At 35.1% G+C, this 136,122-nt stretch overlaps 2 protein-coding genes across 3 annotated transcripts; both read right to left on the bottom strand.

Moving 5' to 3' along the window:
- Positions 1–11,633: 11,633 nt before the first annotated feature.
- UBA6 (ubiquitin like modifier activating enzyme 6) lies at positions 11,634–87,784 on the bottom strand. 2 transcript variants are annotated; one of them, XM_058547177.1, is made up of 33 exons: positions 87,679–87,784; positions 84,234–84,296; positions 68,707–68,801; positions 68,161–68,189; positions 64,600–64,694; positions 63,975–64,086; positions 58,391–58,471; positions 55,172–55,294; positions 52,976–53,099; positions 49,358–49,461; positions 47,930–47,992; positions 46,805–46,881; positions 46,165–46,231; positions 40,397–40,540; positions 38,969–39,036; positions 38,135–38,213; positions 36,948–37,028; positions 33,362–33,439; positions 31,646–31,827; positions 30,240–30,345; positions 28,427–28,516; positions 28,260–28,340; positions 27,401–27,529; positions 25,923–25,974; positions 25,771–25,834; positions 24,649–24,718; positions 23,243–23,314; positions 20,351–20,468; positions 18,999–19,192; positions 18,057–18,184; positions 17,051–17,138; positions 16,502–16,596; positions 11,634–13,406 (listed from the first exon to the last, which is right to left on the bottom strand). In XM_058547177.1, exons 1-33 carry the CDS (start codon positions 87,747–87,749, stop codon positions 13,271–13,273), a joined length of 3,159 nt encoding a protein of 1,052 aa, XP_058403160.1. In that variant the 5' UTR covers positions 87,750–87,784; the 3' UTR covers positions 11,634–13,270. The 2 variants fall into 2 exon arrangements, with proteins under 2 accessions (XP_058403160.1, XP_058403161.1); XM_058547178.1 differs by lacking the exon at positions 40,397–40,540.
- Positions 87,785–112,681: 24,897 nt separating this feature from the next.
- GNRHR (gonadotropin releasing hormone receptor) lies at positions 112,682–125,382 on the bottom strand. Its single transcript, XM_058547180.1, has 3 exons — positions 124,861–125,382; positions 115,523–115,742; positions 112,682–112,926 (listed from the first exon to the last, which is right to left on the bottom strand). Exons 1-3 carry the CDS (start codon positions 125,380–125,382, stop codon positions 112,682–112,684), a joined length of 987 nt encoding a protein of 328 aa, XP_058403163.1.
- Positions 125,383–136,122: the final 10,740 nt, after the last annotated feature.

Below are 136,122 nucleotides of genomic sequence, written 5' to 3' on the forward strand. Positions count from 1 at the left end.
TTGAAAACATATGATCTTTTCCAAATGAAGTTTTTATTTCTCTAGGCTTCAGATAAATACATGTCTGTCTATACAGTTTCCAGAGCAGATTCTCTAGTTCTCGTAAATTCTAGGAATTCCAAAAAAGCCTCACTAGGTTTTGTTGAAATCTGATCTGACCAATTTATCAAATATAAGTCATTCTAATTAGCTAGCTAGAAACCAGAGACATGAAATGTACTAGGAAAAGCCCTTTCCCAATGGAAATACTCTATGCTACATTTTTTGTTACTGGAAATAAATGAAATTTATCAATTTCCATGTTTTTCCCTGATGTTGTCTTTCTGCTAGCTCTAAAGCAACCCATACCTCCTTCTGTAAAAACATTAATGGTAAGGATGGTAAAAGGCTATATAATTATCCATTTCACAAGTATAACACAGTCAGATTGACTATAATCACTCAGAATTCTTTAAAAATACTAATTCCTCTGCCCCACACTAGATCTACTGAATCAAAATCTCAGGGATATTTTTTAATAATTTTTTTTCCTGAAAAACAAGCTGCTAAATTGATTTTGAGGGTCATTCAATTTGGGAATCACTTGTGCAATCAACTAAGAAACAAAAGATATGGCTTATACTCCACTCCTGGTTCTAATTATTTGGAAGTTTGGCTTCTTTGGTTTCCTCATCTGAAAAAATGAAATGGTTAGAATGGATTTCTAAGGTCCTCTTAGCTCCAACATCTTATAAAGCTGTGTCCTTATGAGAAAAGGAGATTAGGACACAAACACAAACAGAGGAAAGCCCATGTGAGACAGAGGGAGAAGATGACCATCTATAAGCCAAATGAAGTTTTTATTTCTCTAGGCTTCAGATAAATACATTTCTGTCTATACAGTTTCCAGAGCAGATTCTCTAGTTCTCGTAAATTCTAGGAATTCCAAAAAAGCCAAGATGTCAACTCTGTTGACACCTTGCTTTTAGGCTCCAGAACTGTGAGAAAATAAATTTCTGTTGTTTAAGCCACTGAGTCTGTGGTATTTGTTATGGCAACCCTGGCAAACTAATTCAATAAGTTATCTGGGATGCCTGAAAATAGGCAGAATACTAAGCCTCCTTCAGATAATTTCTGTGGTTGGTCCAGAAATCTCCTTTTTATCATACACCACAATAAAATTTGCTATACACAACAAAGTTGGCAAACTACTTCTTTAAAATCTGTGATACCAAGTACGTTAACTGATGCAAAGATTTCAAAGATCTATCTATCTAATCTCTCTTATTCTCAAGGCCTTACAATTGAGTTAGTCCAAATACAGTTAAGAAAGAGACTAAAGAGCTCCAATTTGTTACCATCTCGAAATGTTAAGAGTGAATTCTTGTACTCTATAAGAAAATACAGTACTTAATATAGAAAGCTTCAACAAAGTAGACTCCTAAAGATGGCGAGACAACGTGGTTGACTGCAATAAAGTGAAACGGAATGGACAACGGAGAGAGAAATCAAAACCCAGGGCCTGACCAAGGTGGAGAGTCTAATAGGAGACAACCAACACATTTAGTCTGGAGAAATAGGAGGAGACTCACAAAAACTGCAGTTATTGAAATTGGCAGACGAAGACCATAAAATGGCCCTCATAGTTTAAATAATATTAGAAAATATCTGCAGGGGATAGGAAACTATAAAAAGTGACCCAGCAGCTTTAAAAAAGAGAACCAAACGGAACTTCTAGGACTGAAAAATACGACCAAAATTAAAAACAAAATGGACGGCTATAATAGTAAGTACATACTAAACAAATGAAGAGAAGTACACTAGAATATGAGTCAGAAGAAATTATACAGAATAAAGCATGACTAGACAAAAACAACTGGATTATATAGAAGAGAGGGTGATAAACATGGAAGGCAGAGTAAGTCTGCCATGTTTAATGAGAGTCGCCACAGAAGAAAAGAGAATGGGGGGAGGGGCAATATGTGAAGGAGTAATATCTGATACTCTCTCAGAACTAACCAAAGGCACAAATCTAGATTCAAAGAGCTGACCAAATCCCAAAAAGGATTAGTAAAAAGAAATTCACACCCAGGATTATTTAACACATATTTAACACAGGCTAATTATTTAACACATAATAATTAAACTGCATAAAATGAATGCAGATAGATTTTTTTTTAAAGGTGCAGTATTTAGCCTGACAGCTGATTCAACAGCAATAGGGGAAGTCATAAGAGAGTAGAAAAATATCTCCAACATGCTGAAAGATAATAAAGACCAAATTCGAATTTTACATTCAGCAAAAATATCTTTGCAGAATGAGGGCAAAATAAAGACATTTTCAGACAGAGAAATCATGAGCAAGTATGCCCCCAGTGGACTCTCACAAAATGATGTTCTAAAGGAAATATTTCAAGTAGAAAGAAATTTATTCCAGATGGTAAGCCTGAGAAACAAAAAAAAGAATAAAAAGTAAAGAAAGTGATATATGTGTGTGAATAAATACAAACATAGAGTATATAAACAAAATAATAAAGTCTTGTAAAATTAAAAGACATTAAAGTACATGACATCAGAATTAAATACATAACAGAAATAAAATCTATGACCATAGTATGCAAGTTGGGAATTAGAGTTATACTAGCTATTATGTCTGCATAATAAATAATTCCCAAACTTATTTGCATAAACAATCCACATTCATGGATTCTGTGGGTCAGGAATTTGGCAGAGCACAGCAGGGATGGTTTGTCTCTGCTCCATTAAGTCTAGGGCCTGGAATCATCTGGAAGCTTGCTTACTCTCATGTCTGACACCTGATGCTGGCTGTAGGCTGGGGGCCTCAGTTTCTCTCCATGTGGGCTATTTTAGGCTTCCTCAAAACATGATGTCTGGATTCCAAGGGTGAGCTTTTTAAGAAGCAGAGAGCAAGTAAGAGTGAGAGAGAGCCAAGTGGAAGCCATACAGCCTTTTATGACCTAACCTTAGAAGTCATTCAGAGTTACATATGCTACATTCTGTTACATTAGTTGAGGCAGTCATAAATTCTTGTTTGGGTTCAAGAGGAGCGGAAACAGATTCTGTCCCTGGATGGTGTTGGGTGATGGGTGGGAAGCTTCTAGAATAGCATGTGTGATTGGAAATATTGCTGTGGCCGTTTGTGGAAACTATAATCTGCCAAAAGGTAAAGATAATGATTAACTTTAGTTTAACTTTATCTGAATATGCATGTTGTAATAAAGGGTAATCATCAAATGACAAAAGCAATTAAACTAGTAAAAAAAAAATCAAATGTGTACAGCTCAGGAAAAGAGAAATCATATCATTTATATTAAGAAAGAATTTAACATCAAGAATTGGTTAAACAGGTTTTGGGAGAACTGATAATGTCAGCAAGGGACATGACATTTAAGGGAAGAGGGTGGGATTACCAGAACCTGGAGGCCTACAAGAGATACCCTGTAGAGTGTCAGAGAAAAGCTAAAGCCTGGGAACGAACAACAGCTATTGGGAGAAAAGCCATTGTTGAGGTGATGCAGACAATATCAGGAAGCAAATGGGAAGAGTAAAAGTCTCTTCTCCCTATCTCCAGCATTCCAGTCTCCTTCTAGTGCCCCCTATTTGTATAACCTAAAGGAAGCCAGATGGCAAAGGAGAAATGTAGTTTGCAAAGTTCCAGAATACAGAAGGGTGTTTAGAGTTGAGAGACCATCAGTTAATACTCAGCATAAATGGATTTAAAAAACTAAATACAAATTTTAAAAAAGTAATAGAGAAAAAGGAATCATAAAATAAGCTAGATTAAAAAAACAAAACAAAACTCCCACTACCCCAAATAAGATGGCAGAAATAAATCTAAATATATCAATTACATTAAATGTGCAAACAGGCTAAGCGTTCCAGTTAAAAGACAAAGATTATCAAACTGGATTTAAAAAAAAACCCAAATCCAAACTCTGTGCTGCAAATTAAGAATCATTCTCTTAAAAGACCCAAGAGTCAAAGAGGAACTCCTTGGAAACAGTAATCAAAAACCTCCCCAAAAATAAAAGTCCAGGACCAGACGGCTTCTACCAAAAGAATTCTTGAATTCTACCAAACATTCAAAGAAGACTTAATAGGTATCCTTCTCAAACTCTTCCAAAAAATTGAGGAGGGGGGGAAGCTCCCTAACTCATTCTACGAAGCCGACATTACCCTGACACCAAACCCAGACAAGGACAACACAAAAAAAGAAAATTACAGGCCAATATCACTGATGAACACTGATACAAAAGTCCTCAACAAAATACTAGCAAATCGCATACAACAATACATTAAAAAGATTATACACCATGATCAAGTGTATGCAGGGATGGTTCAAAACATTCGCAAATCAATCAACGTAATACACCACATTAATAAAATGAAGAATAAAAACCACGTGATCATCTCAATAGATGCAGAGACAGCATTTGACAAGATACAGCATCCATTTATGATAAAAACTTGGGGGAAACAATATGGGTATAGAAGAAAAGTACCTCAACATAATAAAGGCCATATATGACAAACCCACAGCTAATATCATCCTCAATGGTGAAAAATTGAAAGCTATCCCTCTAAGAACAGGAACCAGACAAGGATGCCCACTGTCACCACTCCTATTTAACATAGTACTGGAAGTCCTAGCCAGAGCAATCAGGCAAGAAAAAGAAATAAAAGGAATCCAAATTGGAAAGAAAGAAGTGAAACTGTCACTATTTGCAGATGACATGATTTTATATATAGAAAACCCTAAAGAATCCAACAAAAAACTTTTAGAAGTAATAAACAAATACGGTTAAGTTGCAGGATACAAAATCAACATACAAAAATCAGTTGCATTTCTATACACTAACAACAAAGCAGCAGAAAGAGAAACTAAGAATACAATCTCATTTACAATTGCAACTAAAAGAATAAAATACCTAGGAATAAACTTAACCAAAGAGGTGAAAGATCTGTACACCGAAAACTATAAAACATTGCTGAAAGAAATTGAAGAAGACACAAAGAAATGGAAAGATATTCCATGCTCTTGGATTGGAAGAATTAACATAGTTAAGATGTCCATACTTCCTAAAAGCAATCTATAGATTCAATGCAATCCCCATCAAAGTTCCAACAACATTTTTCACAGACCTAGAACAAAGAATCCTAAAATTTATATGGAACAACAAAAGACCCTGAATAGCCAAAGGAATCCTGAGAAAAAAGAACAAAGATGGAGGTATCACACTCCCTGATTTCAAAATATACTACAAAGCTATAGTAACCAAAACAGCATGGTACTGGCACAAAAACAAACAGATCAATGGAATAGAATTGAAAGCCCAGAAATAAACCCACACATCTATGGACAGCTAATCTTTGACAAAGGAGCCAAGAACATACAATGGAGAAAAGAAAGTCTCTTCAACAAATGGTGTTGGGAAAACTGGATAGCCACATGCAAAAAAGCGAAAGTAGACCCTTACCTTATACCACACACAAAAATTAACTCCAAATGGATTAAAGACTTGAATGCAAGACCTGAAACTATAAAACTTCTAGAAGAAAACATAGGAAGTCCGTTCTTTGACATCGGTCTTAGCAACATATTTTCAAGCACCATGTCTGACTGGGCAAGAGAAACAATAGAAAAAACAAACAAATGGGCCTATATCAAACTAAAAAGCTTCTGCACAGCAAAGGAAACCATCCACAAAACGAAAAGACAACCTAACAATTGGGAGAAGATATTTGCAAACCATACATCTGATAAGGGGTTAACCTCCAAAATATATAAAGAACTCATGCATCTCAACAACAAAAAAACTAACAACCCAATTAAAAAATGGGCAAAAGACCTGAACATTTCTCCAAAGAAGATATACAGATGGCCAACAGACACATGAAAAGATGTTCAAAATCATTAACTATCAAGGAAATGCAAATCAAAACTACAATGAGATATCACCCCACACCCGTCAGAATGGCTATAATTAACAAGACAGGAAACAACATGTGTTGGAGAGGATATGGAGAGAAGGGAACTCTCATACACTGCTGGTGGGAGTGCAAACTGGTGCAGCCACTATGGAAAACAGTATGGAGATTCCTCAGAAAATTAAGGATAGAACTACCATATGATCCAGCTATTCCACTGCTGGGTATTTATCCAAAGAACTTGAAAACACCAATGCGTAAAGAGACATGCACCCTTGTGTTCATTTCAGCGTTATTCACCATAGCCAAGACTTGGAAGCAAATTAAATGCCCATCAAGGGACGAATGGATAAAGAAGATGTGGTATATATACACAATGGAATACTACTCAGCCATAAGAAACGATGAAATCCAGCCATTTGTGACAACATGGATGGACATTGAGGGTATTATGCAAAGTGAAATGAGTCAGAGGGAGAAGGTCAAATACCGTTATGATCTCGCTCATTTAGTAGTAGATAATAACAACAAATAAATGTATAGAGACAGAGATTGTATTGGTGGTTACCAGAGGGGAAGGGGGGAGGGAGGAGGGCAAAAGGGATAATTCGGCACATGTGTGTGGTGATGGGTTATAATTAGTATTTGGGTGGTGAACATGATGTAAGCTATGCAGAAATAGAAGTATAATGATGTACACCTGAAATTTATACAATGTTATAAACCAATGTTACTGCAATAAACAAAAAATTAAAAAAAAATAAATAAAAAAGCCAAAATTAAAAAAAAAAACAACAAAAAACAAAGAGGAACTCCTAATGAAAAAGAGAAAATATTTTAACTAAATAGTAATAATATCATATATCAAAAGTGGTAGAATATAGCTACAACAGTAATTAGAATGTAATGTAATTACTTTACAGTAATATACAGATATTTATAACTTTTAAATGCATGTGTTAGAAGACAGGCTAAAAATGAAGTTAAGAACAGTAAAAAACATGAAAGAAATAGAAAAAAGTAATATTGATAAGAGCAGAAATTAATGGAACAGAGAACAAATATACAATAGAGAGGACTAACAAAACCAAAATTTGGATCTTAGAAAAGACTAAACATGGTCCCTATTTGAAGCTTATGTAGAATATGGAAAAAAATTTGCAAAAAATGTACAGGAATCATTACAGTTTAGTAAGTTTCCAGATATAGAAGCAATACAAAGAAATCAACTATATTTTACACATAATCAACAGTTAGGAAATAAACTGGGCTAGGTAATTTAGATTAACATTCTTACTTGAGAATATTTAGAAAAGTAGACAAAATATATTTAAAAAAATGTTGGATGGCATCAGAGAGCTAAGTTAGTGAATAATTATCAGGCTAATATCTGGGAAATAGAATAGAAATAGAAAATTCATAAAGGTGAATCTTTCATTTGGGACCCTACTTGTGCCCTGGGAGCTTTTACAGATTTGTAAGAGGCCACTGAGAAGCTGAGCAGAGCTAAGGGACTAGGGATTCAAAATTAGTCTAGTGCCAGCCAAGAGGTAGGGGCCCTGGAAACCCCAACCCAACCCCCCCACTTTGAAACTTGAAGGGCTGTAGGAGTAAGGGTTAATAGTAAGTAAGAGCACTAGTACAGTCTACAGCTCAGCTCTGAGTCAGATGGATGACTAAGAAAATCTCAGTCTCTGAAACTGGGTCAAAATGATCCTGAATTACTAGTGCCCAAGTGCCTGGCAGAGCATATGAAAAAACTCTGTGGAAGATGAAAATATCATGCTGGCCATCAAATTATTTCTACAAGCAATTTTTCAAATATAATATTAGTATACAATTAAAGATAACCAGACACACAATGACACAATAGGATAATAAGAATAAGGATTAGCAGAAACAAACAAAAAAAATAAAAGCAGACTTACAGGAGAGTTTCAGATTTGGGAGTTATTAAACACAGACTGTAAAATAATAATGCTTTTCATGTTCATGTAGATAAAAGATTGAAAATTTCAGCAAGACAACTGGAAACTGCAAGAGTGACAGATCTGCATAATTGCAATTAGAAACTTGAGAACTGAAAATACAAAGGGCTAAGAATAACCAAGACACTCTTACAGAACAATAAGTAGGGAGGACTTTTTCTTCCAAATATCAAAAACAATATATCAGCTACAGTGATGAAGACAGTATACTAGCACAGGGATAGAAAAGCAACAAAAAAATTCAGAAAGACGTATACATATATGGATAGGATATATGACTTTGGTGGCACTGCAGAAAAGAACAGACTTCAACAAACAGTCGTGAGGCACTTCTAGCATATAAAAATTAATTTCTCGTGGATTAAAAACTTAAATGGGAAAGGCAAAACTAACACTTTTAAAAGACAATACAGTCATGTGCCACATAATGACATTTTGGTCAATGATGAACCACATATACAACTGTGACCCCGAGATTATATAAAGCCTAGGTGTGTAGAGTATGCTATGCCATCTAGGTTTGTGTAAGTATTGCAGGGGAGAGAAAAATTTCCTCCACCCTTCTAGGTTCTTCTAGCTGGTCTAAGAATTAAATAGACATGAAACAGATTAACAGGAGAAAAACAAACAAAAGTTTAGTAATATGTACACATGGGAGAAACTGAGGAAAACTGTTAACTCGCCAAAATGGCCAAAGCCCTCACATTAAATATCATCCTCAGCTAAAGACAAAACAAGGTGTTAGGGTTGGGGAGAAAGTCAGGGAACGGAATGGAGGCAATTCAAAGGTAGGTGAAAAGGAGCAAATGTTTGGAAAACAAGTATTTGTTTGTCCACACAGAAACAGAAGAACACAGAGGGGAGCCCAACAAACAGGCTTTTCTAGGTTCTTCCCTGTCTACCACCTAGTTCATGTTACGATTATGTGATAGCTCACTTCCTGAGACAGTTGTTTTCAACCTGAATTCTTTTAGGCAGTTAAGAGACGTAACAAGAAAAACTCTCAATCATTTGTTTCTTAAAAATAACCAGCCTAAAATAATCCTCATGTTAAAGAGACACATTTTGGCGTGGCAAATTTTGTTCCTCTTCAGAACACTCTAAGATATTCACACAACTACACAATTGCCTAATGACGCATTTCTCAGAATGCATTCCCGCCGTTAAGCGACACGTGACTTATAGATGAGTATCTGCATGACATTTGGGTAGAGAACAATTTTTTAAACAACTCGCAAAAAAACTCCAAACTTAAAACAAAAGATTGATACTTCTCAGTACCTAACCATTAACAAATTCTTTTTATCAAAGAACATCATAAAGACAGGGAAAGGAAAGCCAGAGTGGGAGAAGATAATTGCAACTCTACAGCTAACAAAGAACAGGATTTATAAAGATCTTTTATGAATAATGAGAAAAAACACTGCCAACCCAACAGAAAAATGGGCAGAAGACTTGATTAGCAAAATTTAAAAAAATCTGTTAAGCGTTGAGCAAGATGTGGAGAAACAGAACACCTCTCTTGCTCAGGAAATCTTTGTCGTTATCTAATAAGATTTAAGGTGTGACCTTATATGACCAACCAATTCCACTCCTAGGTATATAACCTTATTTGCATTAGGAGATACAGACAATAATGTTCATTGTGGAACTGTGATTGCCCCAAACTAAAAATATCATGATTGTCCACAGTCAATAAAATGAATAAGTAATTTGCAGTATATTAATGCAAAGGTAAATCGTACAAGAATGATGATGGAAGTACAGCTACAGGCAACAACATGGATGAATCCTACACTGAATGAAAGCAGCAGCCACAAAAGAATACAGTATGATTCGACTTACATAAAGTTCAAAAACTGTCAAAAGTAAACTGTATTGTTTAGGTACATACATAAATGGCAACACTATAAATAAAAACAAAGACATAGTTATCACAAAAGATAGGCTAGTGGTGACTGCTAGAGGGTATGTGTAGGGAAGCTGCTTGTGATCAGTCAGGGACTACACAGGGAGTTTCTGGGCTGCTGTCAATGTTCTATTGATTTGAGAGCTGGTTTATACAGTTACCTTAAAATGATTCCTTAAATTGTGTATTTATATTTTATGTACTCTTTTGAATACATATTTTTTGCCTATTTATTTCTCAGTTAAAAAAACAAAGCTAGGACATGGCAAGAGAAAAATGAACACAGACAAATTAACTACTGATTACTTACTGTTATCCCCAAGATCTCAACTTTCTGTTTTTGAATTTGTTAAAAGAGTCGAACCCATACCTAGTGATTGTAATCTAAATAATTATATATTTACAATTATAATAATAATCTAAATAATTATATACTTACAATTATAATAAGTTTTTGGTAATATTCATTATGGTTGAAAGAATTATTAGGTCAAGAGATTTTTCCTCAAGATCTCAAGAGAATAATTTTCTTTCTGTCTTCATTTTTTTTGTGTGTGAGGAAGATCAGCCCTGAGCTAACATCCATGACAATCCTCCTATTTTTACTGAGGAAGACGGGCCTTGGGCTAACATCTGTGCCCAACTTCCTCCACTTTATATGGGACGCCACCACAGCACGGCCTGACAAGCAGTGCATTGGTGCACGCCCAGGATCCGTGCCGCCAGCAGTGGAGCGCACGCACGCATGAACACAGGGCCGGCCCCTGTCTTCATTTTATTAATTATAAAATAGTGGACTCTAAACACTGTCAATTTTTTTTATGCCTTGTCATGGCACCATCAGGGAGTACCATAATAGAAAAAATATAAAAATAAAGATACACATCTATTTCAAAGTTCTACCTTTGGACAATTTAGAGGAACTTAAAGACGAACTTAACGTAACTGCTTTGAACTCTAAAAAGGAATGGACTTTAGAAATCCCCAACCAACAGTCTGGAATTTACCAGATCTTCTAGGTTTTACATGGTTACCATCACTTCCCCCTAATTGTTTTAATGGAATTTCCAGGAGCCAAAAGCACTTTGAAGTAATGTCCCTCCACATGCAGTGACTTTTATCTCCATGACTGCAAAACTTGAAAATGAGGAAAACACCAAAGCAACATTACTCACAAAATGAACATCAAAATTGGAATATCTGAAGTCAACTATGGAACAGGATTTACAAATATACTGTCAAATTTCTTAATTTATTTTTAATCAGTAAAAAATTAATCAGCGGTACCGTACAAAATCAAATCATTAATTTTTGCACCTGGTATTTCAATTACCAACAGTGATCTTATGGTACAGAAATAAACAAAACAGACAATGAAAAAAATTGTTGTTAACTTCACCCTGGCTTCCCAGCTTAGTACAACCAAACAGAAGAAATTAACGGCAATAGCCATTACCTACAGAAAAAAAAAGCAATGACAAGTTGGGTTCAGGTTTAATCACAAATGAACTTAATCCTCATTGATTTTGTTTGTATCTGCTAAAGCACTGATCTGTATAAACAAAAACTGACAGCATGGTTCTAAATTTACCTTCAAAGAGATATGGAGATTTAGATCAAATATAAGCAAGCTATTAGACCACAGCTGAGTATTACTGAAGGGCTACCTGGAAAATACCAGTTACCGTCATAGAATACAAAACAAAGTGAAGGTGAAAGTGGGGAAAAGGCTTCTTAAAGAAAAGTCCTTTTACTATTCCCAGCCTCCAAAGTTTCAAGCCATAGAGCTTTGATACTCCTGGATTCAATTTTAAGTAAAATTAATTTTAAGCATTACATTTGCAATATGCACAATGGGAGAGGGTAGGGTATGGTGAACAAAAACTGCTTATTTCGAAGGTAGCCATTTCCTTCAAACTCATCCTGTCCACTTCTCCCCACCTCCCAATGCAGATTATCCTTTAATCACACGAATTCACCCTCCACCTCCAAATATATTTTCCCAACTGGATGATACTTTTACAAAAGAATAGAACAATACAGCTGCTTGACAAAGTAATTTAAACTATTTGTAAATGAAATAAAAGGAAAGTTGAGTACAAAAAGATACCAAATTGGAGTAATACTGATGTGAATCTAATTTTTAATTTATCAAAGTACCTATTAATGGTCTGAGCAGCAGAGCAGAAGAAAAATAGCTAGAGGGAAATGACTTCCTGTGGTTATAAAATGCCAATTGCTTTAGAATGCATGATAGGCTTAGAAATAAAAGAAACACTTGCTCTTTTCACTGAGTTTACAGTGTTGAGTACACTTCATGTCATTTTAATGTAAGCACTTACATGAACATCTGCAATAGCTCATATTAGAAAACAGAAAGTTTCTATTAATAAAGACCTAAAAAAATAAATTTTTATCTTCATCAACTCCCTTTCTAGGAATACAGAATAAAATAATAAGTTTCTCTTTAAAATAAAATATTAAATTATTTTTTTCTGCCCATTAGGTTGCTGGAAGAAAAAAAAAATCAAGACTCAACTAGTGATGATTTTCTAATTTCTAGTTTTCATCTACTTCTAAGGACACTACCTTTACAAAATCTTTTAGTTTTATATGCTATGAGAATCAGGTTTAGAGTTCCAAATAAATAAAATAGCCACATTAGGTGTATTGAAGAATCAAATGATTAGCCACATTTATCTGTTCACATTCACAGAATCTCTAAGAGGGTTGCCAGAGTCCATATAATACTGTTAACACTAAGTCCAAGTTAACATGTGTCATCTGACCTACTGCTCATGGCTTACCGATGCTATCAACAAAGATCTTGATTTTGGGGAGACAGTAATATAACAAACTCTGGTTAAACTAGCAGAGGTAATAGGACAGCAAATTGTAACTGTACAATTTACAATGTCTACTCTTCATCTGCTGCTACCATCCCTCTTCTTCCCACTGGTGGTAAATTCAAAGCCTCATCATGAGAGGTGCAAGATGCTAAACACTCTTTGTATAAAAAAATGGGCCTCAAATACTAAACAAAGAAATTCATAAAATAGGATTAAACTTTTTGGATAGTTGCATTTGTTGTTTTCAATTTCTTGATCTTTTATGTCTTCTGGTCATGGACACATTTTTTCCTTCTTTTCATCCAGGGAGGTTAATACACAAATTTGATGTAAGCATTATAAAACGGCATTCCAGTTGCAAGTTCCTTGTGATCGTATCCACATATAAAGCACTAGACAAGTGTATACTATGCTCCAAAATGTTTTGCAATCCTTCAGTGTAGTTTCCTATTTAATATTTAAGGGATATTTCCCTTAAATTAAGGCTTCCTCAAAGAGAAATCCATAGTATTATGAGGTGATTTTTTTTAACTTCTGAATTAAGTGTACTCTTTCCAAAATCAAGTAGTCCTGGAGTAACTTTAAGACAACCTCTGTTAATCAGTGTCATGACTAAAGTAGTATCTTACTGGAGGTCCAGGCAAATCTTCATCTCCATCAGTGTCTGGGGCAAATGACACAGTAAGATCCACATATTTCTTTTCAGTAGAGGGTTTCACAAGTTTATGCATTCTAAGAAAAATAAGCAAGGATAAATAACGTGGTAAATTCTGTAAAATGAGAGACTTATTTGCTGACTAATGTTGTCCAGAGAATCTGGACTTGTATTTAGACTTTAAATTCCTTTTTAAATCTAATAATCCATCTGCTTTCATATATTCATTTTTCCTTCCTGAGAGCTCTAAAGTCAAGACACTCAATTAACTAACAGTGAATCAATTTGGACCACTACTAGTGGTGATAAATAATACAGACCACTTATTAAAAGACATAAAAAACCACAAAAACCCCCAAAATGTAAGTAATGCTTTTAAAAACTGAATTCTCCTCCTATACTCCCTATAAAGTTTGGAAGCATCATAAATTCTTCTCAAGCATTTCTCTGTAAAGAGTAGAAAGTAAGCTAGGTTTAAATCTTCAAATGTAAGCTAGAAACATCACAGTAAAAGACATTCTTAAGTTTTACCTTTCCCTTATATCCTATTTAATAAAAAACCACCTAGTTTTTGCTGTTGTCACTGCAACTGTCTTAAATCAAGTCATCATCTATATGTCCCTCAGATTATTGCATTAGCTTCAAGCCAGCTGTCTCTAGTTTTTCTCCTCCCTCCAATCTACTCTGCTGCCAGAATTCTCTTAAAACGTAAATTTGATGTTATTCTCCTGCCTAATAACGTTATCTATCATTATCGTGTACCTTTCTTATGCCACGCTCTGAACTACGCAGTCATGCGTTACTTAATGACGGCAATGTGTTCTGAGAAACGTGTCATCAGGCCATTTCCTTGTTGTACGAACATCACAGCGTGTGCTTATACAAACCTAGACAGTATGGCCTACAGTATGGCCAAACCTAGGCTATATGGTACTAAACTTATGGGACGACTGTCATATATGCAGTCCATTGTTGACTGAAATGTCATTATGCAGTGCATGACTGTAATCTACTTAATCCTCAATAACAGCTCTTTCCATTTTACAAAGATATTTTCTCCCATATACTACTTTTCATTCTTTCCACCATTCCTTCTCACCACCTCATCCTTGAGTCATTCTAAAATACTTCATATCCCAAATAGATCATGCATGCTCTTTATTATTAGCTGCATGCTTTCGCACAAACTATTGCTTTTGCCTGATATACTCCTTTTTCAAAGGTAGCTACCCTAATTTCAAATGAAATCTACCCTAAGCTGAAGGTTTGAGTTAGTAGTCCCCATAATACCTGTAAAAACATCCATTATAATTATTTAATTACATTTTAATTATTGATTAATATGTCACTTTCTCTCAGTAGACTATGAACTCCTTGAGCGTAAGGTCTATTTGATAAAGATGATGACAAAATATTAACAGGAGTACCATTTGTGGAATACTTCTTATGGGCACACACAATCATCCCTATTTGTGGATTGAAAACCAAGTTTCAAAAAAGTTTAGCAAGTTACTTAGTGTGACAAAACAAGTAAGTAGCTGAGCAAGGATGTGAACCCAAGTCTTTCTGAAGCCAAGCTTGTCCAGGCAATTCATAGCTACTCAATAAATATCTGCTAAATAAACAATGTAATAAAATGAGAAATATCATTTACAAAACATATCATGCTGGAGGTTTCAAATACTGGCCAACTCTATAAAGTATTTTTGTGAATTATTTGTAGCAAATTTTAAATTCCACTAATCAATACACTTCAGGGCCATACGTTCTACTCTCATCTAGGTAGCATACAATCAAGGAATTCTAAATACTACTCTTAATTTATCCAAAAGATACTTAGGGATCCTAATGAAAAAACAAATATAAAGCAATATAACAGTATCAGCTAATATAATAGTAATTTTGTTTTTTAACCTCATTAATTGATAATGACATTTAAAGCTGACGTATCTGTTAAAGCACCACATGAAGTGATTTATTTATTTAGCTGACAAATATTTACTGATGCCTATTATGTGCCAGGCATTGGTCTAGGTGCTTGAAGTATATCAATGACCAGATCAAATAAGATTAATGCCCTTTTGAAGCTTACGGACTAGTAGGGGGAGACCGGTAATACATAATAAACATAAAATATATAGTAGTTATAAGACAGTAGTAAGTTCTACGAAAAAGAGAAAAAGTAGAGCAGAGTAACGGGGATTGGGTGTGCTAGGCTAGGACAGCTGACAGGCTGCAGTATTAAATAGGGCTCAGGGAGCCCTCTTCAGGAAGTGCAAAGATAAGAGGAGAGAGTCAACCAGGTCACCATCTCAGAATGAGTTACAAGCAGAGGGAACAACTAGAGCAAAGGTCCCATGCTGCAGAATGACTGGAGTGTTCAACGCAAACTAAGGAGGCCAGTATAGCTGGAGTTTTGTGAGCAAGGTGCGAGAAGTATGAAAGGAACTTAGAAGGGTAACTGGGAAGCAGATCATTTAAACCTTGTAGCTCACCGTAAAGACTGGCTCTTTTTGCTCCCCCTCTTCCTTCAGGTCTCTGCTCAAATGCCACCTTATCAGGTATTCCCTATGACAGGCAGAGGGAATACCGAGACTACTCGATATAACATAGCAACTTAACACTCCCTTATTCTGCTTTATTTTCTCCATAGCACTTACCACCATCTGACATACTTGTCTAGTTGTTATGGAAACTCCTCAAGTAGGGCAGGGACTTCACTTTGCTCATTGCTGTATCCCTAAAGCTTACAAAAGTACCTGGCACATAGCAGGCAGTCTTTAAAAAGAATCTGTTGATTAAATGAATGAAAATAACAATTTGGCATCTTTGTTTTAGACTTCAGTCTCACAAGCCTGGTCATTATGTATGTGTTTTCACATAAAAGGTGGATATATTTTTACTCGGTATATTGACAAATTCAGGTTTCTAAGCCTATTAGCTGAAAAGCTGACTCTGAACTACGATAAATTCAGAAGGGTATTGTAATATGAATCTCCCTTGAGAGGTAATCTGTTGAGCTTGGTAGATTCACTGTCTTTATTACTGCCATTAGACAGGAGTAAATCACATATTTTTATCTGAACTTCGATAATCTGTTTAATTTTCCAGTGTGCATCCAGCTTATGTTTTAATTCTTGTGACTCTTTTGCATATAATGTTTGATACTTACGTTAACTTCAGTCTTTTTGCATGACCCGGCATTACAGGAACATAAAGCATTTTGACACCCTGCACCACCATTGTTGGCTCAATTCCGTACTTCTCCTAACAGTGAATACCCAAAAGAGAAACAATCAAAGCTCCGTCCAAACATAAAATGCCGGGTGACAATGTTTTAGGACCAGTAAAAAGAGAGCAAACAAACCCCTACCAAATAACATTTATAAAAACCTCCAATGAAATTATGTGTTAAAATCTAACAGACTCGGGGCCGGCCCTGTGGCATAGTGGTTAAGTGCGCGCGCTCTGCTGCTGGCAGCCTGGGGTTCGGATCCCAGGCGTGCACCGAAGCACCGCTCGTCAGGCCATGCTGTGGCAGTGTCCTATATAAAGTGGAGGAAGATCGGCACGGATGTTAGCCCAGGGCCAATCTTCCTCAGCAAAAAGAGGAGGATTGGCATGGATGTTAGCTCAGGGCTGACCTTCCTCACAAAAAAAAAAAGAAAAAAAATCTAACAGACTCAAAGTGACTAATGAACTGAGTAAATAAGTATCTCACTTTAACCGCATTTATGAAATCCAAGAGGGTGAAATCTTCTTTTCCATGTATAGTCCATCTGTCCCAAATTGTAAATGATATTCCATTTCTGTTATAGAAAAATATTCAGAACAAAAAAATTTTATTTTTCTTCCCTTTAGTAATAATAAAAAAACCCACCAGTCCATTATATGTGATTTAGCTAGATATTAATGTGGGGGAAAAAAGGAAAATACAACTTCTGAAATATTCCATAATTTTATTTCCCCATCATACCACACAGGTAAACATTTTTATCAGTACCTTGTTAATCCTTCCAGTGTCTCACTATAAATCAGTATGTCTTAGTGAGAAAGTTTTCTTTCTCTCTTTTTAAACAGCTGCATGGGTTTCACTGGGAGGACATTCCAGTCCCCTATTACTGGGCACTTGGGTTGTTTCAATCTTTGGCTCTGATAAACAATGCCAGAATGAATATCTTGTCCATCTATCATTTGAGATGAGTGTAAATGTATCTACAAATTTGAAATATAGTGCCGTTTTTCCCTTATTATGGGTTATACTATTTTATACTCTCATCAGTAATATATGAGAGTACTTTCCCACACTCTTGCCAAGATAGGTGTTTTAAAATTTTTGATTGTTGCCAATCTGAAAAGTGAAAAATGCGCGTCCAGGGGAATTGTTCTGCTTTGTCACATAGCTTTTGGAATTAAGACTCTAAATCTCACGATCCATTAGTCAGACACTAGAGTGCTTTCTAATTCATCTAAGTTACATAAACATAGATGAAACCATAAGAAAGTACACTGCTAAATAGTATGGCAGATTAAGTGTTGTGAGAGTTTTACGGCTAGTCCAGCCAGAACTGCTTCATGAAGATGGGGTTTTGACCTGGTCTTGAAGTGATGGCAAGGATTTATATATATCGAAGAAAAGGAGAGGGGGAGCTAGTATTTTTCCCCTTTAAAAGGTAAAAATTTTATTTCATTCTCATTATGCAAGAGAAACAGATTTTTGTGCATACCTGATTTCAGTTTTTCTTACTTCAGATGTCTCTGTAAACACTATAACTGGAATGGCTAAGTTAAGGAAACAATTTTTGTAAGCTTCAAATGGATAGCCACCAGCTACTTTGATCATCTCCAATGCAACCTAGAGAAAAGATGATCTGATTATATAAATAGCTTTATTATTCATAACTTTAATTGAATCTATTTAATTTTCCTAAATTCTTCTCAAGCATTTCTCTGTAAAGACTAAAAGCAGCTATTGGATTGGAGTAACATAAATTTCTTGTAAGTTTCTCCACTCTTAGCACATTTAATACTTTTAAACTTTCAACCTGTTTTACATGTGGTGAACAAACGTATTCAAGAAAATATATTAATTTGACCATGTAATCTTCCTACTCTGAAACCAGAACTTAAGAAATTCAACAGTTTAAAATCATTTAATATAGGGGTAGATAATTACACAGTTACTAAGAATAACAGTAGAGGACAGTATAATAACTAGGGCCATCCTAAAGACTCTGAATCATTAAGGAACGATTAAATTTTAAGGAATCTGAATTACTAACAGGAATTACAATTTTTTTTAGGCAAAGAACTAAAATCCAATATAATCAGAGAGCAAAGATTAGGGCTGTTCACATTATTCAAGAAACACAGAGTACCAGCTTTGTATGGAGGATACAAAGATGATTAAGAGGATTATTATGTGTAAGAAAAATTAGACTCTATCTTGACAAAGCTTATTTTTTATGTTAAAATATCTGTATACCTGTAAAACCTCAAAATGTAGATTATTGTATTTTCAGAAATATCTTGAAATTTTAAATTGTAAGCTCAATATATCTCTCTCCTTCTCTAAGATCGCTGAGTGACTGGTTGCGGGTAGTATATTGGGGAAGACAGGAAAGAGGTGATAAAAAGAAGGATTTTCATTCAAAGAATAATAAACTCACCAAGCCAGAAACTGCAGCAGTGGATGTTGCTATAGCAGGTATAATTTTACCAGCTATGCGCTTTGTTTTGAAACGGTCAGCTGGTTCAATGCTATACATTTTGGCACGAAGATTTGACGCAGCTGTGATGAAATCTATGTGTCCATTACTATCATCATCTTTTTCAAATGAAAGCACTGCCATCTGAAGGTCACCTGATCATAACAACCAGAAAAACAAAGTTTCCTAGTAAGTGGTAAAGGTTTTACTAGGTAAAAAGCAATGTGGGTTCACTACTCCTGAAGATTCTTTTTTGTTGTATGTGTTTAAACAACTGAAAAATATACGAAAAATCCAGGGAACTGAAGTTATTGAAGGATGTGAAAATGATGGCTTTAATACCTCTAAATTAGAGAAGTTTCTATATTAAAAAAAACTTTCTAAAAAATAGAAAAATAAGAAAGCCATGTACCACATCTGCTCTTAAGTGGTTTACAATAAAAAAGTCAACATTGGGTATTGTTCACAAATTGATTCCATAAATATTACTCTGAAACATTTTGCCTCTAATAACTAAGAATAGGGTCAACTGGTCAAATAAAAATATGTATCTTTTTGAAAGATTTCTAGATCAGTGGTTTCCAAAATCATTCTATAGACTGGTGTAGTTTGACCTGTGACGAAATAAGAAAGTAAAAAACAGCAGTAAGTTTTTTCTAGAACTATAATTATTAAAATAAGATAACAACTTTCTGTTTGCAAAATAAATGGTTGGCTAATGTAGCTTGTTTTTTGTGAATTTTACTGGTCTGTGCATAAAATCCCAAAAGTTTGGAAATCACTGATTTATGTTATAAAAAGTGGTGAGCAGGTCTAAAAACATGAGCTAATAGCTCTGTTTTTAAGGAATTAAAAGTTCAGTTTCCCTATATTTAAAACCATTTAGCAAGGATGTATGTATGTCAGTTCATATTCCATGTGCCATTACGGAGACTAAAAAGCCAGGAAGAAATCTATGGTTTTTTTATCCTAAAGTGACTTAACTGGGTCTAAGGGTTAGTCTCCACAAGGACTCCACTTTTTTGTTCATTATCCTAGCCATAAGTTAAAAATGAATCACACAATAGAATCTCAAGGACTAAAACAATCAGAACAAAAACAACAGACTTACATTTCACTGAGGGTAGGGCAATGATGGAGAAAATTATGAATTTAGTCACAGTTAAACATGAACAGTGACTTTCATATAATCATGAAATCAACTAATATTATTATTGTTGTTATCATTTAATCCCACAACCTTTTGGGTATAGATCTTAGTGAAAATAAAAATCTCTCCAGTTCAAAACATCTTTATAAAGATTTCCCCTTACTTGTGGTAGCTTGATTAGATGAAATAGCCTTTTCTAGTTGGAAAACAGCATTCCTCTCATCTTCACTGCTAATAGGAACATGGTCTGGTTTCCTTGCAGTTTCATCTGTTTGAACAACCTTTAAATATATGTAAATATATTCAATAATGTTATCACATCCTACACCTAAGTTTGGTTACTGTATCTGTTTTATCAAATAAGTCACAAAGAGAAAATATTCCCTCCATCTAGTGCAGTAAGATTATTAACCATTATGGTCCAATGTATTTTACATCTTCCATTAGTAAGTAATATTATGTTATTTATTTATTTGTTTTCTTTATTATCTATCTCTTCACACTGACATGTAAACTCTATGACATCAGCAATCTTTATCTCGCTCACTGAGAGAACCTCAGTAAAAACAAGCTTGCTCATAGTGAGTGCTAAAAATATTTACTGAACAGTTTATAAGACTTGAGTTCATATAGATCTTTTTAAAATTCTGCACTAAAATAAAGTTAATATTAACCAATAGTTTGTGATTCTCACAAATCTACTTCAAACCAAATTGCATAGCTCTAACTAGTGCAGAGCTGTTTTCTGCCTACAAAGAAACTGAAGAAATTCATAAAATATATAATATGGGCATCCTTTAAATATTTATTGATTGCTGACCAGAAGTTCTTTTCTAAAGAATATGTCTTCCTTCATACAGACGCATGCTTAGGGCAGCACATACAAGTAATTTATGCTTAAGAAATTACTTATTAGACATTCCACGAGGGCAGTGAAGTTAATATTCTCAAACTCAGAAACTAGCTATATCATCAGTAATTAAAATACTATTTCTTATTAAAAAACACATCCAACTCATGTTTTTACAGATTAAATATTATTATAAGTATTTAAGAAATATTAAGGAGCAAGGAAGCAGAAACTTTTGTTTGCCAGAATGTCTAGCTGATATTTTTGGTTGTGGCATCTGTTAACTTGAAGTGCCAGATCCTGAAGCTTTGGTATGAGTTGCTTCAGGGAATTGTGAAAAAGCTTATAATTCGTGTTAAAATTAGGATCATGTATTATCCCCACACTTTGATACAGATAGAAGCAATTCAGGCCAGAAAACATATTGAAGAGCAAAAAAGACTAGTGAATAGTTACTGATGCATGTTTCCTTGGCTTCTGTCTACCAGTATTGCCCATTAGAAACATGGGCTAGGAACTTTCTTTATACAGGAATTCTGTTCATCCTTTCTGAACTTTTATTCTTAATAAGCTACAAGTCATGAAACATTTCATTCAGCAAACCCACCTACACGTACAAAATCTACTGCCTACAAGTTTTTCTTTTCCCTAAAATAAAAATGCAGAGTGGAAGACTGCACACACTACTTCTTTCTTGAATTTTGCAGGGAGGCAGTCATTACTTCACATTTTCCAGTACAGCTATAGGGTAAGGGTAACAGAAGGTTGCTTTACGGATGATTTTTAGAAGGCATACAAAAAGGCATATAATGAACATGTGAAAAAGAAAAATACTTACAATTTTCAAACTTTCCTATTTAACTTTTCTAAATTTCATGTTCCATCTTTATTAATACTCCCTATCTCTTTCTCTTTCCAACATATTTGCCTGAAAAAATCCCAACCCTTGTATCCAATTTTCCATCTGTTCTACAGTAGCACCCAAGCATCTAATTGTCTTTTCTACAGCCACATTAAGTGGATTAATATTAAGTGGATCCTCAGTGCTGTCTGGAAATTCTACTACATCTTCTACTTAAGTGACTTTCCCACTCCCCTGAGCCATTATTTCACACCTTCTTTTCTCTGCTCAAACTTCTTTTATCTTCTTCCTCCCCTCACTCAGAGCTATTAAGCTTGCTTGTTATTTCAAATAAGAAAACAACAATCTTTTTTCTCTCTCACACTCCAATTCTAATCCCTTACAAATCCTGTCAGGGCTACGGCAAAATAAACACAGAATCCAACCCCTTATCACAACTTCCCTGTTACCTATTCCTTCTTTTAAACCATCATCATCTCTTGGCTATAGCCTCCTAATAGCTTTTCTTGCTTCCCCTCTTGTGTCCCACATAATCATTCCTAACACAACCAGCCAGAGTCATCCTTGTGAATATATCACATTGTATCCTCTGCTTAAAATCCTCCACTGGTTTCTTATCTCATAATAAAACACAAAGTTCTTATCATAATCCCAACTACCTCTCCAATCTCACCATCTACCACTCTCTTCTTGCATATTCTCCTCCAGAAAAATCGTGACCTTCAAATTCTTTCAAGGCTTTTCTCTGCACTTGTTCCCGCTGCCTGCATTGTTCTTTCACCAGATAATAGCATGGCTCACTCCCTCACTTCTTTCAGGCTTCTGCTCAAATGTTACCTTATCAGAGAGGCTTTCCCCTTTTATCCATATGAAATGACACCAGCTCCATCACCCTTTATTTCTTTTCTTTGTTTTATTTTTTCTTCTTAGCACTTATGCCTACACTGAAACATTATATAATTACAGTCATGTGCTACATAACATGTTTCGGTCAACAACACACTGCATATACGACTGCGGTCCCATAAAATTAGTACCATACAGCCTAGGTGTGTAGTAGGCTATAACATCTAGGTTTGTGTAGGTTTACTCTATGATGTTCGCATAAGGACAAAACCACCTAATGATGCATTTCTCAGAAAGCATCCTCGTCGTTAAGGGACACATGCTTTTATATATAAAAGCATGTGTTTTTATGGTCCTCCTCTGGCTCATTAGAATATAACTTCCACAAGAGCAAAAATTTTGTTTTGTTCATTGCAGGACTCTCCAGATTTAGAATGGGACTTGACACAAGTAGAAGTTCAATAACTATTTTTGAATGAATGAATTTCTAAACATACCTTGTCGGAAGGTTTGAATTCTTGAATCTTTACTTCAGAAAGAATATTCAAGAGGGCATCTGCTGATAAGTCCTGTTTTTTAAAAAAGTAATTTTATTAACAAACATTTTTAAAATTCTGAATTCTAAAGCTAAAAACATCCTATAAAAGGTCCTTTATCATACTAAAATATTTGAATAATTTATCATCTGACTATTTAGTCCACATCCATTTGTGACATTTACCTTTATTTCTATAGGAATGTCAATCATAAATGCTGGGGGAAAGGGGTGGTATTTGTGAAAAAGTACTTATTAGTCAACAAACCTGAAATCTCAGTTCTTTCCACAAATCTTTCAAAAAGTAGTTTTAGGACTGGTTGTGAGTATTAGACTGAGTGCCTTGAGATCAGGGACTGTCTCTTCATTGTTCTACAAAGTTCCCTGCACAGTTATACTCGATAAATATTGACTCAATAAATAAAACAAATAAGTAAGCAGAATTAATACCTTCAGAAGCAGGAAAATATTTAAATGGTTCAAGATGAACTTAGATGAATTAAGATCCATATTCATTATTAAGAAGCTGCTTAGGAAAAACTGAGACATACTGCTTTTGAGATCATCTATAATACTTACCACAAAATTACCACTCTTTTCACAAAGAGTACCAAACTGAATGCCACTATTTTTACCAGACATTTATGGTATATTTCACCGTGCATTAACTCCAAAAAGGATTAATCTATAACAGGTATTTTTATCTGGATCCAAAATAGCCAGTGTTAATTATGGATCTGGCTCATATTTCCCCATTCAGCTTGCCTAAAAGTATAGCAACTTATTTAGCGCCAATATGTACTTGTGAAGAAAAAGTCACTAACACAAATCTGCCTCTCAAGTAAAACTGTATTAGATCCCTTAGATGTTAGTCAGTGAACGTGACGTCTAAGACAATGCATATGATAAGGGTTAAGAAATGTGAATATGGGGTAGAATTTTCAAATTTCCTGAAAAGCATATAGGTTAATATCACAAAATAAGCCAAATAAACGTTAATAAAGAGAATCTCTAAGGAATACTTTAAAATTGCTATGAAATAGTTTACTTTGGGTTTTCAGAGTAATTATGATAATTAAAGTTAACAGGTTATAAATGTTTTAAAAATAAAGTAAGACTGTTTTTACAAATATTTGTTTCCCTACTTAAATTTAGAAAGAAAAATTTGACTTTCTTCTGCTTAGTAATGCTGCAACAAGATTTTAGTTTCTGCTATGTTACAATGGGCAAAAACAGGACAAAATAAAAGCTTCTATTACAGAATGGTTCTCATAACATATAAACACATTTTGATGATGCAATTATTCGATAAGTGATCTATTCTAGCCTGGTTTTGTATCACTTGCTAGGGCTTGAAGAATATCTTACCTCTTCTGTAAATGGAATGCAATGGACTGTAGCATACAATTTTGCAGCATTCAGAAGGAAATTGAAGTGCCTTTTGAAATTAAAAAATAAAATGAAGTATGAATGCACTGTTTCAAAGATGTTTAATTCTTCAGAAACCATAGCTTTTAAAATGTTGAAGAAAAATAATCACAGACTCTTTGCTACAGAATTATTTTTTTTAAAACTTAAGCAATGAAATTCTGCTCCAGACCCAAGCATTGCAGAAGTATAAAAGAAAAAACACCAGATGCTTATGCTCATAAGCATGAATAGGTAGCGATCATGACTATATTGGGGAGAAAAGTAGCCAGAAGTACAAAAATTAGACTAGTGAAAGAAAATTCATTTTAATTCATAAGAAAATATTACGAATTTTTAGTTTTAAAAAGTGTATATCAGGTTCAAACTAAGCACATTTAGTTTTAAAAAGTGTGTATCAGGTTCAAACTAAGCAAATGAGTTTGTTTAAAAACAAAAAAAGGTAAGTTTCATAGAAGAAGCAGTCAGGATAAGGTGACTGGAAGCCTAAAACAAGCACTAGAGGAGTAACTAAGCATAGAGTTATTTGTTGGAAGGAAAGTTAACAAGCTAAATGTTTAGTTAAAATAATACATATAAGTATGTGTGTGTGTATATATGTGTGTATATAAATAAATGTATTTCTAATATAGATAGGGTATACAGATATTCATTCAAAGATCAACTCCTTTGAAAATTAATTTGAGATTATTTAGGGAGATAGTAGTAGTAATCATTTTCCCCCTATACAACTAAAGTTTCTTATAAACTGGCTTCATTATACAGAAAAACATTTGTTGTCATTTTACTTTTTTATGGAGAAAGTCAAAGAGGCGACACTTTGGTTTCACTCCAAAGAAGATAAAAATAATGTTATTTACCATAGAGAGTTAAATAAATAGATTGTGTGAAGAGAAGGGTTGTGGCTGGCTTTGTTGGCCAGACTATGTTAACTCTTAGATTAACAGGGATGCAACAATTTATCATTAAAGAACCTGAGATTTTCACCCTGCAATGTAAACCTATACACAGTTAAGAAACTTACCATGAAGGATGCATATAAAACTAAATACAAATACTTACAAAGGTTCATTTAAATCAAATTTTATTGGAGAGGGGGGCCTCTTTGGTGACTGCCAAAACAAACCTAACAAAAAATACCAATATTATTTTCAATGTAGGCAGCCAGTAATAAATTACATTAAACTTTCTTCTCAACACTTGGTTATACTTACTGCCATCTTTTAATCGTGTGTCCAGAGGAAAACAGTGAAGAAGCTGAAGAGCCTAAAAAAAAAATAATTAAAAAAATCACTACTTAATATTATCTGAAGTTAAAAAAAAAAAAAAAAAAGATCAAAATGCATAAAAAGATATACAGTGAAGTCTCCCAGCTACTCTTGTACTCCATCTGTTCATTCTCCTGTCACTGCCCCCTGTACCTGGAATATCTTGTATTGTTATTCTTCATCAACTCTTAAAGTTTGTTTTTTTGGCATCGACAGCAAACACGAATACAGATGATTTCATCCCTTTTTACACAAATGGTGGCATATCTTACAAATTATTCTGCTCCTTTCAAAGAGCTAATTCTTAAAACAAAAATGAAACCAGTAAAAATACACAGTACTTTATATTTTGAAATGATATGATGTTTGAGATTTCCTTCAAATCATCTAGGGGAGAGTATATTGGGTGGGTTTATAGATGAAAACAAGATGATCTAGGAGTTGATAATTGTTAAAACCTGAGTGACAGGTACATGAGGATTACAGGGGAGTTCATTATACTATTTTCTTTACATTTCTATGGTTGAGTTTTTCCATAATAAAAACCTACAGAAGATAAGGACGAAAGGAGTTCTTTAGATTTTGAAACACAAGGTCATTGATAATCTTGGTAAGAATAATTTGAACAGCAATGGGGAAAGAAGACACATTTACTGGAAGAGGAAATGGCAGCAGTTGAGTACAGACCACTTTTCCAAGAGGCAGAGTCAAGAAGGAAGTGAAAAGCAAGGATAACTGTAATCAAAAGATGTTTTTAAAAAGATGAACTTACTTTATATTCCAATAGGTACGAGCTTAAAGAGAGGGAGACTAAAGAGAGTGCAGGACACATTCTAGCAACTTTAAGTAATTGAAGCTAAGAGTAATATTTAGTGAGCATTTATGAGCCAGGTTTTGTTCTAATGCTTTACAAGTATTAACTCACTTGACCCTCACCACTGCCCTATGAATTAGGTACCAAATTATTATCTCCATTTTACAAACGAGGAAATAGACACAAAGTGCAATTATCAGATACAGGTGGCGAAGGAAAATTTCCAAAAAAATTTGTGACTGAATTATCTCTATTTTCTCAGTCTCTTGCTTTACTCTGAACAAATTTCTTTCAGACTACTGATGAAATGTATTCCTTATTCTCTACATGGAACCTCTATCTAAAACCCAATTTCGCACACAGAAAGACAAGGATCAGTTAAATACATAACTAACAACTCAGTGGGTGGAGTGCAAGTGCACTCTTTAATCAATAACATCCAAGGAGAAATTAGCTGTGTGCCCAGCACTTGTTCTCACTTGTCTTACTCCTTATTTCTGAAAAGAGTCCCCAAAGATAGAGTAAATATTTCACATTAATGGAATTAATTTGGTAGTAATTAAACGAGCCAAGTCAGATCTTTTCTTAACGTTTTATAATGCCTACTTACCTTATGGTTAAAATATTTTTCAAACTTTAATCTTGCTAATTCTACACACTGGGACCAATTTCTAGGTCTTCTGCTAAGTAACTTAATAACTTGAAAACAGCCTTCTAAACTGTGTCCAGTTTGTATCTTCTAGAATGAGAGAAAACAACAAAACAAAATGAATCCATTTCCAACTAAACACACACACATTCCCAGGAAGTATTAGCCAAAGTATGAACTGCCAGCTCATGTGTCTTATGATTTCATTTTTTTCACCTTGAAATCCTTGTACTTTCCTTTCTCCTCTCCCTCTTTCTTTTCTTTTTTGGAAGGAGAACAGGAAAAGATAGTACACGAAATTTTAACTCTAAAGTTTCTTATCCCACAAGTTATCCTCATGTCTTGCAAGCTGTAAGTTCTTAGTACTATATACGTACTTACATATGAATAATATTTTATACTAAAAAGTTGGCATTTTTAGTAGAGGATTAAAGGAAAGTAGGAAAACATCTTTGAAGTTGCCCTCACCATGAGAGTATTAAGTCTCAGAGATTACTGTCCACATATGAAATTTTCACTAGAACTCAAAGAGATTAAGTCGTTTTATTATCTGTAGCTCTCTTATTAGGCTGAATCATATGAATTGCTGTTTTTTTGCATCAAACATGGTCAAATATTGGCAATTCCATATAGTTCCACCAAACTAAAAAAAAAAAGTCATTTGTGACCTGCTAATTTCAAGATTGCTCATGTAATTACTACGAACAATAAAAATGTTATAATCTCTCCTTAAGGAGGTAAAATAAACCATTTGTAGGCAACTTGAAAATAAGATTACACTGACAGTGTTAAGTTTGTATTAAAACGTATTGATTTGTACCTGTAAGACTTCTTCCGCAGATGGATAGGTTTGCCAAAATTTGTTAAACAATGAAGGCTTGTGGGAAAAGGAACTTTCAAACTGTAAGAGAAAAGAGGAAAAAAGGTTAAAGTTGGAAATATCTTCTTTTTTCAAAGAAAAATTCCTTGATAAAAGATCTTTATTACCTTATCTCTTGCCCATTGTATAGTATGCTCGATAGCAGCTGGAAAGGATTTGAGAGTACAAAACGGTATTTCCTCTTCTGGGGGATCCCGCTAGTTTACAAAATATGACAATAGATAGTTAAGAGAAGCAATGATGATTTTTTTTTTTATGGTGAGGAAGACTGTCCCTAACATCTGTGCCAATCTTTCTCTATTTTGTATATGGGACGCCACCACAGCATGGCTTGACAAGCGGTGTGTAGGTCTGTGCCCAGGATCCAAACCCGCGAACCCCAGACCACTGAAGCGGAGTGCATGAACTTAACCACTACACCACCAGGCCGGCCCCAAATGATGATTTTCTTACTGACTGAATTTATTTGAACATTTTAAGGCCATTAAAAAATAAATTCAAAAACAATAAATCCAACATTTTTATGTCTTCTTTCTCCCAGGGAATAAGAGGAAAAGTTGATTCTTTTGACACTTAACCTATTTGTTACTAGCAATGTAATAACAAACATGAATTCTGTTATCACTTATCTGAGCACTCATTTGGTACCATGTAGTACTTATGGTATGGCAGATCACCATATGTAATTCATTTTTTCACTCGAAGAATTAAGGTAATATTTAAAACTTTATAAAACTCCCTACTTTGAAAAGTAATTCAAGAATCCCCAATATAGTGCTCAGATATCATGAATTTCTCCATGGAGGAAAAAACTGGGGAGAATGGTTATATCCTTGATGCTTGGTTTTTTGCAGAAAATTTGTATTAAATAAATGGCAAATGCCTATGTTGTCTCATGTGAAAAAGAACCACTGAAGAAATTCATGTTCTATTATAGGGTACATTTGGCCTAGGTTTCTTGGTTTACCCAATCTAAAATGACTCACTCTGTCTCTTTTCACTTAGAGATTTATATTTTAGTTTGTTGATCTATGAAATACCATGAAATATTTTATAAGCCAAAGTGGAAAGCCAGAAGAGTATTAAATTCTGGTTTCTGAGTATGAAGTCAGAGAACATAGGAGAAAGTTTGGGAAAGATGTAGTAGAATGACAGAATCAAGGGAACTTTTAGAATTTTATAACATTCCCTACTTTGAAAATCTTCCAATATGACACCCAGTATATCATGATTTTTCTCCATTTAATTTCCTTCAAATTAAAATTATCAATTTTGCCTACTATAATGTTTTTATTATATAAATTTCTGATTTCTTGAGAGTATAAGTGGGAAAACAAATTTAAAAAAATTAAAAAATTTTACTAAATCAAACATATCCATTAAAATAAAGGAATATTTATGCTTATACAAAAATATTCTTCTGTCAACTTTACAACTTGGTTTATCTTTTTGTAAATCCTAAAGCCTACAATTATTTCCTAGGTCAGAGGTTTTCAACCTTGGCAGTACTTCAAAATTACTTGTGGGGGTTTAAAAAAAATTTATATCTATATCATTTATACAAATATATGTATATAGATAGACAGCTTGGTCCCTCCTATGGAGAAACTGATTCTTCAGTAAGATTTTGGGTAGGTCATCAGTTGAAAGGTGGTTAGAAAACTAACCAAGCAGCTCTGAGAAATAAATAGTAAACACAAGAATAAGACTCCAGAAAGACCAGAAACAAAATTTTGATGAGTCAAAAAATAAGTTTAGCTATATTTTTAAAACTGTACACTCACACATGTATGGACATCATTGGCAGATCAAAAATAGAAGGATTAGGAAAGTTGAATCAAATTTGTTGACTGATGAAGACAAAAAAATTATGAGATATAAAGAAGAGAAACATTTACTTCAAAAAACTGGTTCACTTACATGACTATTATAGGATTCAGTCAAATGAGGTACAATAACTTCAGTGTGTCCCTTAGTGCCCATTGTTCCAGAATCTAAGAGGGGCCGTAGATTGGCTAAGCAACGACTATTTGAAAAGATAACACGTAACAAACATAAAAATGAGCAATAACAATGTAAGCAGAGGACGTCCTACCACTTTCTATTGACCATTTCACACACTGATCACTCCTTGAATGTAATATTTTAGGAAAGAGGTACATTACTACTAAACAATCCATTCATCATTTCCATCCTCTTCCCCCCATAAATTTTGTTGCTCAACCTAATAATCTTTGTCTTTACCTTCTACTACTAGTATCAAATTTGGGGCTTCAACTTGTTTTCTGCTAGGTTAACTCTTAACTGTGTTACCCTTTCTTCTCTTGTTTCCTATTTCTTCTTTGGTTATTTTCTGACTATAAGTTCTATCCCACCGTATCTTCTTAACGTTTTCTTTATCCAAACAATATACCTTCTTCATCAATACTTACAACACCTATATTTTCTACATATGTTAATTTCTTAAAGTTTTTTTTATCTTCCTCTGCCCAAGATTACAAACTTTCCACTATACTCTCAAGTGGCAAATTTTCTTCTGTTAATACATCTGCTCTAGCACCCTAATATTAAAGAGTCATATAAAGTTGTAAGAAAGATTTTGTAAGGTATACACATTATAGTCATTCATTCATCTACTTAACAGCTATTTACTGAATGACATCATGGGTTGGGCACTGAGGCTACAGTGATGGGAAAAATAAATGGTCCCTAAATAAATGATTTAGTGAGGAAACAAATATGAAATAAATATGTATATCAATAAAAATAAGTGCTATGAAGGAAAAAGTACAGAGTGCTATGAAAGATTACCATAAAAGATTCTAATTTAGAATTTGGGGGTTAAAGAAAGTCTGTTTGAAGAAAGACATTTAGGCTGAAACTGAAAGGATGAGGAAAAAAACTTAAGTAAGTAAGAGAGTAAGTAGGTAAATTTGGGGCTCAGAGTTTTGGAACAAGATAAATGTAACTTCCTGAGGCTGAAGGAGAGTATGTGCAAGTCCCTGAGGTAAAAAAAAATGCTGGATGCCCTGTAAGAACTGAAAGAAGGAATAAGTGTAGCTGGAATAAAGGGAGCCAGGGGGGAATGGGTAAATTTTAATCTGGGGTGGTGGACAGGAGGCAAATACCCTATTAAAAACATTTAGGCTATGTTAAAGATCTTGAATTTTATTCTAGGTATAATGAGAAATCATCAAAGGGTTTGGGTTTGAGAAGTACTATAATAGCAACATAAAGAATAATCAGAAAATCTGGTAACTTTTCAACAGGCGTGAGAGAAGTGAAAACAAGGCAATTCTTTATGAACCTGAATTTTAAGAACATACCTGTCAACATATCTCCTAGCTTCCACATTATCTAATGCTGTAATAATTATATCTTGTCTAGTATAGAACTCATCACTGTAAATAGCCTCAGTGGCTGGACATACTTTGTTCAAGTGTGCATCTATCTTTAATTGAGGATTTATTTTCAGGGTTGCATCAGCAGCAGTATAGCTTTTAGGTTTCTAAACAAATAAATAAAAAGAGAAGAAATAAATGTTAAAGATAGGCTATGATTGAACCTACACATTCTTACCACTGTAATGTATGTATGAGGTGAGAATAATGAGACCAATTTTCATTTTTAATTTGTGGAAATTATACTCATTGTAGTCACACTACATTTAGTAATGCATATTAGTTGGAATAATTTGCACATTATTAATAAAACCACCCCTATTTTACAGATAAGTGCTTTAAAGTTCTTAAAATATTACTTAAAAGTCCAATTAAAAGTACATTTTTTCCCCAGTAATGAGGTTTGAATTGGATAAGTGCCTACAAAAAAAGGAGAACACATTCAGTGAAAATATTAGAAATCCAAATTTTGCAGAAAATGAGCTCTTAACAGGTATGGGAATCTAATGCTTTGGTACTGAAATCTTTTAAAAATATTACTATTACTGGATGGAAATATTTTAAAAATTATTATATATGTTTCAGTTTATAAAAAAGGATACCCTAAATATAATGCACTTAAAGATTAAGTGATCATTATTAAATCATTAGTGTTATCAAAGTTCATTTGGGAATACTGCCTCTGACACTAAATATCTATAGACCATTCTGTTTGAATTCAAGCATCTAGTTTTAGTGGTATTTCTGTCTCTTCTCACATTGCTAGGCTGACAAATTTTTACTTCTCAGCGCTGTTAGTGTATATGCAAAGCACAAACTTTGTTAGAACTCCGTAAAATAAGAATAAACAGGCCTTTATAGTTTTTGTATAAATAAAATGTGCAAAGTTAAGTGAATGAATTTTGTGACATATATTTTAGTTCATAAGAGACCCTGTTACTTAGTTCTTTATATTTGGATAAGTGAGGCAATTAGGTTAACTATGCCACCTGCGTTAGTTACTTTTCTCTTCATGACATTCTTAAGCTTAGTTTACTAAGATAATGAATAAGCTGTTGAAAAATAAAGTGAAAAAACACTTCTAAAGTAAAAGCAAATTTGTTTGACTGACTAAACTGCTTCTTTTCCTTACTTAAATATTTTGCTCTCTATAAAAAAGATTGAAAACAAGCATTATTTTACAGTAAAAAGGGATGCTAAACAGTCAAAAAAGATCAAAAGAGCACAAAATTCTAAGTGCTAAATGTTACCCATTTTGTACTAAAGGTCAAAAAGAAAAAGTGCCAAATTTGTGATCTATTAAAATTTCAAATTAGGAAACCTATTTCTATATCTATCTTTAGTTTCTAAAATTAAGTATGTAGACACACTTTGGTGACGACAAAATGAAAAAATACTGCCCATGATTCACAACTCAGATTTTAATATCCAAAATCAACGCAAATATCCATTTTTACATTAAAAATAATTTATATTTTTCCCTATTGTCATTCTCATTATTTGATAATTGAGAGATTCTAATAAAATAAAGAACATACCACGCTTGTTTAAGCACCATTTTCTACTTATAAAAAAGAAAACTCTCCTCTTTTTTGTATCACACAATTGATGATTTAAATTTGAAACAGAATAGCAACACACCTGTATGTGATGAGGACGAAATAAGAACTGTCTATTCAAGTTGGATTTTTCTATCAAGTCAGGGTCTGTAACTGTAACCTGATATCACGAAAAGAAAATAGCTGAAATTACATAACATATAAATTAAATCTATTTTGCTTTTCTCAGGATGACTAAAATAACTCCCACAAGTTATTCTAAATTATTTTGGCTGGTAAAGGTTATAAGAATACAAATATTCAAAATGGTTACCAATACTACTCTTTTTATACTTATACTTAATTATAATTAATGTTTAGCATAAGAACATATCTTACAGCTGAAGCAAACCAAAACTTTTTCTAATTATAACAAAATAGGGGTTAAAACATCACTATCACATATCATAAACATGTAATGAATTACCTACAGAGGAGCTGGCTCTTCTTTCTAAATTTATATTTATTCCCAATCTCAACTAATTTGGAAACAAGGCTTGCATGTTTCAATTTGAAAGGAACTCTTGCTAAAGCAGAGGTCTACAAACTACAGTGCAGGCAGGCAGCCTGTTTTTGTAAATAAAGTTTTATGGAACACTGTCACACTGTTTAGTTATGTCTATGGCTGTTTTCACGTTAAAATGGCAGAGCTGAGTAGTTGTGAACGAGACTTATGGTCTGCCAAGCCTAAAATAGTTGCAATCTGGCCTTTAATGTAGATCCTCATTTTAAAGGATGCAAGATGAAAGTAAACAGACCCAAGATAATCTGAAAAGTATTCATAATGTATTTGCCACTTAAGCTAGTATTTATAAACAAGATTTGACCAGGAGTAGTATTTCTTAGTGTGTTCCAGTTGTTAGATGTTGACTGGTGGTCACAGACATATTCATTTTCTTTTAGCTGGTATTTCCCTGATTTCTTTTGTTTTCAACGTTTCTATGTAATTATGTGTTAGAGGGTGTCTCTTTTAAATACAAAAAAAAAAAAAAAAAAAGCCAAACAAAATGTCTTCTAACAAAAAGCTTAATCAATATACAATTACTGTGATTACTAATATAAGACTTTTTCTTCCATACACCCCAACCAAACTTTTTATCATCTCCCTTTTTTTTGGTCTTCTACTGGACTGATCAAGTTTTCTTGATTCCAATCTCTTCCTCCCTCTAACTGAACTGGTTTAGAAGTTAAACATCTATTTTTATGTGGTTGTACTCAAAATTTTAACACGCACATGTAACTTAAGATCCAAAATTAATTAAAATCTCTATCTTCCTCCTCAACAATTAGAGGATATTTGAACTCTTTCTTCTACTTTCCATGATATCAATGAACATGTTACTTATTTTTAACCATCACACTCCCAAATCAGACAATATTTTAATTATGTTTTAAGAATCAATGCTTATTTAAATCTAATAATGTTGACAAAAGCTTCTACTTCTACTTACTTTACGTATTGCCCACATTATCTAATGGTTCTTTCAGTTAGAACCAAGAAGTGCTAATTTTTCATCATTTTACTTGTCAGATGTCTTTACTTCTCTTGAAAGATAATTTAACTGAGTAAGGAAATCTATGTTGACAGTAATTTGCTCTTGCACTATGAAGATATGCTTCCCTATCTTCACATGTGCATTTCTTGCTGATGAGAAGTCTATTAGGTAATCTCTCTTTTTATCTTTGCCTTTGATTTGCTTGGGGACTAGTTTACCTTTTCAATCTGAACACCCTTATCTCTTCAACTCTGGAAACTTTTGTCATTATCCTTGGAATATACTGAAATTCTTACTTCGCTTTTTATAAAAATTTCAGTGCCTTTTCCCCTCATATTTCTATTCCTCTTTCTATATCTTTGGTCATTTTTAATATTATTTTAAAGTTTGTTTGCTCTATTTTCTGTAGCACTCCTTTTATTTATAGTTTTTAGAGGGCTAATTATTCTATTTTCCTTGGATGATTCTTCTTCCAGGTGGTACTTTTTTCTAGTGGACTGTCATTTTTCATTGTGAATTGTCTTGAATGGATGTTGATTTTTCTGCATAGTCCTGCATACTCTGGGTAAGTAAGTATCACCATGATGCAGTTTTGCATTTGTTTTAGTTAGAGCTCTGGAGGTCTCAATTATCCTAAGTCTGTTATATTCATTTCTCTGTGTGAATTCTTTATATGATGTAATTTGGGACCCCATACACCAATGTATGCTCTGAGCTTCAATTTCTCATGAGTAACTTCCCTTCTATTTAATGTTTTGGACATATGTTCAAGATAGAAATACTTGTGATTCATCCCAGCTTTTAGCTCAGGAATTAATTTCTCTCTTGGTTCCCAGAACCTGGGGATTTCTCTTTCCTTCTTTCTAGTTAGTTTGGCTACATACGTAAACACTTAAAAAAAAAATGTATACAAGACGTCTATGTGTTTGTAGTAGGATAGATATCTGTTCACATTATTTTACCTTGCTTTGTTACCTGAAGTCAGTAGGTTTGTTTACTACAGTTCTATTCCCGACCTTTACATGTTGATATGTATTGTGAATGTCTAAGGAGTTAAAGTATAGTCATGAGCTGCATAACGTTTCGGTCAACAATGGATCGCATATACAACGGTCGTCCCATAAGATTAGTACCATATAGCCTAGGTGTGTAGTAGGCTATACCATGTAGGTTTGTGTAAGCAGAAACTATAATGTTCGCACAACGACAAAATCTCCTAACAACACTTAGAATGTATCCCCATAGTTAAGTGAGGTATGACTGTATTCAGGTGATTCCCAAACTTATGTAACCAAGGATTTTTTCTTTTTAGAAATACCTTTTAAAACCACCTCAACTAACAGTGGTTTGTGGAACACAATTCAGGAAATGCTGGTCAGGAATAATATAAATGTACAGCATCTGCCTGTAACTGAGAGTAATGAATACCCTTTTTAAATGGAATAATAAGCCAAGTTTAACAAACCATAAAATGTGAGCTATTATATAAACTTAACACATTTAATTACTCATTGTTAGTCATCATGATAAATCACTACTCTGGGAAGCTAGTTTACATCTTAAAGGCAAAACAGCACCAGTGAAATATATTTTTATTTAAACACATGGCATTGCTTCCCAATTAACTCACATTTATAGTCTTAAGAATATGAACTGTACATCGAAGTTCATAGTATTCCCTCTTCTTTTGATAATCACCAATTCTAACTATATCTGAGTACTCTGCAACTTTTTAATGTTAGCTTCTCCCATCTTTAAGATTTATTTAATAATTAGTAAGTACTATCTAACTGAAATAATAACAATAACATTAATATGCTTTATAGTTTGCACAGCCCTTTCACATTTGATCTGCACAATTACGTTATGAGATACGTAGTACAGTATGAGATAATATAGTATAGTATATTTTCACAGTATTAGAGAAAGAAAATGGGGAGCAGAGAATTAAAGTAAGTTGCCACAATGTCACATAACTTTTGAAAAGTGGTCAGAGTAGAATCAGAATTTTCCAATTTCTAGCTTAATGCTCTATCCTCAAAAATCTGTATTTCAGATCTATGCAGTCAAATACAGTTCAAAAATGGGCAGTAACAGAAATATAAACTTAACTCTCAATGATTTACATCTTACCATTCCCTTCTCTTTGCTTGTGCCAACACCAAGTAGAGCAAAATTTTTTAACATTTCACAGCCTATAGCTCCACATCCTACCTATGAAGAAGAAAAATGAAATGTATCAGATTAAATAAAATTAGAACTTCTACTAAAGAGCAATTTCTTCTTAACTTTCTTTAAATGCTAAGTTATAATAAATACATAGTTTTAAAATAACTTGAACACTGTGACTCATTTTACTTTAAAATATTTAACTGGTTTATGATGCCATTATAAGTCTCAGTTAAAGAAAAAAAAAAAAAAAGTATAAACCAAATAAGGAAAAGCATATTATTTACAATTCCTTTAAACAGAAGACATTTTAAAACTCCAAACAAAAGCCAAACATTAAGCTCATTTTTTATATTAGAAACAAACTGCACAAAACATGAGTGCAACATTTTAATGAAAAAGATTCCTTGTTTACAGACAATTTTCAAAACTCATTTGATGGCTATAACTATTCTAAGAGTTCTAGATTCCCCATGCACATAAAAGCTCAGCAATGGCTGATGATTTTCAAAACATTATTTTAAAAATGATTATTAAAAATCAGCAATATTTTCATGACTGATTATAATAATGAAAAAAAAAAAATAAGTGGCAGGAAAAGGAGTTTTACGTTATTAGGGAGCGCTTCCCTACCAATGCACTAAGATATTTAAGAAAGCCAAATCCACCTACATATTGCTTCATTTGGTAAGAAAAAAATAACCAATTTTTAACATATTTCTAGAAAATCATTTGATGTTCTCAAAACTATTCCATTTGTATTTTAATTTTAAATGTATTAATTCTTTAAACTAGGGGTTGGTAAACTTTTTCTGCAAAAGGCCAGACAATAAATATTGTCAGTTTTGTAGGCCATATAATCTGTGTCACAACTAATCAACACCACTATTATAGCATGAAAGAAGCCATACACAATACAGAAATAAATGGGCTGGGCTGTGTTCCAGTGAAACTTTATTTACAACAACAGGCAACAGGATGGATTTGGCCTGTTGGCCATAGTTTGCAAACTCCTGTTTTAAAATTTACTGAATGTCTACTATGTTAGGAACTATACTTACTTAGACTTAAATTTGTTTTAATAAATTAACTTGATGATACACAATAGCAGTCTGAATGTACTATTTATTCTCATCATTATTCATACTTACTAAGAAGATACTCAAATTTTGTAGCTTCTGACACAAAGTGTCTCCAATACAGGCTCGTAAGGCATCATATCTATCTCCTCTGAAGAAAATAACACATACCAAGAAAACAGAAAGGCATAAAAAAAATTATTAAGATTAGTTTCATTATTGTTAATACCAATTTAATTTTGTACTTAAATAGAATACTCTTTAAGAGTTTCCTCCAACCTAATAGATAAAGAGAAAGAGAAGAGACTCCATAAAGAAATCAGTTTTTCCTTTTTTCCATTTGACTTAATATCCTAAGTCCAAGTGACTTAAGTGAAGGTGACTTTAGTTTATCTAGACAAAACAATTTTCTAAGGCAGGGATTTTTAATAAAGATTCTTAGAGTAGTCTACAGATGGGCTTTGGAGTTGTTAACTCACTTAAATTAAAGGCAGAACTTTGGGTTATGTGTATTTTGAGAAGAATGAATCCATAAGATTTTAAGATTCTCTATCCATAAGCTTTTATCAGATTCTCAAAGAGATTTTTGACCCAAAAAGGTGAAGAGTGACTAATATAGTATTTTATAGCAAAAGTTTTCATCTAACATCAGAATGGTATTTTGAATGCTATCCTCACGATATACAATTCAAAATTTTATATTCATTATTTATAAAGTGGTCAAGAGAAATGGCATTATTATGACACTTAACCTCTAAGTAGAGAAGAAATGATTCCAGAATTAAAAGAGTTAGGAGAAAAGATTATCTAAAACAAATGCATGTTTAGACAAAAACTCATTTTTAATCTAGTTGCCTCTTATAAACATACAACGAAGGAAAAAAGCAACAGAAATTTCAGTATTACCGTGGGAGAAATTCTTTTTGTTCAGGTTTGCCTAGGGATTCAACAATATCTTCTGCTTCAATGTATAACTGAAAAATAGAAAGTAAAAACACAACTTATTATGTATAAAACTTAAATTGCTAGAAAAAGTAGTTCTTTTGTAGTTATTTAATAATCATTAGGGAAAACAATGACAAAAATGCCAATTCAGAGTAAAATCATAGATTTAAAAATATAATTTTTTAATACAATATATAATCTATATTCTTTCATTAAAACAATGGTTAAACCTGAAGGAACTGTTAAAAGATACAATTTGATTTATGTCACTTAGCCATCTTAAAGATGATATATTCTAATTTTAATAAACGAAAGGAAATTTCACCTCCAAATCTATTTTTTATAACTACATTAAAAACTCTGGAAGCCCCATTCAATTTCAGCTACATTTGAATAAGTAATTTGATTACTTTTTGATAAGAAAGTACCTAGTCTGTATTTATTTTCCAGCTTGGGTGTATTATATGTCATTTATAACTACATATACTACTGAGGAAATGATCTAGGAAGCCACAACTTCAGCATTTTTAAAAATACCAAACAGAATTAGTTTCAAGTTAATGAAAAAAAGAACTGTCTCACTCTCGTTTTCATTTAAGTAACTTATGTGGCTAAATTTGAACATGTCCAAATGGTTACTTATTTAATTATAACACCACACAATCTATACTAATAACAAAATGTATATTTCCCATGCTGTTTAGTTGTATCTAAACCAGACTTTTACAACTGAACTTGTACTGTGTTAAAATAAACCAAATAATTCAGCAACAAAACAGCATTATGTGGGTATTTTTTAAAACCTAAAAAAAGATAAATGTTATATTCAAAATGTTTAAAGTGTTTCCAAAGAGAAAGAACCTGAAGAGTGTCCTTAGATACCCACCCTCTGCCAATTATTCCTTCTTGTAACAGAAAATGAAGGTTTTCATTCCATCTTCTGATGTTTATATAGTTCTCAAACTTACACCATCTCTATGCTTTTTACCTTCAGAAGTTTATATCTAGGAAGGGAATCTGAAGATTCATGATGACAAATGATTTCATGGAACAGTTCGAGTCCTGAGAACCCATGAATGCTAAGCTAACAGTACTGGAAACTAAGTATAAAGATAGAAAATTCATTTCCTCACTTTCACAAATGAAAAAACTACACCCTGGAATGCAAATCGGCATTATATCCCAATAGCCTCAACAAATGATCTTGTTTCAGTTTCAATTACAGAACTAAGTTCTGGTGGCATATCGCAACTCTCTCAGGTATCAAAAAACATTTTAAGGTTGCTTTTATGATATATTAATCATACATTATGATTCATAACAGACATTCATTGTATGGGTGGATAATTCAACCTTAAACATAAAAAATTATTAAAATATAGAACTAACCCACTGGCACAAAGGAGAAAACTTTCCTGTCACAGCTTTCAATACTTCTTGGCTGGCAACACCTCCTACTACTGCAGCAAGTGGGGCTAAAAAGCCTTGAGCAGTCCAAGAGAGCCAACGCACAATGTCAACATTTATTTCAGGCTGAAACACAAGCCATGAAAGACAGTAATATTAACAGTATTCACATAGGACACTCAAAATTTCAATGACAATGTGAGAATTATTATAGCTTAACTTCTAAAAAAGCTACTCAATTTTCTTACCAACTAGTTTTTAAGTCCTAAAAAAGTCCCAATTCATAATAAAAGACTCAGTTGCATGACAGTTACTTTAAGCAGTATTTCTCTTTACCAGTACTTGCCTATTTTCGCTTTTTGACTCTGTATGTTACACTAGGACACCATTTAGAATTAACTGGAATATCTACCATTTACATTTTTTGTTAAAGAACAGTTCTGTGATGTCAGTCAATATTTAAAAATACCAGGATTAAAAAAAAAAATGTTTTAATGAAAACTATGGAAAAACCTTGAACCTAGGTAAATGAAAATAAAAATAAAATGATCCATAAAAAATGATAAGGAACTATCCGTTTGTGCTCGAAGTGGTAAATAAAAAGCGCAAGTGTGAAAAACAAGGAGACAAAACATTGTTTAAAAAGGCAGTCAGAGGCTGGCCCAGTGGTGTAGTGGTTAAGTTGACGCGTTCCACTTCAGTGGCCCGGGGTTCACTGGTTCAGATCCTGGGCACAGAGCTACTCACTGCTCATCAAGCCATGCTGAGGTGGCGTCCCATATAGAAGAGCTACAAGTCTACAACTACGATATACAACTATGTACTGGGGCTTTGGGGAGAAAAAAGATAAAAAAAAGAGGCAGATTGACAACAGATGTTAGTGCAGGGCCAATCTTCCTTAAAAAAAAAAGCAGTAAAAAAAAAAAAAGAGTAATGACTGACAAATAATAATGTACACCAGAAATTTCAGTGTTATGACCTCAATAAAATAATTAAAAAAAAAGAGTAATGGCACCTTTGCATACTAATCTAAGAGCCAATTATCACAAAGATCTCATTATTATACTTAAAAACTGAAATGATATTTCTCAAAATAAGATTTATTAGTATTTCTAAGGAAATATTGGAGAACTGGATCTTGGAGCTATTGTTTCAGCACAATGTCTTATTTGTAACAAAGATCTCTTCATGAGCTGTGGCTTCTCTTTCTCTTCCTATTCTTTCAACATCAGTAACCTTAATCTTATACTCCTGAAATCCTTGTAAAATAACAGTACTTGTGCATTTCGGGGGAAAAGGGAAAGATTTTATTACATTCTCAAAGATATCTGTGATACAAAAAAAGGGTACTATCTATTCACTATTCCACCCACTCCATTTCAATTTTCTGTACCTCATTATTTTTCAACTATTTAGCACTAACCTCAATTCAGATAGATTATGATTTTAAGCTGTGTCATTTTTGAACGCAGACTTTGTTGGTAGTGATAATATTAAAAACAATGATGAGATGCTAATAAAAGCAGGCAATTTGATTGAACACCTACTGTGTGAATTGTACATTAAGTCCTCATGTAATCTTCAAAATAATTCTAGGAAATATAATTCCTACCATACAAATTAGAAAACTGAAACTTTGAAAGATTAAGTAACTTACTCAAGGTTTTACAGCTAGTAAGTGGGGAGGCCAGGATCTGATCCTGAAAAGTCCAACTCCAAAGCTCTATTCTTACTATTAGGTTACACTATCTCCTAAGATTCTATTATTTTTTAATAAATAAACAAATATGCAAATCTGGGGTATTTTTGGTTGCCCTAGGATAATGATGATGGCCTAAATCTGAATTTCCCTACATAATCTCCAAAAAAAGATACATATCCAAAAGGAGAAATAAACCAGTGGCAGGACTCTTCAGCACTACCAGGAAACAGAGAATATTACAAACTTTAAATTACCTGTAAATAGAGAAATAAATACAAAACTCCAACAGAACTATTTCTGGACTTCACCTTGCTGCAAACCTGCAGAAAGCAGGAAGCGTGTGACCAAAGAAAAGAGAATGAAAGGCCTAATGATGACAAAGCGCAGTCAAAATCATCCTGAGAAAACAAAGTCCCACACTAAGTGCAAAAAATCTTTTTTTTAAAAAATTTTTTTTATTTGTTTGTTTATTTTTCCCCCAAAGCCCCAGTAGACAGTTGTATGTCATAGCTGCACATCCTTCTACTTGCTGTATGTGGGACGCGGCCTCAGCATGGCCGGAGAAGCAGTACGTTGGTGCACGCCTGGGATCCGAACCCAGGCCGCCCGTAACGGAGTGCCCGCACTTAACCGCTAAGCCACGGGGCCGGCCCCAGTGCAAAAAATCTTAAATACAGGTATGAAATCTGGCAGATGTCAGCAGTGACTATGGCAAAAGAACTTTTCTGGGAGATAATGATGTAAATAGAAAGGGGGAGATATCCTTTGACAGACAAAGCTAAAGACAAAGTAAGAGAGGGAAGTTAAGGATTTGGCAGAAATCAAAGAGATCCACAAGACACACTAACACCTATCCACCAAAAGAAATCATCCACTGAAGAAACTCCTTTTCAGTATCCTGAGAGAAGAGGGGTTCTAGAAGTAGAAATCAAAAACAGCACCCAAAACCTTACTCTGTCCAAAAAATAATCAGAAGAATCAGTTCACCATACAAAGTTAATATAAGAAGGAAACAGAAAATTAGAATCAAAACATTTTAGCTATTGAAAATTTCTCCTCTAAAATAATCACAAGGCAGAGGACATTTGACTGAGTGAATTAAATATCCTTAACAAACATTTGGAAATATGGGAAAACAAAAACAAAAAACCCCACCTTGAATTTGAAATTTAATAACTAAGAAGCAAAATAATCCATTCCACATCCCCCAAAAGGGAAGAAATAAATAAATAAAAGAAAATCTGAATCTACATATCAAAATGGGCTCATGGTGAACCTGGGAAAACTGACTGAATGATCAACCCTGAGATATAACCAGGTAAAACTATTAGATTTCAGGGATGAAAATACACAGAAGAAAAAATATACAGGGACTCAAGGCAAAACGATCAGATTACTTATAAGAGTAAGAAAATTAAGCTGGCATCATATTTTTCAACAATAAGACACAAAGCAAAATATCACCAAAGAAGGTAAGAGCCTAAAATTTTACATCCAGCCAAGCTGCCTTTGAAGTATAAGGGCTACAAAAAAACTTAAAATATTTAAGAACTCAGGGAATATCATAATTCTAAGTTCTTTCTGAGGAATATACTAGAGACCAAACCTGATTTTGAGACTTACTATAAAGCTACAGTAATCAAGATAGGATAGTACTAGCAAAATGGCAGAAACAACTAATAGAAGATAATGGTAAGTTCACAAATAGCTCTACACCTATGCGGTCAATAAATTGTTGACAAAGATGCCAAGAAACCTGAATAAGGAAAGAACTGTCTTTTCAACAAATAGGCTAGAATTACTGGATATTCATTTACAAAAAAATTAACCTTGATTTATACCTGGTATAAAAAAATGAACTCACAAAAGTACAAAACTGTACACAATAAATTCAAAATGTATAGTCATGGACACTTGATCTATACTTCGCATGGTATACAAAAATGAACTCACAAAAATATAAAACTTCTAGAAGAAAACATTGGAGAAAAGCTTTGTGATCTTGAGTTAAAAAAAGACATTAACCACAAAAAGAAAAATTATAAATTGAACTTTATCAAAATCAAAAACTTCTGCTCTTCAAAGACAGTGTAATGAATGTAAATGAAAAGACAATCCATAGACTGGAAAAGAATATTTGTAAAACATGTATCTGATAAAGGACTCATATGCAGAACATGTAAAGAACTCTCTCAATCAAAAAGAAGACAAGCTAATTAAAAAACAAGCAAAAATCTGAAAAGACAGTTTATCAAAGAAGAGATATGAATGGCAAATAAGCACATGAAAAGATACTCAAATTCATAGCCATTAATGAAATGCAAATTAGAACCACAATGAGATACCAATATGCACACTTTAAGATGGCTAAAATCAGATAATACAAAGTGCTGAAGAGAATGCAGAGCAACTGAAACTCTCAAACATTTCAGTTGCAAATGGTACAGCTACTCTGCAAAACAATTTGGCAGTTTCTAATAAAATTAAACATATACAGTCATGCGCTGTATAACGACATTTCAGTCAAAGATGAACTGTACATACGTTGGTGGTCCCATAAGATTAGTACCTTATAGCCTAGGGGTATAGTAGGCTATACCATCTAGGTTTGTGTAAGTACACTCTATGATGTTTGTACAATGATGAAATCGCCTAATGACCATTTCTCAGAACATATCCCTGATGTTAAGGGACACATATCTGTACCTATGACTCTGTAATACACTACTAGATGTCTACCCAAGAGAAATGAAAACATATGTCCACCCTAAAATCTGTATGTATATGTTTGTAGCAGCTTTACTCATAACTGCCCAAACTGGAAACAATCCAAATGCCCATCAACTGGTGCAGGGACAAACAAACTGTGCCACATCTATGCAATGGAATACTACTCAGCAATAAAATGGAATGAATATGCAATGACATGGATGAAACTCAAATTCATTATATTTAGTAAAAGAAGCCAGACTCAAAAGGCTACATACTGCGTGATTCCATTTATATGACATTCCGAAAAAGGCAAAACTGTAGTGGTTGCCATGGTTTGGTTGGTGGAAAGGGAGATGATTATAAAAAAGCATGAGAGAATGTTTTGGCATTATGGAAATGTTTTGTATGTTGATTGTAGTGATACATACATGACTGTATACTTAAGAGTTCATCGTGTGCAGCTGAATTAATTGTGTACAGAATTTTGTGTAACTAACTGTACACCTAAAAAGGGTGAAATTTACTTTAGTTTTATCTCAATAAACCCTAATCACGTCCTTCCTTCTAATTATAGACCTCAACAACCTATTTCTAGCTTTTCATACTTTTCTATAACTACTAAATATGCAATAAAAGGTCTTTCATTTATGGCTAGTGATTCACTGTTTTCAGTATATATTATTTCCTTTGTTTTAATTATATAAAACATGAGATCATATTATTCTTACTACTAATATTAAGACTTTCATTTCTCCCTCATTTTTACAAAATAAGACCAAAAACAATAAAATGTTCAAATAATTGCACAAACACTGCTATCTTGATATTTGCTAAAATGAAACTGTTGGCTAGCTGGTACCATAACATAAAAAAAAACCATCTCTAGGTAAGTATGCCCAAATATGACACGCAGAATTGAGAGGTATGAATATATAATGTATGAAAGAGATAATTTACAAAAAATTTACAAATTTAAATAGTGAGTTTTAGTGGGTTAACAAAACAAGTTTTGTTTTGTAAGTCAGAGAATAATAAAGAAGAATAATACTAATACTAAAAATATAGCAGCAGCAGCAGCAAGTCGTAATTACTATATGCCACATACTGTTCTAAGTACTTTACAAAATTAAATCATATAATGTTCACAACGACCCTATGAAGTAGGTTAACCCCATTTTACACATTTATAAACTAAACCAGAATGAAGTCAAGTAACTTGCCTACTGTCACAGAGTCAATAAGTAGGAAAGCGAAGATTTGAAGGATAAGAGAATATCAATATATAGAACATTTATATGTTACAAATCTTTTGATGGTCATAACTCTGAGTATTCACCTTCTCTTCCAAGGTTTCACTTATTGATGTTGCTAGTTTCAATAGTTCTTCTGAATCTTTTTGCCCTCTAGGATTCAAAACAAAGGACGCCAGTTTTAATTTTCTCAATTGCTATAAACAGTAGGTCATATTCAAAACTAAAATCTAAGAAAATATTTAAAAAATCTAGAGTTTTTTCAACAGGTAGCACAAAGTGCTTCATTGACTTGAAGGTAATAGGCTTATTAAACACATGACTTCAAAATCATGCTCACCTAAGGACAGTATATAAATAAGGTTTAGTTTTAAATACACCAGGCAAAAACCTTTTGCAATAGTACTGACTTAATAGACTAGAAGGTAAAAAATTACATAATGGATTCATAATTCAATAATTCTCAGATTTTTTGTCTTAAGAAGTTGTACCTTTTGAAGACTTCAAAATAGGAAAATTCTTATTTAGTATAATTCCATTTTTCTAAATTGATCTCTCCACTCCCACCAGAAAAAAGACCAGAAGGTCATAATAAATGTTTATCCAGTTTGGTGTCTCTAATAGTGTTGCAATTATAAGGGGCTTAGTTACTTTCAAAAATTTTTAATCTATAATTTCTGAAATACTTCTAACAGGAAAAAAGTTATTCTAAACAAAGAACATTACCCAACATTTGGCTTGCGACTATAGCTCTCCTGAAACTGGTCCAAGGCAAGCATAGCTGTGTGAATCTGTAAAGGTGCCTATTTAGAACATTAAAAATTGGTTAATATTTATTGAGTGCTTAATATGTACCAGGCAGAGTGCTAATGCTTTTAAAACATTATTTAGTTTAATCCTTACAATAAATGTATTAGGTTAATACCATTATCTCTATTTAACAGATGAGGAAGCTGAGGGTTAGAGAAGTTAAATGACTTGACTTCAAGACCATAAAGCTGTATTTAAGCAACAGATCCAAGTTTCAATCCCAGGTAGTATGACTACTTTTCACTAGGTTATCCACAAGAAACTTAAGAGTAATATCGACTGAACAACAGCAACAAAATATTTGTATAAGATCACCCAGTCCGTTTCCTTACCAACATTTACAAATTTGGAAACTGTTAATATAATTCTTTCCTTATCACAAACACGTTCACTGCCACAAAATTATGTCCAGTGATTTAAAAACAGAATATATGCTTCCAAGGTTTTTTTGAAAGAAATATGTATTATATAAAACTCTACAGGGTTCAGAAAATCTTTTAATAAGATCACCTTTGCATAAATAATTGAAATAGTCTTTTAACCATCAACGCTAGCAAATCATTATAAAAGTAAAAGCTCTTCCTATTATTCTAACACTTTTCACGATATAAATTCCTGTTTTTAATCCTTAAGTGTCAACTTTATATATGCGAATACAACCTTTATTAAAAATTTCTGACAGAAAAGTAGGGGCTGGCTCAGACGCATAGTGGTTAAGTTCACGCGCTCTGCTTCGGTGGCCCAGGTTCCTGGGTTCTGATTGCGGGCGCGGACCTATGCACTGCTCATCAAGCCATGCTGTGGTGGCATCCCATATAAAAAATAGAGGAAGATGGGCACAGGTGTTAGCTCAGAGCCAATCTTCCTCAGCAAAAAGAGGAAGATTGGCAATGGATGTTAGCTCAGGGTCGATCTTCCTCACACACACACAAAAAATCTGACAGAAAAGTATATACATGGTTACTCCATTTTAACTTTTCACTTATTAATCCCCATCCCTGATTATGCTGCCTCTCTCAAACCTATGAAGTGTTTATTTACCTCAGGTTTGCTAAAATCCGCAATAAGGCACTTCGGGTGTTTTATCTGTCTCTCCAATGGTTCCTAACAGAAAAAACAAAAACCCCCCCAAAGTATTACTTCAGAGCAAGTGAGTGATTACTTGACAAAATACACTGTTATATGTCAGAGCACTAAAAGCAATGGATCTCTCCCAAAGGTCTGAAATAAGTAAGGTTGGGCTAATATGTTTTAACTGAAATATAAAATAGCTACCATTTCCCCTGTTATTCCTTGTCTTATTACCACACTTTATTTCTTTAATATTAAATGTAATAAACTGCTCCATATAGAAAATTTGGGAAAAATGGTGAAAACATTTGTATACTCGAAAAAAATTTATTGTTTTAATCAAAAAGCTACCATATTTTTCAGATGTCAAGTTATCTAGAATTGTTACGCCTGACAAGACTTGAATAAATACTCAATGTTAAAATTTTCTATGTGGAGAAAAGAATACACAAAGGCCAAAAAATGAACAAACAAACAAAAACTCAACCAACAACAACGCCCCCCTCCAAAAACACCAAAAACCCAAAACACCCACCCAATCTGAAATTTACTTGAGGCGTAAATTATCTAACTAAAGTTGGAACAGTGGCAAGAGAAAGTAATGCAGGGGCAGATTTGACTAGCTGTAGTATTTTAATCTATTGTTTTGTTCTAACTTTGGCTTGGACAAAGCCTTGCAGAGGACTAGAGTTAATAATAGCTCTGGAAAAGAAAAGGCAATCATGTTAAAGTCTTGAGAACTTGCAAGAAAAAACAGAGATGTATTAGACAGCCTACAGTGAGAAGTGGCGTAAGGATTTAAGTAGCAGGAGACTTCTTATTCCCTGATACAAGTAGCCTCCACATTCTCTCTATTCAGATACTTACATTTTCCTTTCAATGCCAGTTTACAGGAATTATTTTACCCTTCCAATATAAACACTGTTTCTTGAAATTTAAAAAATCAAAATTTAAAAACCTGGATTAACAAGTATGATGAATAAAAGAAATATTCTTTTACTTTAAAAATGTAAATAATTGAATAATAAAACAAACATACACTATTTCAGTGTTTGTTAAATCTTTCAAATACATATTAGTTTTATCTTTTGTCTTAGAAAGTAATTGTAAGAAGTATGATTAACTCTTTGATGATTCAAGAAGGTGTAGTTTCTTTGAGGTAACTTACATACTTCAAGTATATGCATATGGTATTCTAGCTGTAAATTTTTTCGTGGATACCAGTTTATTTACTTAGACTGATGCAATTTCCATCAAAGTGGGTGCAAATTAAAAAACAAAATCTGTTTGGACTTTAAATTAATTCTTTGGTTAACTGAGTATTTATTTATTACTTTTTCTCTTCTGCCATTCTTCTTCTCTAAAGAAATATTTTTTAAGCAGAAAAAAAATACTTACAAAGCAAAATGTTTTAGGAGTCTTAACTTGGACAGCTATGCCTCCATGTAAATAAGGTTCCAGTTCTGTAGTATCACCAATGCTAAAAGAAAATGGTGATACCACTAAAAGAAAAAAAATAAGAAAACCATTATATAATGATATAGGTATTTAAATTTGAAGATTTACTGTCATAAGGATGTTAATTTTCCCTACTTTGCAAAATTAAGAAAATCCCATTATAAATCTTTTTGGGGATGGAGGTGGGAAGTGTGGGGAGCTAGACAGATTATTTTGCCAAGGTGAACTTTAGAACTTTAACAAAAATAGCCAAAAAAACTCAGAAGGGGAAAAAAGTAATGAGAAGTGTTTATTATTAGACATCAAAATATTTTATAAAGTCTCAAAAAATAACCTATTCATACTAATTATATACAATTAATAATAATTAATATAGTGTGGTACTGGCTCATGAATAGACAGGCAAACGGAACAGATTAGAGAATTCAGAAATAGACCCACATGGGATACAATTAAGGTGGCACCTCAAACCAGTGAGGAAAAGATAAGATCATTCAATAAATCTTTTGGTAAAGAAACCATCTGAGAAAGTATCTATTTCAAATGGATAAAATCTTAAATGCCAAAAAAGATGCCAAAAAAATTATTAGACAAAAGCACAGGAGGAAAAAAAATCCTTTAAAACTTTGCAGTGAAGAAGGCTTTTCTAATCATAACTCAAAATAAAAGCTACAGAAGAAAAAAAATGAAAAATTTGACTATATATCTATATAAAAAAAATGCACAGTAAAAACCCATCACAAGCAAAGTCAAAGGAAAAATGCCCAACTAGAAAAAATGTTTGCAACTCATATAAAAACCCTGGCAAATATGTCCTACATAGTAGTAGTTCCAAGGAATGGTGAAGAAAAAGATCAACAACTCAACAGGGTTGAAGGGTGAAGGAGGTCAAAAGGTACAAACTTTGAATAAAAAGCAAGTCATAAGGATGTAATGTACAGCATGGTGACTATAGTTAATAATACTGTATTGCATATTCGAAAATTACTAAGAGAGTAGATCTTAAAAGTTCTCATCACAAGAAAAAAAAATTATAACGACGTGTGGTGATAGATGTTAACCAGACTTATTGTGGTGATCATATCACAATACAAACATATAGCGAACCATTATGTTGTAAATCTGAAACTGATATAATGTCATACATCAATTATAACTCAAAAGAAAAAAAAGATCAATAACTCAACAGGAAAATGGTCAAAGGATCGCCGATTCACATTAAAGGAGAAACAGTGCTATAAACGTAAGATACTTAATCTCATGCAATTAAATTGCAAATTTAATTAAATTAAATTGCAAATTAAAATTATATTGTCATACCATTTTCCTTCATAGCATGAACTACTATATGGTTGTAAAAGAATAACAAAAAGGATGTTCTGCAATTACCGCTGTAAAAAAATCTAGATATTTTGTTTAATGAAAAGGCAAAGGGCAACATGACGCATAATATGTTGCCCTGTATGTAAAAAACCAAAAGGAAACCTTGGAAGGACATACAACAAATAAGAACAGTGGATAAGTGAGAACTGAGGGGGAGCCACAGGTGGGCAGTAAACTTTTCACTATAAACATTTACCCTTTATTATTTTTGAACCATTTGCTTATTTAAAAAATTAAATAAACAGCAAGCCTTTCTTCCCACAAGCCTTATATACTAAGTAAAGAGAAAAAGTCAGGGGCTGGCCCAGTGGCGCAAGCGTTTGGTGCGCACACTCCACCGCGGCGGCCTGGGATTCTCCGGTTCGGATCCTGGGTGCGCACCAATGCACCCCTTGTTAAACCATGCTGTGGCGGTGTCCCATATAAAGTAGAGGAGATGGGCACAGATGTTAGCCCAAGGCCAGTCTTCCTCAGCAAAAAAAGAGGAGGATTGGCATTGGATGTTAGCTCAGGGCTGGTCCTCATCACAAAAAGAAAAAAAAAAAACATAAAAAAAAAAAAGAGAAAAAGTCAGTAAACATCAAACTTAGCTGCTGCTACCTCTGGAGAGGGGGGGAAATTGTACTCATTTTTTACTCTATTTGAACATACATATATATATTTAAAATAAGCATGTATTATTTTAGCTATTTAAAAATATTTTTCAAATAACAGAAAATTACCTTCGAGCAGTAAGTGCCAATTAATAAATGTTAACAAATAAAAAGTTTCATAAACAGCCACTCTATTTAAATATTGTCTCCTTGCCCAAAGAATTTTTGGTACAAAATGTGGGTTTTTATTTTCATTCCCTGATATCCAGTGGCTCCTCCTTTTACATGTAGCCTCAAGATTCTGATCCATCACCACAATCCACCATTGCATGGACCCCAAAATAACAAATGATAATTCCAAATGATTAGTTAAGTCAATTTTTGCAAAAACAGATACAAATTCTTTAATATCAATGATCTGAACCTGTATTTTAGATACTTAGATGCAGTCTGGGAAACAAAATCCAATAGCTTTTTTACCAAAGATACAAAGATATAGATCCAAAGTTGTTTTTATATAAAGAGTTCTTAACAGGGACTGATTTTTCCTCTCCTAAGGATCCATTTTGCAGTCATTTAAAAAAAAATAAATTCCTTTTATTAGTCTATACACTAATCACCTAATTACACTTTCAAATGCCCTAAAGATAAAAGTGAATCACTCTCGCCTGAACAGGTGTAAACATGCTGTCTTTGAGTTACAGGATGTCTAGCATTGTCTTTAATTCTTTGAAACATGGCTGGAGGAAAATCACAAATATGCAGACTAATGCTGCTGTAAATTCATTATCTTCAACTTCAGATGGGCCCTAAATGATGCCTGATATCTCTTTTTTAAAATGAGTTTAAAAAGTCTCCTCAAACCTCTAGCCTCGGCACCTTTCCTCACCTAAAAAACCAGACTCCTTCAACTTCTTGCCAACGAACCCACAAACTTGCCTGCAATAACATCCATTCATTCCTTTTATCCAAGCCACTGAAGAACAACATATATCTCCACTTGAATACTTCATAGCTACCTTACTCAACAAGCCTAAACCATATTCATTATCTTAGCTCCAAAACCTGTGCCCTTTCTTGCATTCCCTAAGGAAATAAACAAGTTGCCCAAGTCAGAATCTTTGCTCACCTCCTATATGAGATAGCAAAGTTTCCTCCCAAATGTGTTAAGACTCTTGTTACCTCAACTCCCACTGCCAGCTGCCATATTATATCTTTCAGTTCCTTGAATTCTGTGTTGACTCTTACTGTTTGTCTCTGCACAGAATATTCTTTTAACTACCTTCCTAAGCCAACGTGATCTTCAATTCCAATCAAGACATCCTGTCCCCACTGCTGCTGTCCCAAAACTTGGATAGGTTTCCTTGCTAAGTTTGGAGCTCCCAGAATGCCTGTACTCCCTTCATATCATCACTGTTTAATGATGACATCTCCTCACTTGGATTGAATGTTTCAAGGCCAAGAGTTGGACCATGTCTGTCTGAGCTGATGTTGTGTTCTCAACACTGAGTATAGTGTCTATACTATAAATGTGCTGAATAATGAATAAGCATAAATGAATTAATAAAACACATCAACTTACCAGTTATTTGTTGTGTAGATCCATTTAAGCCTGTCATTCCATTAATTTCTCGAAATGTTAGGAATTGTCCTGTCTCAAGTTTGTGAGGATGATTTTCAAGGCAAGTCACAATGCCAGGATTAGCCTACAAATAAGAGTTATCTGCTAAAAAAGAAGTTTCACGTATTCTTTTTTTATACAAATTCCAAATCTCACACAAAAAGGACCAACCTCAAAACAATCAAAATCCAAGCCACTCTTCTCCTTCCTTAGCAAAAGCAAGCCTCTGTCACAAAGTAGTGATCAACTTACTATTTTTTTATTTTGAATGTTGAAAATATAATTTCTATGCTTGGGGGAGATGTTTAGAGATTCCACATAGGAGTTCAGATACTTCATACATTCAAAGATTCTTGTGACTTATGAAAAACATTCAAAGTTATCCAATATAAGTTTTAAAGTCATGTTATAAAAAACACCATGTGCATAAAAGATGACAGTCTAGCTTGAAGATCAAAAAAATGTAAGAAAGGAGGATGGAGATTTAAAGCCAGGAAACTGGTAGTTTAAAGCTTGCCTAACACTTTAAAGTAAAGAAATACCGTATAGCCCAGCTTATCAGAATAAACTTGGCTTATCTTACCAAAGAGGATGGAGGAGATAGGTCAAAGGCTCTGAAATTTCCTAATTTTTTTTTTTTTTTTTTTATAAATCTTTATTTATTTTCCCCCAAAGCACCAGTAGATAGTTGTATGTCGTAGTTGCACAGCCTTCTAGTTGCTGTATGTGGGACGCGGCCTCAGCATGGCTGGAGAAGCAGTGCGTCGGTGCGCGCCCGGGATCCGAACCCGGGCCGCCAGCAGCGGAGCGCGTGCACTTAACCGCTAAGCCATGGGGCCGGCCCTGAAATTTCCTAATTGCATATAAGCCTACACACTGCTCGAATAAGGTGATGATAATTTAATCTACATAAAACCTAATGGAATTATCATTCTCTTTCTTTCATAATTGTGTAGATTCTAATAATTCTTTTGCTGCTTAATGATTTGGATGAGAATAATAAAATTATGATCAGAAATGTAGATAAAATTAGTGTAATATGAGTTTGCTAATATATCAAGAAGAATAGAATTCATAAGGACTTCATTAAGGAGAAGTAATTTGCAGATAAGTTACATGGGAACATTTATGATATTTTCTAATTCATTATGGAAAACCTCCATATTTCCTGCACTATTTAATAATTAAAAAGAAAATACCAATGCAATACAAGAATCCATATTATCCTTTGGAGTTTATTCTAACTGTATGACATTCTTAGGGACAAACTAAAAACAATTAGAGAAGGTAAGAGGTTGAATAATAAACCATTCTGTAAGTAGAAAGACACACAGAATGATTTTCCAATGAATTCTCCTTAAAAAGGGGTAAGAAAGGCAATATTACATTGGGTTTAAAAATAAAGCATAAAGATAGAAGCACAAATACTATTAGGTTAAAGTATATTATCATTCTCTTCTACTTGGCTTCTTTTGAGGTTTAATGAAAACTGATTGTAAAGAGTACACATAAAGTTAACGATTTAGGCCCAAAAGAAAGAGTAGTAAAAACAGATCATAATGATTTCTCCAATTCTTTTAGGAATAAAAAAAATTAAGCTTACATGATATCAAGAGACTGTGGTTAGACAATTCAGACTTTTTGACTTGAAGGTTAATTCTTAAATTTCTTTTCCTTCTCCAAATAATGTTTTAGAAATATAACAAATTAGAAAAGCTTTTGTCTATGATGACTTAAGTGTGAATCTTCCTGGAGTCAGAGTGACTTATAACATACTTAGTACATCTATGATCTGACATAATAAAAAGTTCAGTAAACAGTGAATCACAATTCATGTCCCAAGGGAACATGATATAGACCAAAATTAAAATTAAAATTTATGACATAAGCAAATGTTGATCTATCAAATTATTAATGTTAGAAGGAATCCAGAATACTTTTAACTACTTAATATTCGAACGTCAATTTAGTTTTAATATAATGCAATCAAGAAATTAACAAAATATCTCATGAATTACCTTAAAATATCATAAAACAATGAAAAATACTGTATATTACAATATTTTGCTAATACCGCCTTTTAAAAATAGTATTCACATCAACTTAAAAAAAATCAATCATATACACATATACAATAGTATAAATATACAATCATACTTGCGTTATATTTGAAATGAAAATTTCTTTTGGTTCTTCTCCTGTTGTATCTAAAACTTCAAATTTATCACCAAAATCACAAAACAACCGTGACCAAATTCCATGTATATCTGCACTGATGAACTGTGAAATGATAAGAACAAGTTCAAGCTCATCAAATAGCTCATCTATTTATATAAATAAAAAAAAAGGCTCAACTATCTTAGGCCCTTTCATGACAATTTCATTTATAATTAAGTATATCCTTTGGGATATAAAGTGAATAATGAATAAGATAAATTATTTGTCTGTAAATTGGTTTAGGAATCACAGATTTTGGGAGCTGGGATTGGATATCCAGTGTTACAAATTAGAACCAACATCAGCACATCACCATTATCCATTCTATGATTTTTAAATAAAAATTCCTGCCTTGCCTTAAAAATCAAGCATAGCGTATAAGAAACAGATATCTTGGTTTAATGGTCTAGCAGTGAATTCTTACTTTTTATATTAGAAGAGAAGAATGGAGCATCCATTCACCAAAAGCAGTAGAGTTAATGGAAAACAGAACAAAACTAAAAGTTGACAGTAGAGTCAAAAGAAAAGGGGCTGAGGAACTGACAGTGTACATCAAAGTCAGGAAGGGTAAAAATCAGATTCTTAAACAGAATCACAAACATTTTATTAAAAGCGATTTTTATAATACATACACTCTTTCCATTCTAAGGATCTGTAAAGAAACTGGTTTGTGCTCAAAATTACTTTTAGAGCTATTGATAATACAAGAAAAATTCTTATTTGTTAATACATATAATCTTGTATAAAGTGATATTTTTCTAGGAAAAACTAAAATCTATTGATATTTGGGTATAAGAATGTAGCTCACTAAAACAACTTATACCATCTATTATATGAAGTAGTGAAATGACTAATAGAAGACTACCTCCTACTTGATCATGTCCTGTCTTTACTATTAAAGTAGGTATAGATACTATTTTTTATAAGACAAAAACTGAGCAGAAATTTAGTTTTTTTAAGCTTAAAAGCTGTAAACTCGAGGACAATTCCTTTCTCTTCAAAACACTTTAAAGTAAGAATATATGTATCAATTACGTAAACAAAGATTTTAGTTTATAACCTAGTATAATTATTTCGTAAAACTTCTGCGCCGTTTTAAGTTTACTGACTATTCTGTCTTTCATCTGCTTAAATTATCCACCATAGCACAAATGTTCTACAGAGTGCAAATATGCTATATAAATACCACAATCCAAAAATTTTCAGCACACCTATTTTATATAGTATGAATATGGCTTGCTGCCTATCTCAAGGGAACAAATAGCTTTTTCCTTTTTCCAAAGAAACAAATGACCCCACAAAGGAGGTGGAGTTAGTAATATGTATTCAATTGCAGGGGAAGGATTTTTCCCCTCTAAACCTCTTTCCAGTTTTCCCAATGTAATACTACTCACCTAATTAATCTGGAAAAAAATCTAGGAGTCATTCTTTCCTTCATAACTCACATTCATCCATTCTCAAGCTCTGTTAGCCTTTTTTACAAAAGATACTTCTTTTTTTTTTTTTTTAATTTTTTGTTTATTGCAGTAACATTGCAAAAGATACTTCTAATTCAATGATTTCTCACAATCTCTATTCCTACCTCTCTTGAATAAGGCACCAGCATCTCTCACCTGGACTACTTCCTTGGCCCCTAATCAGTCTAGCTGCCTCTACTCTACTCTTATAATTAAACAATTTTCTTTCTTTTCGGTTTTGTGATTCTTTCACGTTCTTAAAAATTACTAAGGACTCAAAGAGTTTTTGTTTATGTGGGTTATACTATTGTTATTTACTGTGTTAGAAATTAAAACCGAGAAAAATTAAAAAAAAAAAAGAATACATATACACATGTTCCATTAGCTGTCAGAGCAACGATATCACCACACATCACGTAGACTCTGGAAACTCCACAGTGCCCGGTAAGAGAATCAGAGTGAAAAAGGCAAATAATATTTCAGTAATATTAGGAACAGAGAGTTCAGAGACTCCATGAAAGGGTCTCCTTGGACCACACTTTGAAAATTGCTGCTATAGTCAATTCTTTTTTTTTTTTTTTGTCAGCTTTTTTTTTTTTTGGTGAGGGAGATCAGCCCTGAGCTAACATCCGTGCTAATCCTCCTCTTTTTGCTGAGGAAGACCGGCTCTGAGCTAACATCTATTGCCAATCCTCCTCTTTTTTTTTTTTCTTTCTTCCCCAAAGCCCCAGTAGATAGTTGTATGTCTATAGTCAATTCTCATTACAGCACAGCCAGAGTGATCTTTTAAAAATATAAATCAGATCAAAACTCACAGGCTTAAAACTCAAATATCCTCAAAGATCTATAAGATTTGGCCCTCTACCTACTTCTCCAAACCTAATCTGTGGTATCTTTTACTCCTACTATCCTCTCCTCTTTACCCAAACTCCATTCTGGTCCTGCTTGTTTCTTGCTGTTCCTCAAACACACCAAGTTGATTTTTACACTTGCAAGTCTACACCTGCTGTTCTCTGTGCTTTGAACGCTCTTCCCCAGATCTTTATACAGCTGGCTCTTTCTTGGTATTCAGGGCTCTATTCAAATGTTATCTCCTCAGAGAGGACTTCTCTGACCTTCAATCTAAGAGAAACAACACTGGCCACCCGCATCCCAACATCATGCAGACATTATACTCTATTCTTTACCTAGCTTTTTTCTTCATAGGACTTGACACTATTTGAAAACACATCATGTATTTATCTGCTTGCTTATTGTGTACCTTCCCTACTAGAAGGTAATTTTCTTGAATAGGAAAATCTGTATGTCCTATTCACTAACGTATTCCTAGTACCCAGAATCGTATCTGGTACATACTAGATGTTCAATGACTATTTGTTAAAAAAAAAAAACAAAACCAGTGAACCTCTTGAAAACCACCATCATACCATATTTAAATTTAGATGATGAACTCAATGTTTATCACCCTTTCCCTTCCTAATCTTAATTTTTCCTTAGTTGGCAATTAGCCTATAAACCAGATTTAGATCTTAGTTTTAAAAAATGGAAATGAATTATGCCAAAATTAAAAAGAAAAATACTATTGTGACTGTCCGAATGTAAAAAGAGCTTCTTACATAACCCACTGAAAAGCTACAAATTCTAATAGTGAAAGTGTTCTTCCTTTGGTTAACTACATGTCATTATTAAGTGATACTATTACCTTAATTGGAGGGTGCCGAGAACGGCAAAAGTCATTGATCTTCTTCTGCAATGCAAGTTTGATCTCAGTCAATATTATACACTGTTGAGAAAAATACAAGAAATTAAAGACTGGAAAAACCAAAATTATTCTGGTAATATGCAACTTCTAAATCAGAAGCATACAGTTTGCATTATACTAAAAACACATTATTCTCTTTGTAAAAAAATACTACCCTACTGTAATCCATTCTAAGGTTAATACCTTCATAAGTACAGAACAGCAAAGTAAAAATAACATATACAGGGGAAAATACGCCCACATTAAACTCAATTACCAAAACAGGTTTCACAATTAGAAGCAAAACTTAATATCCTTCCTATGTGGTCTTTACGTACTCCAAATGATTGGAAATTTTATCTGTTACTGCCTTGGAAATACTAACCTAGTCACCAGAATATTAATTTAATGCTAGCTTAAAGGGGTAACAATTACATATATATTTTTTATATTTATTTCTTTTATGTATGTATGTATGTATGTATTTATTTATCTTTTGTGAGGAAGATCAGCCCTGAGCTAACATCCATGCCAGTCCTCCTCTTGCTGAGGAAGACTGGCCCTGCGCTAACATCTGTGCCCATCTTACTCCACTTTATGTGGGACGCCACCACAGCACGGCCTGACAAGCAGTGTGATGGTGCGTGCTGGGATCCGAACACGGGTCGCCAGCAGCGGAGCACGTGCACTTAACCGCTGTGCCACCGGGCTGACCCCGGGGGTAACAATCATATTTTTAAAGAGGTACATTAGTTGGCTTAGTTTTCCTTTACTTCTGAGATTCAACAGACTCAATATAACAAACTTTTGCTTTATGACTATGTCATTAGTGAAACCACCAAGTATTGTTATTTAAGATAGCAAATTATAATTTTCAATGTTTACTTCATTTGATTTTTATATGATCACCCTGTGAGATAAGTAAAAAAGGTTTTATAATCAGATTTTATCATAAGTAACTTAGACTCATATAGGTCAAATACTTTCTTAAAGTCACGCATCTATCAAGTGGCAAGGGCAGAGCTAGATTCTTAGTCTAGAGCTTTTTTTGCTGCTAGTTTCCATGAATTGGATAACTTCGTTTCACTGCAAATATCCAAGTGTGAATTTAGTTTTATTTATCTAGCTCAGAATATGGTGTGATTCCTGCAGGCAGATATACTCTCATAGGTCTGTCACTATATATGTCTCACTGAATGCAAGGCTCTGACCATTTTTACCTGAACTAGTTCTCAGGATTGTATTTGCCTTGTGCAAACTTGAGGAATGAAGTAATGTCTTCCTTTGGGAGCAGGAGCAAGCTTATTTACTGCTTGCTATACAACAGCAGGTTCCCAAAGCTCAGTGTTCCTCCCCTGTAACGGAATCCACTAAATGTGCAGGCATCCACTGAGCTCTCTATATTGCACTAGTGGGATTTGGAGAGGAGGCAAAAGCAAACGAGGCAAATATGGTGCTCACACTTCTTATCATGCTCTGAGTAATCAAGTCCTTAGTCTCTGACCCAGAAATCTCATTTTTTTCTGCCAATATCCATGAAATAGTAACAGGTTAACTTATTAGCTTGTAAATGGGGTAAAATCAAATCCTAGACCCCACACATACTGAATCTCATTGAGTTTTAATTTTTAAGACTATATTTTCACTTCTAAAAGTTCTATTTGGTTATTTATCACATCTGCCTGATTGTTTGCAATAGTGTCCTATTTTCATATTGTATATTTAATCCCTTCTTTTAAGATTTAGTCAGTTTGACCATTTATATTTTATAGTCACTATCCAATAATTCTATTATCTGAAATTCTTGGGGGTTAAATTCTATTGTTTGTTATATCCACTGACTCTTGATTATGCTGAACTTCTTTTTGCTGTCTTGTTGTTTTGTATTGTGAGCTTGTAACCACAGACCAGTTTAAACTGGCCCCATCTTATCAATGACAATGCTCAAGTTAGCTTGCAGGGGCATTTAGCCAAAACTGCAAGTCATGTAGCCAGAGGATGCGCAGAGGAGAAAATTTTGACCTGAAATAACACCTGGAACCAAAGACTCTCTCCCCATCGAACCAAAGGACTAGGACATGACCAGAACTCGAAAACTGGACTCTCTTCAGAAGCAAGGGGTCTGCTGTCCAGGAAGACCTGGTGTTAAAAGCCCCCTTCCACACTTTACCATAAATGATCTTGTTTAAAGTACTTCCAATCAAAACCTGTCAATCAGTGCTTCCACACACCAGCCTGCCCTCCCAAATCTCTTAAATTGTACCCCAAAGCCTGGATCAGGGAGACAGATTTGAGAGCCTTGTCTCCTGTCTCCTTGCCAGTTGACCCCACAACCAAGCCTTTTCTTTTCTGAAAAGCCAGTGCCACAGTATTGGCTTCTATGCACATCAAGCAGCGGGCCCCTGCCCGGTAACAAACATCTTCAGAGGAGTTTTATTTTTGGAATATCCTGTGGCCTAGTTGAGGGTATATTTCTCTAGATCTGCAGAGCTTTGTTTCTGTTTGGTATTCTGTGGTATATCACCAGCTTAGTACTACTTTTTATGTTAAGTTCTCAGCTTGGGAAATTTTAGACTACAAATGATCATAAAGTTGATCTCCAAATTTCTGTGAGGACAGGCCTATGGTTATGAATTCCCAGGGAAGATCTTCATTTTTCATTCAGAGCTCAAGAGAAAACAAGACAAGCTTCTTGTTCTGATGGACAAAGATTGTTCTCATCCACCCTTTCACTGAGGGTGTAGCTCTCTGAGGTTGTGGCTTTACAAAGAGGAGGTAGGTCTCAATTCCACTTCTCTCTCTCATGTAGACCTATTTTGTATCTTCTGTTTCTGGGTGACCATTAATTCCCAAGAAACATGATTACTGAGACAGGCAACCCCTGTCCCTGAAAGTGACCATAGCCAATAGTTCACTGGTCTTTTTGCTACTTATTCATTTTTGGCCTCTGAGCACTTCCTTTACATTATTTTGAGCTCAGGCAGTCATTTAAAAGGAAGACTATTGGGGCCCGCCCCATCGCGTAGCAGTTAAGTGTGTACGCTCTGCTCCTGGCGGCCTGGGTTCGGATCCCTGGGTTCAGATCCTGGGCGCACACCGACGCACTGCTTGTCAGGCCATGCTGTGGCAGTGTCCCATATAAAGTAGAAGGAGGTGGGCACAGATGTTAGCCCAAGGCCAATCTTCCTCAGTAAAAAGCGGAGGATTGGCATGGATGTTAGCTCAGGGCTGATCTTCCTCACAAAAAAAACAAAATAAAAGGAAGACTATTAAGCAATTGTATTGTAGGAAGTCTATTAAGCATCTTTGTTTTTTTTGTTGTTGTTAGTGCCACTGAGTCGATTACAACTCCTAGCAACCCTGTGTACAGCAGAGCAAAACTCTGCTTGGTCTTTTTGCGCCATCCTCTCACCTTCTGGTGGAATATCAGACAACGCTCTGCTGCTATTCATCGGGTTTTCATGGCCAATTTTTTTAGAAGTGGGTGGCCAAGTCCTTCTTCCTAGTCTGTCTTAGTCTGGAAGTGCCACTGTAACCTGTCCACCATGGGTGATTCTGTTGGTATTTGAAATACCTGTGGTATAGCTTTCAGCATCACACCAACACAAAGCTGCCACATTACGATAACAGAGATGGGTGGTGTGGCTCCCCAACCGGGACATGAACCTGGGCCTGGGTGGTGCGCTCCGAATGTTAACCACTAGACCATTGGGGCTAGCTAAGCATCTTTGTAGCAGGATGAATTTCAAGTTATCCAGTCCAGAATGGAAGTCTACACTAATTTTTAAATGGGTATGATGTGATTATAATAAGAAATACATATTTTGGTGGCCATATACAGTTCCTGGCACATAGCTCCTAAAACTCTGGTAATTTCCTATATAAGAGCTACAGGGGCATCTTTTGTTATAATATTTAGTTTTGTCCCAGTTCCTGAAATGGCTCCAGAGGGATAAAGGTGAAATGGATGTCTTTTGTTATTCCTAACAAGCTCCTTTCAGCCACACTTGAATTTATGTTTTGGAATGCCCCTAAGGATGGGAGCTGGTTGCCAGGGGATCAGTTTATGTTAATGAGGTGACTTTTGGAAAGCCCTTAAGGATGAGAGCTGGTTGCCAGGGGAACCAATCTTGTAACTTGAGCGTCAGAACCTTCAGCCCCTTTCTCCTAGACCTCCAGGGAGGGGAGAGGGGTTAGAGACTGACTTAATCACTAATGGCTACTGATTTAATCATTTGTGCTTGCATAATGAAGACTCCAGAAAAATCCCTAAACTAGGGGCTCAGAGAGCTTCTGAGTTTGTGAACATGTGGAGGTGCTGGGAAGGCGGAATACCTGGAGAGGGTTCGGAAGCTCTGTGCCCCTTCTCCCATACCTTACCCTATGCACCTCTTTCATCTGGCTGTTCCTGAGATATATCCTTTTATAATAAACCAGTAATCTAGTAAGTAAACTTTTCCTGAGTTCTTTGAGCTGTTCTGGCAAATTAATTGAACCTGAGGAGGGGGTTGTGGGAACCTTTGATTTACAGCCAGTCCTCAGAAGCACAGGTAACAACCTGGACTTGCAACTGGCCTTGGGAAGGGGAGAAGGGGAGAGTTCTTGTGGGACTGAGCCCTTAACCTGTGGGATCTGACGCTATCTCCAGGTATACAGTCTCAGAACTGAATTGAATTGTAGGATACTCAGCTAGGTGTCCACAGCATTGAATGCTTGGTGTGAGGGAAAAAGCCACACAAATATGATCACACAAGTGCCAGAAATATCGTGAATACAAAAGAAACACAGGAGTGTTTTTTCCTAGACAATAGGCAACACCTTAATTTCATCACAGGTAAAATCTGGGTCAATCTAGTCACTTTCAGAACATCCAAGGTGCTCACAACTTTTGTTGTTGTTATTTATGGTTACCTAAGGTAGACTGAATTGTTGATCAATATTTATTTACTCCTCTATAATTGAATTCTATATGTCACCCTTTGCCCGCGGCCTTAGGACAACAAGAGTGTACTTTCCTGCTCCTTGACTTCGGGCTTGACCATGTGACTTGCTTTGGCCAATGGAATATTAACAGAAATAACACTAACAGAAGCTTGAAATGTGCTTGGATGGCTGGACTTGCCCCTTTGTGTTTCTGCTATTGCCATGAGATCATATCCTAGGTAGCCTCCTAGTCCCAGAAGAGAGAACCATGGAGAGATCAGACTCTGGAGTCCAAGGTCAACCTAGAACATCTGAACTCCAACTGACATGCAGATGCATGAGAAAGAAAGAAAATGCATGTCACTATAAACCATTGAGTTTTAGGTAGTTTTTTATGCACGTTATTGTGAAAATAGCTGACTGATATAACTGCTCTGTGAGTAGTTCTTAGGCCCTTTCCTTAAAACGGAGCATTTGAAAGGTATTATTCTAAAGGAAGTCTTTTAATCTAAATTTTTTGGTTCTGCTCAACAGACTAGGTTAAATTAATTATACCATATTAATACTTAATGATTTGCCTTGGAATCTGTCAATAACGTCTACTATAAAATGGGGTACCAACCTGGTATTTATCTAAGAAGGAGAGATCCGTGGTTTCATTTAAAGGAATAGAAGATGATGTGACATGAACATATGGATTTAGTTCTGCAATACGTTGAAGTACAGCTTCCGCCCTAAAAAAATAAATGACCTTTACTATTCTTTCATTCAATACACTCAATACACTCAAACTTGAACACTTTGATGACAACAGAGGAACTTGAATCTTATAAAATTTCAATGGAAAGTTAATAAACTATAGAGTAAGAGAAAAACTAAGATTTATCTGTATAGATAACTATACACTCTTGAGATGTAGCACACTATCGTATTCCATAGCAAGCCAAATAATCTCAAAGTGTACCCTTATGGTTCCAAGATCTAAGCTCCTTAAGCCTTTTAACGATAAAGATCTCCTTTAATAATCTTAAAGAAATTCATTCCTAGGTAGCAATGTGAGTGTATTAAAAATATGAGCAATAAATAATTAAATAAGTATATGTCAATACTTATTTATCTACGGTAACATGAATTTATGGGGATGAGTTAAACAACTATGAATGAACTGGTGTTCTGGGTAGAGAAAATATTCTAAGTAATGGCAAGAGAAAAAAAACTCCTATGATAATACATCAAAATATCTTCACCTGTTTCTCATATTAACAACATCATCTTCACAGACAAAGAAGTTGGTTCCTAGATCCCATGCTTGGCATTTTTCTGTATCATGAATTGTAAGTGCCTTCAAAAAAGAGGAAAATATCTGTTAAAAGTCAGGAGTAAGACAAGGATGCTCACTATCTCCAATACTATTTATACTGTATAGGAAGTATTATCCTGTGTAATCAGACAACAGAAAGTAATTAAAGTCTTAAGAATTGGAGAGGATATAAAGTTAGATCCATTCACAGATGATATGACTATATACATCTGGAAACCCAGAAAAATTAATGGAAAAATACTTTAAACAGTTATGAGAATTTAAATTTAGGAAAGTAGCATGGTATATAAATAAACATAAAAAAAATCAAAAAAATTCACATAACCAAATATTTCCAAATGCTCCATGTTCAAAGTAAAAAAGATAATTGACTAACTGGAAATAAAATTTGTAACTTATATTACAGGCCACAAATCTTATAGAAAAAGGGGCAAAGTATATGAACATGAAATATACTGAAAAAGAAATGCATATGGCCCTTTAAAATATTTAAGCATGTTCAATCTTGCTCAAGAATAAAATACCTTTTCTCATTCATCAGAATGGCATAAATCCAAAAGTTTGACAATATATTCTATCGGTGAGAGTGAGGTGAATCAGGCATTCTCATACAGTATTGGTAGGAATGCGAAGTGGCACATTCCTTTCCAACCTCAATGGAAAGGAATTTGGCAGTCTCTAGTAAAGTAACATGTGCATTTATCCTTTGACACAGCAATCCCACTTTTAAGAATCTATCCAAAAGACACACTGAGAAAAATACAAAGACTTATATATAAGAGCATGGCAGCACTATTTGTAATAGCAAAAGGCTGGAAATAACCAAAATGTCCACCAATGAGGAACTGGGTATAATAATATGATATATCCACACAATGTATCTCCATGCAGTTATAAAAAAAGAATGAAATATATATATATTTATCACTATGGAGTAATCCCAGGATAAGCTGTTAGGTGATAAAAAGCAAAGTGGAGAAAAATATGGCACTTTATCTAAGAAAGGCAGGTGGGGATAAATATGTACACACACATGTATACAGATGTGCATGTTTGTACATATGCATTTGCTTATATTTAAAAACAGTGAGAAAAAGGGAATGACATAATAAAGGAAAGAATACCATAGAGAGAAGCTAGACTTACCTGAATATATTGTGTTTTATAAATTTGACTTTGAATTACGTAAGTCTCACAAAACAGTAAAACTAAATTAAATTAAAAAAGAAATCCCTAAAAATCTAAAGCCAATGAATAAATGGACCAAAGTATTGATTAAATTTGTTGCATAGCTATCCAGAGGAATTATTTAAAGTAACTTAAAAAAGCAGTTAATTTGTCTGCCAAATCCAGATGGGATATATCCTAAGAATAAAAAAAATCTTAAACTGTTTTAAATAACCATATTGCTAATAATAATATTGGAATTATTCTGAAATAATATTGGCATTATTCTGAAACTATGTCATAGACAGGTAGAACATAATATAGGATAAGCAAATAAGTAATTAGGTTCATGTCATTAAGACCCCAACCCTTATAGTAAGAGAAGACATACAAAGATAAAATCAAAAGAAGTAAATACTCTATAATCTTAACTTGAAACTAAGAAATTTCAGTGGTGACTCATGATGAATGTTCTAGCTCTGCTCACTGAAAAGATTTTATAATCAGTGACAATCAAAGACTACTAGGGTTGTATCAAAAAGGACTCAAGAACTTGAGGAAGATCCCAACAAGCAAAGATGAAACAATTTGAGCATCAATGAGAATAACAACTACAATGGATCAAAACACATCAAATATGTTTACATCCATGAATTTATCATGATGTTCATGTATATACACACACTACACAAGTTCACTGGTCACTGTTGGGGGATGATAGGAAACCACTGATTTTGAAAATGGTAAATAAAGGGGGGAAAAAATCAAGTATTTATCCTGCCTTTCATACAAATACAAACTACACTTCAGTGAAAACAAATAAGTGATGAATGGAAAATTTTCTTTCCTAAGTATTATTCTGATATTAAATGAAGAAGAAATGATGGAATTAGAATATCACTGCCCCTAATAAAATAATGAATTTAGGCAATGATCATTAATAGCTAGTAATAATCACAAAAAAGGGACAACAGAATATTATTTCCTCCTGATAGGAGAACACAGTATCACGTGTGCAACAGTAGTGCCAAAAGAATCAAATCTGAATCTGATTCTCTGGATATGACTACCAGTTTACAGGAAATACAGGGGTAGAGGTACATGAGATAAATGACCCGGTTTCTTTTAACAAGTAAATTGCAAGAAAAAAAAAAAAATCAAGGAAGGGAAATACGTAAATTAAAAGAAACCAAGTTCAGTAAATACACTTTACTTGGATCTTGATTAGAACAAAACAAATTAAAAAAATTTCATAAGACAATTGGGAAAATTTGAACTCTAACTAGATATTGGATGATAGGCAGGCTTCTAAAATGGCCCCAGTGACTCCCACTTCCTGCTATTCAGGCCTTTGTGTGATCCCCTCCCCTTGAGTGTGTAAGCTGGACCTAGTGACTTGCTTTTAATGAACACAGCATAGGTGATGGAATGTCACTTCTGAGATTAGGTTACAAAAGACTGTGATTTGTCTTGCTGCATAGTCCATTTCTTGTCTTCTTGTTAGCTTACTCTGATGAAGCAAGCTGCCATATTGTGAGCTGCCCTATGGAGAAGGACTCATGGCAAGGAACTGAGCGTGACCTCTGACCAACAGCTAGCAAGGGACTGAGGTGGGAATGTGAAGAAGTGGCAGAACCTTGCCACTGAAGCCTGTCAATAACTACGTGAGCAAGCTTGGGAAGCAGATCTTTCCCCTAGCCTCGAGATGACTGCAAGCCCTGCCACTATCTTGATTGGAGCCTTGTAAAAAACCTTCAAACAGAGGAACCAACTAAGTTGTGCCCAATTCCTGACCCACAGAAACTGAGATAAGTGCTGTTTAAGTTGCTAAGTGTTGGGGTAATTTGTTTTGCAGCAACAGATAACTATTACAATGATATTAAGGAACTGTTATATTTTTAGGTGTGAAAATGGTATTGTGGTTATGTTTTCAAAAGCCACCCTTATCTTTTAGAGTTATATACTAAAATATTTAAAGGTGATATAATAGGATGTCTGAGACATCAACATAATTTGGCGTTTGGAGGGCAGTGGGGAATGGGAAGGAGATACATGAAAGAAATTTGTCTATGGGCAGATAATTGCAGCTGCGTGATGGGTACATAGGGCTTTGTTAAAACTATTCTATTTTTGCATAATTTTGAAATTTTCTGTAATAAAAAGTTTTTTAAAAAGAGGAAAGTAGAGCATTAAAACAATTTTGCTACTAAATAAGGAAGCAATAATTAGGCCAAAGTGTAAATTTACCACTGCTAATGAGAAAAAAAAAAAAAAGAGTTCATGACCAACCATTCTTCTTACCAACGACATTACTACTTACCTTAATCCCTGCAAGAACAAGATTCTTTGCTATAGAGGAGAAAAAAGGAATAGCTTAAAATCAGGAATGTATATTAGATATGTCTTCATGGAATTTGGTCATATTTCTGACTGGATAATTTTAACTTTTTTACTATTTAAGAAATACAAGTTCCTTAAAAAATATAGATAAACAAAAAGGAAAAAAAATAACTTTCCCATAATTATACCACACTGAGATAATCACTTAAAATTTTACTGTATTCTTCCAGACATATTGTTATGAATATATGTGTGCTTTATCATAACGAATTAATGGATATATAGAGAATGATCACTAATGGCTATTACCATCACAAAAAAAAGAAGCATGAGAGTCATTACTGTTCCTTGTGGAAGAACACAACAGTATCATGAAACAGTCTTGCCAAAAAAATCAAAACTGAATCTGGTCAAGGTTTTGGATCTAATTTCCTTTATAGGAAATAACACAGGGGAAGGAGTTACATTCTTTAAATTATGTTGTTCAAAAGCATCATATAAAATTATGAATAAAATCACTGCTTACCAATTTCCAAACCAAGACCACCCATACCACTTAAGAAAACATGAGACTTGGCCATCTTCTGCATCGCTGTGTCTCCAAGAACGTACCTCTGTCGACTACATGTAAAACATAATGAAAAATAATAATTATTTCATCAAAATTATATATCCCTTTGAAGTTGTTCGCAAACTAATAGCCTGGCAACTAGATCCTGCCCACAGACTTGTTTTGGATCACTTAAATAGTGTTTAAAATTTCTGAATTAATTGCCAAATACATGACTTATTTTGAAAAATTAGAAGATTTAGCACCATGGTCCACATTCCCTCATGGCAACAGAAAGATGGAGTTAAGTAGGAGCTGCCCTATTTAGACAGGCAGGACTATGTGCTCTAGACTTGCCACAGTTCCCACCCTGTTCTTCTCATTTATTACTTCAGGGGCCACTACAGGCATTTGAGTTTGCTATCTCCACTTCAATCCTTTCATTGTAAGCAGGATTCCTGAGGCAAAAAATTGGTTCTCTTGTCGGAGTTTAGATGACTTAAAATTAAGCAGTTTTCAAACATTATTTTAAATACAAAAGCTGATAAAGTACATAAAGGACCTGGTTAAATCATCCGTCCTAATAGCCACAGGTAGCATCAGGATGAGAATCTAAAAAAATGCACATTGGCAATTTTAAAAAGTCAGATATACTAATAAAGCCAATAGTAAGAGTTTATTTGAAATAACAGTAATAAACTTGATGCTAAACCAGTTTTTGAAGATAATGGACATTTCAATAGATTCTTATGAAAATCATTTGAAAGATGAGTTCAGTATAAACAACAAATAATTCTAGAACCCTTTGGGTTGTAAGTATTTCTTTTGGAATTCACACACATACACATCCATACACAAGCTGGTTTAATGTATATTTGTTTAATATATAGATGTTTAATTCCCATATTTCAGCTATTCATATTCAATATAAAAGAAGCCTGAAAAGAGATTTCTGTCTAGTTTGTCTGTTTTGGAACTTTATATAAATGGGATCATTTTCAATGTCTTCTTCTGTGTCTTGGTCTTTCTGAATGAAGTTATACATAATGAGATTTATTCATATCAATGCATGTAGCTGTTCATTAATTTTCATTTCTGTTGTATTCTACTGTACTATACTATTCTATTCTAATAGTGTACCATAATTTAGCTGTTTTACAGTTTTGGACAGTTACCAATTATGGGACTATGAGCATTCTTGTCTCCTGGTATACATATGCAGTAGTTTCTACAGTGCATATATTTAGGAGAGGAAATGCAGGGTTAACTTTATTAGATAATGCCAAACTGTTTTCCAAAGTGGATGTACCAATTTACTCTCCTCCTGGAAGTGTATCAAAGTCCTTGCAGTTTTACATCCTTAATGTGCAGGAAAAAGTTAACATAACAGGCCTGATCTTTAGCGTGTTTACAGGGCTAGACCTTGGCTGGTCGTCTGTGAACTTGGCTTTTGAAACATTTCCTATGCTAATAAATTCTATCCTTCTATTTTCTTTTTTCCTAGTTTCCTGAAATAAAAACTCATTAATTCTCAGGTTTCCTTTTTTAAAACACAGTCAGGTGTCACCAGGTGATTTCATCATTGTGCAAACATCATAGAGTGTACTTAGACAAACCTAGATAGTACAGTCTACTATACACCTAGCCTATATGGTATAGCCTATTGCTCCTAGGCTACAAACCTATACAGCATATGTTACTGTACTGAATACTGTAGGCAACCGTAACACAATGGTAAGTATTTGAGTATCTAAACATATCTAAACATAGAAAAGGCACAGTAAAAAGACACTATTAAAGACAAAAAATGGTACACCTGTATAGGGCACTTACCATGAACGGAGCTTGCAGGACTGAAAGTTGCTCTAGGTGAGTCAGCAAGTGAGTGGTGAGAAAATGTCAAGGCCTAGGACATTACTGTACACCACTATAGACTTTGTTTTATAAACACTGTACACTTAAGCTACACTAAATTTATAAAAAAAGATTTCTCTTTCAATAATTAAATTAACCTTGGCTTACTCTAACTTTTTTACTTTATAAACTTTTTAATTTTTTTTAACTTTTTGACTCTTTTGTAACAACACTTAGCTCAAAACACAAACACATCGTATAGCAGTTATGACGGCTATGATATCACTAGGCAATAGGAATTTTTCAGCTCCATTATAATCTTAGGGAACCACTGTCGTATATGGGGTCTGTCGTATATGGGGTCTGTCGTTGATGAAAACATTGTTATGTGGCACTTGACCTGCATGCATGTAAAACTTTCACTGATTTTAAATGGCATTCCAAATTTTGATACATAGTATCATTATCATTTTCCAATTTTAATTATGATTCTTTTTTGACTTATGGGTTAAACTAAAGTGTATTTTTAAATTTCTAATTTTATGAGGAATTTTTTAGTTATCTTTTGTGACTTCTAGCTTAAATGCATTACAAATAGACATCACAATCTATATGAGTTCACTCTAATATCTGAGGATTTCCTTGGTCAATTTTACAAATGCTCCGTGTGTTCTTGAAAAGAATGTGTACTTTACACTTGTTAGATACAACATTCTTTATATGTGCATTCGATTAATTTTAATAATCAGGTTGATGAAATCTATACCTGGTCTGCTTTTTCTGTCTGCTTGTTCCTTGATTACTAAAAGCAACATTTAACGGCCCTCCCCCACCCTGACTGTAAATGTGTCTGTTCTCCTTCTATATCAGTACCTGAATAGTGCTGACATGTAAGAATATTAGCTAACACTTACTGTGTGTTTATTATGCACCACACATTGTTTTAGAGTTTTACTTGTATTAACTCATTTAATCCTCACAAAAATTCTGTAAGTTCTGTTATTATTCCCACTTTTACAGAGACGAAAACTTAAGGACAGGGAAATTAAGTAACTTATAAATAGTGGAGGCAGGATTCGACCCAGGCAGTTTGGCCTTAGTATTCACACTCTTAATCACTGTGCTACACTGCATGTAGATTAAGACAGTCAACTCATTCTAACAAGGTTTACAGGAGGAAAAAAACAAATCAGTTCCCCGACCTAACTCTTCCCTACCCAGATTCCCACTCCCCAAGGACAACCACTCTCAATTCTTTTAGTTATTTCTCCTACTATTTACCTCCTTATTTCTCAATAACATGTTTATACTTTTATTTCTTGGTTTTTCAGTTTTACATATTACCTATTAACTTCCTACTAAGAAAGATGCATGATTTTTCTGAAGTACAAATCTGGTCAAATTATTCTCCTGCTTTAAAAACTCCAATGGTTTCCTATTTCCCTGATGATTAAGTCTAGATTCAAATATCAGTCATATAGCTGTTCATAATCTAGTCTCTGCTTAGCTCTCTAGTCTCCCCTCCATCAAACTCCATGTTCTAGGTGTACTAAAGGTTTTCAGTTTCCTAAATGTGGTATGTTCTCTTCGGCCACTAGATATTTTTCTGGAGTATTCCTCTCCCGGAATATTTTATGCCTAGTAACTCCTACTTGGCCTCAGGTCTCAGCTTATACATTACTTTCCCCCATGATGCTTTCCCTGATATCCCTAACCTTTCTCAAGACAGTGTTGGATCATCTTTTACGTGCATCCATAACATCCTACATTCAATATATTTTAACACTTACAACTATATTTTCACTATTTGTCTATTCTTCCCAGGAGACTGCAGATCCCTTAATACAGGACCTTTGCCTTATTTACCACTATATCCTCAGTCACTCACATAGCCTGGCACATTATAGACACACATAAACAAATTGCTAAATTAATGAAAGAAATGAACTGGCACACAAAAGCAAGGACAATACTTTTATGATCTGATCTACTAAAGCAGATGACTTGAATTCTTTTTTCTATGTTTACAGTCACAAGAACTACAGTAAAAAATATGTTTTTCATCTCAGACCTGTTCTCATTAATTATTTTTAAGACTACTTAGGCAAAGAATGAATAGCCATGACATAAATGTGGTTACAAACTATGAAGAACATAGAGACAAAAGAATAAAATTAAGATATATGAACCAAGGTTTTCCAAAGAATCATATAATCTCAGACAGATTTTGAAGAGTTATCTAAATCACCTATCCTTTCAATGTCTGGCTACCAAAGGGAATGGTACTAACTGAGTGCCTACGTTATGCTACGCAACGTCAGGTACTCTGCAGTCGACACAAATTCTACAAAGTTCATATTGTTAGAAAGTAGTAGAGATGGGATTTAAAGAGCCAAGAGTATAACTTTAAGTCCAGCATTGCTACATTACAGCTCACTCCATTAAGTGGACATGAAACATATCAGTGAATGTATCCAGTAAAAGGAAATTACCAAGGCAATATACTCTACTTTTAGAGAGCTCTATTTATTAAAGATTCTCCCTGTCATGAAGGTACAATATCTCCCTAGATTTTCACCCACTAGTCCTAATTTTACCTCCTCGGGGCAACAGGGAACTCGTCTAATCATTCCTCTTTGATGTGACAGCCCTCCAAACATCTGAAGATGGTATTCAGGTTCCATCCCATGTTTAGCTCATTTCTCTGGGCTAAACATCTCCAATTCCTTAAACAATTCCAAACATGACATCATTTTTAGTTCCCCTCAACATTCTAATCACTTTCTTCTGGATATACTTAATTATCTTTGTCATGCATTCATAAATTTATTAAAATATCTATTTCAAGCCAGGCACTGGCACTGTTTTGGGAGCAACAACCTCAGAGGGTACTATGAGTATTAAATTAAATTAGATAAAATAATTAGCAGAATGCCTGTGACATGTTACTGGGACAGAGAGATAAATAAAATAATCTATTATTAAGTATTATATACAGAAGTTTACCAGAAACTAAGAGAATCTGAAATACAGAAGAGGAAGTGATTATCTCTATCAGTGGAGGTCATGGAAAGCTTCACAAATGAGGTTCATCCAAGTTGAATTCTGAAAACTTCATAGGAGTTAAAAAATTAATCAAAAAAAGAAAAGCATTCTATGCCAGGAAAAAGAAACACATGAAAAAGAATGGCATATAAGAGATATATAATGTATATGTAAGACTTCCACCTCTGGCCATGGTAAAGTAACAGAAACCAGATTTACCCATCTCCTGCTTTAAATAATTGAAAACTAGACAAAAAAATGAAATAACAGATTTCAGACACTGGACAACATGCAACTCAAAAAAGTAACCTCAAAGAAGAAAAACAAATGAGGTGAGCCCTAGTTACTGCCTGGAGAGTTTTCAAGCTGCAGTGCAGGAAGAAAAACTCAGTCAGAGCCTGGTGGTTTCCCTAAATTGAAGACACGGGGCTGTGAATTCAAGGAAGATAGAATTTATGAGCAGAGAGATGAACAGAGAGAGCATCAGAGATCTGAAGAGGGTTCTCCATGAGTCTTCAGCTGAGCAAGATCAGCACATGCATATGAGGAAACAAGAAGTCAGGTAAAGCAACACCTGAAAAGGGCAGGTGAAAGAGTCACTGTTGTTTAAACAGGCCAGAAATAGTTTGTGTTCCTCTCCGGCCAAGTGGAAAACTTTATAATACAGAGGGCACTGGACAGAATACTCAAAAAGGTATTACATCGACAGTGGGGAAAAATTAGCCCCAGACTTAAGTCTCCTCTGGTCTTACCTAACAAAGCTTAAAAGCAAGCCTTGAGAAAATAAAATTGTTTCCAGCAAAGTTAACTGTGTCCCTGAACAAACCTGAAGAATATTTAAAGGAATTCAAAATTATCCAGCATCCAAAAACGTAAAACGCACAATGTCTGGCATACATTCAAAAATTACCAGGTATGCAAAAGAGTAGCAAAATATAACTCATAATGAATAGAAAAATCAACAATAGAATAGACTTAGAATGACAAAGATGATAAAATCTGTAGACAAAGACATTAAAACAATTACAAATAGAATCCATATGCTCAAGAACATAGAGGAAAGCATGAGTAGCAAAATTTCTAGAGATGAAAAATACAAAATCGAAGATAAAAAATACACTGGATGGAATTAACAATAGATGCAACACTGTAGATAGAGCAAAAGAAACTTTCCGAAATAAAACACAGAGATGAAAAAAATAAGATTGAAAAAAATACAGAGTTATAAGCGAGCTGTGGGACAACTTCACTTGGTCTAATACACATGAACTTATAGTCCCTAAAGGAGATTAGAGAAAGGGGGAGAGAAAAATATATTTGAAGAACTAGTGGCTAAAAATTTTTCCAGGAATACAATAAACTCACAGAGCATGATGTGAACAAACTCAAGAACAAGAAATATGAAGAAAACTACAAAAGCCTATCATAATTGCTTAAAACCAGGATTGAGGAGAAAATGTTAAAAGCAACCAGAGAAAATAGAGCATATTACTTACAGAGGAAATAAGAATGACAGTTGACTTTCTGTACAAAGCAGTAAAAATCAGAAGACAATGGCACAACATTTTTAAAGTACTGAAAGGAAAAATCTGTCAACCTAGACCCTATACTCAATTTCAAAAAAGAAAGTAAAGATTTTTTCAGACATACGAAAGTTGAAAGAATTCATTGCTGGCAGACCTTCACTATAGTAAAACCTCAGGCAGAAGGAAAATGATACCAGACGGAAATCTGAATTTACATAAAGGAACAGAGAATACCATAAATGACAAATATATAGATAAATACAAAGACATTTTTTCTTATTTTTATAATCTCTTTTAAAGATAACTGAATGTTTAAGCCAAAAACAATAATGTATTGTGAGTTTATAACATATCTAGAAGTAAAATGTAAGACAACAACACTGAAATCCTGGGAAGGAATAGAAGAATACTGCTGTAACGTTCTCATACCATACAGGAAGCGATACAATATTATCTGAATACACACTGTGATACATTAAAGATGTATACTATAAACCATAAAGTAATCTAAACCATAAAGTAATCACTGAAAAAGGCAAAAGAAAGAACTATAGTAATATGCCAACAAAGGAGATAAAATATAATAAAAAATGCTTGATTATTCAAAAAAGGAGAAAAAAATAGAAAACCAATAACAGCACAATTAGACAACTAGAAAACAAATAGCAAAATGGTATCAATGTTTCACATTAAATATAAATGCTGTAAACACTCCAATTAAAAGACAGAGACTGTCAAATTGAAGAAAAAGAAAAACCCAATTATATTCTATCTACAAGGAGCCCAATTTAAATACAAAAATAAGTAAAAGTAAAATGGTGGAAAAAGATATACCATGCTATCAATAATCAAGAGAAAACTGGAGTGGCTATATTAATATCAGACAAATAGATTTCAGAGCAAAGAAAATTTCCAGGATAAAGAGGGCCATTTCATAATGATAAAAGGGTCAATACATCAAGAGGACATAATTCTAAATGTTTATGCATTAATAACAGAGCTTCAAAGCACATGAAGCAAAAACTGACAGAACTGAAATAAGAAATATACAAACACAAAATTACAGACAACACCCCATTCTCAATAATTGGTAAGAGTTGAAAGAAAGTCAGTAACAATATAGATCACTTGAACAATACTATCAATTGATTTGACCTAATTGACATTGATAGGACAATTCAGTAAATAACAGAATACACATTCTTTTCAAATGCACACAGGACAATGACCAAGATAGACCATATTCTGCAACAAAAAACTGAAAGAAAAAATTTAAATCAGACAAAGTATGTCCACTGATAACAATGTAATTAAATTAGAGATCAACAACAGAAAGATCTCTGAAAAATCTCTCAATGTTTAGAAACACTTCTAAATGATCCATGAGTCAAAGATAGCAAAAGAAAATTATACAGTTTTCTGAACTGAATGAAAATGAAGGCATATGTGTGAGATACACATAAAGCAGTGTTTAGAGGGAAATTTTTAGCATGAAATGGGTATATTAACAAAGAAGAAAGGCCTCAAGAATCAATGATCTCAACTTTCACTTTAAGAAATTAGAAAAAGGAAAGCAAATTAAACTCTAAGTAAGCAGAAGAAAATACCCCAAAAATATAATAACAGAAATACTGAGATACAAAACAGAAACATAGAAAATCAGTTAAACTAAAGGCTCGTTCTTTGAGAAGACAATAAAATTAAACTTCTAGCCAGAACAATCAGGAAAAAAGAGAAGACAGAAAAATTACCAATATCAGAAATGAGCAAGGGAACATATTTCAGATCCTACAGACATTGAAAAGGATATTAAGAGAATATTACAAATAACTTTGTGCCACTAAATTCAACCACTAAGATAAAGGAACATTTTCCTTAAAAGAGACAAACTACCAAAGCTCACTCAAAGAAATATATTATCTGAATATCCCTATATCTATCAGATATTGAATTTGCAGTTAAAAACTTTCCCACAAAGAAAATTCCAAAGACAGATAGCTTCATTGTAAATTCTACCAAAAACTTAAGGAAGATATAACACCAATTCTACACAAACTTTCTAGAAACTTGAAGAAGAAATACCTCCCAGCTCATTCTATGAGGTCAGCATTACTCTAATACCAAAACCAGACAAAATTACTCAATTAAAAATACTCCAGGGCTAGCCCAGTGGCATAGCGGTTAAGTTCATCCATTCCACTTCGGTGGCCCAGGGTTTGCGGGTTCAGATCCTGGCATGGACCTACTCACTGCTCATCAAGCCATGCTGAGGCAGCGTCCCACACAGAAGAGCCACAACTCTACAACTATGATACATAATTACGTACTGGGGCTTTGGGGACAAAAGAAAGGAAGACTGGCTACAGATGTTAGTACAGGGCCAAAATTCCTCAAAAAAAAAAAAATATACTCCACACCCAACATTGCTCACACACATTATGCAAAAATTCTTAACGGAATTTGTATATATAGAGCTATATATATAGAGCTATATACATGTAAAAATACATCATGACCAAATGGATTTTATCCTAGAAATGGAATGCGAGAGTGGTATAATACTCTAAAAGCCATCACTGTAATTCATTACATTAAAAGACTGAAAAAGAAAAACCATACAATCACCTCAATGAATGCAGAAAAGTGCTGGACAAACCTGATATCCATTTCTGATTTTAAAAAAACAACAAAACAAAACTCTAAGCATACTAGTAATAGAAGGGAATTCCCTCAACCTAATAAAGAGTATCTATGAAAAACCTACAGCTAAGCTCATACTCCACCATGGAAGAATGAATGTTTTCCCATTAAAGATCAGGAAGTAAGTGAGAATTTCCACCTTCACCACTTCCATTAGACATTGTACTGGAGGTTCCAGTCAGTGTAATAAGGCAACACAAAGAAACAAAAGGCATCCAGATTGGAAAAGAGGAAATAAAACTTCTTTCTTTTCAAACAACGTGACTGTGCAAAAAACCCTATGCAATTTACAATAAAATTTATTAGAACTAATAAGTGAGTTTAGCAAGATTTCAGGGTAAGAAGTCAATATGCAAAAATCAACTGTGCTCCAATTTAAGACTAATGAATAATTGGAAATTGAAATTTAAAAACTACCATTTATGGGCTGGCCTGGTGGCGTAGTGGTTAAGTGTGTGCTTCGCTGTGGTGGCCCAGGGTTCGGATCCCGGTGCGCACCAACGCACCGGTTGTCAGGCCACGCAGTGGCGGCGTCCCATATAAAGTAGAGGAAGATGGGCACGGCTGTTAGCCCAGGGCCAGTCTTCCTCAGCAAAAAAAGAGGAGGATTGGCAGATGTTAGCTCAGGGGTGATCTTCCTCACAAAAAATAAATAAATAAATAAATAAAAATTACCACTTACAATAATATAAAAAATGCAAATTACTTAAGGATAAATTTGATAAAAGTTGTGCAAGATCTTTGCACTGGTAATTGCATAACACTACTAGGAGAGAGTAAAGAAATAAATTGACAGACACACCATGTTAATGGATCTTAAAATTCAATAATGTTAAAATGTCAATACTCCCAAAATTGAACTACAGATTCAACACAATCTCAAACAAAATTTCAGGAGGATTTTTTTAAGAACTGACAAACTGATTCTAAAATATAGGTGGAAATTCAAAGGAACTAGAAGAGCCAAACCAATTTTGCAAAAGATCAAAGTTGGAAGAATTACACTCCCAGATTTCAAGATTTATGATGAAACTACAGTAATCAAAGACAGTGTGGTATTGGTGTAAAGACGGACATAACAGATCACTGAAATATAAGAGTCCAGAAATAAAGTCACAGCTATTTAGTCAATTGAATTCTGCCAAAGGAACCCAGGGAATTCAATGGGGATGGATAATCTTCAGTAAACGGCACTGAAACATTGGAGAGCTATACGGAAAAAAATAAATCTTGACCCTCACCTCATATCACATACAAAAATTAACTTGAAATAGATCATAGACCTAAATTTAAGAGTTAATACTATGAAACTTCAAGAAGATAACATCCGAGAAAATCTTAGTGTACTTGAGTTTTGCAAACACTTTTTAAATAGGTCAAAAAAAGCATGGATTATATATTAAAAAAATTGTATCTTATCAGATTTAAAAATTTTGCTCTCCAAAAGACATTGTTATAAAAAGAAAATGACAAGCCACAAACTAGGAGAAAATATTTGCAAATATATATCTAACAAAGAGCTTGTAAATAGAGTATATAAAAAACCCAATAAGACAAACAACCTAACAAAAAAATAGGCAAAAGATTTAGAGCTATTTCTTTCACCAAAGAAGATAGATGGCAAATAGGCTCATGAAAAGATGCTCAAGATCATTAGATATTACGGAAATGAGAATTAAAACCACAATGTAATACCACTATATACACACTAAAATGTCTAAAATTAAAAACACTGACTACACCAGGCCTTGAGTGAACACTCAGGGCAAGTCAAACTCTCCTAGACTTCTGGTGGGAATGTAAAATGGTACAACTTTGGAAAACACTTTGGCGTTTCTTACAAAGTTAAAAATAAACCTACCATAGAACCCAGCTGTTCATTTCTAGGTATTTATCCAAGAGTAAATGAAGGCATATGTCTACTCTAAAACTTGTATATAAATTCTCATGGCAGCCTTATTTGTAACAGTCAAAACCTGGAAACAGGGGCCGGCCCCGTGGCGTAGCGCTTAAGTGCGTGCGCTTCGTTGCTGGTGGCCCGGGTTCGGACCCCGGGCGCGCACTGACGCACCACTTGTCAGGCCGTGCTGTGGTGGCATCCCATATAAAGTAGAGGAAGATAGGCACAGATGTTAGCCCAGGGACAGTCTTCCTCAGCAAAAGGAAGAGGATTGGCATGGATGTTAGCTCAGGGCTGATCTTCCTCACATTAAAAAAAAAAACAACAAACAAACCTGGAAATAATCCAAATGCCCATCAACAGTTAATCAATAGTTAAATAAATTATAGTATATTCATACAACACACTACAACTCAACAAAAAGGAACAAATTACTGGTACAATATAGATGAATCTCAAAGTCATTATGCTGAATGAAAGAAGTCAGACTCCTCAAAAGTGTATATGCTGTATGATTCCATTTATATGAAATTCTAAAAAGTAAAAACTATGCTACAGTGATGAAAAGCACATCAGTGGTTGCCTGGAGAAATGGGGATTGGAGAAGGGAAGACGGGATTACAAATGGCACAAAGAAAATGTTTGGGTGTGATGGATATGTACATTATCTAAATTGTGGTGATGATTTCGTGAGTATATACACATGTCAAAACACATCAAATTGTACACTTTAAATATTTACAGTTTATTATACATCAATTATACCTTAATAAAATTGTGAAAAAAATATGTATTTATGTTGAGAGACACTCCTTCAAGAGTCTTTCACACTCCTACATGTCTCTGTAGATATGCCTAGAAGGCCAAGGTCCTGACCTCTCTTTACTTGGGCCTTTCCTCAGGGTTCTGTTTGCAGTACATAATCTTGAGGGATGACGCAAATCTCTCTCCAAGACAAAGAGCAGGTTTGCTTACTGCTTGCCATAAAATGGTGGGTCCCCCAAATTCAGTGTTCCTCAGCTGTGATGTAAACATGCCGTGTACACAGGATCCATCTGGGCCCATGGCATCACCCCCAGGGGACTTGGGAGCAAGGGGAACTGACACCATGCTCATGTCTATGCTGCTTGCTGTGTCATAAGTAATGAAATCCTTTGTCTCTGACCCAGAAGTTTCAAATCTTTTGTCAGCATCCACTAAATAATAATAGGCTAGCTTTTAGCTTATAAGTAGGATAAAATCAAATCCTAGACCTGATAATATATACATAAGGTTTCACAAGGGTAAGGAATAGGATGTTGGAGGGTAAAATGGTGAGGAGTGACATGGAGACTAAAAAGAAAGATATGCCCATAACTCATGGTAAATAACAACCAGAAACGACTGAACTCTTAGGCACTATTCTTCATGATTAATTTGCAATTTGTACCAATTTTTCGCATTAAATATTTGTTTAATAGATGAACATATAAAAAATGAATGAATGAAAAAAGATTAGACTTAAGAAGTTAAGTAACTAGATTAAGATCACACATTCATAAATGGTGGAAGATGATTCAAATTCACATCTAATACCAAAATTTATACTCAGCCACTATGTTATGCTGTATCCAAAAAGGGGTTTAAATACATATTATACAGTTTGGCCTCACCAATGTAAATGATAGGGAACCATTTAAGGATTTTAAACTGAGAAGCAATGGGCGCTGAGATAAATTTCAAAAATATCACTATGGACAAAATATGGAAGATAGATTAGAGACAAGAGTAGCTCTAAAGAGATTATGTAAGAGAATATTTTAATAGTTCAATTGAGAGATGCCAAATGCAGGGAGAGAGAATGAGAGAGTTGGAATTAAGAGTTGTTTAGAAAAAAGTGAAAGGATTAAAAAAAATTAATTGTATTTGGAGGATGACAAACAGGGGAAAAATCTAAGATGACACCAAGGTTTCTAGCTTAGCTTACTGAGTGGGTGTGGTAGCATTTAATTAAGCTTAGGAATGGATGGAGCAAAGAAGGAAAAGGGATCCAACAGTGTTGAGTGCTACTTTATGCCAAAAAGTATTTTATATGGTTTTTTCATAAAATCTTTAAGACTAAGACATTCTTAAGATACATTATTATTCTCATTGACACATGAGAAATATGAGGAGCAGAAAGATCAAATAACTAGTTCCAGTTCATATAAATACCGGGATTGGGATGTGAACATTCACCTCTATCTCCAAAGACCATGTTCCTTCTACTGTACCATAACGTTTCTCTAAGAAGTAGACATTTGCTGAACATCTACCTGGTTTACATTTAAAGTACTCTGTATGCATTTAAAAACAAAGGTCTTGAGCTTGGAAGGAGAGAGTTGAAGAAAGAGACTCAAGTATCACTAGCATACAGTGATAGCTAAAATCATGGGAATGGATGATATGAACTGAGAGAAAAATCCTAAAGTTGGAACCTGGAAGTTAAGGTGCATGCAAATCAAGAGCAGCCTAAGAAAAAACTCTTGAGACGAAAGAGTCAGAGGAGTAGAAGCAAATCCAAAAAGACTGGTATCTCAAAAGCCAGAGGAAAAAGTTTACTCTAGTATTGCACCAGAATAAACATAGGTATTGATACCATTACGGTTGTATTACATCCAGAGACCTAAGAACGCCCTGATTCTGCTTTGATATTCACCCCTTCTTCATACAATGATCTCTACACAGAAACCTATATGCAAGGAACATAGAAAAACAGATGTCAAAGTACCAATTTACTATTATCTGAATCAGCCCTAATTACCTCCAAAGAAGAGTTCTTTGGTAAAAGAAGTTAGAAAACCAAGGCTGGAGTCCCAAATTGGGACTCATTCATTTCTTCAGCTAAATCTTGGGATCAGCAGGCTCAGGCACGCCCTCAGAGGGAAAGAAAGAAATGGCCAGATCTATAGAATTGGCTCGAGTCTAACTAACTCAACAATTTACAGGCAATAAAGGTACAAAAATAAATAAAAACGTGGCTCAGAATGCCGTTAGAAACAGTCCTCCCAAAAAACTTTAGATTCCGAGAAAAATTTCAAATTTAGTTGATCGGTAACTATGAGATGAATTAAGATTGAGCAGTAATAGGAAAAAAGTAAAATGTATTCAGAAAGACACTTTGTTCAACTAGGTATTGAAATTGCCCTAAAAATATTTCCTACCTAAATATATATACAAATATTAGAAACTTATTAGTTAATATTCAAGATTTATAGATTTTAGAGAGTTTTAGTTTTGTAGGAAAGCCTAATGGTTTATAAGTAATTATAACCTGAGACTTAGTTATTCACATCTGAGAAAAACCTGTATACTCAATAAATATTAACCACATTTCAATTATAGTATCTAGGAGGAAATAAACAATATTTAAAGTATTGATTTTACAAATATCAACAAATATAATATGCCAAAAAGTTACACTTAATTTTTTGGTAAAAATGAACTTATGTGTACCTGGCCTGTTAAAAAGATGCTCATTTGCTCAAAATATCCCAATTTCAGAGAAAAGAGAAATCCTTCTGTTTTTCTATCCTTCCAGCAGTTAGAATTTTCCAGATATAAAAGACTTACTATAGTAGCCTCAAGTCAGACTCCAGCAGAGCGGAATGTTGCACCTTGCCCTAATATTGGTTTTGCCTCAGGATGAAATGTGTAAACATTCTCTTAATATCAACATCTCCTAATGTTAGTACCATAGGCAACTTTTTCAGACTTTTCTATCTTATCTTTTGATTTTTCTAGTTTTGGTTCCTGCCCAGCCACTGAACTGCCAACTACCTAGCGTTCCAGACCACAGGTCAATCTGAACCTTCTGTCTTGTTCTAGACATTCAATAATCATTTAATGAGAATCTTCTAAGAATTAGACACTGTGTCACGGTCCCTTTGAGAAATTCATAGCCTGACAGAGTTGACATACATGTAAAAAAAATACTATGAGACAATGTGATGACTACTTTAACAGCAAGGAGAATAATGTGCTTTAGGACTGAGCAGAAAGGATTAGAAGTAACTCAGGTAACATATCAGAATAGATATCCGAGTGAGTCTTAAAAGGTAAATAGAAAGTGCTTTTGAGGCACAAAAGGGTGCTCTAAGAAAAGATAAATGAGGTGTAAAAGTATAAACTATGTTTGGTAAGAAAGTAGTCCAGTATGGCCAGTGTATTCAGAGGAAAAGGCAAGTTGGGCCAACAAATGGCATTGGAAAAATTGGAATTCCACCATGCAAAAGATGAACAGATGAAATTGGACCTTTATCTTACACCATACACAAAATCAACTCAAAATGGATTAAGGACCTAAACATAAGACCTGAAATTATAAAACTCCTAGAAGAAAACACAGGGGATATATTTACAAAATTCTGCATAGGCCTAGGGTATCTTCAAATAGACTACTCCATTACTTGAGAACAATGAATTGGGAAAATAAGTTTCAGTTTCCATGAGGTTCTTACCTGTATAATGCATCATCAATCTCCACGGATTCTGTTGACATGACGGGCAAATTTGTATTTGTACTGAAAAAACAAAATAACTTATAAGGACAAGAACAGTTATTCAATATTCACATTCTGTAATGTTAACAGTCAGTTATACATGAAATTAGATTCAGTAGTTACTAAAGGAGGTTTTACAAACCAGATAATATATTTTATTCACCACTTTACTTAGATTTTAAAAATAGGTCAAATTTAAATTCACTGATTGCCTACTCTGTCTGTGTGTATGGGAAAATTAGAGCCCATGGTTGTTTTATTCTCAGGTGTTGTTTTATCATTGCCACATATATTCTGATGGATCTGTATTTTAGCAATTTTGTTGGAGTGCCTCATAAAACTGTTTAATATACATACTCTCTCTAGATAATCTCATTCAACCCATGGAATTTACCATAAACTGATAATATGTAAACTTACTGCTCCATGTTTGATATATTCACTGACCTTCACATTTTACACATCTGACAAAACAGTATCTCTACTCTAATGTCTAATTGGTATCACAAACATAACAAGGCCCAAAGAGAAGTTAATTCTCCCTGCTTGATCAATTTTTCCCCAGTCTTTCCCAATTCAGTTTCTGGTACCACAATTTATTCACTTGCTCAGACCAAAATCTAGGGATCTTCTTGCTTAACTTGTTCTCTCATTTTCTCCATCTGAGTCCTGTTAGCTCTACCTTCAAAAATGAGATATGAGATTTCATATCTCATCACTTCTTACTATTTCAATCAGTACAATCTCAGGCCAAACCATGATCATATTTCATCAAAACTACTTCAAAGGCCTCCTAACTAGTCTCTCCCTTTCTACTATTACCCCTTCCCTTCAGTTTATTCTCCACATAACAGCCTAAATCTTTTAGAATGTAGTCAGAAAAATCTTCCCCAACTTAGAACCATCCTTTTAGTGGACTTCTTGACTCTCAGAATAAAATTCAAACACCTTGCCATGCCTAAAAGGGCCTATGTGTTCTGTCTCCCAATTACCTCTCCAATCGCAACTCCCACCACTCTCCCTCTTGCGGACTATATTCAGCCACACTGGCCTACTTGCTGTTCCTTAAAAAGCCAAGCATGCTATCACTTCAAAGTTTTTACACTTGCTACTTCCTCTGCTCAGAATGTTCTTCCTTCAGATCTCTGAATAGCTGATTCCTATCATTTAAGCCTCTTAAAATATTGCCTCACAAATATTACACAGGCCATTCCTGATTCACTCTATCAACAAAATGGCTCTCCTTCTTAGGTCACTCCCTAACTCCATATCCTGCTGAATTTTCTTCAAATCATTTATCATAACTGTTTATTGTCTGTTTTCCCCTATAGAATGTATGATCTGCTAAGAATTCACTACTGCATTCCAAAAACCTAAAACAGTACCTAGCATTTACTACTACTAAGAGAGAACACTGTGCCACTCATTGTTTTAAGTCCTTTAGATGTACTAACTCAGTTAACCCATACAACAACTTTATGAGATAGGCACTATTACCATCTCCACTGAAAAAACTAAGGCTGACAAAGGTTAACTTAAATAACCTGCCCAAGGTCACAGAGCAGGTAAATGGCAGAGCCAGGATAGGAAGCTAGGCAGTCTAGCTCTTGACCATCACGCTATATTGCCTACTGCCTCTCGTAGGTATAAAAAAAGCATTCAACACCTGTGAATGAATTTTAAAAACTAAAAAAAAAGTTAAACATACTAATGTGACAAGATATGGTAATACATCATTTACTGCAGCTCATCTCAATTTTTTCACAGCACAGTACACAAACAAAAATCATAATAGGATAAACACTGGAAAACAGATGGTTCCTGGGCAGAAGGAACCAGCCTGGGGCATTTGGGCCTGAGCCATGGTGACAGCCTAGATCAATATCATCTTGGCAAAAGTGTAATCCATTCCAGGTTCTGGGAAGCTCTAATTATCAATTACAGGATTCTAAAAACAATGTGATAGTACGATACTCAGTTTTGGAATCCAATTTTCTATGCCTGGTATTGACATATAAACCAAAGGATCTGTAAATATAGTTAAGCAAAATGTTATCATTTATCTTCCCAAACATTGATTGGTATCAGCAAATGATACCAGCTTCTAGCTAACTAAATGGATAACTATTAGAAATATTCCTGATTGCAATTACGAGAGCAAACCAGAAGACAGCTGTGTTCTAAGAGATCACTTATCTAAAAAAAAAAAATACATACAGAATATATCGTGTTTTGGCATTGTAACAAAATGTGAAAATAAAATTTCTTATTATACAGTTTTTCTTATCTTTAGTACACTTTCACTAGCTGTCTTCCTTGCATGGAGGGCAACAGTCTAGTGGGTAAAGCTCTTAAGTAAAAATGAGAAGAGCTACATTCTAACCAGCTGTCACTTAATGATAGGACTGGCACTTACTTTTCACAAAGTTCTGCCTTACTGGAATGTTTCAAGAATCATTTCTATAATAAAGTCTACCTGGCAATCAAAACTGCCTTAAGTAAGGGGAGGTTTTGCTTGTATTACATAATATTCCACAAGTAAATTTGGCAGTGTTGGCAATGGCAGGCAATACCATGGTTCCAAAAGGATCCCTTCAGTCTGACTGGCGAAAAATCTACAGGTTTATGGATAGTTTCACATTAACTCAAAATCATATATCCATCATTTCTATCTTTGGAATATCCTACTCTAGTAGTGGGTAGGATTTAACCATCCACTTTATTAATTATGAGATGATCGAGACAAGAACTACATGAACATTTCCCCCCTATTTTGCAAGAGTGGAAAAGACATGCAAAACCTTAATACCAAGTAGAAAATAAGAATGGGTAACTCGTGGAGTGTTTTTTCCCTGGATTTTTTTTTTTTTTTTTACCGTAGTCAACGGAGGCCTCAGGGTGTCCTGACTGCACTGATTCATCATGACCAACCTCCCTCTGGTAATAGTTTTCAGAGGAAGATCTCAGTGGAGGATCGCGCATAGAGGAGCTCCTGGCTTTCATTTACCGAAAGGAGGAGGGAAGAAGGTGCTGGGCACTAGGGCTGGGAAGCTCAGACCAAATCACCGGGCCAGAAGTCTTGGCCAAAGGCGCCCCGCCCCCTCCCCGCCCCCCACACACGTCCGGTAACTGGGAGGAAGGAGAACGGCAGACCCCAACCGGAACCGAGACAGCGCTGAAGAAGCGAGAAGTGGACTTTCTCCTCAGCCAAGCCGGGAGCCGCAGACGTCGAAGCCCACGCCGCCACACCCACCTCGCGCGCCCCCCTTGCCTCCCGGGGCTGGCTCTGCTCGGCCCCGCGGCCGCTCGCGCTCCCTGCCCGCCCGCGGGGGAGAAGCAGAAAGCTGGCGCCGGGTCTTGCCCGCCACTCCTCGCGTCTTCTCGCCCACACTCGTCTTCTCACCTGCTGGCGCCCCAGGAAGAACAGGACGCTTCTTCCGCCCGAGGTGCGGCCACCGGCTGGGACGCTTCCATCGCTTCCTCAGACGCCTCCGCCGCCGCCACCGGCTACGGGCAGGGAGGGAAGGGGGCGGGACCGTAGGGGTCAAAGGGCTCGAGGTGACGTCACCGGCGGGGGCGGGCCTGGGGAGCGTGCAGCACGGCCGCGCCTTCCCGTCAACCCCAGGGCGTCCCGAGTTCCGGGCGTCCCAGTTTCCGGTTTGGGTGTGGCCGCTGGGTGGGCTTTGCTGCAGTGGGTCGGTGAGCGGCACTGCTGCGACCCAATCCGGCGGAAGTAAATGGAACCAAAACACTGAAGATACGCGTCACTTCTGGCTCTACAACCAAGCGCAGAGGATTCCCGTGGCCGGCGAAATGATGGGGGTGCAGTAGCAAAATCTGACCGGGTTTTTATAGCAAGAAGAGGAAACCCCTTCATTTTATAAATAAAAACCCCAAGGTTAGCAACAGATAGCTCCCGATTTCCAGTCTGGGATTCTATTTTAAGACGTTATACGTTTAACAAATAATTTTGGACGTCTGCTACATGTCAGGTACTGTCACAGATATAATAGAATCATGTAATTTTTAGAGCTATAAATGACATTATGTCATTTGGTTTGTCCCCTTCACTTTGTTGGTGAGGGAAAGGAACTTCCAGTGTAAGTGACTTGGTCAAGGTCACAGAGCTAGTCACTGTCAGATTAAGTACCAGAACAAATGCATAAGGACGTCTCATCTAATTCTCTTACCTTTGACTGCCCTTTCACCTTTCTTACAAAGAGCAAGAATTAGTGGGACACAATAACATTAAGATTTATCTTTCATTCAAAATAACAGTATATATATGAAGAAACATCTGTAGGATTTTAACAGTTGACATATACTTTGGCTTTATATCATCTTCTGTAATGTATGATATTTTTACTTAGAGTTTCTTCCTTTCTACTGTGGAAAGAGTCCCGGCAAAACTGAATTATCCTTTGTGCTTCTCTATTCTCTTTTCAAAATTGTGTAATTGAAACTTAATGCTGCTCACCTGTGGTGTCATTCAGATTTCTCAATCCAGTTGTGTGCCTTTTCTACATAACCTTTACCGTGAAGTCTTTTTTTTTTTTTTTTTTTTGTGTGTGAGGAAGATCAGCCCTGAGCTAATATCCGTGCTAATCCTCCTCTTTTTGCGGAGGAGGACTGGCTCTGAGCTAACATCTATTGCCAATCCTCCTCCTTTTTTTCCCCCAAAGCCCCAGTAGATAGTTGTATGTCATAGTTGCACATCCTTTTAGTTGCTGTATGTGGGACGCAGCCTCAGCATGGCCAGAGAAGCGATGCATCGGTGCGTGCTGGGGATCCGAACCCAGGCCGCCAGTAGTGGAACGTGTGCGCTTAACCGCTAAGCCACGGGGCTGCCCCTCTATATAACCTTTAAAATGAGCTCAGTCTATGTGCCATTCTGGAGAGGTTCTGCTCTAGCGCTAGGTGTATTCCCTGTCTTTTCTCTTTTGTCTAAGTTAATAAACATAAATATCTTTGGCTGGCCCACACCACAGAAAATGCCAATTTCTCTATTTCGCTTCTCCATTGCTTTCCTTCCTAAATTTTTATTGGATGTCTATTAAACTTTAGGACCTAATGACTAGACAATGGTCAGGTGATAGAGATACAGTTATCCCTGATTTCATCAATCTCATTTCAGGAAGCCAGAAAATGGAAAATAATTTTTAAAAAAAGCAGAAATTAAATATGATGAAGAAAATAAAAAAGGATAAAGAGATAGAAAGAGACTTGGAGAGGAGCAGGGAGACAATTTTAGATAGAGTAGTCAAGGATGGCCTCTTTGAGAAAGTGGCATTTGAGCCAAACCTAAATGATGTGAACCCTGCAAGTATCTAGCAGAAGAATAATCTAGACAGAGGGACAAGCAAGTGTAAACTTCTTTTATTTTCTTTTTTAGCATTTATCACCTTCTGGTGTATATTTATTTGTTTACTGATATATTACCTCTCAGCCTTTAAAAGAGACTGGGCTTTCCTGGAGAAAGATTCAAAGTGTGAGGGGGAATTTGATGTCCGAGACATTCTCAGTTGCTGGTTTTGAAGAGGAAAGAGGCAACATAGAAAGGAATGGGAATGGCATCGAGGAGCTGAGAGTGGCTTCCAGCTAACAGCCAACAAGGAAATGGGGACCTTGGCCTACTGTTGCAAGGGACTAAATTTGATCAGCAACCTATGAGCTTGGAAGAAGCCCCCAAGCTCCAGATCAGAACACAGTCAGCTGATACCTTGATTTCAACTTTGTGAGGCCCTGGGCAGAGAACCCAGCTGTGTGTGCCCCTACTTCTGACCTGTAGAACTGTGAGCTAATAAATTTCTGTTGTTTTTAGCCACTACATTTATGGTAATTTTTTATGCAGCAATAGAAAACGAATATACTGAATTTCATCTAAGACCTACATTTCTTCACATTTTAACATCCCTAAAATTGGAATGTAGTTTTTCTTTTTTTATGAATACAGAAAATAATGGTGCTCTTAGAATTGAGGTCATCTTAGAGTTGATGAAATATAGTTTGAATTATTTCAAACATGCATTATATCGGATACCCAGATTTAACAGATTTTAGTGTTTTGTCACATTTGCAAAATGGGAAAGAAAACTGGAATATTATTAGACGTGACAGTGAAGCTTTTTGCCAAGATAAAGTGGAATAACATATTTAGGATGCTCAGGGGAAAAAGAATGGGCTAAGGATTTTATATCCAGCAAAACCAACTCTCATGTACAAAGGGTATAAACTGTGATCAACACTTGATACAATGTCAACATTTAATGAGACTATCGTTCTCATGAGCCTTTCCTGAAGAATTACTAGAGAATGAGCATTAGAAAACCAAAATGACTACTAGAGAAACATTGATCTAAGGATTAGTTCAGGTTCTTTACAGAAAATCACGATCTGTTGTGCATATTGGCTTTTGTGTTCCTTCTAGTTTATTCTTTATTACTAATTCTCCTAAGTTCTGTCACCTCATTTCTGAGTTTTTCTAATTTTTCCCCCAGCTTTATTGAGGTATAACTGACAAATAAAATTGTAAGATATTTAAAATTGATAAAAGAAAGAGATAATGATGTGGCTGGAGTCGATGTGATGGTTACCATGACCACTTCAAGGCTGAACTATGAGCAGAAATAAAAAATTACATTTTAACCTGGACTGTCACCAGATGGCCAGAGAACAATCCAGTAGTCTTTCCCTGCAGTTAGGACATTTAGAAAGCCCCAGACACAAGATACACTGTAGCTGGAATGGGCAACCAATCAGATCTGGACTCAGCCTCAACCTTGCACACTGCACTTTTTGCTTTTGAAAACCAGCCACCCCAAAACCGACGAGGGGGCTCACCTATCAGCTTGCTGGTTGAGGTGTACTTCACTGTTTTGCAAACCTTTAATAAAGCCTCTCTTTTCTTTAAAACTTATCTTTGCCTCGTAAAGCTGCTCATTTCAGTTAACAAAGTGTACGATGTGAGGATTTGACGTACGTATACATTGTGAAATGATTTCTCCCATTGAATTAATTGAACTGCTCTAATTCTGAATCATGTTGTTCTGTCAGATCTTGTATCATTTTCTTTTTTTAAAAATTATTTTATTGAGGTCATATTGGTCTATAAAATTGTATAAATTTCAGGTGTACATTATTATATTTCAGCTTCTGTATAGACTGCTTCATGTTCACCACCAATAGTCTGGTTTTTATCCGTCACCGTACATACATGCTCCTTTACCCCTTTTGCTCTGCCCCCCCACTGCCCGTGGGGTAATCACTGATCTGTTCTCCTTATCTATGTGTTTATCTTCCACATATGAGTGAAATCATACAGTATTTGTCTTTCTCTATCTGATTTATTTCACTTAAGATAATACCCTGAAGGTCCATCCATGTTGTCACAGATGGCACAATTTTGTCTTTTTAATGGCTGAGTAGTATTCCATTGTATATATGTACCACATCATCTTCATCTATTCATCCCTTGATGGGCACTTGGATTGCTTCCAAGTCTTGGCTATTGTGAACAATACTACAGCGAACATAGTGGTGCATTTAGCTTTTTGAATTAGTGATTTCATGTTCTTTGGATACATACCCATTAGTGGATCATATGGTAGTTCTATTTTTAATTTTTTGAGTTATTTCCATACTGTTTTCCATAGTGGCTGCACCAGTTTGCATTCCCACCAGCAGTATATAGGGTTCCCTTTTCTCCACATCCTTTCCAACACGGGTTATTTCTTGTCTTTTTAATAGTAGCCATTCTGACGGGCTTGAGGTGATATCTCATTGTAGTTTTGACTTCCATTTCCCCAATAATTAGTGATGTTGAAAATCTTTTCATGTGCCTGTTGGCCATCTGTATATCTTCTTTGGAAAAATGTTGGTTCAGATCCTTTGCCTATTTTTTGATTGGGTTTTTCCTGTCTTTGTTGTGGAGTTGTAAGAGTTCTTTATATATTTTGGAAATTAACCCCTTGTCAGATAAATGATTTGTAAATATTTTCTCCCGGTTGCTGGGTTGTCTTTTTGTTTTGTTGATAGTTTCATTTGCTGTGCAGAAGCTTTTTAGTCTTATGTAGTCCCATTTGTTTATTTTTCCTTTTGTTTCCCTTGCCTGAGGAGACATGGTACTCAAAAAGATACTGCCTGTGTTTTCTTCTAGGAGTTTTATGGTTTCAGGTCTTACACTCAAGTCTTTAATCCATCTTGAGTTAACTTTTATGTATGGTGTAAGATAATGGTCTACTTTCATTCTTTTGCACGTGGCTGTCCAGTTTTCCCAACACCATTTATTGAAGAGACTTTCCTTTCTCCATTGTATGTTCTTGGCTCCTTTGTCAAAGATTAGCAGTCCATAGATTCATGGTTTTATTTCTGGGCTCTCGATTCTGTTCCATTGATCTGTGTGTCTGTTTTTGTGCCAGTACCATGCTGTTTTGATTACTATAGCTTGGCAGCATATTTTGAAGTCAGGGAGTGTAATACCACCAGCTTTGTTATTTTTTCTCAGGATTGCTTTGTCTATTCAGGGTCTTTTTTTGTTCCATATAAATTTTAAGATTCTGTGCTCTATTTCCTTGAAGAATGTCATTGGGATTCTAATTGGGATTGTATTGAATCTGTAGATTGCTTTAGGTAATATGGACATTTTAACTATGTTTATTCTTCCAATCCTTGAGCATGGAACATCTTTCCATTTCTTTATATCTTCATCGATTCCTTTCAATAATGTCTTATAGTTTTCAGGGTATGGGTCTTTCACCTCCTTGGTTAAATTTATTCCTAGCTATTTTATTCTTTTTTTGCAATCGTAAATGGGATTGTATTCTTGATTTCTCTATCTGCTAGGTCGTTATTAGTGTAGAGAAATGCAACTGACTTTTATATGTTGGTTTTGTAATCTGCAACCTTACTGCATTCATTAATTATTAGAATAGTTTTTTGGTGGATTCTTTAGGGTTTTCTGTATATAGAATCACGTCATCGACAAGTAGCAACGGTTTTACTTCTTCCTTTCCAATTTGGATGCTGTTTATTTCTTTTTCTTGCCAAATTGCTCTGGCTAAAACTTCCAGTACTATGTTGAAAGGGTGGCAAGAGTGGGCATCCTTGTCTTGTTCCTGTTCTCGGAGGAATAACTTTCACTTTTTCACTGTGAGTATGATGTTGGCTGTGGGTTTGTCATATATGGCCTTTATTATGTTGAGGTACTTTCCTTCTATACCTGTTTTATTTCATGTTTATTTACCTTGACAAGATGTTGGATCTTGTCAAGTGCTTTCTCTGTGTCTTTTGAGATGATCATGTGATTTTTATTCCTCATTTTGTTAATGTGTTGTATCACATTGATTGACTTGCAGATGTTGAACCATCCCTGCCTCTCTGGAATAAATCCAAGTTGATCATGGTGTATGATCCCTGTAATGTATTATTGTATTCTGTTTCCTAATATTTTGTTGAGGATTTTTGCATCTATGTTCGTCAGTGATATTGGCCTGTAATTTTAGTTTTTTGTGTTGTTTTTGTGTGGTTTTGGTGTCACGGTAATGTTGGCCTCATAAAATGAATTAGGAAGTGTCCTGTCCTCTTCAATTTTTTGGAAAAGTTTGAGAAGGATAGGTATTAAATCTTCTTTGAATGTTTGGTAGAATTTCCCAGAGAAGCCGTCTGGTCTTGGACTTTTGTTTTTTGAGAGGTTTTTGCTTACTGTTTCAATCTCTTTACTTGTGATTGGTCTATTCAGATTTTCTATTTCTTCTTTTTTTTTTTAATTAATTAATTAATTTATTTATTTATTTTCCCCCCAAGCCCCAGTAGATAGTTGTATGTCATAGTTGTACAGCCTTCTAGTTGCTATATGTGGGACGCGGCCCCAGCATGGCTGGGGAAGCGGTGCGTCACTGCGCGCCCGTGATCTGAACCCGGGCCGCCAGCAGCAGAGTGCGCGCACCTAACCGCTAAGCCACGGGGCCGGCCCTCTCTATTTCTTCTTGATTCAGTTTTGGGAGGTTGTGTGATTCCAAGAATTTATCCATTTTTTTCTAAGTTACCTTAGAAACCAATTGGTTGGTGTATAGCTCTTCATGGTATTCTCTTATAATCCTTTGTATTTCTGTGGTGTCCATTGTGATTTCTCCTCTTTAATTTCTGATTTTATTTATTTGAGCCTTCTCTCTTTTTTTCTTAGTGAGTCAAGCTAAGGGTTTGTCAATTTGATATTTTCAAATAACCAGCTCTTTGTTTCATTGATGTTTTTCTGTTTTTTTTTAGTCTCTATTTCATTTATTTCTGCTTTGATTTTTATTATTTCCTTCCTTCTATTGACTTTGGGCTTTGTTTGTTCTTCTTTTTCTAGTTCCTTTAGATATAGTGTTAGATTGTTTATTTGAGATTTTTCTTGTTTGTTAAAGTAGGCCTTAATTGCTGTAAACTTCACTCTTAGTACCGCTTTTGCTGCATCCCATAAGTTTTGGTATGTTGTGTTTTCATTTTCTTTTGTCTCTAGGTGTTTTTTTTTTTTTATTTCTCCTTTGAGCTTTTCATTGATCCCATAAGTTTTCAGTAGCTTGTTGTGTAGTTTCCACATATTTGTGACATTTCCATCTTTTTTCTTGTAGTTGATTTCTAGTTTCATACCACAGTGGTCAGAAAAGATACTTGATATGATTTCAGTCTTCTTAAATGTATTGTGATTTGCTTTGTTTCCCAACATATGCTCTATCTTTGAGAATGTTCCATGTGCACTTGAGAAGAATGTGTATTCTGCTGTTTTAGAATGGAATGTTCTATATATAATAAGTCCATCTGATCTAGTGTTTCATATAAGGCTACTGTTTGCTTGTTGACTTTCTGTCTGAATGATCTATCCATTGACGTTAAGTGGGGTGTTAAAGTTCCCTACTATTATTGTGTTGCTGTCAATTTGTCCCTTTAGGTCTGTTAATAGTTGCTTTATATACTTTGGTGCTCTTGTGTTAGGAGCATATATATTAATAAGTGTTATGTCTTCTTGGTGGAATGTCCCTCTTATTGTTATATAATGTCCATCTTTGTCTCTTATTACATTTTTTTGTTTTGAAGTCTGTTTTGTCTGATATAAGTATAGCTACATCCGCTTTCTTTTGCTTACTATTTGCTTGGAGTATCATCTTCCATCCCTTCACTCTGAGCCTTTTTGTCTTCAGAGCTGAGATGTGTTTCCTGGAGGCAGCATATTGTTGGATCTTGTTTTTTAATCCATCCAGTTACTCTGTATCTTTTGATTGGTGAATTCAATCCATTTACATTTAGAGTAATTATTGATATATGAAGGCTTAATACTGCCATTTTATCTTTTGTTTTCTGGTTGTTCTATATTTCCATTGTTTCTTTTTCCTTGTATTTCTGTCTGCCATTTCAGCTTGGTCGTTTTCTGTGATGTTTTTCTCAGTTTTCTCTTTACTTATGGTTTCTGACTCTGCTCTGATTTTTTGTTTAGTGGTTACCCTGAAGTTTGTATAAAAGATATTGTAGATGAGATATTTCTTTTTCTCATGGTCTCTTATCTCTTTTAGCCTGTGCAGGTTCTCTCCTTTTCATCTTACCCTTTTATGTTTTTGTTGTCACAATTATTCTTTTTTGTGTTGTGAATTTGTGACCAACTTGAAGTGATTATAGTTATTTTTGATGCTTTCTTTCCCTTTATCCTTAATGTTATAATTAAGTATTTACTAACCTATTCAGATATAGAGCTGCAATTTTCTGATTCTGTCTAACACCTTGCTTAAAGCTTTGTAAAACATTGCATGTTTGTTTCAGGTAGGAGGACTCCTTTCAACATTTCTTATAAGGCAGGTCTAGTGGCAATGAGCTCCCTCAGCTTTTGTTTGTCTGGGAAAGCTTTTATTTCTCCATCATATCTGAAGGATAGTTTTGCTGGATAGAGTATTCTTGGCTGATAGGTTTTGTCTTTCAGTATTTTGAATATATCATTCCACTCTCTCCTAACCTGTAGAGTTTCTGTTGAGAAATCTGCTGAAAGCTTGATGGGGGTTCCTTTTTAGTTTATTTTCTTCTCTTCGTCTACCCTTAATGTTCATTCTTTGTCATTGAATTTCGACAGTTTTAATATTATATGCCTTGGAGAAGGTCTTTTTGCATTGAGATAATTAGGAGTTCTATTAGCTTCATGTATATCCATTGTATATCCAGTTCCTTCCCCAGGTTTGGGAAGTTCTCTGCTATTATTTCTTTGAATAAACTCTCTGCTCTTTTTTTCCTCTCTTCTCCTTCTGGGATACTTATTACCCTTGTGTTACATTTCCTAATTGAGTCAGATATTTCTTGTAGAATTTCTTTTTTCCTTTTTTTTTTTTTTTTTTTGCTGAGGCAGATTCACCTTCAGCTAACATCTGTTGCCAATCTTCCTCTTTTTTTTTGCTTAAGGAAGATTAGCCCTGAGCTAACATCTGTTCCAGTCTTCCTCTAGTTTGTATGTGGGTCACCACCACAGCATGGCTGAAAAGTGGTGTAGGTCTGCACCCGGGATCTGAGTCCACGAACCCAGGCCGCCAAAGTGGAGTGCGCCAAACTTAACCACTATGCCATAGGGCTGGCCCCTAGAATTTCTTCATTTTTAAAAAATCTTGGTTCTCTTTCCTCTTCTGCCTGAATCATATTTAGATTTCTATCTTCAAGCTCACTAATTCTCTGTTCCATATGGTCTGCTCTATTTTTAATGCTTCCCACTTTATTTTTCGTTTCATTAATTGTGTTCTTCATCTCTAGAATTTCTGTTTGGTTTTCTTTTTGTAGAGTTTCAGTGTCTTTGGTGAAGTACTCCTTCTGTTCCTTAATTGTATTCCTGAGCTCACTGGAGTGTCTTTCTGAGTTTTCTTGTAACTATTTGAGTTTCTTAATGACAGCTATTTTGAATTCTCTGTCAATTAGATTGTAATCTTCTGTGACTTCAAGTTTGGTTTCTGGAGAGTTGTCATTTTCTTTCTGTTGCACCATGTTACTGTAGTTCTCCATGGTACTTGATGAGTCGATCCTCTACCAGCTCATTTGTGGTAGGAACCACCTTTCTTATTTGGGTAAGGCTTTGGTTACTTTGGTTCTGAGCTGCTTCTGGTAGTATTTGAGAGCCTACACTTTCCACCTTCCACTGCCTCTGCTAGAGGTGTTGTCAGTGCCCTCTTTGTGCCACTTGTGCCTCTGAGGTTACTGGTGCCTTGCTGCTTATGATGTTGCTGAAATCTCAGGTGTTGCCAGCAGAGTAACCAGGCTGTGAGCACTGCTGCTGCTTCCAGGGTCACCTGGGTCTCGTGTTCTCCCACTTGCTCTTCCTGGGCTTGCATGCTGCTGCCCTGTGCACCACCCTTGCTGCTGCTCCCAGGTTGTCTGGGGATGCTGGCTGCACTGCCACCAGGGCTGCTGGGTTCATGGGTGTTGTGTTACTGCTGGGGGCTCAGCAGCCCCCGCTGCTGGTAAATCTGATTTTGGGGGTGCTGCCACTGGGGGCCGGACCATCAGTTCTGCTGGTCACAGTTTCCACCTGCCACCATTGGGAGGGGCGAGGACTAAGCAGGGAGAGATTGTTGTTGCTGCTCGCTCACACAGTGTCTGGTCTCTGACACAATCTTGTATGTTTTGAAAACTCACTCAGGGTGCCCCACCCCAGCTGGGAAAATCCAAGTTTTATATACTGTCTCCAGTGTTGGATAGACTGTACCACTACCTGGGGAGGGGGAGAGGGCTGGGTCACTGGCTCCACTCTGTATCCTAAATTCTCAGGGTTTGTGCACCACCTGCTGGTGTCTGCCCCTGTAGCCTCTGTTCACAGGCATATGTACTGGTGTGAGGATCTGTGCCTTGGATTGTTGCTGCTGGGGGAAAAGGATGCTACTCTCCTAGTTCCACTGACTCCTGGGGGTTCAGTCCACCCACCCCTATGGATCTCTTAGGTGTCCTGTTATGCTGTGTGGAGAGTCCGTTGTTGGTCAATGGATGCCTGATTAGTTATAAATTAAAGGGGAGAGACAAAGGGAATAACTTACTCCTCCATAAGGCTGACGTCACTCTCTTGTTTCATTCTTTTTTTTTGTGAGGAAGATCAGCCCTGAGCTAACATCCATGCTAATCCTCCTCATTTTTTGCTGAGGAAGACTGGCTCTGAGCTAACATCTATTGCCAATCCTCTTCCTTTTTTTTTGTCCCCTCAAAGCCCCAGTAGATAGTTGTATGTCATAGTTGCACAGCCTTCTAGTTGCCGTATGTGGGACGCGGCCTCAGCATGGCCGGAGAAGTGGTGCGTCGGTGTGCGCCCGGGATCCAAACCCGGGTCGCCAGTAGCGGAGCGCACGCACTTAACCGCTAAGCCACGGGGCCGGCCCTCTTGTTTCGTTTTCTTAATGTTATTTAGCTAGCTTAAAATAGTAACTTACAATTTTTATCTATTTTGTGGCACATCTTTCGGGCATGCTTTCATTATCTGTAATGATGATGTTATGCTCCTTATTCTCTCTCTCTTTTTTTTTTTGTGAGGAAGATCAGCCGTGAGCTAACATCCGTGCTAATCCTCATCTTTCTGCTGAGGAAGACTGGCCCTGAGCTAACATCTGTGCTGATCTTCCTCCACTTTGTGTGGGACACTGCCACAGCATGGCCTGACAAGCGGTGTGTCAGTGCGCGCCCGCTACTGGGCCACCAACGGTGGAGCATGCACACTTAACTGCCACGCCATGGGGCTGGCCCCCTTATTCTCTTTTTTTGAAATAACTTTGTATAGGATTTGAACTTGATACTTTTTTGTCCCTTATTTTTATGTGAAATTAATGTTCCTGAACTTTTAGTATGAGGCAGGTTTCCTAGTTCAATAAGCCTAAGTCCTTCAGAAAAAAAACTATATTTCATGAAAGTCAGGTTTCTGGCTCATTGCAAAGAGAGAGTCCATGTTCCAGAAGAATCATGGAGTGCCTCACCCAAGAAAGGAAAAGATAGATTTATTATAGGAATTTGAGGAAGTGTGGAGTTTAGAAGAAATTAAAGTGAAGTAGTGTTTTCATAGGCTCAAAAGAAAGTAGGGCTGTATGTAAAGTGTCTACATTAGGTCTGGACTGCAACGTGGACCCAGGGTGCTGTTTTCTTGGAAACTCCAAAGTTAAAATAGATGTGGAATGTGTCCATAAACCCCTTTTTTTGAAATTCTGCCCCTGGGTTGGAAGTAAAGGCTGTTTCTCTATGTCAAAGTGACTTAGATCTTCTAGCCAAGAGTAAGATATTTCAATCTTAGTGGAAGAATTTCAAAGAGCAGGATTTTTTGACAATCTATGATTTTAGAGAAAAGGGTTCTCTGCGAGTAAAAAAAGCAGTAATTACTCTACCTGAGGTTTTTTTTGTGACCCTTTACAGCATGTTCTTGAGATAAATATTATTTTCTGTTAACTTTGTAGTTGGCTTTATCTGTTTTTATTTTCTATACCTGATGAATGGCAAAGCAGATTTTTACTTTCTTAGTTTGAAGAGCTCCCTTTTCTGTTGCTTTTGTGTAATGTTAAAAATATGGTGGCTTGATTTCTGTGATTTCCTGGCTCTCTTCCCTTCTCCACTTTGATCTGGACTGTTTCTTTCCTTCATTTCTGTTGTCCCTGTGCTGCATGGATGTATATGGTCATGTTACAAACTTCCAGTTATAACGCAAATACATCCTGGGGATGTAATATACAGCATGATGACTATAGTTAATAATTCTGTATTGTATATTTGAAAGTTGCTAAGAGAGTAGATCTTAAAAGTTCTCATCACAAGAAAAAATTTTGTAACTATGTGTGGTGATGGATGTTAACTAGAGTTATTGTGGTGATCATTTTGCAATATATATAAATATTGAATCATTGTGTTGTATACTTGAAACTAATATGATATTATATGTCAATTATATCTCAGAAAAAATGGAAATAAAAAAAGAAGATGGCAAACCTGAAAGTTCCTAAGTGGGCCTTCAAATCCTGGTGGCTTTCTACGCAATATACTGTAAATGCATCTGAATCTGCCCTAACTGGGGGATTGGGCTCAGTGTACCTTTATGAAACAGAACATTCAGAGCCCTATTCCAAAGATCCAAATTCAGCTACGGTCACTGTTCACCATCAAACTTAGCTGCCTTCTAAACTATGCTATAGCATTTTATACCTTTTTTCTTGATCGAAACAGTGTTCAGATCACCTTCCTTCTTATCTTTGGCTTGCTTTCTCATCTTTGTTCTGATAGCCAGATCCTCTAGCCCAGTGGATGCCAAACTTCAGCACACATCAGAATCACCTGGCCTGCCTGTTAAAGCACAGATTGGCATCTGATTGTTGGACCCCACACTAACATTTCTGCTTCACTATGCCAGGATGGGGACTGAGAATTTATATTTCTAACAAATTCCCTGGTGATGTGTGTGATGCTAGACATCAGACCACACCTTGTCCTGCTCTGACCTGCTTCTTCTGATTCGTGCTTTGGGCTACCTCTAAACCTTTTTCGAGTAGGGCTTTCCATATTGAATTCTGGGCTGTGCTGATGTTTACATTACTCTTTTGTTTCTATTGCTTGGTATATTTGCAGTCCCATTCCCCCTGGCTCTGATCTATGGTTTTAAACTCTCGATCCTGCCTTTAGACCTGCCCTATATTTACCACTGCAAAGGTTACATGTTTGGTTAACTCAGAGCAAGCATTAGTAATCTCTGCTACAGCCAATGTTATGGTTGGTTTTCCCAGCAAAGATAGCTGGGATATATGTGGACAAATGGAGGTAGATATGGGGATAGAAAACAAGTTGGTATGGAATTCTGTCATATAGATATTCAAGTCATGATAAAATCTGAGGGAAGCAGTGATGGAGGATACAATCCGGTTGATGATGTGGTTGAGGTTATTGTATATTGGGTGCTTGATATCAAGGTTTTTACACAAATATTATAGATAGTCCCATTACCTCATATAAAAGCACAATCAGAGTACTTCAGAGTAGATGAAATTGAAGACCTTAGCTACAGCTAAGAAAAATTAAGAAGCTGGGTAAATGGAGAACTCTGTTCCTATAATCAACTGTCAGCAGGAAGGCAAAATAAAAACTGGCTTTACCACCCGCCAGCAGAAATCCAAGAAAGCCTGAAGCTGACTTAGGTCAGCTACCTTCTGAATCCTATCCAACAGTAGGTCAATGATTTCATTTTCAATGGTGTAGTGCCTAGAGTCACAGCTATTTGCAACACCTTCTTTGCCAGTGATGGCATCCTAGGGTGAACTTCATCACCTACAATTGGTTCCAGGACTACAATCATTCTTGTGAGGGGCATATTGACAACACCAGTCTCATTGAAGAAGGTGTTGAAGGAGACATTTTTCTCTTACAGTGCTCTTATCGCTTGCTTTAGGTGGGAGGCTGGATTTTATATTCTAGTAGTAGAGCTCCTAGAAGGAATTTCTAATCCGGACAATAGCCTCAACTAATGTGGTTAGGGATTCTTTAATGCAGGGTGGTAGAAATAGAAAGCAAAGGTGTGGGAATAGATACTGAATCCAGGTTATCATCTCCAATAAAGTAAGAATAGAGGTATCTGTTTTTGATAATCAGTGAAATAATTTTAGAATGCTGAGAGATAAACACTACTCAAAAGAGTTTTCCTACAGATTCTTTATTATCAACTAAAGATAATATTAAGTAATAATAATAATAACAAGTTACCTGCATGAATCCTCAGCCCTCTGCTGGTGAGATTTCATGTTTATTCCCTAGTCTTGAGCAATTCAGGATAAAGGGGGTAGGCAAGAAATAGATTTGCCCACCATCAAGTTTCATGGATAAATCTGCTAATTGCTTCAAAGAGATGATCCTATCATTTTTAATACTTCCACTGGACAGAAATGATGGTCATTGATGACAACTAATCACAACTTCTCTTTAGTCATTCACGTTGCTAAAAGGAAGTTTGACAGACATCGTATCCCTTCTTTCTTGTTAAGAGATCTTCCTTCTTTCTTGCTAACAGAATCGCAATTTTGTTCAGATATAAGGCTGCCGTGAGCTTCATGGGAGGCTGAATTTCTCACTAACCCTAGATACTGAGTTATGGTTGGTCTAAAATAGTCATAGTCCCAATCTCCTTGCAGCAAACTGGTTTAGGCATTGCCGTGTTAGGCAATTCTGGATAATAAGAAGTGATGGGTAGTCTTTATAGATGGGTTCCTGAAGAAGAGTCTCCCTGTTGATAAGAACAGACACATCAAGGAATCTTCCATTTTGTGTCTTTAGACTTGTTCTGTGAGGAGGTGAGCCTTGCAGCTGTTACAGGTTTTTCCTGACCATAATGAACAAACTTCAGATCAAAAACTGATGTAGTGAATATGCCAATATCCTAAATCCACTGGACTTCTGAATCAACTAACCTTTGGATTGATTGTTACGTGAAATAGTGTCTTTTTAAGCCATTTTTAATTGTGTTTCCCATTCTTGTAGCTTAAAGCATCCTATTTGATAAAGGTAATATTTCCCTCCATTACCTAATAGAATCATTAAGGAAACCAACTTGTATTATTTCTGCACACACAGAGATATAACAGAGAATTTTACAGAGCTTTACTTATTTCATTTCTCTTAGCATATATATGTAAATAAATATACAAAATTATAAATATATATAAGTATGTATTATACACACACACATACACGTACATATATATATTTCCTTGAACTGTAGTATAGGTCTTGCTGTGTCACTCTTTCGTAACAATGATGATATTATAGTAATTTCATCTTTTCCCAGAAGGAGTGATATTACAATGGCAGTGTCCCAAAGCTTCTCAACCTAAAGCCAGGATCGATCACTCAGAGTTCCTCTAGAACACCAAGGTAAGAAATTTGGATTTTGTTTTAAGTGTGATGAGGATTCATTAAGGCTTAGGAAAGTGAGTGACATTTTAATTTTTTTTTTTTGGTGAGGAAGATTAGCGCTGAGCTAACATCTGTTGTCAATCCTCCTCTTTGTCTGAGAAAGATTGGCCCTGGGCTAATATCCATGCCTATCTTCCTCTACTTTATATGTTGGACACCTGCCACAGCATGGCTTGATAAGCAATGCGTAGGTCCGTGCCTGGTTCAAATCTGCGAACCCCGGGCCGCTGAAGTGGAGCACGCGAACTTAACCACTACGCTACCAGGCTGACTCCTTAATTATATTTTTAAAAGAGCATTCTGTCTGTTTTGTGGAGAATGGATTATGGGAGAGAAAGAGAACTTGAGTGAGAGGATTGTGGCTCTAATCAGGTTGAGAGAGATGGTGATAGATTAGACTAGGTCAGTGACAATGGAGATGGAGGAAAAAGGACAGATTTGGAAAATATTTTGCACATTGAATCAACTGGGCTTGTTGATGGATTGGATGTAAGATACCGGAGAGAGGTAAATTAAGGATGAATCCTGGGTTTTGGCTTGAACAAACTGAGCAGATGTTGGTGCCTTCACTGAGATGGGAAGAATACATGAGAAAGTGATTTAGGGAAGAAATAAAGAGTTCATTATAACATTATAAAGACATATTGAGTTTAAGATACCTACTGGATGTGTATATGGAGAAATCGAGTAGAAATTTGGATCTATGGGTACATAGCTCCTGAGAGAAGTCTGAGCTGAATATATAAATTTAATTATACATGCACACACACACACAGACACAGACACACACACAGACACAGACACACACACAGTGGATTGGATGATATCCCTAAGGGGGAGAGGATAAAACCCATGTAAATATTAGATAGAAGAGAAGGAGCAAAAAATGAAACTGAGAATGAACTGCTAATGAGGTAGCAGGAAAACCAGGAGGGAATGGTTTCACAGAGCTAAGAAGAATGTCTCATGTAGAAAGTGAACTGGTGGTGTAGAATTTCATCACTATCCAGGCCCACTCAAGTATTGATGCTGGGCTTTCTCCTCAAGTTTTTAAGAAATTACCACCCTCCCTTTTCAAGAGAATTAAAAATATACTAGACTGATGAAAGTGGGATTTCCATAATGAATAATTATTCTGATGGGGGGCTCAGCACTATTTTAGGACAATGACTGTTTTCATGAATAATCAAAGGATGATGTGCAGATGTCTGAAAATGGAAGGACATCACTGGATAGTGATAAGAAAAACTCACAGGCTCTTCAATGAGGGCAACATGATTTACTCACTTGAAGGGAGAGGGATGGTCTTCAAACATTGATTTAGCTTTCATGTAGCTTCCTGGAGCTTGACAGTCTTCTAACCCACCTCCTTGTCATGTGGTCTCTCCCAGGTCAAGCCTTCTCTTTTATTTCCCCCACCTCCAGTATTCTCCCAGATATGGCCCAGTGTCCTCCACCTGAGCTCCTTACAGAGAGAATGGACAATTATGTGATTATTGATGAACATTACAGTAAATCAAGAACAGAGAAATCACCATTAGTTTTGATAGTAGGGTGATCTTTGGTGACCTTGACAAGAGTCACCAAGAGTCTAAGGATAGAATCCAAGTTAACAGGTGTTGAGGATTTAAAAGGAAGTAAGGAAGAGGAGTTAGGTGTGGACAACTCTTGAGTTTTCTGTGAAGGACAGTAGAGAGGTGGATTGTGAGAGGTGAAACTGAAATTAATATATAGTTGAGAATTTTTAGAGATGCTTGGTAATAAGGCATTTTTATATGCCAATGGAGATGATTTTGTAGAAAGGTGGAGATTGGTGGTATAGGAGAGAAAGGGGATTATCTGAAGAAGTTATGTCCTTGAAAGATGAGGGAGAATGGTATCCAGAGCACAAGAAGAGGGATTGGCCTTTAAGAGGAGCAGGGACAAGTCTTCCATTGTAATACAAAATACAGAGAACAGGATGTCATTTAGGAAGGTTTATGGATTTAGTAGTGAGAAGTTGAGAGAGCTGTCTTCTGATGGATCTTTGTCAGTTTCTGCATTTCTGTTTCTTTGGAATCTATTTTTTATTGAATTTGAGAGGCTATTCTGATGGTGGTTGTATTTTGTCAAATAGCTGGTCACGGGATCGTTATCTGCAATGGACGTGGAAAGACATTTTGGAGCTAGTTCTGGGAACTGCATCTCTTGGGACAGGCAGTTGTTGTAGAGGAACCAGCTGTTGGTAAAGATGGAAAGTGCAGCCTAGAAGTAGAACACATCCAGTGTGTTTAGTGATAGATAATGGGAAGTTCAGGAGAGCAAATAATAATGGGGAAAGTAATGGCTGACAGTACAGCAAGATACATCCTATCAGGTTGCTAGAGGATATAATTAGAAATCTATAAAAGCAAGCAGCATTAGAGATTTTCGTACACAAGCTGATATATAGTTCGCAGCAGGGATGCCTGAAATCAGAGAGCATTTCCTCCCTAATTAAAGCTGGTTTAGGAGCAGATTTCAGTTCTAAGGGTAATAGAGAGGAGGCATTCAAATGGCAAGAGTAAGGTGGGACCCCATTCTAGGAAGTCTGCCTTTCTGGAGAGATCATTGTGATAGTGAATTTGGCAAGAAAACAAGGTTTGAATCATTTTACCAGGACCAATGTATAAGTTGGGAAAGTGGGAGGTGGTCTTAGAAATAATGCAGGGGCTTAGTTCCTATCAGAGGAATTCATGTTTTCTGGGGCCTGAAGTTTTCACAATTTTGAGAGCTCTCGATAATGCATAATTGGGTATAAAAGAAAATATTTTGTTAGAATAAGAAAAGAAATCACAATAAATTACAAAAAGCTGACAAATACCATAAACATCACAAAATCTACAAAAATAATGTGATAATTTTAATCATTAATCACCTGATGTAACTCTAAAGCACTTTTTTTCCTAAATTATTTTGGCTGCATACTTTCTGAAGAACAGATGTTGAGGATTAAAAGGGAAGTAAGGAAGAGGAGTTAGGTGTGGACAACTCTTGAGAAGTTTTCTGTGAAGGAGAGAAATGGATTGTGGGTGGTGAAACTGAAATTGAATGTATAGCTGAGGAGGACTTTTTTAAAGATGCGTGATGATAAAGCATTTTTATATGCCAATGGAGATGATTTAGTAGAAAGGGGGAGATAACAATGTTTTATAATATAATTTTTTATTTATTGATTGTTTTAAAAGGTTTCTTTCAACCTCACAATTCTTTATTAGTAATGACATCCTAACATACAACTGGATATATTGGGATGCATAAAACAGATGTAATTGCTGTTTTTAGTACTGCTATGGCTTTGTGACCTATAAGCGCAGGCAGGAAATCTGGTATATTGTATATTTCCAGTCAAAAAGAAAAAAAATGTACGGGAGTTTATAATTGTATATGCTGCATTGTTGAGTATATTTCTGGAAGGAGAGTATTTCCATGTTCACTAGGATTTGATGAGGATCCAGTCTTTTCCTTACAATTTTACGTGCTAAGTATATTAGTTTTCTATTGTTGTGCAATAAATTACCACAAACATAGTGACTTAACACAGATTTCTCTCACAGCTTCTGTGGTTATGGAGTCCAGGCAGGAGACTGGGCCTTCCCTTCAGGGTCTCACTAGGCTGTAATCAAGATGTTGGCCAGGCTGTGCCCTTATCTGGAGACTTGACTAAGGAAGAATCCACTTCCAAGCTTATTCAGGTTGTTGGCAGAATTCATTTCCTTGCACCTGTGTGACCGAGGGCCCTAGCTTCGTCCTGGCTGTCCACTGGAGGCTGTCCACTCAGGTCTTAGAGGCTGCCCACAATTCCCTGCCATATACCATCTGCAAAGGTAGCTCACAACATGGCTGTTTGCTTCTTCAAGGGCAGCAGGAGAATTTCTGGCTCCAGTCAGCTAATATGGAGTCTTATGTAACGTGAGGTAAATCATGGGAGTGGCATCCCATCACCTTTGCCTTATAATGTAACCTAATTAAAAGAGTGATATCCTATTACCTTTGCCATAGGTAAAGCATGGTTGGAAGCAAGTCAGGTTCCATTTGCACTCAGAGAGGGGGTTATACAAGGGCATGACTTATTGGGAGTCACTTTAGGGTGTACATGCTAAGGATTGGAAGAATTTCCATAGACCAGCTTCTCTACGTTTTATACCCTGCTTTCCCTCCACTACCCACATAGTTCTGCTGCCACATGTCTAGACACATCCATATCATGATATGACCTTTGGCCCTACACTTTTCTGTCATTGTACCGGGTAAGTCAGTATGGAGGGTAACAATATTTTAGCTAGTACTGTGCCTAGAAGCTTTCTGTGATGGTTAGCGTGATTTAACTAAACATGCAAGTGAGTAAGACCCATATAATATCCCTCTAGATTCAATGTAAATATATTCCTAATTCAACTTGCCCTTGGCTGGATCTCAAAGATATTCATGGCTATTTCAACACCACCTCATCTGAGAGAGGAAGTGTGATAGAGGGGAAGTAAAAGTGGAGATAGTCTTAACTAATCGCAATTATAATGTCTTATTTTCATGAATTTTCTAAAAATGTATGACCGTTGAAGACTTCTTTTCCAGGGCTTTGGGAGGGGGCTGAATAAGTGAGGATCTTTGAGGTTAAGTTTCATTTGTTTCATGGGAAATTCACTTCAGGTTACCACATATTTAACTATAACTTATTTGACAATTATTCTCTGAACCTGAAGTGATAGCCAGAATTTTAAAAACTTATGCAAATTTCTTACCCAATGGACTAGTTATAAAAACAGACAAACAAGAAGCAGAAACCAAGAGTTCCCAAGAAAGTCGATAATTGGGCAGAAGCTAGCCTCTGTGCATCGGATGCAGATTCCAACTACTCGACTTTAAAATGTTTGGATTTAGATTGTGAAAAACAATAAAATCTGTTCTTTCCCCTTCAGGCTACATATGTTGTGCAATTACTGTGTTCCAAGAACTGCATTTAGTCTTTATGCTTTGTATTTCAGTTCTGTGCTCTTTAAACTCTCTGGTATTCATAGTCTCAATTTTATTTTGAGAACTTAGTTAGTGATTGTGGCAGGTACTGCTGGCTCCTGACCCCCAAAATATGCCCCTTCTGCTTTCACAAAAAAAAAAAAAAAGAGAGAGAGAGAGAGGGAAAAGAACTACAATTTTTTTCAGTTACAGGTGGCTAAATGTTCAGGGAAATTGAGCCCCGCCTCCACAAGATAAAGCATACCCTTAAGATATTTAGGGTAATCCCCTTCTCCTTTGCTAGTGATTAGTTTAGAAGTAGTCATGTGTTCCATTTCTAGCCACTTTAAGAGGAAGTGCTGCAAGTTCTAAAAAAGAGAGATGCACAGTGAAAAGCCACAGTTTCTTTCTGCCTTTGAGACTTCTAGTTGGTGACAACTAACTTCTAATCGCCAAGGAAAGCCTAGTGGAAGCAAAGAAAATGACTCAAAGCTCTGAATTAACCAACTCTGCATACTTACTTTTGGACTTCCTGTAGCATGAAATGAAAAGAATGCCACTTCTACTCTGACATGTCTAGTACTTACGGCAGAAATCATTCCAGCAGAAACAGTGATGCATAAAACGAAAGGTATACAAACACACGCACATATAACATTCTGTGTTTTTTTTTCTCATTACAAAAGCAATATATGTTCCTTTTGGAAATTTGGAATTGTAGGAATTCACAAGAAAGAAAATGAAGAAAATTATCATTCAGATAACTGTATCAACATTTTTGCATATACCTATTGTTGCTATGCATGCACTTTATATATTATGTAACTTTTAAAATTAGACTAATTGTTTTAAACTTGAGTTTTTAACTTAATAACCATAAAATTAAATTGAAGATTTAAATTAATCTTAATTAAAGATTCAACTGAACTTTATTTTATTTGGTTTCCTATGGACACAATTTATAGTAATTAGACAAGCTCAAGGAATTGGTTCAACATTGAAAACTAGATTAAAGGCAAAATAGAAATTCTAAATATATTTTACCTGCCCACAAATATTATCTCTTTGTGGCTACCAAGTTCTTTCTGAGACCAGGTCACTTTAAGGAAGTTCCTAACATTTACACTGATTTATGCTCCCTGGAAGATAATGTTTGTGGTACCTTCCATAGTATTTATTTATTTTATTATTATTACTGTTTTTTTTTAGCTGTTTCCTCTGTTTTTTAGGCTGAAATTGAATTAGTGCAGTCTTTGTTCAAATCATTGTCATTCTTTCGTGTCATTTCTTTACTAAATTGAATTGCAAGAAGAAATACAATTTTTAACCAGTTTTATATGCTAAATAAAGGAGGTGACAACCAAGATAGAATCTTAATGATCTGATATATTGGATTCACTCTGCAGAATATATCCTTTTTTACAAAGAAGCCTCATCTTTTGTTATGATTGGAAATAGAGTAAATGACTGTAATATCAGATATTAAATATCCTCTGTAGAGTGATATATCTTTAAGTTAAAAGTCACATTTGCCTTTTGGGCTATGAATTTTAGTTTAAATCCATATCCATATTATAATTTATGGACTACAATACTCATATAATATACGTATTTTTGCAAAGTTTTTATTACATGTGGAGCCTTAAGAGAGTTTCTAAGTTTGAAAATGGTGAGTCATCAACTTTAAACAATCCAGATTCAATGTTAACATTTTTATACATGTTATATGAACAAATGAATACATTCTGATACATTTTCATTGTAATAAACTTATTTATAAATATACAGACTCAATCAGGGATTCTTAACATTTTTTGTGACATGGGTGCCTTTGGCAGTCTGGTTTGGCCTGTAAACCCCTTTCAGGATAATGTTTTAAAATGCATAAAATAATACAAATAGGAATAAAAGAAAAACAGTTTCATTAAAATATAGTTTTGTGCATGAACCAGAGGTTAAAGAGCCCTGCATCAAGATTTTGAATAGCCCTTTAGTTAATGTATCAAAAAATTGAGACCATAACAATTTCTTGAACATGTAAGAGCCAAGCTGAGATACATTCATAAAACACATATTTAATAAAGCCCTTACATTATATCTTGTATATGTACACTATTTTTGTCTTTAAATTTAGAAATAAGAACTGTTAGTTTAGGAATAAGTATAGGATACAGTTACTTAGAGAAGATCGATTTTGTTCTGACATCTATATTCTTGTGTTACCTAGCAAAACTGTAAAATCTCGGTATCAATATACATGCTTTATTTTATTTATTTATTTATATATATTTTTTAATTTTATTTATTTATATATTTTCCCCCAAAGCCCCAGTAGATAGTTGTATGTCATAGCTGCACATCTTTCTAGTTGCTGTATGTGGGATGCAGCCTCAGCATGGCCGGAGAAGCAGCGTGTTGGTGCTTGCCCGGGATCCGAACCCGGTTCGCCAGCAGCGGAGCGCGAGCACCTAACCGCTAAGCCACGGGGCCGGCCCTCAATATACATGCTTTAAAGTTAACTTTGAGCATTTTAGCATATTATAAATTTTGAGCTTGCCCAATCCAACTGTAGAGTTGGGAGCATGGATTGGTTAATTAAAGGTATGAGTTTAGTAAAAAAGAAGATATGGATCAAAGAGTAGAAGGAAGGAGCTCAACGGTGACAGAAATAGGACCAATGGAGACAGAACTGGAAAATAATGTAGAGTATGGAAAAAAAAAACCACGTGGTACAACACTAAAAAACTAAAAGTATGAGAAGAGAAAAATAAGGAAAGACCTATCGTTAGTCTAATTAGCAATTTACTTTCCACAATTCCACTTGCCTTGGAACATTGGGAAATTATATTTCATCTTTTGTATGGCACTATGTATCTCATATGAATATAATGCTATTTTACCTATTTTTTAAAAAAACAAGTTAAATAATGGTTGAATTTCTTTTACGTCCCTTATATATAATTTTCTCATTTAATGGATATAATAGTCCTGTTATTTTTTATCCTCTCCTCTTTTTCATGGCATGGTAAAAACAGGCTTGAATTAAAAGAGGTATTGGTGGGCCGGCACTGTGGCTTAGCGGTTGGGTGAGCGCGCTCCACTACTGGCGGCCCGGGTTCAGATCCCTGGCGCGCACCGACGCACCGCTTCTCCAGCCATGCTGAGGCCGCATCCCACATACAGCAACTAGAAGGATGTGCAACTGTGACATACAACTATCTACTGGGGCTTTGGGGAAAAAAAAAGAATTGGCAATAGATGTTAGCTCAGAGCCGGTCTTTCTCAGCAAAAAGAGGAGGATTAGCACGGATGTTAGCTCAGGGCTGATCTTCCTCACACACACACACACACACGCACACACACACACACACACACACACACTCACACAAAAAGAGGTATTGGGCTGACAAATTTTGGAAACCATGCCACTTAATGTGAGTATCAGTAGGTGTTAGTTACACATTTACAGAGTTTTCCTTTTCCTTTTTTCAATGCTTTGCTGTCTTCTTTCACCTGTAATATTGAAACTGTAGTTTTCAGAGTTCCTCTTATGTATCAAATATCTTTTCACCTGTGTATTTGCTTGTTTTCTTATTTATTTTTCTCAGTGATTTGTGGATTACGGCTTTAGTAAAATCAGAAGATAGAAAAAATCTCTCATATTAAAACAGAGTATATTATGTGTAAAACCTAATCAATATAAATCTTTTCTTGATTGTATTTAAAAGCAACGTTATTATTACTACAGTTAACTACCAGAAACTCCATAGACTGTACAGCCGACAGGAATGTTCTAACCCCCTGTCCAAATTCTAACCCTTCTAAAACTCCCCTTTATATGCAGGCATTTCACAACCTTACCATGTAAGGAATGGAATGAAGGAGAACTACTTATGTCTTGTCAGGTTGGTGGAGTGGATGGTGGTTTGGTTGCTGAATATTCCAAACATCAGAATGCTTTTGAAGCCAAAGAAAAAATTAGATTTATTGCATCCTTTTTTTTTTTTTAACCACAAGAGGGAAACTGATTTTACTGACAGGGGGAATACTGTCTCTGTGCCTATGTATTATTGTAGCATAAGATTGTAATTGCTGCTAAGCCCCTTGGAAAAAACCCTCCAAGGCATGCCTAGGTCAAGAGTGTGTTGTGGTTTCTCAGCCTTACTTTTTGGAATCTCTTTGCCTTAGGCCATGGCTACTTTAAATATTTATACATTATTATACATGGAGAAAGTGATAAGAAACCCGTATAATGTGTTGTAGGAGCTCAGAAGTTGGCAGATTAATTTAGAAGCTTATGATTGTGGGGAAATATTTCATTATTTTTCCTGAAGTTTTTTTTAAGTTGTATTTGAGTCTCTGACAATGTGATTTCTAAAAGAATAAAAATGATAACATAACCTTAAACTCTGCTTTGTTTCAAATATGCTGCAGCCTTTGTGTTTATCATTCCTATATGGGGAAATTCATTACCTTGCTCTTCCTTACATGAAGAAGTAAGTCTGTCTGTACTCTATCAATTACAGAGAGAAATATCCATATATAAGTGGATCAAGGCACGGATTTAAAAAAGCAAAGAGAAAGAAGAAGTGATTTACTGGATCTGACACCCTGTTTAACATTTCAGGATCAAACCAATACCAAATTCCTAGGGCATAGTAGGGAGTCCAGCAGACAGTAAATGAAGTGGCAAATGCAACCGTCATCTTTAGGGTCCTCAGCCGAGCTCTTGGTATATTGTTCTTGGATTGATTCAGTTGTAGTTCTATTAGAGACAGAAAAGAGTAGGTGTTTAAACACCAGTTTTGTTACAAAACCAAAATGGACAAAAAAGAAGGGAGAATCACTAATTCAAACTAAAAAAATATAATGAGAGCAAATTTCCAATGTTTTTAATAATAATTTGTTTGAACAGCATGTTTATATTCCAAGTTTTCTACCATGTCACATAATAAGTAGAAAAGATTAAAGATATAGTACTCTTAAAGTTAAGTTTCCACCAAAGTAATTTGGATTTGAAATATGGAGATACTCAAACTCTTAAAATATAAATTTAAGGGAGTAGACTGAGGTTTACCTGAGCTGAATTCTGAGTTTACACAGAACTCCTGCATACTCACTATCTGAATATCTCTGACAGTAAGGTAATGAGAATCGTGCATGGTTGAAAGTGTGCTGCCCAAAATTATCTTTCTCAATCATGTGCTTCTGTCTGTGATATCCAAAAACATTTCACTTTTCATATTAATACATCCTTTAAAGTTCACTGGTGGTTTCCCTTGTGAGGAAATTCCCTGGAATTTAATGAAATTGCTGACTTTAATAGGCTGCCTACATGAAGTTTACGACTTAGTTCTTAAAAGTAAAAAGCTGCAGTTTTAAAGTACTCAAAATCCGTTCTTGTTTTTCATAATCCAGAACTGCTATTTTAAAATAAAAAAATACTGTTCACATACTATGTTTTTTTGAGGGAGAGATAATGCTATTCAGAAATAGTCATTTTGCAACTTATTCATTTATCATCAAAGAGTGGAAATATGGAAGAAAACATTTACATGCATGATGTTTTAATATAAAATTAAATTTTCGCTAGAAATGTTAAATAATTTATTGAATACAGACTGGTTATGGATTTTTTGTCATACAAACCTAATTACCATTTACTGTGTGCCTTGCTGTGGGCCTTGTTCTTTTCACACATTATTTCATCTAATCCTCAATATCTGTAAACATTAGTAACATAAGTAATAAAGCAATCAATAGCAATGAACACACTTCAAAAAGCATCTTGGGGGGCCGGCCTGGCGGCGTAGTGCTTGGGTTTGCGCGTTCTGCTTCGACGGCCTGGGTTTGCCAGTTCGGATCCTGGGTATGACCTACTCAGCGCTCATCAAGCCTGCTGAGGCAGCATCCCACATAGAAGAACTAGGAGGACCTACAACTAGGATATACAAATATGTACTGGGGCTTTGGGGAGAAAAAAGAAAAAGAGGAAGACTGGCAACAGATGTTAGCTCAGGGCCAATCTTCCTCAAAAAAAAAAAAAAACAAAAAAACAAAAGCATCTTGGCTTAGCACAGTGGCTGAATCTCAAAAAATATTGAACCTCTTACAACATAGTGTGCTTCTACCTCTTTTGAAATATTATCACATTTCATTATTGGTTTACTGTTTACTCGCTGACTTTTCTGCTAGACTATAGACTCCATGAAAGCAGGATAGTTATTAGGCTGTTTTATTCACCATGGTATCCACATCTATTCTATCAATCACCCTAATCTATTTCCAGCAATATTGAGAAGTCAGTACATATTGGCTGAATAAATAAGAGATTAAATGACTAAATTTGTGTTAGTAATATTTAACTGTTGCTCCTTGCCTCTGCTTTTTTGTTTTTCTGCTTCTGCGTGGCTCACATTTCTTCAGATTAATCCCTATTTGGGATCTATCTCCTTATTCTCCATGTGCTCTTCTTAGATATCCCTTATAGAGCTGAATTTCTCTAGGATAAGATTTTGAAGGCAAATTGTTTTTGCAGTATACTTTTTAGGAAATACTAAATACCATTTTGTGCTGGCAGGTGGGAACTGCCCAAGTATCTATTATAAAGCATCAGTGTAATTATTTCCTTTTGAAAATATCTCTTGAGAGTAGTCACACCATAATAATTAAGATGATTTTCCTATTAAGTTGTATCAGGTATAACTTATGCACTATGCTGTTGATAACATTCTTTAGGATGTCATGGCAACATAACCATGTTTACGTTGTAAATTCACAAATTTTAGTTTTTGAGAATGCACCAGATTACTGAAGCAAAAAAGGCACAGCCACATCTGTGAAGCTTCAGATGAAATTGTCAATTACATATTCAATAATGTTTTGCATACCCAACACACACACACACACACACACACAAATGTGCATAGTTATGTTGTGTGGATATAGGAGATTTGGATGTGAAACAGAGCAGCTTAATTTTAATACATCTACTGGCTACTATTTAACAAGTTGTGCTTGCCTATATTCTAGAAATCAGGTATTGGGTATAGTATTGTGATGGGCCCTGCAGGAACAATTTGCAAATATTTATACTAGGTAAATGGGGTAATTGTCCTTTAATCTTTAATTCCCTGGTGCAAATTTAGAACATTATGAGATACTAAATTACCGTATCTGTAAATTGGGGATAATAAAGGTGTAATAAAGGTATTACCTCATGGGGTGATTGTGAATATTAAATGAATTAATATATGTAAACTGCTTAGAACGATATCTGGCACATAGTGAGGCTCTGCTTTGAGTATTGCTGTGTAAAAACTGTTTACCCACAATTAACACCAAATCTAAGGAATACGCACTGTGGGGATCCTGATGAAGGACCTGTGTCAGGGTGAAGATGATCTTTGCATTACAGATCAGCATGATGAGAAGAGGGATGATGAAGAGGCAGCTGAAGGTGAAAAAGTTATAAAAGGCTTGATGCCACCATTGTGGAAAACTGCAGTGTGTTACACATTGAGAGAAACCTCCTGTCTGTCCAGAGCTGTCTGCCAAATGGATCATCCTGAAGATGTATAACTATGGGAGAAAATAAAAAAATAAAAAAATTTTTACTTTTTTTCTAACAGTATTTGCATGTTTTCTTGAAAGTGTTCTCTTCTGTAATCTGCTAGCCTTCTAACATGTTGTTGACCAAAGCAACTGCTAAGCTCCTTGATATTATCCTTTAGGCATTTCTATGAAAAGTTTAATTGGATCTTTACTTAAAATATGTTTGGGTAATGTAAATGAATCTCTAGGATTTTGGATTTTTTTGAAATTATTTCAATCTTGCAGAACAATCATCAACCAAAGATTTAAACCTTGTATGTATTTCAATTTCAGATACGATTGTGCTGACAACTTCTTGAAATGATTTTGTTTGTTGTTATATCTGTAGCACCTAAAACTATATCTGGTATTTAGAATGTGCACCCAAATTATATATTTAAATTTTATTTTTAAGACAGAAAACCTCAATAAAATGGTCAAAGAACATGAACAGACAGTTCACAAAAAAGATATAACAGTAGCCGTTAAGCACATGAAAAGATGTTCAGCCTCACTCATAATAAGAGAAAAGCCAGTTAAGGTGACAATGAAATGCGATTTTTCACTATCAAGATTAGCAAAAATTAAAAAGAATAGCAACACATTCTCTTGCATGGCTGTGGGGAAACAGAGGCTTTTGTCCATGTGTTTGCTTATCTTCCACATATGAGTGAAATCGTATGGTATTTGTCTTTCTCCGTCTGACTTATTTCGCTTAGCATAATACCCTTTAAGTCCACCCATGTTGTTGCAAATGGCAAGATTTCATTTTTTTATGGCTGTATACATACACCATGTCTTCTTTATCCCTTCATCTGTCTATGGGCATTTAGGTTGTTTCCAAGTCTTGGCTAATTGGAATAATGCTGCAGTGAACATAGGAGTGCATATATCTTTTCTAATTAGTGCTTCATGTTCTTTGTATAAATACCCAGAAGTGGAATAGCTGGATTATATCGTAGTTCTATTTTTAATTTTTTGAAGAGCCTCCATACTGTTTTCTGTAGTGGTTATACCAATTTACATTCCTACCAACAGTACACAAGGGTTCCCTTTTCACTATATCCTTGCTAACACTTGTTATTTGTTGTTTTTTTGATTATAGCTATTCTAACGTGCATGAGGTGATGTCTCATTGTGGTTTTGATTTGCATTTCCCTGCTGATTAGTGATGCTGAGCACCTTTTCATGGACCTGTTGGTCATCTATATGTCTTCTTTGGAAATTGTTCAGATCCTCTACCCATTTTTGAATGGGATTTTTGTTTTTGTTTTTGTTTTTGATTTATTTTGCTAATGAGTTCTTTATATATTTTGGATATTAACCCCTTAGTGGATATATGATTTGCAAATATCTTTTTCCATTCAGTTGGTTGCCTTTTCATTTTGTTGATAGTTTCCTTTGCTGTGCAGAAGCTTTTTAGTTTGGTGTAGTTCTCTTGTTTATTTTTGCTTTTGTTGCCAGGATTTCTTTTATTTAAGCCAATGAGGGACAGTATTCTTTTTTTAAAGTTTTGATTGAATTTTAATTTAATTTAATTAATTTAACAGGCCCTGGGTTTCTTTCCTTTTTGGGGTGATGGAGTGGGAGTGGAATATGCCTTTTTTTTTAAAAAAAAACAACAAACTATATTTCCTTTCTTTGCTTGTAGGGTAGAAAAAATTTAATAAAAAATATATATAATACATAATATGAATAAAAATGTAATAAAATTATAAGTAAATATAATATAGAATATAATGTTTCTTTTATTTGTAATTAAAATATTTATTTTCAGTTTCAGATCTTTTTCCAGCTTAAGGGCAAAAAAGAATTTTTAAATTAATCCACTAGAGGGTGCCGAATGATCATTTCATCACTCTTAAAAGTCAAGAAACTCAAAAGTGCTTTCAGCTAATTCCGTCTATTGATCCAGACCAACTTTTTCCACATTACAAAGTGGAAACTGTTTCAGTTTTCTATACTTCTTTGCAACCTGACCTTATTTAAAGTTCAATTTTGAATTTGACTCAACACCCAGATGTTGTGAGTTGAAGTCTCTGGAAGGGTTATTTCACATAGAAACTGAGAATTTTATATTTACAAAAAAATCTTAACTACTTTTGTCTCTACTTCCCCAGTGGGACTTGTAACCAGATGACCTGAGTTTGACTTTCTGCTCTGCACTGGGCCACATTTTCACTTTAATATTTCATGTTTTTCAGTCATAATGATGAAACTTTCAATAAAAGTGACTTTGAAATATAGTACTATGATTTGAGTTTGGTTATCATCCTTATTTAGTTAACGAATGCTCATTTTTAAAGTAACTCCTAGGTCAAAAAACTAACTAGGGGCTCTCTGTTGTAAAACATGAACCAGATATATCTTGCTATCAGGGAGTTAAATATTTGGTGGGAGAGATAGAGCATGTATGTGACACCTGTAGGACAAAATAGACTGTGATAAGCTCTAAATGAAAGGAATAAAGTGTTATGGAAATTCAGTTTACTTGCCCATAAACTAATCTGTTTTAGGCTTGGCTCATTTTATTTTGTGCTCCAAGGCCATGTTCGTTACAATGATTAATATAGGGATCCACTTTACTTCTTTTGTCCTTGGATCATATTTCTTTAATTTCCTTATGTTTCTCCTCTCTCGTCCCTGGCCCCAGTTCTCACCAGTGTTTGCTTTATTTTGCCATAAACAATAGTAATCTGTTTTCTTTCTTTATAGTCAGTTGCAAATGCTCATTCCTTCTTAGAAAATTATTTTTAACCCTCACCTTATCCCATACTAATTATACCACTACCTAATCTTTTCCAAAGGTAATTATCTGTAGATGATATGCTTTAGTTTTCTTATCTATAAAATGGAGTTATTAATAGTATCCACCTCTAGGGGCTGTCATGACAATTGCGTGAGTTAATACTTGCAAACCACTTAGAATAGTGTCTGGCACACAGCACTATATAAATCATATCCAATATTATTAGAAAAATTTTGAGGCACTTGTAATATTGTACAACTTGTAAATATGTATCCATATATATTTATTTGTATATTTATAAATGAATGCCATGTACTTTTTTCCTGATATCTCTTAACCATCTATTCTCACCTTAAGATTTTCCTTTTCCAACCTTCTACAAGAACAAAGGAAATAGACAATATTGCATAGTGTGGTGTAGTGTAGTTGTTAAAAGCTCTGGGTATGGAGTTAACTGGAGGTACTGACACCTCTACTTACTAGACGGTAATCTTGGGCATGTTATGTAACATTCTTAACCTTAGTTTCTTTATGATAAAATAAGGATAATAATTTTATCTAATTTATAGGGTTGTTGGGAGCCTTACATGAGATAATGCATGCAAAAGCATTTGCACAATTCCTGGCACATATTTATGTCCTGAGTAACTATTATTTACATCATCATCGTCATTATTGTTATTTCTATTAGCATGCTATTACTATGTTCCGGTATAGTTCTTGGCATATTGTATATGCATCATGAGTATTTATTGAATTTAAGTTGCTTGTCAAGTTCAGAAGTGCATTCTAGCCCTGTAAATTCTTTGTGTGTCAAGGCAAGCCTCCACACATCTTCAGACCACACATCTTTACACCAAAGACTAAAGGGTGGCTCATATATCTTGCCTGCAGGCCTGGGTTAACTATAGAATTTAAAAGCTGTCAATATGTGATGGTCCATATTAACACAGATAAGCTAGTGGTATGAACTGTTTCTGCAAATAATCTGCTACTCTGAAATTCTTGTGGTCTTAGATGACTGTCATTGGAAACTGTGATTTTTAGTTAGATATGGGCACACCTAATTCAGGAAATGTTTTCTTCTCAACATGCACTTACCTGCCAAACCACAGATGATCTTAAATCAGATCTCCTTTCAAGTCATGTTTGTTACCCTTTTCTTTTCTTTTTTTCTCCCTCTCCTCCCTCTCCCTTTCCCCTTTCCTTCCTTCCTTCCTTCCTTCTTCCCTCCCTCCCTCCTTCCCTCCCTCCCTTCCTTCTTTCCTATCCTACTTTAGGAAACAATACCTCTGAGACTTGAATTATTATGCTCTGGCATTTATAGCTTTTAGAGTGAGTAGAATAGCTTGGTGACTAGGGAGTAGACTGGTCAAATTTACTTATCAGTCAGAATGAATGTTATAATTTTGAGAAATTTTAAATAATCAACCTTTATATAAGTAATTCTCTTTACTGTTGCTTAAAGAATCATTTTATTTTTGTAGTCATATTTCCCTGTTATTTTCTCTCCTGACTTCAAAAACACTGCTATGAAAGAAAGAATGGAGGCAGGAGTAGAGAAAGGAATGAACATTAACTGAGTGTTTAAGTGTAAAGTCTTGTGCTAAATAGTTTTATATATCTTATTCTGTATAATTTATTCTTTACAATTACCCTTTTAAACTTAGTTGAGTAATTTACTCAGAACCATGTAGGTGGTACAAGATAACATTGAGATTTGAAAGCAGCTTTGTTTAAATCCAATAGCCATGCCATTTCTACTATCCCGTTGCTTTTCAAACTTTGTTGCAGGGAAGTCTGAGGTCTTCAGAGACTATGACTGGGGCTATTGAATGGCCAAATAGAGGACTGGGCCTCTCTTATCGCTATTCAACCAGAGCAGTTTCACTTATATCTGTTTCATTTATTAGGGCTCCACATAGAATTTTGTTAAAAAAAAAATTCCATTACTAACAAAACGTTTGCAAGTTCAGCTACACTATGCTGAAACTTCTGAAAATGTATCCCCAAACCATCATAGAACTCTGAGGTTAGTCATCAGGAAGGTGGAAACCGAGGTGGCCAATCTGAAATTAGGTCACTCTGAGCTCTAGCAAAATGTCATAAATTCTTTGATTCCCAAGCCTGAGTTGTGACAACTAGCTTGTTAGTTTTTTTTTTTTTTTAAATGTAGGTATGAATTACTCAAGTAATAGAATATCAATATATGCATCAAAGGGTAAAGATTAAGGTCGTCCTTTCAAAGTAAGTTAGCCACAACAGGATGCGCCTTTGACAATGGGCTTATCTGTAGAGCTTAGTGAAGCAAGAGGGACACTCAGCGTGTGTCACAGTCTAGAAATAAAAAGCTTTCTCTATCTCTTGTCTTCCCCATCAAACATAGGTAACATAAGTCACAGGATTGAAATCTCTTTTATGTAGAGAGATGGCAGAGAGCTATAATAAAAGAAAAACTGGACTTTAAGAAGACATGAGTCCAACAGACCAAGTGACATTGTGAAAGCCAGTGGATCCCTTTGAACCAGTGGTTTTCAAATTGCAGGTCATGACCATCAGTTAGTTGCCATCAACATTAAAAAACGAAATGGAATAGAGTGGAATGTTTATTTCATGAAAACTTTTCTCAGTTATGGGTGTGTAAGAGAAAGAGACACAGACAGACAGACTCTATGCAGTATGTATTTCTTACTTTGGGTTATTACCAAAAAGGTTTGAATGCCTTTGCTTTCAAAATTTCTCTTGTACATTCTGTTATACATGAAATGAGGATAATAACAAGGCTTTTTATGTACCACATAGAGTCAGTGTAAGTATCAAGTAAGATTACATATGTGAGGTTTTTCAGGAAACTTCAGCAAAGTGCTTTATAAATTTAAAGTGCTACTGAAAGTAAAGATGAGTTATTTGTTTTACAAAATAAAATAGCACCATCATTTTCTGTAGCACAGGTACACGTAAATCTCTCCTGCAGAGTAATATGTTTGAGGTCAGGCTATTTACCTGGAATTCCTAAGCAATTCAAAGTTAATTTCATATTTTCTTTTTACTGCATCAAGATAGATAAGTATTTGGCATTATCTTTCTATTATTGATGTGATAGTCTTAGATGAAAACAATTGAATTAATAAATCAATATTTTATTTATAGTCTCTGAGAGGGTCCTTTAAAGGAGAGTGAAATTGTGGGTTTGCATTTCAGTTACTATCACAAATTGACCTATTTCTACTTCTGTTTAGACTTTCATCTACATGTGTCGCAAATTACCAGCTACTTGCCAAATAGCTGCACATATACAAAAATCATATATATCCAGCATCATGTCCTAAGGCGAATGTTTTCAGCTCTTTTCATAGCCTGCCTTCCTTCCCCCTTCAAACAAACAGACAAGCAGACCAACAAACAACTCCTGTTCTCAACCTACCTCTCTGTTTCAATGGTTTTACTATTAAAACTCTTTGGCTGAGGGTATTGGAGCTTTATTTTACTCCGCTCTATTATTAACCTCCTGAGTCCAATTTGTTGCCAAGCTTTGTTTTTTGTTTGAAATTCTCCCTTACAATCAATTCCCTCTGACACCACCCTAGCCTCCAACCTAATTACCTTGTTGCCAGATGATCTGAAAGGCTTCTTTGTCTCTCTTCACTCTATTTGGGTCTATGTAAATTTTCTTATAATATTTTTGTTAGAAAAATCATTTTAGTAATTTACAACATGATGACTATAGCTAACACTGCTGTGTGATGTGTAGGAAAGTTGTTAAGAGGGTAAATCCTGAGAGTTCCATAACAAGAAGAAAAATTTTTTTTTTCTTTCTTTTCTTTCTCATCTCATCTATGATGATGGATGTTAGCTGAACCCATTGTAATAATCATTTCACAGTATGTGTAAATCAAACCATCATGCTGTATGCCTTAAATTTATACAGTGATCTATGCCAATTATTTCTCCATAAAACTGGAAAAAAGAAACAAAAACAAAAAAAATCATTTTACTCCTTGTACAGGACTCACAAAGTCTATATGGCTCCCCCATTAATTTCAGAATTTCGCCTGGCTATCAATGTCTTCTATAATGTAAATCCATTATACCCCTCATTCATTGATTCATTTATCCAAACTTGTTTTTTTAGTAAAAGGTAGAAGATTTATTTGATCTAAAGAGAAACCAGAGTATCCAATTATTTTAAATTTCTGTTTTTGCTAGTTATTAGGTACTGTGAATATTAATGAAGATAAGCACAACAGAGTCCCCACTGTTTAAGAGTGTATTCCTTAATGGCAAAGACAGGTAAACAAACGTGTAACCACAATGTTTTATGACAAATAAGAAGTACACTATGAGGTCAATGGAAAGGGAACAACCACCAAGTCTGATTTCCTGCTGGTCCCAACTCTCGGTCTTTCGCTTCAGCCAAACAAGTGGCCTGTGAATATTAATCACACTTTTCAACTTTTGCTGAAAAATGTATGTGTCCTTGACTTATTTTTTCCATCCAAATACCATTCATCTTTAAAAATTCAGCTTATCCTACCTTTACCCTGAAATCTTCATTACCCATTTCAACTCATACTCTTCTCTCCCTCTTCTTATACTTGTAATAGGTTTAAAAAATTTTTAGTAAATAGTTGTATTAGTTTTATACAAGCTTTGTCTCCACAACTGAATTACATACATTTTCTTTTCTTTCTTTGTTTTTTGGTGAGGACGATTAGCTCTAAACTAACATCCGTTGCCAATCTTCCTCTTTTTGCTGAAGAAGATTAGCCCTGAGCTAACATATGTGCCCATCTTCCTCTATTTTATATATGGGATGCTGCCACAGCATGGCTTAATGAGTGATGTGGCACGTAGGTTCGCACCTGGGATCCGAACCTGCGAACCCCAGGCCACCAAAGTGGAGCGAGTGAACTTCACCACTATGCCACTGGGCCAGCCCCCTGAATTACATTTTCTTTGAGGGCTGTTTCTTGGTTTCGTCAGTACCAGGCTCAATGTTAGGAACCAAACTTGTGTTTATCATCTCTAAGAAAACCAGTCAACAAGAAGCACTTCAAAGAAACAAAATGGAAAATTTCAGGGCTTAAGCCTTAGCTAAATAACCTCATTTCAAGTGACATGTTTGTTAAACTTATTTTTGTATATTCAGTCACTGTGAGAATAATTGTACTGTACTTTTTTCCAGAGAAATCAAAGCATTTTATTTTTTCCCATTTTTCCTGCCATGCAACACACACTAAATTTATCTAATTTCCAAAAAGTTTAAGTGATGAATTGGTGGGAAAATTGAGTTACCCAGCTTTCTAGTCTCTTGCACTATTTAGTGAATTCTGCATGGCAGTTTTTCTTTTCTTTTTTAACCACCTGGCCAGTTTAGAATGTCTAGATAAATTTCCACTTGTAGTGGCAAGTTTTTGGAGGATCCCGGTTAACTCTGACTTGACTTCTTGACACATCCTCATACCCTGGGTTCATCATACAGTACATTTACAAGCAGAGAGACAAGTTGATTATCTGTTATTAAAGGATCTTTGCTATTTGTAAGAATGTGTCCTTCAGAGATATGACTGTTGAAAAAGACAGATTCTGCAGGTCAGTTAACCAAGTTGCCTCTACTGAGACAATCTGGACAGATGTCTGCCTTCTGTAAGAGAGGGCCTTTGCCTATACCAACAGTCTTAGAGTTTTGCTAACAGCTTGTTACAGTCTAAATTACCTCCAGAAAAGCAAGTCAACCTCAGGGAAATAGTCAAATTTCCAAAAGTCCAAGATTTTTCACTTTTTCTTTTTATTCAGTCCCACCCAGCTGCAAACTACAGAACAACATACTAATCGTGAATAATTCTCTCTAAGCTGCAATGACAGAATTCTTAAAGTTTTTACTCAAGAAATCCCAAATAAGGTAAGTTATAAATACTTTCTACCCATGCAAATTTCATAGTTCCTAAAGATTCTCTCCATTTACCATGTCAACCTGAGCAAAAGAAAAATGGATGGAAAAATAAGATGTCAAATAAGAGGTCAAATTTGAGAACAGCTACATTTTTGGGGAGCATTTCCTATGTGCCAGAGATTATGCTAGACACTTTAATACATTATTCATTTAGTCATCACAAAAGCTGCATAAAGTAGGCATTACTTCCATTTTATAAATGAAGGAACTGAAACCCAGAGAGGTTAAGAAATTTGCCCAAAGTAGCAGAGCCAGGATTAAACTCCACTCTCTGACTTCCAGAGCCCAAGCTCTTAAAGATAATACAATACTGCCTTTAACATACAATAATACAATACAGTACTCAAGTTTAGATAGGAAATGTGTGATTGCCATCTCCTAGCAAGTTCATGATAATGTTTTACCTGTGGTCCAGCAAAGATACTACTGAGAAGCCAGGCCAAGCCAATCATGGACTGTCCAAGCTTGCTGTTGCTTTTCACAGCTAGGGGCCTTGTGATGGCCAGGGAGCGGTCCAGGCTGATCACTACCATCATGAAGGCTGGGGCATACATGGAGAAAAGCTTCAGATAGCTGAGGACTTTGCAGAGGAGCTCTCCAGCATACCATTGGACTGTAATGTTCCACATTCCATCCAGTGGCATGACTATCAGTGTCTCCAACAGATTGGCTAAAGTCAGATGTTTTAAAAGCACCTTCATCCTCGAGAGCTTTTTCCCATTCTCTTTCTTCTGAGTCCACTTCTGAAGTTTCAACAAAAAAGAAGCATTAAAGGTTGTGGACAGTAGAAAAAGGAAGAAAGTAACTGTCACTCGGATCTTTCCAGATAAGGTCAGGGTAGGGAGGTTGGCCTGCATCAGCGGGATGCTGCTGTTGTCAGCTGAGCAGTGATTTTGATTCTGTTCAGGAGAGGCATTGTTTGCCATACTTCTCCACTGATAGAGCTTCAAGACTTGTGTTTCTGTCACTTATGTTTTATTGTAATTGAACCCAAAGTCCCGTTTTATTTCTGCCTTCTTTGGATGAAAACATCACTGGTTTAGATTATGTCAAATTTTGTCCTGGAGATAGTTTATATTTAGTATGAAAGATCAAGGTGAACTTGTTTTGTGGGTTTATAATCCAACAGAGTGCTCAAACAGAGCATGTCAAACACATTCTGAGGGCCAAATGTAACTGTAGTACCTCGGCAGATGGCCTGGTTTTCACAACATTTTTCCTAAGTGGAGAAGGACACTGGAAGCTCAATTGTGAATTTAAAATTCACTCATGTTATTATTCAAATAATTTTAATGAAGAGATTTTCTAAGAACTATTAAGTGTTTGTATTCTGTCCAACAGATGCAAAATGAAAATGAAAAAAATGTGGAAAAAGTTAAAATCTGTTTAAATCAGATAATTGAGTTAAAATCTTAATCCAGTTAAAATCTGTTGTTTTAAGAAATTAATACATCTCAAAACACATTTGTTTTCTTTTTCAATCATACACTGAGATTTCAAACGCTAGACAAATATGTTGATTTAAAACCATCCTCCATAAAACACCAAATCAATACCTTAACAGAATCAATTTGATCTAATACCAATTGGGCTGCATTCAAATTTATCAAATTATCTTAATGGTCAGATTATCCATGCTTAAGTTAGAGTAAAAATGGTTAACATTTGTTTATTATTGCCTTGCTTTTATGATTGTCTCAATATTGTACTTGCCATTATTGCACATTATTGCATAGGTATTGGAGAGATTACTATGTAACTATATAACTAGGTATTGGAGAGAAGACTATATAAACGCTGTATCCACATTTATGTATGTTTATATATAATGTGAATATTTGTTTATATTACTTTATACATTATATGACCATTTCACATTGGGGCCACTTAGAAACTATCTCTGCGTCGCTGGTTTAACTTTCATGGTAAGTGCTTGATGCTGTTGTTTACCAATACTGGCATGACTGACATTGGAATTTATTAAATCACCAGCTTAATTTCTCTTATGTCAACTAGGTTGCTTCTGTGGCATCCAAAGCAAGAATAATGTTAAGAGTAAAGGTGGCTCTTTTGACTTAGATGGTCCTTTCTTGTTAGTTCATTTATTTGTTTATTCTGTCTTTTATTCATTTATTTAATAAATAGTTACTAAATACCTGCTATATATATTCTCTTAGCTTTTGCAGGTGGTAAATAGTACATATGGCGTCATCCAGGCCCTGAAGGAGCTTATTTTGTACTATAGAAGATTAGATAAGAATATTGCCTATGTCTTATGTGCCTCCTCAGATTCCCTCTGTGCTGGCTGCCTCCTGGATCTTGAGCAGCTTAGACCAGCTCCTTACCGGGGCTCCCTCTTTGCTGTCACCATATGCCCAGAATTACTGGCTTTCTTTCACTACTTCTAGACTTGGATGAAATATTATGCTGCAGGACATTGAATCTGGCTTTCTTAGTGACTTTCTGAAAGGTCTGGGAATATTTTCTAATGGAGTATTTTGGTTCTGAAATGGGTTGTTTTAGAATAATTAGTGGGAGGAATAAATGAGTTAGAAATCATGAGAAGTATGCCTTTTAGAAAAATGTATCACATGTATTTTTAAGCACAAATATAGCATAAATACACACTTGATTCTCATTATTTGTGGTGGTTATATTCTATAACGTTGCCATGAACACTGAATTAGTGAATACTGAACCATTGCTCCTATGAACTAAAACACCATTTGCATTACATAGGTTCATTTGCCAACATCCTTGTAAAACAAGCTAGACTCCTCAGCGTTGAAACCTGCTCTTCCACATAACCTTTTTCGTGTATAACACTTAACATATATTTAAAAAATTCTTTCAAAGGTTCGTAATCTGCAGAACCTGCGAGCTTAAAATTTTTCACACCATATTGCCTTTTGAAATGTGCGAACCAGTTACCATAAATTTCTTTGGTGTTCAGCCTCACAGCAATGTTATCTACTGTATTAAAAAAAAAATCAGTTCTTATCTCATGAATCCATAAATTTCACCAATTTTCCATCTTTTCTATGTCTTCGTCATGCACTGTCTAGAGCAGCCTCATGTACAAATAGGCAAATTTCCTTTTTCTTTTTCTGGATGTGTCATATTATTGATTATTAACATTGAAGTCATAGCCCCCAGCACTATAACTTGTGTCTGAACAAGGCTCATCTAACACACATATTTTCTCCCTAAGGCACATCACAGCCTCCTAGTGCTTAGGAACACTGCAGAGCACTTCAGCACTAGGGGCCTTTTTAAACAGTGAAATCACCAACAACATTTACAAAAATGTGAAAAATATGGCACTAAATATACCACTAAAAGGATGCTTGCTTATAGCATCATAGCTGAAATGAGAAGGCAGACCATCACCTTGTTTGACCTCAGCTGGGAAATTGCATGTTGGGCAACTCAAATTTTTCCCCACTCTGTGCATGCACATGTCTGGGATAATCATAAAAGCACTGTGAATATTGATTTTAGGGTTAATCGATTTTAGCAAATAGGTGGATTTGTAAATAATAATAATTGACTATAAATAAGAATCAATAAGTAAGATGAGATAAGTTAAAGAAAAATTAAAATTCTCATTAGAGCTTCCAAATAAACTATATTACAAACATAAAATGTTCCTAACATTGAAAAAAATAGTTTTAAGCCAGAAGTTCACAATAGATTGAAAGAAATACTATTTGTTGAGCCCTTAGCTATTGAGATTTTTAGGCGAGAGAGCAAAATTATATAGACTATTAAAGAAAGGCATTTTTTCACATCTGAGATTTGTGACTGTAAAACTTGTACCTATTGCATTGCTATAATAGGTTCCTTATAACAGTTTATTATTCTGAAAAACTCAAAAGGCTTTGCATATACATCATGTCAGTTAATCTGATCAGGGCCATATACCTGAAACAAAAGAAAACAAGGTAACCATTGGATAGATTTTAGAAACCTGAAAAGCTATTATATGTGGGCCGGCAACTAAAAGAAAAAAGGAAAAAAATGTTTCATGGTAAAATCTGATTATACTGAAGTATATTTTGTCCTTTGCCTCTACATTTAGGGAAAGAAAAAAATTGGAGCATGAATCCTTTATTATTAGTTTCTATCCTTTCCTTTTCTTTTTTTTCTATTCCTTTCCCTTTCCCAGATTCAGTCTGATTGAAACTTCTCCCAAAATGTATCAGTTTATTAAAGTAGGAAAAAAAGTAAAGAAAGACAGCAAAGGAGAGAGAGAAAGAAAGAGAGAGAGAGGGAGGGAGGGAGAGAGGGAGGGAATAAGGAAAGAAAGAAGGTAGAAAGGAAGGAAGGAAAAGGGAATTTAGGAGATAGGCAATTAAATGATTGGGGGATGGGGAGGGCATTCTCAGCAGCTGGAGCAGCATGCTCCATGAAAGATCATTGTGTAACACTCGAGAATGCATAGAAGGAATTTGGGGAATAGTGGGCAGATCAAAATTTGAGGTAGTTAATCTATTTAGAAAACACTTGCTGCCAACACAACATGGAAAGTATGGTGGTAGCATAAAATGAAGAGAGATAAATTTTGTTTTATATATTATGCAGAAGATATAGTTAATGGGACTTGATTAATTAGTTCTTCTTTTCGAGAGAGTAGAAAAAATAAAGAATTAGTCCTTAATTTCCATCTTGGAAAATGAGTTGGATGGACTGTCTACTAAGGTTGGAATACTGGAGAGATAGCAGTTTTAGACATATTGAGTTTGAGATGCCTATAAATTAGCCCAAAGGAAATTTTTAGTAGGCACTTGGTTATACAGGTGTGAAGTTCCAAGAGATATATCTGGTTGGAGATATAAATCAGTAGAATATTTGTATATTGCTTGTGGTTGAAGCCATGGAAATGGATGAGATTACCTAGGGAGAGTGTGAACAATAAGAAAAGACAAATGCCCAGGAAAGAGCTCTGTGAACACAATCATTTAAGGAGCACATAGAGACTGGGGAGCATTGTAAAGTAATGAGGAGACCAGAAGAGGGTAATGTAATGGAAGTAATAGGAGGAGAGAATTTCAGGAGGGAGGAAGGGATTCACACATCAAATATCTCAGAGATAGGATAAGGCCTAAAAAGAGTTAATAGGATTTGGTAATTAGGAGGTCACTGATGATTTGCCTAGAGTAGCTTTAAAAAAGTCCTTTAGTGAGAATGGCCATTTGAAGAGCATATGAGATTTGAGGAAGTGGACATAAAAAAGAAAAAAGGATTTTAAAAATAGATATGTAAGTCTTGAGGATGTTTAGAGATTTAGGGATGGGCCGAGTAGAGAGGGAGAGCAAGTCAAGGGATTAGGGCAGATGTAGCAGAAAGACAAGGGATCAGATCCCTTAGGGGAGCTGATTATGCAGTCAGGCACTAAGGAGTTTAGGGTTGATAGGGAGGGAAGTGGATCTGTGAAAGAGTTGGAGGTGGGATAGGTTCAAATAGAAGAGGGGGGTCAAGAATAGAGAATCTTGATGGAATGAAAACAAGTTGTAATGGAGTAAGGGAGTCATAAACCTAGGAGGATGTAGATAGAAATTTGAATTTAAGATTCCAGATGTGAAGATGTTCTAACAAAAAAATACAGATGTGGCCATGAAAGTGGATAGGTGAAATGGAAGCGAATGAAGTTTGATGCATTTAAGTAGCTCAAAGAACCTTGAATCTAGGCTGTTGGATGGGTTAACCATTTGGATTTTGAAGGTGCTCATAGATTCTGGTGATAATGATACTATTAACAATATTTAACATTTATTGGGTACTTACTATGTGTCAGGTACTTTTCTAAACATGTTACATGTATAAACACATTTAATGCTTACAACAACCCTAGAGGTTGGTACTATTGTTATCTTCATCTTATGGTTGAGGAAAGTGAAACATAGAGAGCAGTTTATACATCTGATCCATTTTAGAGTTGGGATTACACCTCAGGCAGTGTGTCTCCAAAACTCCTGTTCTTAACTGCTGTGCTATATTACCTTTCTGGTAGGAGTGGGGTGGAAAGGAAGACTGAGCCAGAAGTCAGAGTCCTTAGTGAATGAAGGGCCCTGTTAATTAGGTCCTTTTTGTTGTAAAAAAGGGAGACTCTCTTAGATAATGGAGGTCTATTTCATGATACACAAGGCCTACAAAACCATCAGGAACCCAGGCAGCTCTGGGGATGAGCAACTCTGAAACTCTGTTTCATGACCTGAGTTTGTCCTCAAGCATGATATATTTGCTTCTCTATGTATTGTCCTCTCCATCCTCTTCTTGAACCTAGCTGGCCAGCTCTTTCTTTGCAAGTCCAAGTTTATTTATTTATTTATTTATTTTTTTTCCCCCCAAAGCCCCAGTAAATAGTTGTATGTCATAGTTGCATATCCTTCTAGTTGCTGTATGTGGGACGCGGCCTCAGCATGGCCGGAGAAGCGGTGCGTCGGTGTGCGCCCGGGATCCGAACCCGGGCTGCCAGCAGCGGAGCGCGCGCACTTAACCACTAAGTCACGGGGCCGGCCCAGCAAGTCCAAGTTTTGAGGGGAAAGAGGGTTGGTGGTTTAGAAGTGACACACAGGAGCAAGAAATAGATTTTTAACACCTCTTTACCAACAAGAAGGAAAGAATAGAAGAAGGCAGGTCTTCCAACGGAGAAGTATTTGAATGAGAAGTCTTTGGGAGAAAATTTTGTTTCTGGTAGGGAGAAAAGATAGAAGCAGCACAGTATCAGAGAAAAGGAATATATTTTTTTTCTCTCTGTTTTTCAAAACATGACTGACTTTGTTTAACCGAGAATGATAGTTTCTGTGACAACTATGAAGTGAGTAAAAGGGAAGCATTTTCATTCAAGTTTAATTGGAAGGATTTGAGGAAGGAGTGTGGACTATTAATTATGAGGAAGTGTTTACACAAAATTGCTGTGGAGACAAAGAACAAATTCTAAAAGCTATTCAAATTTTTCTAAGCCATGTTAAATTAAATATAGCTTTTAAAATAGAAGATTCACTTTCATTTTCTAAGAGTGCATCTTATTTGGAGAATCACAACATGAGACATTATTACAATTCTTGTTTTAGGATAGCTGTGTCAGAGGCAAATGATAGAAAATCATGGTTAAAATTTATGTAACATATTGGAGATCAAATTAATGAAAAATATATATAACATAAATCATCGATATCATGAAATGAATGAAAACGCAGAAGCATAATGATCATGTTTATTTGTCAAAATTGATATATTCACTAAATACTGAAAGTAGTAATTTTTTACTTTTGTTTTAATTATAATTAAAAATATGTAACTAAATACAAATTAACAATACAAGAGTGATCATTTTTATTTCAATAATTCAGTCAATCAAACATTTATTGGCCATTATGTCCTAGGCACTGTACTTGTGGTTACCAAAGAAAGGCTACTCAAAGCTCATTATACTTAATATTTCCAAACATATTTCTTAATCATTTCATAATTTGTTGATATAGTTTTATTCACATAAACTTCATGTGTGCTGCTAGTTATTAAAAATAGTACAATTTTAATTTTATTCTTTTGCAGACAATTTTCTGTTGACACACTTAGCATTTCCATTTCATAATGTAATTCAATTCTAAAATACAACACATCTTAATCTCATCTTCTTCAGAAGGGGAAATTTGAAAACTAGATCTCCAATAATTGTATTAATTGAGAATTTATGATGCAAACGTATAATAATGTAAATAAAATTTTAAAATACAATTTAGAAAATATATGTGATTATTGGTATTATCCATTTCTATTCAAATTAAGTTTCAGTAAGATTGTATTCCCATGAAATTGATTGATATCCTATACTCACTATTATTTCATTTGTATTCCTTCTTTTTCTACTTTTAAAATTGTTTCTGTAAATTTTCTGATGTTTCTGAGTGGTTCATTTACTTTTATAAATCCTTGATGCTCCTTTCAATAAGTGTTTATAAAAAATCATCAGTATTGCTTGCTTTCAATTCTGTGTGCCCCACACAATCTAGTATGTTAAGGTTTAATATTTTTCTTAGCAAAAGAATTAAATAGATTTCCAACCTCTAATTTTATTCTATGTCAAAGTAATGTATAGCAACAAGGCAGAAGTACCTTAAAGTGCCACTGAAGTCAGCTTAAAAATAATTAGTATAATGTAACAAATATTTAAATATGTAGTATTTTTTCTGGGAAAATAGTAAAGAAGTGTTTTAAGAATTGATTTTACTACCTATGCTACTTCTAGAGAGAGCATAGGAAATGCTCCAGACAGCCCATAATATCTTGGAGTTTCCATTTTTTTAATAAGTAAAAATTTTAAGAAATGTTGTTTGAAATATATGGGAAGGTAAGAAATTTACCTCGTAGAAAAGGAATTAATTTGAATTTATATTAATTTGAAATTATATTAAATTATATATTTATATTAAATTAAATTTGAGTTTATATTATATTATATTTAATATTTATATTAAAATTAATTTATTTATATTACAGTGAAGGGTTAAAAGAGAATATAAAAAGGCTATCCTTTTTTATGGCACTTGAAAATGTATGTAGTATGGCTCTTTTTTTAACAAGAGGATCCTTGAAAATGAAGAGAGAATAAACTCTCTAGAAAGGTTTTTTTTTTGTTTTATATTGTTTCCTTGGTGAAAAGTCTTGTTGGTTAAAAATCATTGAGGAAGCCAGTCTTTTGCACTTAAACTGTGAGATCTTTTGAGGGGAAGTAAACTATGCCAAAAAGAGTCCGAGCAATGCTAAATGCATTTTCCAGCAGCATAAACAAAGGTAGTATGCTCAGCAAAAGAGCCCTGCAAAGCAGCAGTCTGAGTAAAAATGAGAGAAATCAGAGATCGAAGTGAAAATGTTAATCTGTAGTAAGGCTAGCAAATTCTCATAAAACTGGTTTAACTAGATATGTATTGAATTACCTAACAAATGAGTCTATAAACCACAGCTAAGTACAAACAATCACAAAGACACTGAAAGAGATGCCAGATAACTCAGGTGGTAGCACTCACAAAGGCACGGGGTTTCAACAGGCAAAAGAAGAAACCAACTGAGAAGTAAACCTTAAGTTCATTAAAATATTACTAGCTTATCAGTAAGGAGGGATTGATGGAAAAAGTACACTTCAACATATAGGACTTACTTTTAGTGTTCTCTGTATAATATCTAACTTGCCTATTTGATAAACTTGGTAATAATTTATATTCAGTGTATTGAGTTTTTACTATTATTTCAAAGTTCTCATCATGAACTCTTGCCAGATACTATTTACAGCAGAAATCCCTGAGTCTGAAGAGACCCGGTAGTTAGGTCAGTGGTGCCCAGGTGAGGAGGCACCATCATAACTGACATTACCTACTGTATTGTCTCTCTTGTAGAGAGGGAAAGGTGGTCTGTCATCATATGGTATATCATTATGCAGCTTACTTCACTTAAACCCACTCTGTTTGGGAGTGGCATAGTTCCTAAATGTGTTAACTTAACATTTGTCTTCATGTCACATTATTTTCAAAACTAAAAATTAAGTATTTGTGCTTTTTTTCCCACAGGAATTTTATACGCTTTTTATACACAAAGAAATCAAGTGCGAAGGAGTATTGGTGGCTTAAATCTTTAGTCCATCTTGCTTTTTTCCAAGATATTTCCAGAATATGCATAGCATGACATTGCTTTATGAAAAATCTGTAATTAAGACAATAAACACATGGAAATATAGAATCTCTGTTGTGAGGTAATATAATTTTGGATAATGTTATATTGATTCAGAAGATAGCACATTTTGCATTGGATAATACATAACTTATTTTTTTATCTATCAACATTTTTTTTTTTTGAAATGCCTCTCTCTGACCTAAGGGGCTCTCAATCAAGGTCCCCATTTCCTCTACCAGGAGTGGTACCCTGATCCAAGCTGAGCCAATCATAGGCATCCTCAGGACTCTTTGTACTGGAGCCCTTGGGCAGGAGGGCTCTGTTTTTGCGGAACTGTTAGCTTAGCACCAAGGAAAATCTAAGTCTAGAGCCTATCAGTATGTCTTTACCCCCTTAAGGGGTAGCATCTGGACATGAATGAAGACAGATGAGAGGAAAGTTAAAATGTGGCTAGAGATCAAGACATTCAGCCCCTAGATCTAGCCTCAGGTCTGCCGTTTGAAGATACCTAGATTTTTAGTTAGATGAGTCAATAAATTTCTTCTTTTCACTTAAACTAGTGTTAATTGAGTTTCTTTCACTTGCAACCAAAGTTGCAATATGCATATCTGACCAACATGCATATAGTTTTTTGTTTATACTTAATTTCTAGAAGATTAAAAAATAGAAATGCTAATTCTTATAAATGTATAACTCAAGATATATCAAAATATTTTAAAACCAATCAAATAATAAAGCTACTGTATTAATTCATCCATAAAGTTTATGACAAATATTACATTTTAGGATACTATGCTAGGTAGATTCTTAGTTATAACCATGTTACATAACAGAACATAGTAGTTTAAAGTATGGGCTCTGGATCCAATTGTCTTGTGTTGAATCCCAGCTTAGCCAATTATAAGCTCTCTGATCTTGACTTCTCTCTACTTCAGTTTCCTTATCTATAAGATTAAGATTACGCAGGGACCATCCTCACAGGGTTGTTGGGAGGGTTCAATGTAATAATACACATGAACTGTGCCTGGCACGTAGAAAGTGGTCTACAAATATTAGCTACTATTATTAATGCAATTACTTTTTGGATCCATGAAAAAATTTTTTATCATATGAAGGCTATTAGTGGTAGCTGTAGTGTCAACGATAAAAAAGAGAAGGGTAAACTGCTATAGAAATACTGGTGGACTGCAGTATTTTTGCAGTGGGAAAGTTTTTTTGTTATCTGATGAGATAATATTCTAGGTAAAAGCCAACTGCTCTGCTTATTTGGCAAGTTGGCATGAGGCATACAGTGCATTTATACACATCTGTGCCCTCAGCTAGCATGTTTCTGTATGGGCAAAAGGAAAATGAAGTGGAAGCAAAATTTCCATATTATTTATTCTGGTTGATAATTTGTATTGTTGAGGAATTTTAAGAGTTTGGAGATACGTTATAGGGCATTATTTGCAGTCTATTCAAGACTACATAGTGTCTGAGGATAATTTTACTATTATGTGTGTATATGAGAGAAATTCTTCTGGCCTCACTTTCATATGAAAGAGAAATAGGGACAAATTAACAAGCATTGGGAGAAATTCAATGCACTTCAGGGGATTATCATGCTGTTTTGTGTCAATGAAGGTGAGGAAGCCATAGAGAAGGGATTAGCCTTGGCACAAAGACTAGAAAGAAAACAGGTAGACAGATTTTCCTGGGAAATTTTTTTTGTGTGTGTGTGAGGAAGACCAGCCCTGAGCTAACATCCAATGCCAATCCTCCTCTTTTGTGCTGAGGGAGACTGGCCCTGGGCTAACACCCATGCCCATCTCCCTCCACTTTATATGGGACGCCACCACAGCATGGCTTGCCAAGCGGTGCATTGATGTGCACCCGGGGTCCGAACCGGCAAACCCTGGGCCTCCGCAGCAGAGTGCGCACACTTAACCGCTTGCGCCACCGGGCTGGCCCCTTTCTTGGGAAATTTTTATAGGCAGTATTACTACAACTCACTA

This window comes from Diceros bicornis, chromosome 8 (genome assembly GCF_020826845.1).
Source record: "Diceros bicornis minor isolate mBicDic1 chromosome 8, mDicBic1.mat.cur, whole genome shotgun sequence".
NCBI classification, from domain to species: Eukaryota; Metazoa; Chordata; class Mammalia; order Perissodactyla; family Rhinocerotidae; genus Diceros; species Diceros bicornis.

Coding starts and splice junctions, on each gene's coding strand:
- UBA6 (XM_058547177.1), bottom strand. CDS start 87,749: ATGGAAGCGTCCCAGCCGGTGGCCGCACCTCGGGCGGAAGAAGCGTCC. Junction 40,541..46,164: donor GTGAAACCTTGGAAGAGAAG/GTGAATACTCAG, acceptor CTTGTGTTTCAG/CCTGAAATAAATGTTGACAT. Junction 39,037..40,396: donor TTTCTCCTTTGTGCCAGTGG/GTTAGTTCTATA, acceptor TCTATTTTTCAG/TTATACATTGAAGCAGAAGA.
- GNRHR (XM_058547180.1), bottom strand. CDS start 125,382: ATGGCAAACAATGCCTCTCCTGAACAGAATCAAAATCACTGCTCAGCT. Junction 115,743..124,860: donor GTATCTTTGCTGGACCACAG/GTAAAACATTAT, acceptor TTTCTCCCATAG/TTATACATCTTCAGGATGAT. Junction 112,927..115,522: donor CCTTCATCAGGATCCCCACA/GTGCGTATTCCT, acceptor TGTCTCTAATAG/AACTACAACTGAATCAATCC.